The sequence below is a fragment of the Anastrepha ludens genome, chromosome 6, assembly GCF_028408465.1.
Source record: "Anastrepha ludens isolate Willacy chromosome 6, idAnaLude1.1, whole genome shotgun sequence".
Taxonomy (NCBI): domain Eukaryota; kingdom Metazoa; phylum Arthropoda; class Insecta; order Diptera; family Tephritidae; genus Anastrepha; species Anastrepha ludens.
In genome coordinates, this window is record NC_071502.1 from 72,081,840 (window position 1) to 72,203,735 (window position 121,896).

Here is a 121,896-nt window from a genome sequence, read left to right on the forward strand (position 1 = left end):
TTCCTGCAGTGGAAGGACCGCTACCAGTGGCTTATTGACGCTCAAGGGTCCTATTTTGAAGAATATTTGTTGTATAAGCCAAACGATTTAATAAAACTGCTTAACAAAAAATAAGGTTCATTACTTTTCAATCAAACTCTGTATATATGAGCAAGATGGGCAATACCAAAAGAGAATTCCCAATGTTGAAGTAACAAAAGAGTCTCTGTTGGAACGAGGTCTAATGAAACTCTCTTGAAATGGAGTGGGCAGCATTGAACATAGTGAGTTATACCCGTTTTATGAGTATTACCATACTCGCTAGCGGCTAGTCTTGCTCGATAACTTTGTTCTTGCCTTCATATGCAAATTTTTCGTCAAGTGTGGAGATGTATGGAATTCGTATTTAGTGACATAGTATCACAGTATGGAGAGCAGTTTGAGTAGAAGATGCCAATAAATACCCATCTATTTAGGAACTTCAACAAATTTGTAAGATTGATAGAGTGCGAGAACTTGATTTTTGGATATTTTAACAAACATTCAGAAGTTGAAAAAATTAAAAAAGGTTAAATTATGTACAAAGCTGTTTCCTCCCATACACTACGATCGATTAATAAATTTGTAATTTTTGAAAATTTTTCGTTTTTCTTAATACAAAAATTCTATTCTCATTGGACAGATTACAGTAAACTGATCCCAAATATTTGTATGCCAAGTTGAGTTAAGATATCTAAAATTGGGAGCATATTGTTTTCTGTCCGGAGCAACACAAGCCTGGAACGGGAGTCCCCTCACCATCATTATGATTTTAGTATATTTTTTCTTTGTAATGAATTTGAGATTATTTTAATGCTTTTTACAATAAAAAGCTAAGATTTTGTAAACAAAAAGTATGTTTTAATTGATCAAGATATATATGGTATATATATATATATATATTTATTAATATTAGATTCTCTATACAGCTATTTAAAATTTATCTTCCATAAGAACTGTGTCACCAATGAAGAAGACCGTTGTAAGAGAAACGTTTGTTTTACAATTTATCAATATTCTTCAATTAAAATTTGTGGTTTGCTTTATTTTATATGAACTTAGTAAACCCATTATATATTTACACTATGCTTACATTTTATATGCAAAAATTCTAAAACGGTATCATTTACCGATACTCGTAATCAACGTAAAACTTCGCTTATGGGTTAGTATAAGTAGAGAATATTACTCATTTTCGGCATAACTTATATCTCGATTGAATAACTGTAACGATTTTCCCATTATTCAACTCGTATTGTTCTCAATAAGCTGGGTGACGACTCGAAAAGAACCTCATCGATGTTTTTACGCGGCACATAATTTTTTCTATACTATACACTTCTCGCAGGCAGAGAATAGATGGGATGCAACAGCTTGTAAAAATCGGACTTGAAAATAATGAGTTTTCATTTTCAAAGTAGGTTTTGAGATCATCTTATCCAGACTAACCGCCGATATAAAACGCTCAATTTTATCGGCTACTATTTAACCCTCCATTGGGCGGCCGGGTCTGACCAGACTTTTTCGACTATGGACGTGAATTAAATATATTTCAATTATAGCTAATGACTTGAGCTTCCTGGTAGCTTCCTAAAATTTAATTTCCTATCGATTTATGGATATAACCTTTAAAAAGGACCCTCGAACAGGACGAAAAAAGCAAGACCCAGGTGCCCAACCGAAGGTTTTAAAAACGGTCTTCAACGGAAGGTTAAATAAATAAAACCCTTTCCTGGATTTCAAGGCTATCCTTTTTCTTTATACGCAGAATTAATTAAAAAAGAAAAATTTGTAACTATCCTCTCAAGATAACAAAATAAAATTTTCTATAATAAGCCCCCTGAATTGAGCGATTGTTGTTTTGCACATAAAAATGGATGCGACGGCCGAACAACAATTACCAATTGCAGTCTTCATTTCGCAGCAATGCAGCGCAGCGATAACGATGAATTTCAGTCAAGCAGAGGCACACACACGCATGCGGACATTTATACATACACAAGTACATAAACGTGAAACAAAAGTGCACACAGCAAGAAAATGCAGCAGTAACGCGTCAAAATCCCATATTCAAAAAGAATTACAAAAAAGGTGAGTATACGAAGTATTCAACGTTGAAAAGCCAAAAGCTCAACCATAGGCGCCGCATAGATTTGCGCTGTATACATTAGTTTGATTGTATGCGCCAGTTCACATACACTATGTATGCACATTGGTAAGCATGTATTGGTGTATGCGCTCGACTTTAGGAGTCACAATCGTGCTACTATAAATAGCTTAAATAGGGCTCGCTGGTACGCAGTCTTTTTTCAAACCCGCTTTCACTCACTCGAAAACTAAGAAAATCACGTTTAAGAAACGAACGCGCTGCTTAAGTACAACAAGTGCACATACATTTTGATTTCATTGAGACCCCGATTGACAATATAACATATTTGTGCAAATTATTGTAATAATTGTGAAAAAGAAGCGGCAACAATTTATATCCTGATTCCGATACATTCATTTCCTTAAATTTTTTAAAATTAATTGCATATAATTTTATTACAATTAAAAATGAACACGTTTGTAAGTTGAAAATATATATGTATCTGCAAATAATTTTAATTTCCTGAGATCGGCAAGTTTTTTTTTTTATTTTTATTTTTTGAAAAACAAATAACAGTGAATTAATCCTTTTATACCTTTCTCTTTCTTTCACCTCGTTTCGTTTCGCTTCACCACTCAAACATTTATAGTTGTTAGTATGCGCCATTGGCTTACTCCTTGCAGTCACATCTTGTGAGTCGCAACATCACCACAGTCACCCAAATCAGAATAATATACCGCGGGACGAAAAAGTATCTGATCATCGTGATCACCACCGCGAAAGCACCACCTGGATACCGATACTCAAATATAATAAAGAGCAGAGTGAGGATGGCAGCTATAAAACCGAATATGAGACTGGCAATAATATTGTTCATGAGGAGACTGGTTTCCTGAAAGATTTCTCAGACACGAATCCCAATGGTGTGCTAGTGCAACATGGCCAATACTCATATCAATCTCCAGAAGGTGATGTGGTGAATGTGCAATATACAGCCGATGAGAATGGTTTCCGTGCCACCGGCGATCATATACCGACACCACCGGCCATACCAGAAGAGATACAAAAGGGTCTAGACCAAATCTATGCAGGCATAAAACTGCAACAGGAACGCTTGGAACAGCGTGCTAAGAGTGATCCTGATTTTGCTAGGAAATTGGAAGAACGTCGTTTGGCCAATAAAAATGGTCAATATATAGGGCCATTGGAAAATGCTTAAGTGCGCATGTCAACTATTTGATAGTGTATTTTGTGAAAATATTATTATTTTTTTTAATATTTAAATTTATGACGAAAATTCGGAAGCGATTGTGGCGCTTTTATAAAGAACAAAGACTGTGATTTGCTACGAATACAAAATCTATGGCATTAACGTAAAACATGAAATTGGATGCGAAGTTTTGAATGCTTCAGAGAAAATCGTAAAGTTTCGGAATTTAAAACTTAAATATTCTGTTGTACGATTTAGATAACGAAAAAAATATGTATGAACTAAAGAAATTCCTTTATTAAAATTGTGTATGTATTGGCATATACCTGTTATACTTGTACCTAACTACCTAAAAATAAAAAAAGTAATCTGTGTAAATAAAAGTGAAGATTTTACAAAAACAAAAATATTGCGTTTTTTTGTTATGCTACAAAAAGTTTGCATTTTCTTGTATTCCTATCAGTTTTGAATACCACACGCTTTGTTGGGTCTTAAGAAATTCAAAATTTTACAAAAATGCGTAACCCCCTAATGGACAAGAATGCCTTAAAGTCAGGTAAGAAGAAATACGTCAAGAATATAACGTTCTGTATGGGGTCTGCGGAATTTTCTGTAATTTGGCAAAATTGGGTGAAAGATAGACTTTTAGAAATCAAATGGTTTTAAAAAATCTTTTTATTAACCGTTTCTTTAAACCTTGATATTTTTGAAAACATTGCACCGATGGCAATAAAATTTTATTATATTAGAGTGCAAACCAGGCTATTAAAAAATTTGAAAAATTTCTTTAAAAATTTTAAAAACATTTTTTATTTCATTTTTAGTAACTAAAAATAGACGGATTTTTGATTTTTCTCTATACGACAACGACATTGCTTAAAATATCACATTTCATTAAAAAAAGCTGATGGCCTTTATGCATAATAGTTCTTTAGATATTCAATTTTGGTCACGGGCTCCAGAGCTACAGCGTTAGTAATAGTGAAGATGAAGCAGTACGAAAAGAAATGAATGCGCGCAACCGCTGGTGTGGTGTATTCTGCGCAGCGCTAAATTTGTATTCCGCTCAATTCCCACCTTTACGAAAAAAGGAAGTCATAACAAACCAAAACACAAACATCACAAAATCAACAGTAATACCAGGTATAAGTTATGCTGATGCAATAGCCTCATCAAATCCACAGGTAATAGAACCAGAACAGACTATCAAACCTCAAAACAACAAAGATATTGATGAACTCAAAGACATGATAAAAACTTTAATCACCCAAATGACTAATATGATGGACATAATTACAATGTCAATAAATAACTCGAATGGACGAAAGTAATAACACAAAAATTTTTATCTGGAATGCAAATGGACTAACTCGGCAATATTTAGAGCTGAAGCGGTTTTTAATTGACAGAAAAATTGATATTGCGTTAATTGCAGAAACACATTTCACAGACAAAAGTTATTTAACATTTCCCGGATATAAATTATATGCAACTAATCATCCCGACGGAAAAGCTCAGGGAGGAACAGCCATTATCATCAAAACAAACATAAAGCATACTGAACGACTGCCCTATGTGTCACCTCATATCCAAGCAACGTCTATACAAATTGTTGACAACAATTTACCCATATCAATATCTTCTATCTACTGTCCACCACGACACTTGATAAAGACGGATCTATATGATGATTACTTTAAGACATTAGACAACAGATTCATTGCTGGAAGAGACTTAAACGCCAAGCATACTGACTGCCTCAAAGCATACTAAGCATCAATCGAATAAGTGCAACATAACATTCATCGCTGCCGTGAGCGTAGTTTTTACTGACCCGATTATGCATAGATTATCACCACTGTGAATACTTTCTAAGCGTTTTACTGTTTACTCTTTTCTCAAGTATTGGCCACCAAACTAAGACACCGTATGTCATGATAGGCCTTATCACTGCTGTGTATAGCCAGTGTACTATCTTTTGCATTTATAGAGTGCTGTTGCTGCTTTTTTAACTCTATCATCAATCCTTTGTTTCCACGAGAGCTTCTTATCTAATACTAGTCCTAGGTAGCTTGCTTCTTCCCCAATTGGCAGTGTGTTTCCCTCAAGGGTGGGGGTTTAGAACAGGTATCCTGTGTTTTCTGGTGAACATGATTAGTTCTGTTTTGTTGGGATTTGCCCCAAGACGACTCGATACAGCCCACCGGCTTACATCGTTCAAAACATTTTGCATAATATTGCAGAGGCTATCTGGGAATTTTCCTCTTATTAATATTGAAACATCATCTGCGTAGGCCACTACGTGTATCCTGCTTTCCTTTAGATTCTTTACCAATTGATTCATTGCCAGTATCCACAGCAGAGGAGAAAGTACACCGCCCTGAGGGGTACCCCTCCTGACGAATCTGCGTATCGTCGAGATGCTCGACGTCGAAATTACGAACCTGCCTAATAGCACTGTTTTATAAATTTCACAAGGCCCTCGGTGATACCCAAATCAGTCATCATCACGCTTGTTATGGCCTCCAGTAAGATGTTGTTGAAAGCGCCCTCTATGTCTAGGAAGGTTACCAGAGAAACCACTATATTCTGTATTGATTTCTCTATCTCTGTAACTAGTGAATTTAGTGCTGTCTCTGCGGATCTACCTTTAACAGTATATTTAATTACGATTAAATTGTTCGTCCAATAAATTTTTAAAGATAAAATTACCTTTATTTCTCTTTTTTTCATAAGTAAATGTCACGAAATCAACTTAGGATGAATAAAGCTGCATTGAAAAGTTTCAAAATTAACCCATAAATCTAGCTTAAATTTCAGTTTAAACATGAAAATACTCTTCCAATATAAAATCGAGTGGACAATAAAAAAGGCGCTTAAACATTTAAAAACACTTTAGCGAGAAGCGTTTAGAAAGTGAATATTGTATAGAGAAAAAGTACGAATGTCACTAAAATTGAGTATTTAAGCAGGACCTATAATTAATTCAAACAGTTATGAACATGGTTTTTTAATATATATTGTAAAAATAAAGAAGAGTTCTCTTAAATACACCAAAAAGCTATGGCACGTATGTATATACGCACATATATGTGTGTACAATTGCAGCCGCAAATTCCGCCCCCAAAATTAATTATATATATATATATAAAAATAAAAAAATAAATAATTGGCGCGTACACTTCTGTTAGGTGTTTAGCCGAGCTCCTCCTCCTATTTGAGGTGTACGTCTTGATGTTGTTCCACAAATGGAGGGACCTACAGTTTTAAGCCGACTCCGAACGGCAGATATTTTTTATGAGGAGCTTTTTCATGGCAGAAATACACTCGGAGGTTTGCCATTGCCTGCCGGGGGTCGACCGCTATTAGAAAAATGTTTTTCTTAATTTTGATGTTTCACCGAGACTCGAACCTACGTTCTCTCTCTGAATTCCGATTGGTACTCACGCACAAACCCATCCGGCTACGGCGGCCGCCGTTAATTACGTTAATTACTCCCATTACTCCAGTTCAAATTGAATATAAATTCCCATATATATAAATTTCCTTGTATATAGATGTACATTTATATATACACACATACATGCAGATATTATAAACAGTAACGTACAGCCAACTTCATTAAAACTTGGGAAAACGTGCGCACACGCATTACATGTGTTTGTACCTATGCATACATTTTCATATATGTATATTATTATATTTAGCTACATACTCGTATGTAGCTGAGAAGAAATATTCACATAGTAGTTTTCTGAATAATTTTATAACAAAAAATGTAGATATTTTTTTTTAAAATCTCGATGCTAAGGCCGTCTTCATGCTCACTTGATTTGCTAATACAACTGTAATATTGCATAACATTTAGGCTAGTGGCTCAAAAGACATTGCCACACAGCATCATCCAATGGCATATTCATGCTTGTACATATATGTGCATATTTGTAAGTATGTATATATGCATCTGCAATCAAAATTTATGGAAATCTTCATGAATAATTTGCAAATAATCAAACTTAATACGTGCAAACATACATCCATACATACATACATACAATCAAATGATTTCTTTGGTGTTGTAGGTGTTCGTATATCTGATTGTATGAACTCCTATTTCTGTTTCCAAAGAATTCATATGCTTTGCTTACATATGTACGTCGCACTTTCCAAACTAAACAGGGCAGTGCAAGTGCAAAAGTAATTTTTTTTGTTTGGTTATTAAATAAAGTCAATGAACAAATTTCTTACTGACTACTTAAGTTAAAGCGAGAGTTTGCAATCAAAGTAGACTATGAAAAAATAATCTACAAGAATAGCAAATTATTCTATTTAATGCATCAAAAGGCAGAATATATATTAATAAAGAGAGAAAAGAATTTTTAGATAATGAGAAATCAAGGCAGACAGAATTCGAGATCTCGTTGAACTCGCAAAGTGTAAGGGAGCATATCTTGCATAATTAGTCGTGACTTTATCTGGAGAGAAGGGATTGAAATTACGTAGAGTTCTCAGTGGTACAACACAGGTCAGTCGACAGTCTCATCAATTATATTAAAAATTAAAAAAAGCAATAGATTAGTTCTCTCTTTTCAAGAGGTTGCAGACTAATAAGAGGCAAATGTGAATTGAAAGAAGGTATAGTATCAGCAAAATTCAAAGAATAGAGAGCGAATTTCAAGAACACCTTTTGCATACGTTCAAGTCTGTCTACAGAAAACTGGGAATAGAGTATCCAAATAAATGCAGCATATTCTAGCCTATATTGAAAATTGGAATCGAATATAACCCTAAGTTCTTTAATTTCCTTAACAGACCTCAGTATTGTATTCGAAAAGAGTAAGAATTGTGCAAAATGTTACGAACTTTTGAAAAGTAATATGAAAGCATTATTTAATATTTAGTGAGAGGCGAGACTTTTTACGCAAAGTAATCAGTTTTAAGTTTGCTTGAAAGTTTGCCGCATCGGTTGCATGACTTACCACAGAGTCGTCAGCATATAATAAAATCCTGGAAAAAGAAAAACAGTCACCAATATCATTAGTGAATAAAACGAAAAGTAGGGGGCCCAAAATATTTATTTTATGGAACTCTTGAAGAGACAGTAAAAGGTTCCAAGGATTCTAACCATTTTAGAAAAACGGAATGTAAGCCTAATTTAGTAAGTTTATATGCTGTATATGTTAAATGCTATCTACTTGAAACCCTGCTGAAAATGATTATATACAACATTCATTAAACACTGATTCGCTCACATCATCGACTTGTCCATTTTTTAAAAATATAAAGACTTATCTTTTAGCATCTTTAATGAGCCATATCTCACGGTGTGTGTTTATAATATATATCAAAATCATTTCTTTGTTTAAATCAGTTGTGTATTCCAACGTTCCGAAATGAAGGTAAAAAGAGAAAAAACGATACATTCGTAAGATCCACTACGACCAAGGAAAAAAGTCGGAGAAGATGGCCAAAAAATGTGTGTTGTTTATGTACAGTATCGAGAGGTTTCAATGATTCCATTTTGGGAAAATGGACGTCGAAGATGAGATTTGCTCTGATAGGCCAATCGTCGCAAATGTCAATAAAATCATGAAAATCGTAGAGTCGTACCTGTATTTAAGCAGCTAGTCCACTGCCTAGGAAATGAAGATTAACCTAAAACAATTTTTTGATCTAAATAAAGAAGTAGCGCTCAGAACCTTTTACTACAAATAATATAAAACTCTTAAACTTTACCACAGGTGCATACGGGTTTCAAAAACTCGATTCTATTGACTTCATCCATTCATTGAGCTCGGGATTTCGGAATTCACAGGTGAAACACCAAAATTAAGAAAAAGTTTGCGGTCGCCTCTCAGCAGGCAATACCAAACTTCCGGTGGAAACTTATTCCCATACCCAATATGTATATACGAGTATTTCTTAATTTTGGCATGGAATTACTCAAATGTCATCTACCTTTCATATCTAAAAACCACTAATTCACTCCCCAAAGTATTTATATTTGTACTATGTTAACTTATAATTTTTGGGACAATTCCTATTAAATTTAGCAGGTGAAGGATTAATAATGTAACTGCACACACACATTTCTTTTCTTCCTTTTTACGCAGTTTCCACATCATGACCTTCTTCTGCCTCATGAATTATGGGGAACAAATATTTATTTGCCCTTGAATTTTTTTTCAGAACAATTAAGTTTTAACGTTTTCACCTTCACATCGCATTTTTTAAGCAGATCAAGAAATTGTCTTGCTTTATCACTCAAACCGGTTACACTGGTTGACTTTGTGTTATGAACTGTGACCATAACTTTGACCTTGAACGTATTCTTGCTGTTCTTGTTTTGGAAAATTACTTTTGGTTTGGAACGACTTGTTACCGCTACAAATACGTAGTATTTGAAATTCTTTAATATTGACATCGATAATTTGTTTGCCTATTTCTTGCATTAGTTCAACTTCCGAATACTCTTCTCCATCCCTATTATATGGCTCTTTTCGACAATTCCGTAGTATAGGTACCTTTCCCCCTTATCACACGACAAAAAGCGTATTGAAAAAAATGGTGGCGGTATTTTAATTATAAATCCAGTTTTTCTTTGTAGATACCTCCTCCGACGTCATAGCTACCTGCTTCTACATTCGAAAATGTAAGTTTTTTCAAAAAAAAGTATTAAACCCTATCTCTATATTTACTACTTTTGACTTAAAAATTTTGGAAAACTTCGCTCACGCCCAATTTTGTATAATTTTTCATAAATTTTCAGAAACCTCGTTTCTTGGTTTCCTTACCAACTCTTTAGCCACACTTTTACTCACTTATTTATGCCGCAAACTTGGATCACCCTTTACGTAGCATGCCTAACTCACTTTCATGCCTTGTGGCATTATAAATTGAAAATTATATATACTAACCGCCATTTCGCTACTTATGCGCGCACACTCTCAAACATATTTTCAAAGAATCTTCATGCCTTTAATGTATGCCACATAGGGCAATTCTTTTACACAAATTTCTTCAGATCAATTTTTCATCATCTTATTCACTACAATGCGCCGTAATATATTCTATAGCCCAATGTATAGCTTTATTAGAAACTATGTATAAAAAGTAAGAAAAAATATACAGCAAAACTTTTTCGTGCTAAAAAGCACTTAATTGTATTGCAAAAAATAAATAGATAAAGCATCTATTCGTTTAAGAATTCAATAACATAGTTTGTAACAAAACAAAAGTGAGAAGTATTCATGTTCGAGCAACGGCTGCGTCGATGCTGGGACAAAATATGGACGCGCTTCAGTTGCTCAACCTCTTCGAAACGGTACGGTCCATTTCATAGACAGAAGAACCTAAGAAGAAACGAAAATTAAAAACACGCAAACATACATACATACATCTGTGGATTTTTGACGAAACCACTCAGTCGACTTTAGAAGTTTTGGCTTTGGGGTTGATAAATCTTGATATTTCACGAAAAAAATTCAATATTTTAATTAAACTTTTGTTAAGCATGATTCTGAAGTGACAGCTGTGAACAATAAAATTTTAAATATTTCACCAAATCCCAGTATTTTAGTTCTATATATGTAGAAATTGCTAAATCGACTTAAGTTGTTTTGAGAAAAGCCCACAGATATGTATAGGTGAATGGTTTTCTTATTGCGGGTAAAGTGTGCGAAAGACGGGATTTATTATTTATTGCCGCTCGCCAACGATTGTGGCTTTTCTATGTCCGAAGTGTTGTTAAGATGTTATGATTTTGTTTATTGCTGTTGTTGTTGTTCGCGTGTATATTAAAGCATAATACTCGTAGCGCATGCACGCACGTTGACAGCCGTTAGACAAGTGCCTAACAACACAATAGCACCAACGAAGAGAAAAGTGAAGACAAAAGCGGCGCATTAAACAAAAGCATTGCTCAACTTCAAAAAAAAGTTAACGGTAAAGAAATTGTTAAAAAAAAGGGGCACAGTAAATAACAAATCGAAGTAGACCTAAATACATAAGAACCCAAAAAAAATATTTTTTAAATACCAAAATATTTTTCTTTGCATTAAAAACTAAGTTTGACACCATGAGTCTACGCAAGCCAACACCTTTCCACAGAGCCAATCCCACCTATGAAAACACTGATATACAGGGCAGTCCGCAAAACATTATGTACTTTTTTTTGTGCTTTCTGTTGCTTGCAACATATTGCTTCAGCACCACAAAAGCAATTAACATAGTGGATTACTTGCCAATTGGCGCACATGGTGACTCCATAAAAACCGAAGCAGAGCGCATGACTATAGTGCTACCACAAGGTTTTAAACCACAAGCGCCTCCCTTTAAACCGATGCTTTTGCCTTTTGGCACACCAGCACCCAGTAGCCCGTCCGGCGGCTGGAAACCCATTATTGGTGATGCTGTCACGCCACCTCACAACATTGTAATGCCACCTCCAGCTCCGCTGGTGCCACCGCCCCTTGTAATGTTGCAGGATCGCATTGATACAGTGTCACGCGAGCAAAGCGTCGAACCTGAGAATGGTCCAGTGTTGGAGTCGATTGTATATGGCACATGGAAACCGGAACGACCGCTCAGACCTGACGAAATGCACATGCCAGTCATGCGTTCCGCTACACCAACGCTAGCAGTCTACACCCGCAAACGACGTAAGTTGCTCACATATCCAACTACTGTAACTGCAGACATTTAAGTATTATGGCAAGCGCTACAAAATTCATGTAAATTTACAGCTACTTCTTCCTTGGAACATCTCGGCATACAACATCAGATCACTGACACGCAAGATACCGGCGCAAAATTTAATGAGCCAACCGCACATAGGCGCATATCGACAACACGCGCACATCACTCTGTCGCCACGCCACCTAAATACATAAATGTCAATATTTCTGATCCGAATTTATTGGAAATGGCCAAGAATGGCCACTCGCAAAAAATGAACACTTGGCCTCAGTGGACATCCGAAATTTCAATCGATAACGAAAGTGAAATTAAGACGGAAATACAAAAAGAATTTGAAGTTGAAACGGATACGGAGACGGAGATGACAACGGAAACACTAACCAATGATATTGGCAAGGTGTGGCCAACAGATTTCATTGCTTCATTGGAACAAGGCACAAAACAAAAGGAGGCAAGAAAAAACGTCACTTACACTTTTCTGGGTGATAGTTCTGATCCCCCGCTAGCTTCAGGCAGGTTAAATATACCCAACCCCTTGCTGCCAAAGCTACCGCCGTTTAACATCACCAAAGTAGGTATTCCCTACGAAAAACAAAACTCTGCCGAGGAGCCCACAATTTGTGTACCTCTTATCGTTCTTGAGGAGTTAAGTCAGTTAGAGGTAATAGAAATGGAACGGGTTTATTGTTTTCCACTACCACCACCTCAAAAAGGGTCTCCTAAGCCGAAATATGTGACGTCAAAAGTGGAGAATTTTACAGAATATGAGGCGGTAAACGCGTCGCCAAGGATTCGTTTGAATTATATAAACATTTTAGGCATAAGTACAATTATATTAATTTTGATAAAGCTCGAATACTCTTAAAAAGAAAATAAATTTTATATTTTTATAAAAAAAATATTTAATTCAAAAACGAAAACTAAAAATCATGTCCAGGTGTTTTATATACTGATAAGATTTATGTACTTATATTTGTATTAATAAATTTTATTTAATTTTTTATATTTTAGCTAATGGAAAAATAAGAACGCAAAGAAAAATTAAAATTAATTTTTAGTTCTATGTAGTCATCCCATGAGCTTTTAAGTCGAATATCCACTTTTTCCAAGACGTACAACTTTAGTACAGAAATCCAAATTCATCCATTCACGACCAACAAAATTTACTCTTTTCGCGGCCATTAATTTAAGGGTAAACATATGAACTATAGTAACATGGCAACTACATATATGTATGTCTAAAAAGTGCTTAACATTTTTGTCCGTTTCTACCTTCTCTCAGTCAAATTTCAAACAGATCGATTTTTTGATACCTTGGTTACAAAAAGAAAAAAACAATTAATCGCTATTTTAAATTACAGTGGAAAAAAGTCATAATATATTATTTTAAATGTGGCAAATCTTAGAAAGCTTACAAAAAGTTACAATTTCAAATCCATCGAACCTTTTTTAAGTTTATGGTATATATACTAATGTGTATTTATTTATTTATATAATATAATATATATATATATAATACATACTTACCTGCTTCTGTATTTTTCAAAGAAAAAGGATTGTTTTAGGCAACTAATCAAAAATTAATTATTTAGTAACGTAATTCAAATTTCCTCAAATGAGACATAAAAACATACTCTTTACAATATTCTCGCATCTACGGAGGCGTATTGTATGCTTTAATCAATGGAACTTAAAGAGAGGTAGAAAATGTACAAGTATCCATCTTAATACGGAGGGCGACATAAATCAGACTGACGCCGCTCGCAAAATGAAATCTTCACCATATATATTGAAAAACATTGAAATTAGTCAACATAAAGGTTAGAAAGAAGGAGCAACATCCAATGCACACAAAGGAGCAAATTCAAATGATCAAAACTTAGCGTCGGTGGATGTACCTACACAAGTTATACGGCTATCACAATGGGTCCTTTGTGCCCGTTGCGGCAACCATATGGCTAACGGTACGTGTAAAACATACCGTAGTGCCACAATTACAGTATTGCCGCAAATATGTAAATAAAACAAACACTGAGGTTCTTTTCGTGAAAGCAAATACCGTATTTCGTGGAGAATAAACAGATTTTTGTTGGTTGTGAAATATATTATAAAATTAATGCTTATTGAAGTGAAATAGGGTTTAATGGAATTTATGGTAGTCGTAGACAGTGGGTGTTATCATAACTTCGGGATCGGGACAAACATTCATTTTGCAGGGCAACATGGTTTAACCTAGCCTTTTCATTACTCTTTGAAGCTATTATCGAAAAGATAAGGATGAATTTAAATTAAATTAATTTAAATTCCATTTATTTTCTGCATTTAATTTGATATAATAAAAGAGGTTGTCTGTAAAGTCGGTTTACTGACGATAGTTTAACGTAACAACGTCATAAGAAAATACTGATGTAATGGTTGCAATTTTCAAAACAAAATTTTAATTTTATTTGTTTGATAGATATTTTGTGTGGATATAGAGAAGGAGGTTAATGCAATCGCAATGGAATAGGTCAAGTTACATTTACACAAACGTGAAAAATGACGAAACATTTATCAAATTCATGAAAGATATGTTCAATTTCGATTGCGCATCAGACGTTAATAAGTCAACAACACTAAGAGGCAACATCATCGATTTGCCTTTTCAAGACACATTACACTCGAAACACCCCCTTTCATTTCCTACTTTTCCTATCATCGTCCTATTCTCAACAGAGAAATGGTTCATTACCATGCACACAGGAAGAAGGCATATGCAAATACAAATATGTTAATTTATATACATATGCGCATATACATACATATACATACATATATATGTTCACTCAAGTAGGACAGAGCCTGATTTCGAACGTTGCCGAATGCGGGCGCCGATTGTGCTCTAGAGGAGTATATCCTCATCTTAAAACTGAGAACCGTACCCTCCGGAGGCTTATAGGTTTTAAGTAATTTATTGTTAAAGTTGTGTAATTTAGCGAATAGTTGGTGTTGCCAGACACCTGAAATAAGAAAGAAGTTTACATGCAGACACGTTCAGTTTGTAAATCTGCAATATTTTTTGCTATAATTTAGAATTGTGAAACATTTTCGAAAATATAAGCATTTAAAATTGAGAAAGGTTTTTGCAAATTTGTAGAGTTTTTTTCTTAGAACTTCTTTATCGTGGGCGACCTTCGGCCGCGCTTCAAAAAAATAACCCTCATCAGTCCAACTTCGGCTACGCAATCCACAGTATTTTTGCATAGAACTCCTTTCCACGTTAAAACCATTGAACCCAAAATTAAAACGTCATATGCGTGTGTGTAGTAAGGAGACACAATAACTCCCATCCCCCATCATCAACACTGAACTGAAATACTTCCTTTTTGTTCATATTTTTATTTTCATTTGCAGGCATCCGGCAACACTAACTATTGTCAATTCCAATTAATTCTTATCCGCGTTTAAAATTGGAAAATGATGATATGGGTAAATGCATTTGCATTTAATATTCATTGAAATATTTCGAATACAAGTATAAAAATAAGTACACGCATGTATTATATTGTGAATTTAAGTGAAGTTTAGAAAAATATATATTATAATGTGCCAAACTATAGTGAAGTTCCCGAGGGCACTTTGAAGTCAAATAATTACCAAACTATTATTTCCGGAATAATTGGGAGTTATAAATGTAACAACGATGGCAAAACATAAACCATTATTATAACTGCATTAATCCAAGCTTCATCCCTCCAATCTTCCCAGCAACAACCACAAGGCGAAACACGATTATTTGTACCCGTTTTCGGCTTGGACATACACGCCTGACCCACAGCAACCTCTTTCAAAACAACGACCCAAAAAACAACGTTTGTCAATTCTGCAACGAAGAAATACTTTCTATCAAACACATCGTTACAAATTGTGAAGCATTACATTCAATAAGGCAATCAATATCAATCCTATCCGATGTAAACGCAGAAAATATTAAAAGATTTATACACTTTATTTACAAAATTAATTTGTACTTTGAACTATAAATAATAGCCGCTAATGATTTTAAAATCATTGTGATTGTAATTCAATACTTTTCCAATTTTAAAAAAAAAAAAAAAAAAAAAAACAAAGGTTATTCCTGAACCACTCCCTAACATCTACACCAAGTTTCATTAAATAAGGCATTATAGTTTACCTAAAATTGTCCATGTTACATTATAGCAAATCCCAACCTTGAAAAATATATTTTTTTATTATTATAACACAATTTAAAAAATTTTCAAATCAAAATTATTATTTTCAGTCTTCTATGCGGAAGCGCATACGTTTTTATACCCACACTATATTGGCAACCCTGCAAATATTCAGGTGTAAAACAGCTGTTCAACAGCTGTAACGATCTATTATTTAGCACAACAAGACACATTCATAGTTATCACATCATAGTTTGGCAATTTTTTTACCTCGCACTTGAACTTGTCATGCACGCACAGATGTGGGCAAAGTTTTTACATAACAATGCCAAGATGACGAGGAGGATCTAAATCAAATAAAATTCAGTGCAATTTAAATATTTAGTTTTAACCATTGCATATACCTCAAAATAATTACAAAACATTAGTGCAAAATGCTGAAGGTGGTCGGTGTGAATTCGCGTCTAAGGCTTGCAGCTGATTTTCAGCAGTTTCTCGTAGTTCTACAACCGCAATCCGTTTCCCAAAGGCGATATATTAGTCCCTTGTCTGTGTACAAGAAACGCATTGCAAACAAAGAATTGTTGCCAGATTCAGAACAAGCAGCGACTACACAGCGTTTGGAAGCACTATACAACAATATAAAAGGTTATCAACCAACTCATACAAGCAGCGGTGGTGGCTTTTTAAGTTCATTATTCAAAGGTGGCAGCAATAAGAATGGAGTGGAGTTAAACGTTGGTAGCGATGTCCCGCAAGGACTGTACATCTTCGGCAGTGTTGGCGGTGGCAAGACTACTCTAATGGATATGTTCTTTGACTCTTGCACAGCGGCAAGTTTTTAAAATAAAATAAAATAAAATGCATATTTAATCGAATTTAATTTCTTCGCCTTCATCAGATACAACAAAAACAGCGAGTACATTTTAATTCATTCATGACGGATGTCCATAAACGTATACATGCAACCAAAGAACAACGAGGGCCTACTGATCGGGCCTTTAACACGGAAAGTCCAACACCATACGACCCCACACGTCCGGTAGCTGATCAAATAATAGCCGAAACTTGGCTTATCTGCTTCGATGAATTCCAAGTAACTGATATTGCGGACGCTATGATATTGAAACGCCTATTCACCCACCTCTTTAACGACGGTCTAATCATGGTGGCCACAAGCAATCGACACCCAGAGGAATTGTATAAAAATGGACTACAGCGTAGCAATTTTGTGCCTTTCATCGATATACTAAAAAGCCGCTGCAAAATCAGTGAATTAAATAGCGGCATTGACTATCGACGTATCGCTCAATCGGGTGCGACAAATTACTTTGTGTATGTATAAAATGTTAAACAGATAAAAAAAAGCTGAATAACGCTCCTCTTTTTTAAGCTAATAATATATTCTACAATTTTTTGATTACAGTAAATCTGAAACAGACGCTAATTCCGAAATGCTTCGCATGTTCAAAATTCTTTGTACACAAGAAAACGATATTGTGCGACCACGTACCATAACACATTTTGGACGGGATTTAACTTTCCAAAAAACTTGCGGACGTGTCTTAGACAGCAACTTTAATGAGCTCTGTGATCGTGTAAGTCATGAAAGTTAAAACAAGTTTAAGCTTTTTAGCTTTGAGTTTTGTTATAAAATTTTTTTTAGCCACTCGCTGGCAGTGATTATCTGCAAATCGCCCAACTTTTTCATACAGTGTTGATACACGATGTGCCTAAGATGAATTTATTTCTGAAGTCTCAAATGCGACGATTTATTACGCTCATAGATACTCTTTACGATAATCGTGTGCGCGTCGTTATCTCAGCCGAAACACCGCTCGAATCGCTTTTTGACATTACAGATAAGCCCACAGGTCTAGCTGACTCGGAACGAACATTGATGGACGATTTAAATATTCAACAGGGTTCTGTAAGTAAAACTTAATAATAATAAATATATATAGTGTATTATAAACTCAATTTCCACTAATTCCAGAAAGATTCGTCGGCTAACTATTTTACTGGTGAAGAAGAGGCGTTCGCATTCGATCGCACGATTTCACGCTTGTACGAAATGCAGAAGAAGGAATATTGGGAACAGTGGGCTAAACATCGTTAAGAAGTTTTATATATTGTTCGCACAGCTCCCAACTCTATAGTCTTCATACATACATATGTACTTAATTAAAATTTTGTTAATAGTGAATTTTGCTTTTGTCTAATCAAAAGCTTTAAATTTTTTTTTAAAAATACTCAAATTTTGATTTTGGATTGTAAACTCAGGAAACTGTCCTTTTAAGTTTAAAACTTGTATTATCTTTTATTAGTTTGGGTGTGACTCATTCTGCTATTTTTAGGTCTACAATTTTATTATTTATAATTTCTCCTATATTCTTAACATGCCGAAGTTAAAGCTGCCACGTTTTGAGCTGTAACAATAGTATTATACAGTAGAATCTTTAATAATAAAGCAATACTAGTTAATTCTAATATACAAATAATATAAAAAGATTCAAATAAAAGCAATAAAATGTACATATGTAGAAATAGCTTTCGAAAAGCGAAAAACATATTCTTTTTTATACAAATAAAGAACTTTCCTGAAGTTTTTGCTACTAAACAACATATTTAAATTTCTCCGGATGGCATATTATTCCCATGGAAATGTGACATCAAACGTACCTTCTTTAACATATATTTTCTTTTTAAAAATTAGGTAAAGGTATACCAAGCTGAACTGAGAGTTTGCTTATCGCCATCGAAAATACATGTTATCAGCTGGCAAGTGTTTCTACCTCTCATTTTTATTAACCTTTGTTTTGTGCATAAGTATGTATATGACAAAACCATGAAATAATAAAATTATTTATAGTAATTAAGTTACTACCACTCAAAACCAAAACAGTTTTAATTGCAAGAATTGCGTTAAGAGTAAGTCACTTCGTCTAAAATTTTACTGATCGAAATTTGATGTTTAAATGACATAGTGGCCGTATGTAACAGCAATAAAATTCAACAGCTGACTTGTGCACAGATTCTTATTGAAGTCGCCGATATACGCAGAAATTTCTTATCAACAAGTGAATTAATGCAAAAGATCCGAAAAGTAATACATTAGAAATGAAAGTAAATAGAATTTTTCCATTTGGTATGTACAAAATCTAGCTTAAAGTAATTTTAAATAAGAATTAACACAGGCAACCTCTTCTAGATGAGTCGCTATTCGATTGCGCGATCTCTAATCACCAATTGGACGAAATTGCTGTAGAAATTTCCAAGCGTGGCAGTGTGACTGGCCTCAATCAGATAGTATGGGCGTTAAAAGCGCTTACCTTGACCGACTCGACGACATTGGGTGGTGACGATACAGCGGCCAACGTACGCAGTCTCTGCCAGCGTGCTGCTTTTCCTATACCAGAGCACATTTTACTGAAGCTTGGCGTCGAACCGGCACTTCTTCCGCATATACACACCGCCGCCGTGTGTGTATATCCAGCGCGTGTTACCGATGCTGCTACGAAATTGAAAAAGTTAAACAAATATGATGTTATACCAATAGCCTCGGTGGCAACTGGCTTTCCGACAGGACAATATGGATTGGATTCGCGCTTGCGCGAAATTCACTATGCTATTGACTCAGGTGCCACAGAGATTGACATTGTTATAAATCGTCAGTTGGCACTTATAGGTGATTGGAAAGGTGTATACAATGAGGTGTGCGAGATGCGCAAAGCTTGTGGTACAATGGCGCATCTAAAAACTATTCTAGCCATAGGTGAACTCGGCAACATGGAGAATGTAATAATAACTCTAGATTGCTGGTTATATGTTACAAATAAGTTGTTAGTAATGTTTTACATTCGATGCAGGTATATAAGGCGTCCATGGCCTGCATGCTAGCTGGGGCAGACTTCATTAAAACGTCCACCGGCAAAGAGAATGTTAACGCCACTTTGCCAGCTGGTCTGGCTATGATTTATGCTATACAAGAATTCCAACGTCGGAAGGGCACTTTGGTTGGTCTAAAACCAGCTGGTGGAGTGCGGACTGTTCCCGATGCCATTGCTTGGTTGACACTCGTAAAAGAAACTTTGGGTACTCGTTGGTTGCAACCCAGTCTTTTTCGATTTGGCGCATCCGGACTATTGGATAAAATAGTGGAAGCTGTTAATGTACATATTAATAGTCAACAAGATGCTTATAATAGTAGCGATGTAACCAAAGGAGCGGCATATTAAATGAAATGGATTTGTATGTATGTATTGCACATACATATATATGTATGAAGTGCAAATTCCTGAAAATATATGTATGTATGAGTGTCATAACTGCCTAAGTCAAAAATCATACTTTCAAGAAAAACATTTTAATACACATAGTTTTGTTAGTAGAATAGGTAGGTATTACTAACATCCACTTAGACGGATATCGCGTGTGACAAAAGATTTGAGATTAGGCAATTTATAAACAAAAATATTTGTGGGCTTTGACAATACTGTCTTTCTATCTGTAAAACAAAAAAATTGCCGGGCTTTGGCTTAATGCAATATTTAAACCATTAATCATTCACAAATGTAGTTTAGGAATCTATCTAAACTTTTTCGCCTAGATATCAGGATTTGTTAAACTAAAAGTGCACAGTCAACTACGTCCGTTCTAACGACCGTCAAGCCTATATTGCGGGGATAAATTAAAATCATGTCCAACCAGCATCATAAAAAAATTATTCGCTTTGCAAGGAGGGAACATTAAAGCCCAAATAAATATTTTGCCAATATTGACGTACATATTTACTTACAGCGGTTGAAAAATACTTAAAAACGATGCGTTGGCAACCATATACGTGCATCTTTTGTCGAATACGGTACCGTCACGGTACTTTTTACGCTTGAATATATTTGCTGTGGTCACATTCATTGAAATGCGTTTATCTCTTGTAGGGTTCGCCTTGATTTTTTGTATTTTAGTAGGTGCATTGTGTAGGTGCCCATTTGGAAATTGTTTTCTGTTTTATATTGCAACCGGTAAATAAATAAAAAAAGAGGTTGTCTGTAAAGTCGGTTTACTAACGATAGTTTAACGTGACAACGTCATAAGAAAATACTGATGGAATGGTTGCAATTTTCAAAATAAAATTTTAATTTTATTTGTTTGATAGATATTTTGTGTGGATATAGAGAAGGAGGTAAATGGAATAGGCCAAGTTACATTTACACAAACGTGAATAAGTACGAAACATTTATCAAATTCATGGAAGATCTGTTCAATTTCGATTGTGCATCAGACGTTAATAAGTCAACAACTTAAGAGGCAACCACTCCCTTTCATTTCCTACTTTTCCTATCATCGTCCTATTCTCAACAGAGAAATGGTTCATTACCATGCACACAGGAAGAAGGCATATGCAAATATAAATACTCGTATGTGAATTTATATACAAATGCGCATGTACATACATATATATATATGTTCACTTAAGTAGAAAAGAGCCAGATGTCGAACGTTGCCGAACGTGGGGGCCGATTGTGCTCTTTGTCGTTCGTTCCGCGCTCTCGCTTGCTGTTCAAGCAAGGTAATGACGCATGAGCAAGATAATGGCGAATGAGCAAGATAACGACGCATTTTTTCGTGCGTGCAGCCGGCAAAATCGAATTATAAGACGTTATCACGTCAAAAATTAAGTATTTGGTGTATTCCTACAGAATTTAAATTTAGTTGAAACGATACAATAATGCCGACAGGAAAAAATTGCGTGCGTCTTGATGTTGTTCCACAAAGGAAAGGACCTAGAGATTTAAGCCGGCTCCGAAGGGCAGATATTTTTTATGAGGCGCTTTTTCGTAGCATAAATACAATCGGAGATTTTTCATTGCCAACCGAGACGCGACCGCTATTAGAAAACACTTTTTCTATCATGCGTGCTTCATGCACGCAGTATCGAACCTACGCACTAGTCACGCGGCCGCCATTTCAACACAATTAAACGTTTCTAAAACGATGGTTTTTAATGCTTTGAAATATTTTTCTGAGTATAGAAGAGCAGAAAATGTTCCCAGAAAAAAGAAAGCACGAAATATTGATAGGACGATTGCCAGATAGTCCCAGAAAAATCCAATAACGAAAACAACAGTTTCCCTTCGATTGGCAGAAGCGGAACTGCATGGTCGACAGCAGCGTAAGGACAACGCCGAATTTAGTTTGCTCGAGAGCGCATATCCTGGAAACAAAATTAGTGACGTTATATTTTATTTAGCGATGAAACGAAAATAGATTTGGTCCAGATGGTAGGAAGTACGTGCGGCGGCCAAAACATGCAGCATTCGACCCCCAGTTCATTTCACCAATCATAAAGCGCGGGGGAGACTCAATAATAGTGTGGAACTGCTTTTCGTGAAACGGTGAATGCGGTCAATTACGTTCAGATACTTCAAAATGTAAAGCCACTTTATGACTTTATGCGGAAAGAATTTACCGGTGATTTGGAAATTTCAACAAGGCAATGATCCGAAGCACACTTCGTTTTTCAAAGACCATTTGTTCACAGTTCTAGATTAGGCATATTCGTGTACCGACTTAAATATAATAGAACATCTTCGAAACGACGTAAAAAATGCACTATGTACGCAGAATATCACAAATTTGGATCAAGATCAAGGTAGCATGGGAACGTTGTCAATGCAATGTCGCTGTGCAGTAATAAAGCAAAAAGGATTTTCAACAAAATATTAAGGTATACCTTTATACTTATCCTTTTTGTCCGCATTTTTTATGATTTGACTGTTATTTTGTTTCGTTGTTAAGTATAGGGTTGTTCAATAGGTGCGCTTCAACTTTTTTCCGATAAGGAGGGCGAACGACGCAATATTTTTTATTTTTCCTTGTCATTTGTAAACTTCATTAGTATACATTTCATCATGGAACGCTACACACTTGAGCAACGATTGCAAATCGTGCAAATTTTTTATGAAAATAATTGTTCTGTTGCTGCTACTTTAAGAGCATTACGGCCATTTTACGGTCCATTTAACAAGCCGTTCCGTTTTGGGGTTATGTGAAGTCATTGGTCTACAGTAACAAGCCGGCGACGATTTGTGAGCTCAGAGCCAATATTGAACGCGAAATTGCTGGAATTTCGGCCGATTTATGCAAAAGAGTGTTCGAAAATTGGGTTCAACGATTGGACTTCGTAAAACGTGCACGCGGTGGTCATGCAAAAGAAATCGAATTTCATACTTAAATGTATATGTTCAAACTCGATAATAAAAAAAAAATTAGTTAAAAAAATCAAACCGTTTGTGTTTTATTCAAAAAAGTTCAAAAGTTGAAGCGCTCTTACTGAAAACCCCTATATTTTTCTCTATATTAAGTTGTATGTTATATGAAGTCAAAAAGTATATGTTTTTCTTACACAAAAGACTGATACAGATTAAAAATATTTTAAATTTATAAAAACAAAACCTAATATCCAAAACATTTAAGTGATTTGGCAAAAGTCTCAAATGGAGAGAACTGGGTATCGTTCTTAAGTATTTTTCAACGTCATAGGTATATATTTCGAAATCAAGAAACTTTAAATGTGTTGATTTTATTTGCAATAAGGCTCTACACACGTATTGTTTATATTTACAACATATGTATGTACGATGTATTACAATATGATAATAAATTATGACTGAATTCTTGTACTAAACTTTGGGCACAGTATACTCCACTTGGCCAGCTGCGGCCGCCACCAAATCCTCCTCGCCACCTTCTTCTCCCTGATTAAGAAACTCGTCATTCGCATTTGTGCCAACGCTATCAACATGCTCCTCCTTATGGAGCTGATTATTGGGAATTTTCACTTGCATATCAACGCCAAAAAAAGAGTCATCAAAATTGATACGATTACGTTCATCGTGCAGTAAATACACCGCTTTCGGCAACTGACCACTAGGGTCAGTTAATGCTTCTTTTTCGAATGCATTCAGCCATTTTATATTCACTTGTTTAGTGCCCGCGTTAAATTTTTTCGGCAATTTTTTTGGTTTTGCAGCATAGTAGTCGGTCTGATCACGCCCTTTGACAGGTACTGGCGGCGGAACAATGTGCTCCAATCGCTTACTTTTACCATCCAATTTTCCATTATTATACTCGAACAGAGGCATGTAGAAATTGAATGGCTGCACTTCAGGCGGTTGAATTTGCTGATAAGGCGTTGACACACCAGTAGCGATAACTAAAGGCTGTGTTGGACCTTTTTGTGGTGACGGCGTTGTGGTTGTTTCATCTGAGAGGTAGGCATTTGGTCGAAAGAGTTCACCGGCGCGACGTAGCAACGACTCGAAATCCTCAAGTGTTATATAATGTGGTTGCATTAGTTGCATATCCTCAATTGGATATTTAGGTGTGACCGTCCCTGTTATTGCTTGAACACGATACGTCGATTGTCGTTCAAACTGTTTTGATGGTGCTGCTGTGGAGAGATTCAACACCAAAAACCAAGAGAACTGAATGGAAATAATAGACACTTGAACCAATGAAATTTTATTAAATTTTTCACACTCACATAAAACACAGTTCTAGTCATCGTTAACGGGTTTACACTTTTTAAACTAACGAAAATCGTATATCCGTTATAATTTTGCTTGGTAACTCGTAATACACATTCGCAACGTCGAAGCGTTAAATAAACCTCCAGCAGTCGCACAATGCCATTTATATCATAGGAAAAACGCCATGACAGAAAAGAAAGCAAATGGGGTAGTTATCCACATATGTATGTAGATATGTATATGTATTTACGTATATGTGAATATGCTTGTCTAACATTTACATCTACCAAAAACGGAAGCTCGGAAGTTGAATGTAGCGCGGGCAGCTCAATTTTGACGAAAACCCGTCTGTATACGAATTGGGAAATTAACTAAATAGCGCGCTCCTGTAGCCACAAGCTTGCCTCCCCACGGGGAAGTGGAGCTCACATCTTGGCTTGGTTATATAGCTTATTTAGCTGGTTTAAAGTATGTTTTCGTATTATTTGAAAAAATAAAAAAACGTTAAATATATGTTCATACACATGTATATATAAAAAAAGTATGTAATCAACTCAAATGCACAAAAAGTTTTTTTCATAAAGCTGGTCTACAAACTACGCCCAGCCAGCTTCAAACAAAATAGCAGCCAGTAATCGTAATGATGTTAATGTAACACTGGCAAAATTTACTATCAAATGCCACAAAAGCAGCGGCTAAAAGCTTGAGAAAACTGAAACCCACTGTCGCGTGTTTGGTTTGAATGCAATGCGAAGCAAAACAAAGATGCGATTGTTTGAGCTGGAGCTGGTAGATGCAGAAAAACAAGTCACTCAGCTTGAGTCAATTGTTGCGGTTCAACATGCACATACATACATAGGTATAACTTAAAAGAGGAAAGACATCCATCTATGAATATTCATATATGCATGTATGTGTGCATGTACATACACAAACAAAAGATTGTAGACATACTCATATTCAACTTAAAAAATAAAAATAAACTGAATACCCAATTTAAAGAGCGATCTTTTATATCTAAATGTGGTCAGTAATTCCAGTATAAAAATGACGATTCAAAAATTTTCCTGCCTACAAGTTCGCATGAGTACGTTGACATGCTGGCTAAGCTGCATATTTACATACTTTACCATTATAATCACTACGCGAAAGTGACTATTGCATCTCACACCTGCTATAATCACAACGTCAATCTTTGTGAACTTGTTCGCATCTAACTACAAGTTCAAAGTTATTGCAGTCTGATGTTGAGCAAAATCGCTGACAACCGTGGTCCGTAGTCAATGCAAAAATGTGTGTTTTGGTTTATACGCAAACAGGAAATATTTAAGATTTACACAAATATTCATACAATGCGTATATGCATTTTATAATTATGTATGTATGTACTGTATAATACATCCGCCAACATACACTTGTGCTTGCGCAATTAGGCCACACAAACGACAGGGAATGAGAATTCATAAAAGTCGAAATTCATTGGTAAATTAAAATAAAAAGTTTCAGATAATTTAGCAAACTGTCTAGTTTTTTAAGTTAAATTAAAATGTAGAAACAGAAAACTGTACCTATTTTTCTTTATGTCGATATGGGTTTCGTTAAGCTCCAAAACCTTATCTCAGTGACTCGCGCCTTCTTTAGACTAGTACTTTGTTGGAAACCACTTTGGTAAAATTGCTTATCTACGCTTGCTCATTCTAAGTGTAAGTGTCTTAAATAGATCCGAAGTAGTTTTGCTACATTCGTCCGCCCATAATGAAATCTCATTCGCGCGATTTTCTTAAATCAACTACCCATTTAATAACTCCTCGTACATTTTCTATAGCGCTTAGGTTCGCGGCTTTCGATATTGTTGATTTCAACTATTCTTTAAGACTCCTTTAGTAGTAGTTGAAGCCGTTTTCTTACTGCAAATTCCAAACTATCGGTAACTTATCACCGAAATTCCCGAATAGGTTGGTGCGTGATTACAATTCGGAATTCACAGATGGAACGTTGGTTCGAATCTCGGTGAAACCAAAATTAAAAACAACATTTTTCTAATAGCGGTCACCCCTCGGCAGGCAATGGCAAACCTCCAAACTATTTCTGCCATGAAAAAGCTCCTCATAAAAATATCTGCCGTTCGGAGTCGGCTTGAAACTGTAGGTCCATCCATTTGTGAAACAGGAGGAGGAGCTCGGCCAAACACCCAAATAGGGTGTACGCGCCAATTATACATATATATATATAGATATATGGGCATTTTCACAAAAAGGTCAACCACGAGTGCAAAACTCAAACTGTTCCTGAGAACTTTTTGTTGATGAATAATAAATCTCAAATGTGTTTACTTTATAAATATAAAAGAATTTTTCTTTTCTTTTAATTTTGAACCGAAATATACAACGAATATTCAAAATTTACAAAAATCTAACTCTTTTGACCAAATATACCAACTTTTTTCCTTGTAATATTCCCTTATTCAAAGCAATACTATGATGTTTTTATAATTTAAAAATCTTCTACTGATAGTAACATATGTTTAACAAGCAGAGAGACTTAGTGAAGATCGAATAACGGTAGTTTTTTTTTGATTACTTCTGCTTATATTCGTATGTCGCGTCCGTTACCGAAAAATAGCATTTATTGTTCTCATTAGTGCAAAAAGTGTTGAAGTATAAAATGCTTTCAGACTTTAAGCAAATAACTTATTTCACTTAAGAAAATTAGCCATTGACTCTCGACAAAAACGATTAATAAAATTTATTGGTGTTTGAAATTCGTCGCGTCCGTTACCGCGAACCTTAAATTTTAAATAAAGTCGTAGAGATTGCACAAGATTAATATTTTATAGATGGCAAAAACGGCAAAAGATACAAGAAAAGCAATAACAACGAAATATAGAGAGAAAATGAAAGAAAGCGTCGAGAAATGGCATAAAGACAAGAAGAAAGAAGCTAAACGAAAGCAAGAGTACCGAAAAAGATTATCGCAAAAAATGAAAAATGATAGCAATTTATTAGAAAAGAAGAAAGAAAAGGACCGTGTTAGGCAGCAAGTTTTGCGGCAAAAAAAGAGCGTAAATAATATTGATAGTTTGAATTGCGAACGGTGGGAAAAGCAATAAAAAAAGTTGAGCGTGCGTTACCTAAAAACCGGAATAGAAAAATAGCTAGCCAACAGAAACGATGGATGAAAATACTACCAAGTCATTAAAAAGCCTGATGCGTGAAAAATTAATTGAAAAATTCTTTTTGCAAGATGAAATCAGCGTTCAAGCTCCTGGGAGAAAGGATACAATGTTAATCAATGGGAAAGTAGTCTCAAAACGTTTTATGCTTATGACCTTAACAGAAGCATATCAACTCTTCAAAGCCGAATGTACCGAGGAAAAAGTCTGCAAAACTATTTTTATTCGTTCTAAACCAACTTACATTCAGTTAATCAATAATTTACGACACAACATGTGTATCTGTAGGTACCATGCAAATTTTATTTTTTTACTAGAAGGCTGTGCAAAGATTATACCGCAGATTCCTTCCAAAGCTGATTTATTTCTTACATCAGTTGAATGAAAAGTGCATGGCTAATATTTGTAACAGCTGTGTACGCGATATTAAAGACGATCTAGTTCCAATACAGTTTATTAATCAATTTGATACGCAAATCAAATGGAAACAGTGGAGAAAAGTAGACGATCGCATAACTTTAAACTACACTATTGGTCCTTTAAACGACTTAATTCATGATGTAGAAATTCCGCTACCAGCTCTTAAAATGCATTGTTTTATTAAACGTCACCAACAAAATTACTTTGAAATTAAAAAGAAAAATTTAGCACCTTTTTTTCGCCACTTCACATGGCAAAGGTGCTGTAGACGGAATAGGTGCCGTAGTTAAACGAAAAGTCTGGCAAATTGTTAAAGCAAGAAATATCATTCTCGGTGATGCCTTATGCTTCTACGAATGTACTAAGAACAACATTGATGGAGTTAAAATTTTGTATATCTCTGGAACACAAATTGATAGTTTTTCTAATCAACTGTCAGAATTATGGCAAAATGTTCCAAATATCAAAGGAGTTAAAAGTATGCATTGGTTTTCATATTTCGACAGTAAATGTATTGAAGTTGCTCGGACGGTCTATTCATTAAAGAAAATAATTAAAATAGACCATCCTAAAAACTAATAACTTTCTTCTTAATTTTTTAAGTCGTTTTTACTGTAATATTACTTGAGTTTTTATTTTCAATAAAATAGAAGTGTTATAATGAAAAAAATTCTATTTCCTAGCACATGGAAAATTTTGTCGCGTCCGCTATGTCGCGTCCGTATTTCTTCTATATTCAATTAAAAAAAACGAAGAGAAAATTATCATATTTCATAAACCTACGAATAACAGTCATCTGTTCGCATTTATTATCATATATATTGTATATATATAAAAATCCTTAATTTGCTGAATTTTGTATATTTCTGAATGCGCCTCAAAAAAACTTCTATTTTTTGTCGCGTCCGTATCACTTTATAATTGCTTATAACTACGTACTTTTTTGTAAAAGATCTTTCCCGTATATATTAAAATCTAGCACTCCGTCAGCCCTTTAAAACAATATCAATATATATAAACTTTTACTTTGTCTTCATTATTTTGGACGCACTTAAAAGCGTACAAATGTCGCGTCCGTTACCGTGAAAATGCCCATATATATAATGTGCAAGTTGTCAAAAGCCCTGTGCTTTAATTTGATTAAACGTTCAAAAAACTAATTTAAAATAATAAAATTAATGGAACGTGCCCTTTTTTTGGATGTCCTTTGAATGGTACTGGATCTCAGCAATTTCTGCGCAGATAATGGTTTTGGTTTAAATACAGTTATACGAATGCAAAGCTACTTCAATGGTTTTTTCCTGAAACCGAATTTTTGCAGTAGCTTAACTATGTGATCACAAGTGTACGTTCATTCATCTATCAATAATTGGATTACAAAAGGATATGTATAAAAACTAATTGCATAAAAACCATAATTATAATTTCAATTAGGTGATGTAATTGAAGGCAGTGATATATAAAAGCAACTGATTTAAAAATCAAAGTACTGCTGAGATAACAAAATTACTAGTTCATACAAAATACCTGCAAGTAGAAAACTGAACAAACGTAATTGACATATAAAATATGTAGTAAAAAAATATGTTAGATAATCTCAGTAAGACCAACCACACAAAGGATCGTCGTAAAACGGTCCTCATATATAGTTTTGGTTAAAGACTCTTTGGCCCTCTTTGGCCGGATATAAATCCAGAGAAAGGGAAATTTTACACGATGTAATTCAATTACTACGGATGACAATATTTACAACACAAGCATACAAATATAATTAGTATACACATCCTTTGGTAGGTGGTCGGTCGAGCTTGACCTCCAATTTCTGTTGAATGTTTTGATGTTGTGCTACCAATTGAAAAAAAAAATTACCGTCAACGAACACAACGAATATGAAACAATGGGCCAACAAAATGATAGTCACACACGAAACGACTCAGCCACAGCAAGAACATTTACATTAGCTACTATAATTTTGTATTCTTCTTCATTTAATGACAACTCAGTGATTTTTTTATTTTTGCTTAATTCAAATATAAAATGTTTCTTTACAATTTTCTTTATTTCACAATACTTTGCTTATTTTACCACATCCTTCATCTCAAATAGTCTTCCCCTCTCCTTAGTCATCTATCTTTGCACTTTATACAAATTAAAACCATCAAAATGCTTTCAAATTTATTCAATTTATCTAATTCTCAAGGGCCTCTAAAAATTCTTTATTTTAATCTTTCAAAGAATTGTAATTGTAACTCATTGTTGCTATAGGTTGCTCTTTTGTCAATTTCCGGATAGGTACATAACTTACAACATATGTAAGTAAATATCGTGCCGGAATGGCAGTTTCTATATTTAGTGATTGTGTCGTCTAATTATATTATATGCAGTTCGCCATACTCCTGGGACTAACCGATGCAGCAGAGTTGCTCTTGTAACTATTTTTGAGAGCAGTTTTCAGCGAAGCTCATCAAATGGGCCCTAATACCGAAAAATGTAATAATAATTACCCCTTTTGTATATACCAATTTGATTTTAAATTATTCAGAATAACAGCATATTAAGCAACTTATACTCTTATATAATTGCATCTTTAAACAGTTGAGGGCGTGGTCAACGGGCAAGATATCTTCTCAGTAAATCGATGAACGATTGAACGGCTAACTCCATTATGTTTGCCTATGTTTTTTTTTATTGAAAAACTCACTGCACTTGTAGTACAAGCTGCAAAAGTAGAAGCTCAAATATCGACACCTTTAGCTCCGATACAAAACACCGAACAAGGGTGGCAAGAGTACTTCCCTGTTGACTTCAGAGATGAGAAAATGGTGTGATGAAAGACGTTTCGCTATATTACAAAAAACTTCTAAACTCGCACCAACTCCGGCATGCCTTCGATGATAATTTGTAACGCTTTCAAGTCTTTTGTTACAGTATCTGTTAGTACTTCCATCGCTTTCTGCTGCATAGCCAAAAATGACTTCATTTCCTCCTCACTCTCTTTATCAATAGCATATTCACTGCCTCCGGTGAAAGCATATTGATTGCGTTGCATGCGCATTTGGGATAATAATTCGCTGAGACGTCCCTGTAAAAGGCAAAATAGTAATGTGACATATAACCATTGCAAATGACAAGCATATACATGCCTTAAATTGGGTTGGTGCTGAAACTAAGGCCTGCATATTTTCAAGCTTTGTTCGTAGCGCCTCTTCTTCTGGTGTCAATGCCAATCCGATTTTGCGTGTGCACTCTTGTTTTACAATGATCTATTTAACAGAACAAAAAAAATTAAATGGTTACATTTTTCCCATATTAAAACCAAATTTTAATTACTTTTAATATATCATGGCTCAATTCTGCTAATTTTCGCTTGTGCTCCATTATTTTTGCTGTTGCAGAAGAATGTCGTTGTCTCAACGCGGCTAAATCCTTTTCCACTTTCTTCAGATACAGCGCATGTGTTTCCGTTTCAGTCTCCTGACATTTTGTTCGCCATTTGAGGTCATAGAAACCAATCATTGGTACTGGTATGAACTTCGTTTTGTCTGGATTATCGACTTTAGCTTGACCCCACATCCGCGGATCAATACCCTTTGGAGGGTTCTCCAAATATTCTTTTAGTTGGTCTTCGTCGGGCAGCACCAGCGCCAGCACTTCTGCGATACCAAGATTGGCTAATTGTGCTTTTACATTCGGTTGATTAAGGTAGTTTGAAACTTCGGTTGCGAGTATACGTTTTGTTTCATTGGGCGCCATTTGGGATCGCTCCTCAAGGTATATTACTATTTGACATTTTTTCTCCTCATGTTCTTTGATGGACTCAATGTTTATAGCGAGGTTTGGTTTATTACCGAAAATACTATTGAGTGAGGTGACAATTTGCTGCTGTTGAACTCTGAAAGTATTTTTAAAATAATAATTACTTGATATAGTATGTATTCACATGTACATTAATATTTGTATAGGCAATTAATGAATGCTATTCTTACTTCACGTCTGCCAACAATTTGTTAAAATTTAAGGCGACCAATCCCATTTTATTATCTTTGCCTGGCAAGCGACTATAGCCCATTGCCTTAAAACGACATAGATAGTTTTGGGGTGTAATTTCCACCGGCATCGCATTTTGTGAGTAAAATGACTTTCCAGTACCCCACATGGCCTGCAAGTAGTTCCATTTGGCGATGAGAGTATCGCGCTCATCGCCGTATATCGAAACGTTGAAAATGGACTGGGCGAAAGCTTCATCAGGTGATAGTTGGGGCACTTGTTGCTGTTGTTGTCCGAGCATAAAATTCGTTGCACCACTGAAGCCACCAAATCCTGGAGTAACAGTTGTAACGGCAGGCTTACCAAAATCTAAACATGCTTTTATTAAGGAACACATTTTTTACTGTCTTAAGAAATGTGTGTATACTTGAACCAAATGTACTGCCGCCGGTGCCAAATCCTCCAAAAGCATTTGTTTGTGTACCAAATCCACCAAAGGCTGGAGCTGTAGACGTCGTTGAAGTCGCACCAAAACCCCCAAAGCCAGAACCACTAGTGGCGGCATTAGTCCCGAAACCACCAAAAGCAGGTGCTGTAGATGTGGCTGCGCCAAAGCCACCGAAACCAGTTGTATTGGTAGCTGTTGCCGTACCACCAAATAGGGAGGGTGCAGATGTTGCCGCGGCGCCAAAACCTGTGCTCAAAATGTGTAGTCCAAATTAAATTAAATTCAATTAAACTCTAGAATTGTGGCATTTACCAGTAGCACCAAAAGCTGACGTACCAAAGGCAGGAGCTGCTGCTGACGTTGCTGCGGTGCCAAAACCAGGAGCCGCTGCCGTACTGCCAGTGCCGAATGATGAGAAGAGGCCGCCAGCTATTGCGAGTAATGTTTAAGTATAATGCTCAAATTATATTCAAATAGATCAAGTAATGATTAAAATTAAAAAAAAAACGAGTACACTACAACCGAAACATTGCTTATCAGCTTTTACTGCAAAGCAGACTTCAATCTCAGCATTTTCAGTAGTCTTTCTATTATTCGAAGGGGTTGTTGTCGCAAGTAAAATACTGAATAGCGTCGAAATGTGTATAGTGTTATCAGTCGTTCTACTCGCATTTCTTGCATCAATTGGTTATGTTGGCTATGTAGCTTACAAAAAAGGGTAATTTTTCACTTTTAAAACTTGTGAAATAAATTTATTAACAGAAAGTTTATTTTTAGGATCAATATAACAGAAGTTCGCATTAACAGCATAGATGATGTGAAACGTCTGCTGATCCCATCAAGAGCGGATCGACCATTAAAGTATCTTCAAAAAGCGGCTTGAGCTCAATAAAACTTTATAATCACATTTCACAACGCAACCATTATCTAAAAACTTACGTTTAGCGGGCGTGCTTGTAGCACCTAATGAAGTGTTCCCGCCGAAAAATGACATTTCGCCAGACTGCAACTTTCTTATCACGTCTTTATAATTTCACAATTTTCACAATGCAGTTATTTATAATTTTGTATTGCACAAAATTTCGTTATTAGCCAAGAAGTTTATTTTTTACATTTATTTTTCTATTTTATCTTCAACTTTATATTGGCGCTTCCGCAAGGAAATACAAAGTATCATTTGTCGATCAGAATTTCACCACGAGTTACAAATTTATCTGAAAACCAGCTGTTCGGGTGACAATGAATCAAATTGAAAGCATACCGTTCATTATAGTGCCTTCACAACGAGCTCATTCAAATAGTATTCATTATTTGTGAACATCTAAACATCTGTCATGTATTATGTTGTTGCAAAATGTGTAATTAGTTAATTGTAATTGTAAATATAGCACTTAACAAGTTGGTTGGTGGTATTTTCCTGGTTCTTAGCAAAGCTTTTGACTCCATTGATCATGGTATTCTCCTTCAAAAATTAAAATTTTATGGTTTTTCGGACAGCTCTGTCAGTCTAATCAGGAGTTACTTGAATAACCGCAAGCAATATGTTATCATTAACGGGTAAGTCAGTGACTCAAAATTTATTAATATAGGCGTTCCCCAAGGCTCCGTTCTCGGTCCCTTATTATTTTTATTATATTTATATGATATCTCCAAATTACCCCTAAGAGGAAAAATATTTTTATTTGCGGACGATTGCTCTATTTTCTATCCAGGTGATAGCACTGAAGAAATTAGGCTGAACATTGAGGCGGATTTGATCATTATCGACGAGTTCTTTAGACTAAATAAACTTTTATTAAATGTTAATAAGACGAATGTTGTATGTTTCCGAAGTAGAAGGAATTCTGTTTAACGAGGTCAATTGTGTTGAATTCCTGGGTGTTAAAATAGATTCTATCTTGAGTTGGAATCAGTGTTGCCAACGCCAATAAATCTGAGTCGCCAGGTCCAATATCAAAAGTCGCTAACTCCATCAGGGGCGGATCCTAAATTTCATTCTAAGAGGTGCACAGGAGGGCAGCTGCGGGACTTAAAATTTTTAGATGAATAATAATTAAACCAGTAATACCAACTCTACTGAAATTTGAGGTCAACGGAAGTTAGTTTCAATCTCCTGAAATACTGCTTTTTTTATTATGATTCGATAAATCTACTAAATTTTTTAACGCTTTGTTAATTTGTGTCTGAAAAACATTTGTGTCTTTAAAATATCATTGGAAAGCGTGAGTGATTCAAGAAATCTTGAAAAAGTTATTTACGAAGTTGATCCAGTACTGGATTCAAATGGAAATTTGAAAATTTATAAAATTAATAATATTAACTATTACGTTTTTATAATAAAATCAGGCAAATCATACAACAATTTACTATATTATTATTAATTAAAGTCTTGAAATAGATTTATAAAATTTTATTTTTATTTTATTTTATAAAGGTTTACACAAATTAATTATTATTTTTTTTAATTATTATTAATTATTTTTTTTTTCCACAATAGCTAATTAAGCTGTTCTAGCTGCCTGTTTATTTAGTTCGTAAGACCCTATGGTTGAACTTTTGTTAATCTTACGAATAACGAGTACTTATATTTTATTTATATTCAAAATATTAAGCACAATGTACCTTAGAGTTTAAAATCACATCAACACTCTGTGTTAAAAATGCACCACGATTGGTGTATAAAATGTCAGCAAGGTAATGTTTTTGCTGAAACCAACATATTTGTTTATGCTCGCAAAATTTAGTTAAGCCAACACGTTCATTCAATATTAAACAGAAAAATTAATTTGTTTATGTTTTAAAAATGTCTTTCGATACAATACCAAAGGATTTGCGTGGACTGCGTGCTTGCTTAGTGTGTTCACTTGTGAAGGTAATTAGGACATCCACCCCATCGGCATTTTCTTCAAGTAAAAAATATGTAATTTTTTAATTTTTATAATATTAGACGTTCGATCAATTCGAATGTGACGGGTGCGATAATTGTGACGAATTTCTGCGTATGAAAAACAACAAAGATAATGTATATGATCACACAAGTAATAATTTTGATGGCATTATTTCGCTGATGAGTCCAGAAGATTCTTGGGTAGCGAAATGGCAGCGTTTGGGTGAGTTAAAACTTTTGAAATACCCTAAGTTTTTTCTTAAAGTAGATTAATAACAATATTTTGGTGCATACACCTATGAAGATTTTTTGATCAAGCGCTTCAAATTCAACATTTTGTTAAATCTTTGATGACGTTTGATAGGTAATAGCCATGCTTTTAATTTATATGTACGTGTGCATGTATGTATGTAAAGTGCAGGTGATAATTTAGATACGTATACATAAATGCATAAAACCAAATTTGAGCCATTTATATCGCCTATTCTTCTTGATCGGCGTATCCATGATGGGTGATCGTAGCATACAAACGTTAGCCACACGGCTGTCGGCTATGAGCCCTATTCACTCATATGTCCGAAATAAGCGACTTTTCTTATTTTTATGTCTGTAAGCATGTTCCTTGAAGTTATTCTCATAATTTTTCTATAGCACTACATTCCAAGGGCTTCTAGTCGGTGTATGTTTGTAGTTTTCAAGGTCCAGGCCTCGCATCCATATAAATGTGTCGACCATAAGTAGCATCTCAGAATTTGTGCCTTTAAATTAATTGGCTTGTCCCGCCTTGTCAGTAGTTTACTAATCTTCATGAAGGCCGTTCTAGAAGTTTCCATTGGTTTAGTTTACTGCTTTACTCTATTTCTACTACAACAACAACAACAGAAGTTTCTATTCAAACTCTTATTTCATGATCAATGTCCCATAGGCCGTTAAGCCATACTCCTAGATATTTGAAGTTGCTTATTTCCTATTTTTAGTCTCTGCGGCTTCTACTTACAATAATAAATTTGGAAATGAAGAAGGCTTTCGACACAGTCGGCCACTCCACGTACTAGATGACACGCCGCGACTGAAGATATGGTCCGCGAATTATCTGAATGGTCGGCATTCGTCAGTAATTTTTCGAGATCAGCTCGAAACAGAGGAGCATAAAGCAAGGTAAACCGCAGGGTTGTGTACTTTCAACCTTGCTTTTCGACTTCTACATCTCAAAGCTCTCCCAACCACAAAAGGGAGTCACACACGCTATGGCACACCAATATCGACCGTCAACAACCTCAAAATTCTGGGTGTTACCTTGCTCTCCTTTTCAGCGCACATAAACGCAATTGTCGCTAAGGTCAAAAACCGCAACAAGGCCCTCAAATCGCTAGCCGGTAACACTTGGATTTAAAGACAAAGAAATGTTGTTAGCGACATTTAAAGCTAGTTCTGAATAATGCTGCGACTGTCTGGTCGCCTGGCCCCAATGATATGCAGTGGACAGAGTTCCAGACCTGTCAAAAACCGCAATCAGGACAGCCACAGGACGCCTCCTGATGCTCCCCTGTAACAGCTTCACAACGAGGCTTCCATTCTCCCGGGTATGGAGGATAGCAAGCAATTTCTACTGCGGTGCTACTGAAGGTATAACCTCAGCAGACATTTACTATAGCCTGAGCCAACCATCTCCCAGGGATATAAGGAGGCATCTCTTCAACTAATCGACAACTACTGAACGCGACAGTGTTTAGACAGACAATTAACGGGATTTATCGAGAGACACCACCTTCTTAAGCTCCCGACACCCGGATTTCGTTATCGTAGTCCAACCCCTACCTACCCGCTTAACCTTGGCACAATTACATTCTACTAAACTCCTACCTATCCGGAATTAACCCCGACACACCCAACACATGTCCAGCATCTGAAGACGCCCCGCACGAAACTTTTCACATGGTCTATCAAAACCACACATCTTACACCCCCCTCGTTCTGAACCCAACCTGTCGAAACAGCAAGTTTACTGAGCCTACCGTTAGATGAGTTAGACGATGACAATCGGTGATAACACCTCACTGGCTTGGTTTAGTAAACTTCTACAACAACAAAACCATTTCTTTCTTTTTTACCAAATCAAAAATGACGTTTAGCGCACTTCCAATGTCAAAGTGATTTAAAAATGTGTTTCTTATTATCTTTTGCAGGACGCTTTACTCGTGGCATCTACGCTATCTCGGTATCAGGGAACCTTCCTCAAGCAACACTCCGTGAAATGAAAAGTCGCGGTATTCCCTATAGATCGAGAGACACTAGCCAGCGTTAAACTACTCTAATAATATAAGAATAATAATTAATAAAAAAAACTATGAAATGATGTACAAAAGTTATTTTTATTGTAATTATAAAGCCCATTACAAAAAGTACAAATAGTAAGTACAGTAAAATGCGCAAAGTTGACCACAAAATTTAATACAAATTAAAACAAACTCATATGCGTACATATGTATGTGCATACATACCTACATATTTTCCTAAATGTGTTAATTTTTATTCAGTTTTTTCTTGAATTCAATGCAAACTCTGATTTTGTTTAGTAAATTTAATTAAAACAAAACTGTGTTTTTTAACCGTGTAAACTTATCCTGGTTTTACATATTTATTCGAAATCAAGAATAGTGATAAGTATACTAAGGTGATTTTTAAATTCGAAGCAACAAGTTAATATAAAGATAGTAAGGGCAAATGGAAATTACTCTTCCAAAGCCAGAATACGTAAGCCGTCGCCACCAGCGGTGGTAGCCTGCACTCCAAACCCAGCAGCCTCCAATTCTTCTTTCAACTTCCAATAAACCTGATTGCTCTCGAAATTTTCTGGTAAAAGCACAATGGCAAAACCTCCCGCACCCGCACCTGTTATTTTGCTAAAAAACCCACGCTTGAAGGCAATAGCAAATATCTGTTCCAATTTGGGATGTGTGACACCAATAGCTTTGAGGAGATCGTTGTTAATTTGGAACAATCGCTCAAGTTTTTCAAACTTTTCACTATCATCTTTCGCATTACCAAAGCTTTCATATAACGGTATAGCGCTTGACACTATTTCCTCACAGGCATCCCATATGGAGTCCACAACTTTCGGAAATGCCTCCGACAGATGCCGTACTTTAGCAACAATATCAGCAGTGCTACGATTTACACGACTATCTACAAGCATTATATTTAATGGTCGCTGTATATTAAGTGATTGAAAGCCTTGCCCTTTAACAAAACGTAACATTCCACCGTAAGTCACTACAGTATTGTCAACGCCAGATGGTGTACCATGCATAATGCGCTCCGACTCAAACGCCCACTGAGAAATAAGTGCTTTATTTTCTAATTTAATGTATGACTGCTCGTCGAAGTGACCTGTAAAAAGTAAAAATGCCGCCGCTACTACTGCGCCAAACGAAGCCGAGCTGCCTAGGCCAGAACCAATAGTTAACTCTGTGTCTATGTAGACTTCAAACCCCGATTGTATAGTAAGTTCTGCACTCGGTGCCGAAAGAACTGCTCCTGCCAATAGATAATATATAGACAAAAATGATTTTTGAGCTTGCAGTTGTTTAGGAGAATTGCTGATGGATCCTTCCAATTGTTTCGCGACAACGACACGCACATCCTCAAGCAATTTAGCCGTGCAATCCAATTTACCACCAGGATATTTGACGCGAAACTCGTTAACAAATTCATTGAACTGTTTCAATTGAATCTCGAATGTGCAATTTAGTGTGTCTAAATTAAAAACACAGACTTGATTTTCTGGTTGTGGATGGAATTTTAGTTTTGTTGTAAGTCCCACAGCGGCGGATAACGCTGGCTTTTTGTAGACGACGGCATGCTCGCCGTGAAGAATTACTTTGCCGGGTGCAATAATTTCAAACTTCTTCATGGTTCACCGGCTGTTGCTAACTAGATCAATTTTCAAATTTGTTTCAGTTATTCCGTTGTTTACTTGTGTTGTAAACTACAAAAGTAAAAATTCTTTTGTGAAAACAATGCGATCTGATACAGCGTTAATAATCAACCTACTTGTTTACTCACAACAACACAATCTCCTTAATGAGAGTCGGGTTTGCCACGATGGAATAAGATATTAAGGTATTTATTAACTAAGCAAAGCCGTATTTTTATGCAAATGGGTTTACTTGACTTTTGGCTCACAGATCGATTATCACTGTACTTTTAGCTTCAAAGATGTCTTACGAGCACTTTGTTTTATTTCTATACATTTAATATTGGTTTCTCTTCAATCCAAGCAGTTAGATTTTCTATGTCTGATCGCGTGTGTTATTTATTACGTAGAAGCAATACTTTCACTTTCTGCTCTTTTTTTAATTTGAAGATCTGCCTTTGTTCGTGTTTTCAGTACTCTTGTTTCATTTATCCGTCCAAGCCGCTTCGTCGACCCAGCTTACTAACTTTAACTGCTGCTGTTACCTGACTGAATGACGCTATAACCTCACAGAAACTTATATTTAGAGTACATGTGTATATGTAGGTATAATAACAGCATGTGGTGACTTTATTTTTATTGCACTGTTTGCTGCACTTTCTCCCACTCTTCGGGTGTGTACGATTTTTGTGAGAATGCGTGTATCTCTTTTAGCTCGTCCGCAAGCGCACTGTTCACTAGGCGATGCTTCTGCAGCAATGTCTTACCACGGAATGCCTCTGAAACAATCGTAACGCTGAATTTACCGCCACAACCGTCTGATTCGTCAATCGCCTTTACATATAGCGCTCCCAGATTATCGGCTAGTTTTTCTTCCAAATGCTTTGCTGTATATTTGCTCATTTTAAGTCAAATTTAAAATCCAAATTCCCTCCAATCCCTGCTGCGGTTATAGTTTTCAATTCGTTAGCCGACAGTTCACTACAAAACTAACCAAACAAGTACTTGTTAATCTTTGCATTGATTCTGCATAAATACATATACATATATAAACGCAAGTACAGACAAAAACAACTATTAAGGCAAGTAGTTCTCTGTGTTGAACATAAATTGGTTATGACACAAGCTCTCAGTATATTTATACAAATCTACATTGGTACCAAAACCAATATTTCAGGTTTTTTCTTTTTTTTATATATTAACCATTTACCTTTTTTATTTTGGACTCCGTGGGTAACAACTTTTTTTACATTAAGAACGTGAGACGTCAGCTGGGGCTCGAGTCTCGAACTTAAGGAATAGTGATCGGAAATCAATCAATTAATCGATATATCCTAAAAAACTTTGAAATAATAATAATATTTATTACCACATACATAATAAGCTATGTAATAACAGATTACTAACAAGCGTAATCGTCTAAAAAATTTAAGTTTTCGTGATAAATAAACTGTTTTATTTGAACTTTATTAATACGTTCACATATGCATTAATCACCTATAAATCCACCAAATTAATCTACCCGTTCACATATGGGAGATTACCTGCAAAATCTACAATCAGCTTTCAATACTGCTTTGAGAGGGTTTTCTTCATAGGAATTATTTTGGTGGAGTATTTCGGTGTTTTTGGTTTCTTTAATTATTATTAACGGGAGAAGGAACAGCTAATTTAATTGCGCAATCGGGTGCTAATAATAAACAGTTGGAGGAAATCCGTATGCAACGTTTACTGATTATGATAAATTATGGCAGTAGTACGCATTCGAGATTCGATATTACATTTTATAGTAAGTAATAAGAGGTCAAAACGTTTACGGACACACCCTTTTTTCTGTGAAATGAATCCCTAATTAATAATATTTAACAAATATTTTATTAGAATTATGTTTACAGACCTGTTTGCTTTGCCGGCATCCATTTCATTTAGCTTTTATTTTGATGTTTCTCCTTACATTCGTAATAATAATTATCGATAACACAGAAAACACAGGGATGTATGTCAATAAGTATCGTTATTTTCTGGGATTATTTTATAATCTCAGATTTTGGGAGAGAAATTTTGTATGGGAAATCGCGCTTTTTAATTACGGATTGGAAGTTAAGCGCGAAGAAGTAGATCATCTAATTATATGTGAACGTATTATAAGAACACTAAGAAACTAGCTAGAAAAAAATGTATATGCATGACACCTTGTGCAATCAGCTGTGTCAGCTGGTTTTGTAAGGAAAGGAGTCGGAAAATATTATTTAATATTTTGAAAGCAAGTTACTAAGTTGATTACACAAATACAAAATTTTTAAGTATAATAATAATATGTCACAACTGCGACGAGAAGTAAGTGAGGATATTTATAGAACCGACACTGTTATTCAATTATAAACTTTAAAAGGCTTTAAGGGCATTTAAAAATCTACATCGCGCTAGGCAATTCGTGTTTCAAGGGGATACACAAACGCTGGAAGCTGGGCGCAAAGAGATAAACGAACACTTTCGGAAAAATTGCAATGAGACAAATGAAAATGAAATTAAAAAGGTTTAAAAAAATTTGAACGTTTAAATTAATAGTGCCATTTAAAAATCTTCATAATGCAGATGATACAGTTAGCGAACGATGTCAGCAAAGAATTACGATCAAACGTTATACAAGCAGTACAGGAAAAAGGAGACGTGTTCCGTAAGTTGACAATTTCGTTCTGCTAATTCGTTTTATTATATTATTATTTACTGATTAGATTTACGTATCACAGAAGAAACAACACGGTTGGACAATGTTGTTTTTAATCCAGACGCAATAATAGAGCAAATAACCCCACGTAAAGGCAGGACTGTTAGTGGTGCTTGCGGAGGGCAGAATATTGCAGACGATAAAATAATCGATTCTAAGTAACCTTTACAGTAACATTAATTTAAATAAAATTCCGTTCTACTCGTCTTTAAAATTTATATAACCATATTAATTAAAAATCGACTTATTTTATTTCGTATGCTTTCTTTTACTTTTATGAGACTTGCTTTTAGCCTTTTTCTTTTTTACTACTTTATTTTTACGTTTCTGCCGTTTTCCTTTAGTAGATGAATCACTTGATTTTTCATTGCTGGTACTGGTGTCTGTGCTGGATGATTCACTTTTCGACTCGCTACTGGAGCTATCGCTGTCATCACTTGATGATGTGCTTACTCTTCTACTGCGCTTCGATTTATATTTAGATCTTAATCTGTCATCACTTCTTTCTGAATGTCGTTTCTTATCTAGTTTACTTCCATTACTTCTGGGGTCAACATAATCCCGCTGTCTAGTTTTATCGTGAGTATATCGTTTGTCTGATGATTCTGTATATTTGTTGTGTCTTTGTCTTTCTGGTGAATACTTTTTCTGCAGTTCTCCACTACGACTAGGCGACTTTCTGCGTAGATGTCTGCTGCTTTCATCAAATGATCGTTCTTGTCTGCGCCAGTGACTTTCATAATTCGAACGATCTCGTATATATCTGTGATTATCTCTTCGATGACGTTCCCTGTCTCGTTGCTCACGGTGACGCTCTTCACGTGCTAAACGACGCTCGGTTGAGTTCATACGATTCGTGCGCTCCCTTTCATCTCCATTTCTATCTCTATCATTCGTTTTCTGTTTTTTGATAGGCTCCCGTAAGTTATCAAACTCACTGTTTTTCAACGAACCTTCAACTCCACGCCCTTTCCCCCGCCATTTCACTTTCGAGACTGACTGAGAAAAGTCCACATGTATACGACGATCGTCAATTAGTACGTTATCCATTTTAAAATAAGCCGCCTCGCACGCTTTCTGATCCTCAAACTCAACAAATGCATACTGCAATGAGTCGCCTGTTTTTCTATCACGAATTACTTCACAACTTTTTACTTTACCAAAACGACTAAATATTATTTCTAAATCATCATCGGTTGTGACTGGATTCAATTTACAAACGAATAGCACATTCTCTGGTGGCGCCATTTCTGCATCGGGCAAATCACCAACAATCTCAAGAATGGTTGCGCGTGCTTTTGCCTCACGCTCGGCGAGAATCTCTTGTAATTCTGCTGCAGTTTTATCATCTCCATCATTAATATCCTCATCTGCTGCAATACGACCATTTTGTAAGCGTTCGGCAGTGGGCGACGGCGACCGACTTGGCAATCTTAAATTACGTGGGTCTGGAAAAGGATCTTCTAATATGACGGTGTGAGTAATACGAATATCTTGATACGGCCGAAAGTTTTCATCTACAATGGCCTCATTTAATTTCCTAAGCGTCTCGTGACCTGTAATAGTGATATACTAATTAGGTATATATAACACTATAATTTCATAGTTTTTGCTTACCTTCGACCACTTCGCCAATAACACAGTGTATACCATCCAAAGAAGATAAATTTGGTGCCAATGTGAAGAAAAATTGTGACCCTACTAAGTTTTTCCCAGCTGAAACCAGCGACAGAAGTCCAGCAGATGCATGATAAATCTTTGGTAATGCTTCTGCTTCGAAAAATCGTTTTCCAACTCCGTCTAATTCACCCCAAATCGAACTACCGCCATTACTCACACCAGTAGGATCACCGGTTTGTGCAATAAAACCTCGCTCGATAGTATGGAATAGATTATAATTGTAGTATTTAATTTTGCATAGCTTAATGAAATTCAAAGAAGAAACAGGGCGTTCGTCCACAAATAGATCGACTGTAATATCACCTATCGTAGTTTCAATAACTATAGACATTTTTCCTGCATTTACTATAAAATACCAAAAAGACCAAAATTAGATTCGCAATAAAAGGGAAAGAAAATTGTAACGTAGATGTTAAAATACTGCATGACGTTGTAAAAAAGCAGGGTGACAAAATAAGTCAAGGCGAATTGAGTACTGAAGGTGGCGTCTTCCCAAAACAGTTACTTTATTTCTCGCTATTTTGTGAAGTCTGACGTCAGACTTCTTTCCAATACAAGACAAACAAACAAAAGACGGAGAAATTATACTATGTTTGTGAAAATTCAGATAATGCCTTGGTTATATTGTGATTTATCAGATTTAAATCAAAGAAACGAATGAAAATGAAGTGTCGCGTATTAAATTATGAAAGCATAAATAAATATATAACCTCCAAATGCAGTTTTTTTGCGTTTTTATGCGAAAGGCACGCTGGAAATTGAGTGTGTGTATGTTTCTTCTGTTTCGTCTACTCTTCCTCTTCACAAACAAGTAATTCCCCTTCCTCGAGTTTATATATTCATTGAGCCTGATGATACAGCGAATTCGGAAGGCGCGACTTTGTATACTATCATCCTTGCAAAGAAATGGTGTTCCGTTAACACGGTGTACATAATACGAATGTATAAGCTTATAACCAAAGCCCCCTGCTTCATGCCGTTTTAAATATAACAGATATACAAAAACAATCAAATTAAGGTTTTCTAATGAATTAAATCCAAACAAACAGGTATTTAGCTCTTCATTATCTTTTAGTAGCGTGTTCATAGGATTATTCAGCTCAGTAAACTAACTCTAACAATTCGGATTATTATTATGGGCAGCACTGATATTAAACTTTTGTTTTGGTAGTATGAAGATGAAGAAACATTAACAATTTGTTACATTCTTTTACAACAATTGTTGTCGAAAATGCATTCGGGAAATTTAAAATAAAACTCAGAATTACTCTATTTCCAGAAAAATAGAAAAGTAGATCGTTAAAAAAACGAAAGAAAAAACGCAAGGTAGCTAGTTTACCAATATGACTTTTAATAGATTTATTATCCCTATCATTGAACATTTGATGTATGCCAGACGTTCAATATAAATATATTTTTATATTGCCTCGCGATCCATATTGATGGATTTAAAAACTTCTAGAGATTTTGCGATATGGATCACAATCCATCAATATTTCATGTTGCAATGCAGTTAATATTGAACGTCTGACAATGAGTCGTTCCGTCTGTTGCGGCAACGAATTTGACTGATAGGAAAATATATTATATATATTTGAATCGAAGGCGCCACATTCGTGCCATACGCCAAGACGGAATGCACAAAAACTGGCAACTTTCTATTTTTGGCGTACATCAAGTGAAGCGAAAATTACAACATTTTAAAGGACACCAATTTTGTGTCACGCAAATTTTTATCCCGATTTTTAAGTTGGTCTACAATTACGTTTTCATTATAGTTGGTTCTACGTAACCGCACCGACCCGAATTCCCCATATGGGGAATGTGTATGCTGCTACAGCAACAAATAACAACACCATAAATTATATTAAAACCTACTCTCCCTTCAATAAGCATTCAATATAGATTATATTTCACGTCCAACAAAAACCTGGTTATACACAACGAAGTATAATATTTTCTTTCAGGACAAGAACATCTGGTTTTTTTCATATGCGGCAATACCTTCAATGAAGCACCATAGTCCGTTTTACATTTTACGTCAGTCCAACGCGTTGCCGCAACGGACTATTGGTATTGCCGTATTAGAAATCAAAGATAATTTAGAAATTAGGGCGAAACAAATTTCAAAAAAATGTTACTATTTACCATTGGATCTGCATATTTTGGTATTTAAACGTCTTTTGGTTATATAGAAATCAAATATATAAAAAAAGTTCCTAATGGAAAAGGAAAATACATCCGAAAGTGCACTAAAGCCCTCTGAAAAAAATTCGGAAAATGAAACTATTAAGCCGAAAGGAAACGACGCCACAACCAATGATTTTTCCTATAATCCGTCGGTCCATCCTGATGGCGGTGACCACATTGATGAGGATTTGACACGCATGCGAGGTGACGCTATTGGCAGTACGTTATACAGTGAACGTTTTGTGCTTTCCACATTGTTGAAGCTGACTAAAGTAGAGAAAGAACTCGCACAAAATGAATCATTTGAAAGCGATCTATGCTCTGTTTGGGATATGACAATTGAAAAGGATGTTGTGCTCCTTCTATTGGAACATAATGTGTTGGACCTCTTTGCTCATTGTATCAATATAACAGAAGATAAGCGTTTAGTCGAAATTTTAGTGGGAATTTTAGGTAATTTGTGCAATTTTACGGATGCGCGTAATGCTCTTGTTGAAGACACTACCCTAATACAAACACTGCTGGGTCTAACAGGCTGCTCCGACTCACTGACGCTTTTGCAACTCACACGATTGTTTTCGGTTGTATTTATACATGCAGATCGTTCAGCAGCACTGAAATGGTATCAACACATTTGCTTTTGTCCAGAATTTGTAAAAAATATTACGTTTATACTAAGCAACTCCTTCAATGAACACCTACTACGTCAGACTGTCGAAACACTGAATGCCATACTTGCAAAATTTGCTCTAGTGGAACATGATACACAAACGGAGAAAGGTAAAGATTCTAAAAGTGTGCAGCCGCTGCCAACATTTGAACAGCTCTTTGTGAATGAAGCTTTAATAAAAGCTACAACGGAGGCATTCACAGCATTATTGCCAAGAAATGATACTACCGAGTTGCAAGAAAATGAGGATGACGACGATGAAATCACGATTCTACCTACGCAGAATACTCATAACGTAATGCAAATATTCTTGAATATCCATTGCATTTTGACACAATATGGTGATCATTCTCAAAGTAGTTACAAACCGCATACCGAATCGCTAATGCATTGCCTAAGTTATATTCTTGAACCGCTATGCAATCCAAAGCACATACAACATTTAAGCAATCGTGAACAGGACTTATTGGATAGTATCAATGATATTTTTGAGGTAATTTTTACACCTTTCAATGTAAATTATTTTAAATAAGTTCATGTCTGATTATCAATATCGTTATATTTGCAGTCACTAGGAGACCCTTTTGATGAACGTTGTCTGACATACGCAATACGTATATGGAATCTGATAAGGGAAGAAAATGAACGTATTGCACGAAGAAAACCAGCGAATGATTTTGAAGATAATGCAATTAAAGACGATGACTTCAATTTCGAGAGCAACTATCTAACTTTACTTGATCTTATTGTTCGTATGATCAATGCTGCTACTGAGATACAGTTGGAAAATGTTTTAAAAGATACTGATAACAATATGAAAAATCTGCAAAATACGCTTTGTGTTGACGACAATAATCAACCTAGAAAAACATGCTACAACAAAATAAAAAACATTTTAGAAAATTTAGAGCAAGATTAGCAGGTTCTTATTAAGCGCCTGTGACCCGATTTGTGAGCCAATATTACTATTTCAATAAACAAAACAAACTATTTAACTACAGTAGATCATTAAATAACATTATACATATTATTCTATTAAAATTCATTTTGTTTGGGATCTACCTAGTTGCTCCCGTAGGGAATCCGTCCAAGACAATTTTCCAAGCTTTACTGCGCCACTACTATTTATAGTTAAATTACTTTGCGTATTTGAATTTTTTGCGTTACGAAATAGAGTATTGTTTTTGTCGATACAATCATTCAAATGCGAAAGTGAGCCATCTAAAATTACAATGCGGGATGTCACTTCAATGCCAGATTGTTCTTCAATCCTATCAGATATATTAATTACGGCTTGTTCAACTTCGTTCGCCTTGACAATATTCTCTCCAATCAATTCAGAAAGTTGCAAATTTAGTTTTCCACCATTGGTACGTACCGTAAGGTTACCATGGACTCCAGCTGGCAAGGCAATACAAAATATTAACATTTTTTGACAATGTACAAAATCGCCTACTCACTCATATTTAGCTCTCCATCCTTAAGTACTTCAACTTCAGTTTTTTTGTGAACATTTCTTAGATGCAATGAACCGGAATTGGTTATAAATTTTGACTGCTCCACATAGCAAGAATTCGTCGAAATATCGCCCGTATCCGTCCTACAGTTTAAGTGATCACCCTGCAACTTATCGAATGAAATATTCTGCGAAATATACCAATTAAAAATTATTAAAATTTATTTTTTAGTTATTTCAAAGCATTTACCCCCATCTCCTTGGTCTCCACTCGAGTTACTCTTCCTAAGAGCATACCTTTACATGTAATATTCCCGCCGTTGCTATCTAGTGTTACATTATCTGCTCGAATCTCCTTGGTTTCTATGTTTTTTTGTGCCCGCACCGTTACTTCAGAGCTTAAAATATTTTGGACTTTTACACTGTCGTTAGTTTCCACATAGAGATCAGAGCGGATCGGTACCTCCAGGTTACAATGGTAATCTGTAGCGTCCGCAACTTTATTTATTACAATGTTTACTCGACGCTCATCTTCGCTAACGTCGACTTTCATAATGACTGGACAATTCCGTGTATGTCCACCATGCAACTCAGCGATAAGTACATTTGCATCTGGATACTCGTGTACATCGGCGGCTTTCACACGCAAGTAAATATCGGAATGTATATTTATACGTGGAAAAGGATAAATGTAGCGCATTGTTTCCTGGTGTACTTGTTTGTTAGACGGCATTCCTGACTCACTGCTCATCTTATTTGATTTTACTGATTTCTTGGCATATAAGCGAGTATTCGTGGTCCGTAACGGAGGTGTTAGCCGACGTAGCAACAACATTTCCTACCTTTTCCGTGAAAACTTGCTTTTTGCTATAAATTCTTTTTCGGGAATTTACACAACTGTCAAATTGGATTTCAGCTGATCGATAGAAATGGAAGTAAACAATGAAGAGAATTTAGATGAAAAATGCAAAATATAAACAATAAGCAGGATCTCGAAATTAACCAGCTGATTTTTTCACTATGGGTCCAAAACACAAAAACCAATTACAAGAAAGTGTATTTATTTTTTCTGGAGAAATGTAGCGTATTCTTTACATGTTCCCGAAGCTAGTGCTCCACATTTTTCTTTAGAATAGCAATTGCAGATGGTCCCTTTCATATTCAGTTCGAGTTCGAAAAATTGCTGCAATTTATGTTTAAAAATTGGGACAATTATGTGTAATTGTTTTCTTTCTTAGTAGCCATTGTGCCCAAATAAAATTATAATTCTGAAAATGTTCTCAAAATAAAATATAAAATCTAATTGCGCTGCCATAATTATATATATATATATATATACTGAGGTTTCAAAAAATTATGACAGCAATACGCATTCGAATTTCGATATTACATTTTATAATAATTAATAAGAGGACACACGCTTTTTATCTGTTACATGAATTCATAGTTAATAATACCTAACAAACATTTTATTAGAATTATGTCTATAACCCTGTTTTCTTTGCTGGTATCCATTTTATTTAGTTTTTACTTTGACGTTTTTATTTAGACGCATAAAAATAATGATCTATTACAAAGAAAACACAAGGTTGTATGTCAAAAAGTATGCTTATTATCTAGGATTATTTTATAATCTTAGATTTTGGGAGAATAATTTTGTATAGGAAATCTCGCTTTCTAATTACGGCTTTTTAATCGTGCTTAACTCAAGAAGCTTAACAATGGTAATTTTAATTTTAGTGCTGAAGAATTATAGTTTTAAATTTTGTTTTTTGTTCTCAGGCGGACGAAGGGAGTGTCAGTTGGTCTTTGGCACGATTTAAGGTAGCAGTGGGGAACTACGCCTTGATAGATCAGCGGATATTCTTATTCCGCTGATTAAAAATCATGGAGCCGAGGGGCCAATCATAAAGACGGATTTCTGGCATGCTTATGAATGTCTTTCTGGCAATGGATTTATCCATCAGAAAGTCAATTATAGCAACGCGAGTACTCTATTAGTCGGCGAGCTCCAGTCAAATACCCAGCGTATCGAATCCCACTGGAGGTTTGTAAAGCGTTTTTTCTTAATGCCAACTTATAATCACACCATGAACTTGCCGATGCTGGAATTGAGTATCTTTGGAGGCGTTTCGTAAAAAAAAGCAAAGACCCTTTTATGGCATTAATTAACGCTATAAAATATGGAGGTTGAATTAGTTTTAAAGGTGACACACAGATGGCGCTATTTATCACTTTATCGCGTTGGCAATACTGAATATATATTCATGACAAAGCCTCATCCCTAGGCTTTGTTTATCAGTATCTGTCATTTCGCTGAAGTATAAACAACGCAGTGTTTTCGTGCTCCGAGTATGTCAACTTTCGTGCCGTCGAAACGCAATTTGCGGAAAGCTTTGCTTTTCTGCTTCAATTTGAAAAAAAAATACAGCCCAAGCCCGTGAATTGCTGCAGGAGGCCTACCCAGACCATACTCCGTCGATTTCAACATGTGAGTACTGGTTTCGACGATTCAAAAGTGGTGATTTTCACACCGAAGACAAGGAGCGTCTTGGCCAGCCCAAAAAGTTCGAGGACGCGGAATTGGGGGAATTAGTAAACGAGGACTCGTGCCAAACCCAAGAAGAGCTTGCTGAATCATTGGGCGTTGATAAATCAACCGTCTGCAAGCGTCTAAAAGCGATGGGAATGATCCAAGCATTCCCATGGCAGCCGGTTCTACGTTACCGGAATGACTCGGGTTTTTATTCCCGACCAAGGGCTGCCGCCCCAGTACACTAGCCCTGTCTAGTGCACCGTATTTTACCCTAAACCTTTCGTCACAGGAGCAACTCATTGCAGCCAGTTTGCTCCAAATACTTCTCTTCCGGGCTGGCGTCGAACCCAACCCCGGACCTGAAGTATTTTACTGCTGCATTTGCCACAAACGGCTCCACCCGAACTCCACCTCGGTTAGGTGTAACCAGTGCAACGGGTGGTGCCATCTTAAGACCTGTTCAGGCCTTAAGACTCACAGGGAGTGGTCCACAAGGTATGTGGCCACGTGTTGCTCCCGCCCACAGGCGGTCACCGCCTCTACGGCGACACTGCCCTCAGTGCCGGCACATCACACTGCCGCCACTAACAACACCTCAACGGCCAGGAGCCCCCAAGAGCAACACGACTCCCTCTCCAACCCACAACCCTCCTGCTCCTACCCCAGTGCGGGGACAAACCAGCAGCTCTTGGTCCCCCGCACAGTCTGCTCCGTGTGCCAGTCCGTAGTACCTCGGAACCTGACAACTGTCCAATGCAGTTCTTGCAGTGGCTGGTGTCACTTTCGGAGGTGCTCCGGCCTGCACACCACCCGTGAGTGGACACGCGACTACGTTGCCCCCTGCTGCAGAGCTCTGCACCCGCAACCGCCCACCGTGGCGCGGCCACCCGACAACATCAGGCCACTCCCCATTTTGCGGAACGCACAGCAGGACCAACGCAGACAACATCACGCATCCCTCACCCCCCGAATTACGACGACCCTCCCGCGAAGCTTCAAGCTTTTGCAACTGAACTGCAACGGACTAACGAGTAAGATTGACGAGATAGTCGACTTCATGAGTCGGTTCGGAATTAAGATAGCTGCGGTCCAAGAGACAAAACTGCACGCTAGCTCCCCCCTGATTACCAGGGACGGCTATAACGTGCACCGAAAGGACCGCGAGCGAGACAACGGTGGTGGCCTAGCGTTCATAGTACACCATTCAGTGCAGTATCGTCTTATTGATGAAGGCATCGACCGCAGGGACAGCACCTTAGAACGTCAAGGTATAGCTGTCCGGTCAGGCGATGCCGAGCTCGAAATTTACAATATTTATATACCCCCTGTCACCTGCTGCCCGGCAGGATATCTCCCCGATATTGGTGCGCTCATCAGGGGAGAAAACCGATTGGTAGTAGGTGACTTTAACGCGCATCACGATCTTTGGCATTCAAGCCTGCCAAATGATCGTAGGGGACAGCTATTGGCAGAGCAGATAGACGATTCGACGTTCAGCACTGTAAACGACGACGCCCCCACTAGGGTAGTGGGCAATTGTAGCAGCTCGCCTGACATAACAATTGCTAGCGCTGGACTGATAAATAGCATAACCTGGCGACCTATGCTATCGCTTGCATCAGACCACTTGCCCATTATCATCTCGATCGAGAGACCCGCCGATTTTGTTTCCGCGGATCACCGGTCATATATCAACTTTAACAAAGCTGATTGGACCAGATTCGCGGAATTTACTGAGAACATCTTCGCAGCCCTACCCACTCCCACCGATGTGCGCGCAGGCGAACGCGCACTCCGCAAGGCGATTACAGCCGCCGCGGCTCGCTTCATACCTGCTGGACGGATCCGGGAATTACGTCCCAATTTCCCAGCCGAAGCAGCCGTTATGGCAAACGAGCGTGACCGTCTACGCCAGGCCGATCCCGGGGATCCTCGTATAAAGGATCTCAATTTGGAGATCCGGCAACTGGTCACCCAACATAAGCGGACCAAATGGGTAGAGCATCTGAAGTCCTGTAACTTCACCTCTGGTGTGAGCAAGCTCTGGTCCACCGTAAGGTCCCTGTCGAACCCGACGAAGCACAACGACAAGGTGGATATCACCTTCAACGGTCGTACTTCGTCGGACCCGAAGAGATGCGCGAGCTATTTTAGCCGGCAATTTATATTGCATCCTCCGGTCGACAGATCCAAACGTTGTGCCACCAGACGGCTGCACAAACTGCCCTACAACAGTGCACCGCTTGCTTTCACCAGCGACGAGGTTCAGGGGGCCATCAAACACATGAAACCATCAAAAGCCATTGGCCCCGACGGACTAAACATGCTGATGCTGAAAAAGCTGGGTCCATTGGGAGTAGAATATCTCACAAAGGTCTTCAACCTGTCTATGGCCACTCTCATCATTCCTGATAAGTGGAAATTAGGGAGAGTGGTCCCACTGCTGAAGCCTGGGAAACCCGCCAACCAAGGGGAGTCTTATCGTCCGATAACTCTCCTTTCCCCAGTAGTGAAGACACTTGAGGCCCTTCTACTCCCACTCCTCACTCAACACCTGACTCCAGCCCCACACCAGCATGGTTTCCGTAGAGTGCACAGCACCACCACGGCACTCACCGTCATAAACACCCAGGTAAACCGCGGCCTTAACCAAAACCGCCCCCGCGAGAGGACTGTCCTAGTAGCGTTGGACCTACAAAAGGCTTTCGACACAGTCAGCCACGCCACGCTACTAGATGACATTTTACAGTCGACACTCCCGCCAGGGCTGAAGAGGTGGACCGCGAACTACCTGAGTGGTCGTCACTCGTCGGTAGTATTTCGAGACCAAACCTCAAAACAGAGAAAAATAAAGCAAGGAGTACCGCAGGGTGGTGTCCTTTCACCCTTGCTTTTTAATTTCTATATTTCGAAACTCCCCCAGCCACCAGAGGGAGTCTCACTGGTCTCATATGCCGACGACTGCACGATAATGGCGTCGGGCAATGACATTGATGGCCTATGCTCAAAAGTAAACGACTACCTCGCCAGCCTTTCTCGCTTCTTCACTGCGAGAAACTTAAAACTTTCTCCCACTAAATCCACGGCGACCCTATTTACCACCTGGACAAAGGAGGTCAAGCTGCCACTTCAGGTACACGTCGACGATACCCCAATTCCGACGATAAACAACCCCAAAATTTTGGGAGTCACCTTTGACAGCTTGCTCTCCTTTTCGGCGCACACAACCGCTATTGCAACGAGAGTACAGAATCGCAACAAGGTCCTCAAGTCGCTTGCCGGCAGCACTTGGGGCAAAGACAAAGAAATGTTGCTGTCGACTTTCAAAGCAATAGGCCGACCGGTTCTGAACTATGCCGCGCCTGTCTGGTCGCCCGGAACCAGTGATACGCAGTGGACGAAGCTTCAGACCTGCCAGAATACTGCCATCAGGACCGCGACAGGATGTCTCCTGATGTCCCCTATCTACCATTTACATGACGAGGCGCACATGCTCCCGGTTAAGGAGCATAACAAAATGCTCGGCATGCAGTTTCTGCTTGGGTGTCACCGTAGGCCTCACCCATGCAGACACCTGCTCGAGCCTGAGCCACCTCCCAGGCACATCAGGAGACACTTCCTCAACTACGTGGACGAGATCCAGGACAAAACGGACAGACCTCTCCAGGATCGGACAGTATACAGACAGGCTATTAACGACATTCATCGGGAGACACTTACCACCTTCCTAAGCTCCCGACCCCCGAATGCCGTTATCGGAGTCCAACCACCACCTATCGCAGACGAAGAGCTCCAGCTTCCTCGAGAGTCCCGCGTAATCTTGGCACAACTACGTTCTGGATATTGTAGCAGGTTAAACTCCTACCTATCCAGAATCGACCCCGACATACTAAACATATGTCCTGCATGTGAAGGTACCCCGCACGACACTAACCACCTCTTCACATGCCCCATCAAACCCACTCATCTAACACCTCTCTCCCTCTGGACCCAACCCGTCGAAACTGCCAGTTTCCTGGGCCTACCGTTAGATGAGCTAGACGAAGACGACCGGTAATTTACACTACACTGACAGGGCGAAGATACTGCTACAACAACAACAACAACAATCCAAAAGCAAGGACATTGGGTCCCGTACGAGTTGAAGCTGCGCGACGTCGAACGGCGATTTTTTACGTGCGAATTGCTGATCGAGCGACAAAATCGGAAGGGTTTTTGCATCGGGTGGTGACTGGCGACGAAAAATGGATCCACTACGATAACCCAAAACGCAAAAAATCATGGGGTTTGCCCGGCCACGCATCAACGTCGACGGCCAAGCAGAATATTCACGGCAAGAAAATCATGCTCTGCATTTGGTGGGATCAGGTCGGCGTCGTATATTTTGAGCTGCTCCAACCGGGCGAAACAATCACGGGGGATCGTTACCGACTGCAATTGATGCGCTTAAGCCGGGCATTGAAAGAAAAACGGCCGGAAACGGTAAAAAGGCACGACAAGGTTATTTTGCAACATGACAACGCTCGGCCGCATGTTGCTCAACCTGTCAAAAAATACCTTGGAACGCTTGGCTGGGAAGTGTTACCCCACCCGCCGTATAGTCCAGACATAACTCCCTCCGATTATCATTTGTTCCGGCATATGAGTCTCGATTTGGCGGACCAGCGGTTCTCCTCGTACGAGGCTACCAAAATATGGGTTGAGTCATGGATAGCCAAACAGCGGCCAGAATTTTGGAGAAACGGCATCCGGAAATTGCCCGAAAGATGGGCGAAAGTTGTAGCTAGCGATGGCCAATACTTCAAATAAAATATTTTGTACCGTTTTTTCACAATAAAGCCCCAAATCTTCGAAAAAAACCTTTAAAACTAATTCAACCTCCATTATATGTATAAAGTATAATTAAAAAGATTAATGTAATTAACACATTAATTTTCTCACGACAAAGTTTTTTTGTACATAAACCGCTTAAATAATGATAATATATCTTTCACGTTAATTCTATTCTGTTTAAATTTTTGTTCAACTTTGGTCTAACCGACTTTAAATTTTATCTGTACAAATGTTTTTTTTTATTACATTTTCCAACGGGTTTCCAGAGGTATGTAGGGGGATTAAGCTTAGACTGTGCTGGGGTTGTCACAAGCACCACTTTCCATCCACCATCTCAAAAAGAGTGGCTAAGCATTTCCCCATGCCGCTTTTATCTGGTGACCGTGTCATACAGTTAACATAAATCGCTTTGGAAAAGTTCAGATAGTATGGGTTTATACGTTTTACTCAGCGCTTATTAAATTTAGCTGGAACGTTTCGTCTTTCAACTGTATGTGGTAGAATTCCTCAATCTCTCTCATTTTTATTGGACATTCATTTAGGGAAACTGTTTGTCCACCTATTCTCGAGAGAAACTACTTCTGTGTTCCGAGTCATAACTTTCGTCGGTTTGATATTTCAAGGTTTGCGAAACGGTGAACAGTGTAGATGCATTTATAAACAGAACGTTATATGGTCTTCAATTTTACCAATGCTAGTAATTAATAATAACTTAGTTTAAGTCAATATTCCACAAAACTATGAATTGTGACGAATGACTAATATTTTTTGCAAATACTCGTATAAATGTCGTTAATGAATGAGTGACATTTGTATCTAAGGCTATGTGGCATACACATTTAAAAACTATACATTTCTGAATTATTGACTTGTTGGAAGGTTTGCTTTAAATAGACATATGTAAGTATGTACATATATGTATAGTCTTAAGCAAAATTTATTGTACAAAATAGAGTTCATGGCCTATAATAAAAATAAAAATTTTAATCGGAAATTTCGACATAAATTATTTAGTTTGTTATGCCTATTTTTCACTCATACATGCACATTCTGTTTTTGTGCGGTTGTAACAGCATAGAATAAACCTAAAACATTGGTACTGGAGCGTACTGTGGGATAAACGAAGAGGTGAGAATAGTTAAAGGCTTCGTGGGGCTTGCCTAAACTTACTTAAATTACGAATTTCTCCGTAGTGCAGATCAAAGTAGATGAACCCTCTCATCTTTATGTATTTACCTCGTATTACTATATCCGGTAAATATTAACGTTGTAATCTCATAGATTGATGCCTATATACATATGAGTGTGCATGTCCTTCGGCAATATTAATAAAATTAGAATAGAACAATACCCCTACGCTGGTTTTTATATATTATTTGACTTTATGCATTTCCCAAGACATTTGCCTTGTTCTCTGTTTTATTGTGCAAAGGTACAAATATGGCACTCCTGCTCTTTGTATTCCGGCAAAAGTTAAGTGCAGAGCCATTTTTACAATATAATGCACATTACTCACATCCAATGAATGTAAACAACAGACTTTAGTTTTGTTTACATTCTCGACACTTTTTAAACCAAAAGATTAATGCAATTCAAATTGAAGTAATAAACAAATTTATTATTGTATATCAATTTCCATAAAACCATCAGCATTTGTTAAATGTTGATTTTCTTTTTTCGTGCCTTCTTCTACAGCGAAACTCGGTCCGATTAAGCAGTTTTTCAGTACAGAACCACGCTTAACTACAGCTCTGCTGCCCACAATACAATTTTCAATGTTACAGCTGAATAGGAAAGAGTTTGTATAAGTACATTTATAATTAATCGATATCGTTAGCTCACCCCTCCTCAATAATAGCGCTTGTCATTATTATAGATTTGCTTATAATATTTTTAGGATTAATCGTACAATTTGCACCAAAAACGCTGAAGTTAAGCGAAGTCTTTTCTGACAACTTTGCGCTATCACCTACAGAAATTTCCTTCGTTTGCGTAGAGTTCATAACAGCGTTTGCTGAAATGAGTGCATGCTCTTGTTCATTGAAGAATTGTGGCCAAATATTGCAAATCTATAAAAAAATGCATTTCATTATAAGTTTTATAGTTTGATGCCCATTTACCTTTTGGTTAATCGCGTAAAACATCAGTGTTGTATTTACCCGCACACCAATGCTCTCTTTAGGCGCTACGACTGCATAACACCGAATTAAATCACCATTGTAAGGCTCCTTAATTCGAGAATCGTTGAATAAAGTGGATTTTTGTATGCGTTGCTCGAGTTGTGTGTTTGGTGCATACTAAATTATTGAAATAAAATATTTAGACTTTTATGTGCATATATCGTGATTTATTTATGTATATTAGAGATATTCTTACATGGAAAATATCGTTTTCGGGTTTCGTGCTAACACCCACTTCCGAATGTATGTCAGGCGCAGCAAATGGGCTGCCCGGCTTCTTGGACATTTGCTTTTTAACGATATAAGGTAGGAACTCACCTTTGAGTGTTGAAATGTTTTCTTTCTACAAATGATAAGCATTAAATGTATACGTCTTTGATTAAAAAAACGCTTTATATGTTTGCTGATACCTTTACAAGAAAATCAATTGTCCATTTTTTCATTACGTAAATGTGAGAATCCATCAATCGTGAGAATATTGTAATTTTTCCGTTTTTGCGTAACAGGTGGGAATTTACGTGCACTACCTCCTCGAAATCGCTTGTCGATGCAAGGAGCAGCAAGCGACTAGAATCTGGATGAATACCTATTAGATCACGTTCAGGTTTATGCTTTGTTTTTGGGCCTGGCAATGCGCCATCCGACTCAAAGCCATTTTTAAAAAGTAGCGCGACCAGCGCAGCATCGTGTTGGCGAAATTTGTTGATTAGTGGATATAAACTGACGTTTGAAACTATATCGCAAGATAGCACCAAAAAGTCTGATTTCACTCTGCAGAGATGGAAATGAATGTCTATGAAAACATATTACATCAAACAACATATTATTATATACTTGTCATGTATTAGTCGCAAGCTGTCGGCAGTTCCGAAATCGCTTTCACTGTCAATTACCACAAAGTCAATTTTAATTTTTAGTGGTGTACGTTCCAACGCTTGTTGAATCTCGGAACGTTCACTTTCCAATACCACCACAATAACATCTGTGAATTCCACGAGTAAGTAAGAAGTAAATAAATAGTAGTGAAATTTAGAATATTTACCTTGAAAATTGTGCTGTTGTAACATATTCAATGGATACCATAACAGCGGGTAGGGACCGATGGGCAGAAGACATTTTGGCGAGTCAGCCAACACTTCAGGTAGTCGGGTACCACGTCCAGCTGCCAACACTACAGCCTGAAATTCTTGCGTCACCATTATAAATTATTCGTTACTTATTAATAAAAAATAAAAATAATTAAAAGCAATACTCCACTGCGAAGGTAGTTTTGATGTATGGTTAGGGACACAAAAATTCGATGCGATACGAAATCAAATCGATAAGTTTGCTATTTGATATCGATACTTTGAAAGCAATATTCGTACGGTACGAGTACTCCTACCTATTGCTGAAAACAGTGACCGACGTACGTAGTCCCTTACCGCAGCTTCTAACGAGCACACAACTGAACAAAACTCATCCCGTAGAGAACAATTGCGTTCTTTTAAATACATATTTACACAATACATCGGTTTGTGTGTGTATGTGTTTGGTTGTACCTACACAATGTTGCCATTGATATTTTTGCTTGCACACTTTTTCACACATCCGCGTTATCAGTTACAATTGCAATGCAGCATTTGCAGCATAATTCTGGAAACAGTCACCGACGTAAACGCAGTCCCCTTGTAGGTATTTACGATCAAACTAATGAGAATTCCATGTAAATGAAAAATTACTTCCCTTCCGTTTCGTAGTATCGTAAATTTCAGGATTACTCTCTCACCACACAGTGTTGTCAAACAGGTCCTTTCGAAATCATTTAAAAAATAAACTTGGAAAAATTTTATTTTTGTTAAAATAGCTTAAAAACAATGTTGAATAATGTTAATTATAGATAAATGAACTATTTGCATTTGTTGGTTTTTGGCTTTGGTTTATTAAACAATGAAAAATTGTAACGGATGTGGGAAAAAGTGTGTAAGCTAACATATCAATGGCAACATTGTGTATATAAAACCAAACACATACACACACGAACCGATGTATTGCGTAAATATGTATTTAAAAGAACGCAATTGTTCTCTACGGTATGAGTTTTGCTCAATTTTGTGCTCTCTAGATTCTGCGTAAGATTTTTGGACCTTTGCACGTTGGCAACAGCGAATATCGCAGACGATGGAACGATGAGCTGTATGAGCTTTACGACGACATAGACATAGCGCAGCGAATAAAGATCCAGCGGCTACGTTGGCTGGGTCATGTCGTCCGAATGGATACAAACGCTCCGGCTTTGAAAGTATTCGATGCGGTACCAGCTGGTGGTAGCAGAGGAAGAGGGCGGCCTCCTCTGCGTTGGAAAGATCAGGTGGAGAAGGACTTGGCTTCACTTGGTGTGTCCAACTGGCGCCGGTTAGCACGAGAAAGAAACGACTGGCGCGCTTTGTTAAACTCGGCCAAAATCGCGTAAGCGGTTATAGCGCCAATTAAGAAGAAGAAGGGTCTGCGGCGTCGGTGACTGTTTTCAGCATTAGTGTTGCCCGTCCTATTCACATAAGGTTGTTTTTCTTGCTGTTGTAGCAGTAATACAAGCCCTGTCAGTATAGAGTATTTCACCGGTCGTCTTCGTATCACTCTTGTAAAGGTAGGCCTAGGAAACATGCTATTTCGACAGGTTGGGTCCAGAGGGAGAGGGGTGTTCGATGAGTGGGTGAAAAGGTGGTTAGTGTCGTGCGGGGTGCCTTCACATGCAGGATATATGGTTGATATGTATGTCGGGGTCAATTCTGGGTATGTAGGAGTTTAACCTGCTACAATATCCAGAACGTAATTGTGTCAGTGTTACGTGGGTCTCACGGGGAAGCTGGAGCCCTTCATCTGCTGCAGGTGGGGGGTTGGACTCCGATTATGGCATTCGGCCGTCGGAAGCTTAAGAAGGTGGTGATAGTCTCCCGATGAATGTCGTTTATTGTCTGTCTAAACACTGTCTGGTCCAGTAGATGTCTGGATCTCGTCGGGGTAATTGAGGCTCATGACATGCCTGGGAGGCGGCTCTGGCTCAATCAGGTGTCTGCAAGGGTGATACCTGCGGTGGCACCCTAACAGGAACTGCTTGCTGAGCAGTTTATTGTGCTCCTTTCCAGGGAGCATCTGTGTCTCGTTGTGAAGGTGTTGAAGAGGGACCATCAGGAGGCAACCCGTCGCTGTCCGAATAACAGTGTTTTGTCAAGTCTGGAGCTTTATCCACTGCGTGTCACTAGTTCCAGGCGACCAGACAGGCGCAGCATAGCTTAGAACCGGCCGGCCAATTGCAAAGGTCGATAACAACAATTCTTTGTCTTTACCCCAAGTGCTGCCGGCAAGCGATTTGAGGAACTTTTTGCGATTTTGGACTTTAGTCGCAATTGCGGTTGTGCGCGCAGAGAAGGAGAACAAACTGTCTAAGGTTACCCCCAAAATTTCGGGGTTGTTAACAGTCGGAATTGGTGTGTCATCGACTTTTACCTTGAGTTCCAGTTTGACCTCCTTTGTCAAGGTGGTAAAGAGGACCTTTGAATTTGTGGGGGAAAGTTGGAGATTCCTCGCAGTGAAAAACCACCACCCTACGGAACATCTTGCTTGATCTTTACTTGTTTGGATGTTTGGTCTCTAAAAATGACTGGCGAGTGACGACCGCTCAGATAGTTAGCGGACCACCTCTTCAGGCCTGGCGGGTGTGTTGACTGAAAAATGCCATCTAGTAGTGTGGAATGGCTGACCGCTACTAGGACAGTCCTCTCGCAAGGGCGGTTTTGCTTAAGTCCGCGGTTTATCTGGGCGTTTATGACAGTGAGCGCTGTGGTGATGCTATGCCCTCGTCAGAAACCATACTGATGTGGGGCTGGGGTCGGGTTTTTCGTGAAGAGTGGGATTAGGAGGGCTTCAAGTGTCCTTGCTACTGGGGAAAGGAGAGTTATCGGCCTATAAGATTCCCCTTGGCTGGCGGGTTTCCTGCTTTCCACTTGTCAGGGATAATTAGAATGGCCAAGGACAGATTAAAAACCACTGTGAGAAATTATACTCCCAAAGGACCCAGGTGCTTCAGCATCAGTATGTTTAGTATCAGGGCCAATGGCTTTAGATGATTGGGGTTTATTGATGGCCCCCTGAACCTCATCACAGGAGAAAGTAAGTGGGGCACTTTCCTTCGTTAGTTCTGCAGCCGTCTGGTGGCACGACGCTTGGATCTGTCGGCCCGCTCGTTTGCTAAACTGGTTGCTTCGGCTGGGAAATTAGGACGCATGTCCCTGATCCTTCCAGCGTTCGCCTAGGCGCATATCAGTGGGGATGGAAAGAGCCGCGAAGTTGGCCTATGTGAATTCCGTGAAGCCGGCCCAATTACCTTTATTAAAGTTAATATAATACCGGTGATTCGCGGAGACCAAGTCGGCAGGTCTCTAGAGACGATAATGGGGAAGTGGTCTTATGCAAGCGATAACATAGGTCGCCAGGTCTCAAATCACAATATTACCAAGCCATTCTCTGAATTTTCACAAACATGTAAATTCTCATACTTGTGTTTATTTTGTTCGTTTGTTTTGTATTGCGACGGGAGCTGACGTCAGAGTAAAGTGACTGTTTTTTAATGGTGCTCCCTTCAGTACTCAATTCGCCTTGAGCAGGGATGCAAGCGCCTAGGGTATTCAGTCTTAAGTTAAGCGTGAAAGAGCAAACGAAAAGTAAATAAAGTGATTCACTAAAGCTGGTGCTGTTGCCATTAATTTGCGACTTTTATTTGACAATCCAGTGCTCTAACTTGGAGGAAAGATTTTATTTAAATAAAAACGCAACAAATTCGTAACAATATAACAAGAATTAACCTTTTTTACTTATTGATTTTGAAATAGTTCATTTATGAATATTGTTAGTCTTTCAATTGTATGGGAAATGCTAGAAATTGCTACATTGTAGTGATCGGCCAAGTCGCGAAAACTGTACGCTTCAAGGCCGGCAAATGATTAAACAAAGGGAAACTTTTGACTGAAACTGTTGGAAAGCTTATCGGATGGTAGGTTTTTATATATACTAGGTTTTATAAATCTATGTTTCCTCTATTTTTATATACTATTTGTCAAGGAAATTGTAATGATAAGCTTAGTAAAAATTCAATTTCGTCAGCTCTGCCATAGCTGCACGCAAAAAAAAGCAGAAATAATTGGTACGTACACTTCTGTTAGGTGTTTGGCAGAGCTCCTCCTCCTAGTTGTGGCGTAGTTGCATGTACTATTTGCTTATTTTCAAATTCCTTGTCATTACCAGAATTTCCGGTCTATATTTTTATGATTGTTATTACAACAATGTGATACAAAATTAATCATTACTTACAATCTCAAATATTTCATTACATGGGCCTAAAAGGCTCACACTTACAGAATCTTCATTAGGACCTCTTTTAATAAATGTTAAATTTATTTGGTTTCACCGTTTTCTGTATTTGTGGTTGCAATACAGCTGCTCATTTGACATGATATTCCCATGGCAGCCAGTTCTACGTACCTCTTTGACTCGGGTTTTTTCCCGCTCAAGGGCTGACGCCCCAGTAAACTAGCCCTGTCTAGTGCGCTGAACGTCACACCTCATCTATCGTCACTGGAGCAGCCGCATGCAACAAGACGACTCCTAATATCTATCTTCAGGACTGATATTGAGCTTAACCCTGAAAACCGTTTGGTTGTAGGTGACTTCAATGCGGGCCACGAATTCACGCATTCAAGTCTTCCAAACGATCGCTGTTGTGGGTCGCTTCATCCCAGCTGGAAGGATCCGGGACATATGCCCAAATTTTCTAGTTGAAGCAGCCGTTCTAGCAAACGAGCGTAACCACCTACGAAAGGCCTATCCCGGGGATCTGGGAATAAGGGACCTCAATTTGGAGATTCGGCAACTGGTCACCCAGCATAAGCGGACCAAATGTATGGAGCACCTGAAGAGCTGCAACTTCGCCTCTACTGTGAGTAAGCTCTGGCCCACCGTAAGGTCCCTATCGAACTCGATGAAGTACAATGAAAAGGTGGCCGTCATTTTTGGTTGTTATACTTCTTCAAGCCCAAGGGATGTGCGAGATTCTTTAGTTGGACATTCATTTTGCATACTCCGGCCGACAGGTCCAAGCCTCATGCCACTAGACGGCTGCACAAACTGCCAAACAACTGCGCTTCACTTGCTTTCTCCAGCGATGAGGTTCTGGCAGTCATCAAGAAAGAAAAAGCTTCAAAATTCATTGGCTCCGACGAATTTAACATGCTGATGCTAAAAAAGCTTGGTCCATTGGGAGTAGAATGTCTCACAAAGGTCCTCAAGCTGTCTATGAGCGCTCTCGTAATTCCTGATAAATGGAAAGCGGGGAGAGTGGTCTCACTATTGATACCTCGGAAACCGGCCAACCAAGGGGAGTCCTATAGTCCTATAACTTTTCTTTCCCCAGTAGTGAAAATACTTGAGACTCTAGACGAAACAGCTGACCCCAGTTGCACATTAGCATGGCTTCCATAAAATGCATCCATATAGGAGTGTTGACCATAAGTAGAATTTAAAAATCCTGTCTTTATGTCCCATAGGTCGTTCAGTCTCCTCTTCTTCAGAAGACTAATTGATGAATGAATGAAAATAATCGAAATCAGAGTTGCAGCCGAATTTATTTTGAATGAGGCGTGAAATGATAATTGTTCTAGCACATATCTGTTGGAATGCTTAATTAATCTGTTACATTCTTACAGGTCGTCATTGAAGATTAAACACGTATATGAGTTTATGATTCTTGCAAGTGTTTTCAGTGATTTTTAAGACATAAGGTATAAATGAAATAAATATCTATCTACCTATTTCATTTTCCAAAGCACCTGGTATCTGGGAGGGCTTTTTGCTTTTTGAATCGGCTATAAAAAATAATTAATCAATATTTTTTCAAACTTTTTTTTTTATTTTGAATATTGAACATTGTCATTTATGAATGAAAAATAATATCGTTCAAATGACTGCCACGACTGGCTTTACAGTAGGCCATTCGATCAACCCACTTTTTAAGAACGTTTTCGATTGTTTGGGCTCCAATTTCATGAATAGCAACTTCGATTTCGTGTTTTAAAGCATCAATCGTCTCTGGATGGTTCGCATAGCATTTGTCCTTAACGGCTCCCCACAAAAAATAGTCCAACGGGCTTAAATCACAGCTCCGAAGCGGCCAATTGATATCGGAATTCAAAAACGGTAGCCAAAACTTCGAGTGTAACTTTGGCAGTGTGACAAGTTGCACCGTCCTGTTGAAACCAAATGTCGTCCAAGTCATCCTCTTCAATTTTTGGAAACAAAAACTCGTTGAGCATGTCACGGTAACGCTCGCCATTTACTGTAACAGCGGAAGGAGAAGAAGACTCATCACTTTGGAAATAGGTTTTCAATATTTCCCAATTTTGTTCAAGCGTCCTATTTCGTACATGTCAAACATTTAAGTAAATTATGAACACATTTGACATGTCATTTGTGTTACCATTCTCAAAAAAATAGGTGGTTCAAAGAGCAAACTCTATATGGCCCACCCTGTAGTTCAAATTGACTTATAGTTTGCTTTACGCTAGTTCGATTAATCCGGTCTAATTTCTCTCGACTAAATTTTCTTTGAAAACCTCCCTCATTTTATTATTTAGACTTTGGTATTGAGTATTTTTATGTATTTTATTTAAGTTTACAAAAAATAATAAAAAATTACGTCAGTAATCTCTATCTAACATTTCGGACATAAAACCATTCATATTAAGGTACACATATAATACGAGTTTTGGGACTACTTTCAAATTCGTAATATGTAGCTGTAATAACAGTAAAACAAATAAAAATAAAATAAAAATAAAATAAAAATGTTAACAAAAATAAAATTAAAATCGGTTTATAATTCGTTAGGCTTAATGCTTAAAGCTAGAATAAATTCAAAAAATTCGATTTACATTTTGAATTCAATTCAAAATGCATTTGTTAGACAAGATGAATATGAAATCATTATAGTAAGGCTAGATGCTAGATGCTAGTGGTACAGAATGTGGTTAGGATATCGTCGAGGTTGGATTTAATTACTTTCTTTAATTATTACTTTTACTTTCTTCGCTCATACAAGTAATCGTCTTCATAGTAACGCGGCGTCGAGGTGGCAACGAAAAGTTGTGGACGGCGTTGCAATAGTGAAATGTTAATCTCTTCCGGAGTACGATAGACTTGGGGTTGCGGCACAGCATGATGCAACGGAGATGCAGCAGTGAAGAATCTGTAAGGATTTGGAGTAACTAGTGGAGCAATTGTTTGCGCAATGGGGCGCTGTTGAATGGGATGCTGTTGAATAGGTTGAATCAATTGAGGCTGCGGATGTGGCTGAGCCGTAGTTGTAGTGCTCACTGGCTTGCGATAAACGGTTGCTTGCTGCTGTTGGGGCTGTGGCTGCGGTTGGACGGGTTGATGACGTACCTGCTGCACTTGTTGCGCTTGCTGTACCTGTTGGCGGGGTTGTTGGTAAATAGGTTGTTGTTGTTGATGCTGTTGTTGGAAGCCAACTTGAACCTGACAGAAGTAAAATATATGTTTATTAAAATTTATTTTTATTATTTGCAGTACTCACAGGTTGCCGTTGGTGGTTTACACGTTGACGAGGCGCTTCTTCTTCATCCTCATAACGCTCATTGTCGTAATAATTTTCTGGGTAGTAACGCTCCGAGTAGCGGAGGGTCACATTTGGTTTGCTTTGGTGTTCTTGGAGATTGATTGGTTTGTAGAGGTAATCGTTAACAATGTGATATTTCGACGATTGCTGGCAGATGTTGTCATGCGATGGCGGCATGCAGATGAGATGGATTTGGTGGAAAGTGAAACCCTCGGGACAGATCCACGAATGACGTTGATTGTCTTGGCAGTAATGGAAGACTTCACAACTAAGTGACTCATCGGCATAGTAGCTGATAAAAAGATGTAAAGAAAATAAAGTAAAATATAAAATAATTAAATTAAATTAATTATAATGGAAAAAAAAAAATTAATAAATAGTCTAAAAATATATATAAAATAAAATAAAATTAAAATAAATTAAGGTTAATTTAGATTGGTACATTGAATTAATAAATATTTGGAGCTTGAATAAAATAAAATAAAATTATATTAAGTTAAGACTAATTTGTATTAAATAGTTATATATGAATAAATTATAAGATAAATCAAAATAAAATAAAACAAAAAATATATAAGATAAATTAAGATTAAAAAAATAGTTATACAAATTTACAAACCCCGAGTTTTTCGAGTTGCAATTAAACGAAGATTTAGCCAACAATTGTGACAATCTGTCTGGCTCCTCTTCTTGTTCTTCTTCGCTTTCCTCTTCACTCGCTGGTTTCTTGTTCTGTTTCAAGTAATTACTTTGCTGTTTTATATTACGGTTTTGGTAGATTTGTCGCGGGGCTTCCTCCTGGTCCTCCTCCGACTGACTATAGTCGTATAATTGACGTTGTTGTGGTTGTTGTTGCTGTCGGTAAGCCAAATGTGTTTGTGCTTGTGATTCAAATTCATCCTCCTCATCAGTTGCATCGATGGAGCGTGCAGCGAAGCCTTGCGGTTTGGCGGTAGTTGCTGAGGTGGTAACATCGCTGGTGGCGGCAGAGTACGCGCTGCGCAATAGGCACGTCGCCAAGACTAGTAGTATAAGACGTAAGCTATAATTGAAAAAAAAAACAGAAATGTATTCATAATCAATGTAAGCCATACTGACAAAAATCAATACAAATATGTAACCAGATGTACATATATATGCTATATATATATAGATACTCAAAATATACACACATATATAAATAATAAGCCAAAAAAAGGTTTCATGAAAAACCAAATTTTCAAAAAATGCTATACAAAATCAATAGTTTGAAGCGTTGATCGTTTTATGTAGACAAGGTTCATCCTATGTGTAATTGCTTGTTCTTTCAAGTGTAAATTTTAAACCCAGAAATGTTTCCTCATTTAAAGAGACAATAAATTATTTTTAAGAGAAAAAATCAATAATACCAAATAAATGCAAAATAAATATTTCTGTTAAATTGAAGTGCGAGTTTGCGTGAACGTTGAATTTAATTTAAAATATAATTTGTAGGTATTAATTTTTCATATGAAAAACTACAATATTTAACCTTATTCAAAGAAATTGGCTTGAAAGATATTCATCACAAACAATATTTTTTTGATTATGACACTCTTCGTACTGTGCAAATAGTTTTACATTTTTTATATGTAGATTTTCCAAGTGCTTTATTCTAATTCGCCGACGACAGTTGCAAAAGTCTAATTATTTGTTACTTAAATCAATTTCTTCTTTTTAATTCACCTCATTCAGTTTTAATTCCACATTATTTTTCATTTCTTAATTTTTTTTATTTCATTTTGTGAACTCAAGGTCGGAAAGGTAAACAAAGGTTCATTATAAATATAATATTATATCAATGGAAAAAGAAAGTAGAAAACAGGCAAATTTTATTCAGTTTTCATAACTGTTTTTTTACATAACAAGAGAGCTCCGATGAAAATATCTTTCTTGCAAAGATGTACACAGTTTGATAAAAATAGTGTTTGCATACAAATTTCTCTATTCCTTTTTCGATTTTTTGTTGAATGTCAAAAAGAAAGCTGTATTGCATTGTACTGAAATTGTACAATACTGTAATAAAAAAAAATAATTTCTTTTTTAATTTTTTGCAAGTGTATTTAAGTTATTTTTAAGTTGAGTTCACATAGACGTTATAAATTAGTTTAAAGTTGCGCTCTTATTAAATCTACAGTCGGATTACAGCTTTCGCTTTTATAGCGACATTTTCGATTCTAGTTGAAAAAACTGTAAAAATCTCCATCTCTGGCTAATTTGTTTATGGCAACAGTCAAGAATGACAAAAGAAAATAAATGTTAATGAAGAAATACAGGAAGTTTGGGCGTGAGTATTTATTGATACAAAATAGCAATTTTATGGAATGTTTTTTTGTTAATAACTTTTGAATAATACTACTTGGACTAAAGAGCGTCAATTGGCACCCATATTGACTATTTTTGAAACATTTTGGCATGCGGGCTGTAAACTAAATAATTACCCAGACTATATTTGTAGTTCATTATAGCATGGGTATAGTATGCTGTGGACATGAAACATTAAATGAGAGAAAATGTTTTTTTCAATAGCGGTTGTCCCACGGCAGACAAAGGCAACCTCCCAGTGCGTTTCGGCCATAAAATAAACATCTCATGAAAATCATCCATAGTTCGGAGTCGGCATAAAATTATAGTTCCATCCATTTGTGGAAAAATATCAAGACACACCATAAATAGGTAGGTTAAGAATTTGAAATTTGAACTTAAAATCACTTGATACAATTCAGATATCTTTACATTGCACCCATCTTGGCAACGCACTCATTTCCACAATCTTCTTAATGTGCCAACGCAATTTATTTAAAATTCTTGTTTAGAACAAAATTTTACATATTCCTTCATAGGCAAAGTAAATGATTAGATAATTATCTATTTCAGGTATTCCCTAAGTAAGTTAATTCCTACTGCCTTTAAAGTCAAGTGATCCAACTGTACAAACTTAGAATTAAATCAAAATTTTAGTTTTGGACGTGTGTAGAATACAAAGGCTCCTAAAGGCTGATCTAAATAAATTTACATTTATTTTCGTGTCTTTTTAATATATATGCATATAATGCAAGTGGGGAAGCCATTCACTTGGGAGTGGCTAGGACGATTCTTCTGCATATGGTCCAAGTGGCTCACAACTTTCGGTCTCCGCCCAAATATACTCTGGGTAGTTCCCGAACATCCATTTGAGAGCAAGCTAATGTGAGAAGGCGAAGTAATCTAGGATATCTGGTTGTGACTGGGTTTGAGAACCCTCCAATTAAAAACAAAACAAAACCTCGGATGAGAACTGCTTACTCTGCTTACCCCTGTAAACGAACTAGGGATTATGATTTGAGTACATGCACATGGAATGCCCGATCCCTTAATGGGAAAGGTGCCTCTGCCCGGCTGGTTTATGTCCACGTAAGAGCAAAGACTGACATCACTGCCATGCATGCGAGAGAGACTTCGTCGCGAAGTACTTTTGTTCACTCCGGTGGACGAACATCTCGCAGTAATCAGTATCAGAATGAGATTTTTTAACATTTCACTAATTTACATCTACGCTTCTATGAGTGCCTGGAATATTCCTATGAGCGTTGCCCACGTCACGTCCTTGCTGCGACTTCAATGCCAAGGTGAGCAAGGAGAGAACTTTTGGTCCCACATTCAGAAAATTCAGCCTGCACAGCCGGTAACGGACAGAGGCTTATCCACTTCGCCGGGGCTCGAATCATGGTAGTCTGCAGCACCAGATTCTAGCATATAAAATACAAAAAGCTACGTGACTGTCTCCTGATCGAATAACGCGAAAACAGATCGATCATGTTGGGATGGTTGGAAGACACGATCCTAGTGTTTTAGATGTACGTACGATCCGAGTGCTAAACGACTACGCAAAGAATGTACGACACGGGAAAGCGGCAATCGCAACAGACAACCCGTTTTATCTCAATGAAGAAACGAGAGGTCGAAGTTCGTGAGTGCGGTGAGCTTGAGATGCACTCCACAACTCGAAAAAGACTTGCCTATGGTATATGTCGCGCCTAATATGGCTATGTAAAATGACATTGCTCTATACCAGCAGCGCCGTCAGAATTGATAAGGTCCTCTCCGAGCCATGACGTTTCAGACAGGGTGACTCTCTGTCGTGAGACTTAATTAACCTGCTGCTAGAAAAAATCGTGCGAATCGCAGAAATTAATCGCTCAGGTACAATTTTTATAACAGCGTATAATTATTGGCATATGCCGATGATATTGACATCATCGGCCATAACAAGCGCGCTGTTAGTACTGCTGGATAAAGAAGCAAAGCGAATGGATCTGGTGGTGAACGAGAACAAAACGAAGTACCTCCTGTCATCAAACAAACAGTCGGCGTATCGGCACCCACGTCATTTTTATTAATTTTTCTATTGTAACTAATATATGTATGATATGATACATATATTCTGAATTCTTGACAATATTTTGCATCAAAGTACAATTTTTCGGAATATCATGAACTCAGCGTCAACTAGCAGATAGTTCCAGGTATGCCAACAACAACTAACCAAAATTTGATTTCCAAAAAATTTACAAACCAACGTTTACATTTATGCACATATGTTAAGTTAAGTATGTACTTATGTACAATATATATGATACATTGTTTTCTCTGCTTAAAGGCATGCCGTATCATTGTCAGCGGGGATGTCTTTGATCCTTTTGTGCCGATAACAGAGTCACTCAGATTTGGCATGCGTAAAGCCTCTCCGTCGAAGTCTATGAAAAATCTGATGGGAAAATCATTTAAGAAATCTTAGGTGCTTTACAATGTTTTATTTGCAGCGACTCTTTCAGTATCACATTCTTCTAAGCCATTTCTTATTGGCCTCTGCTTGTACTCGCATCACCATGCAATAAATGAAACAACTTTATGATATGGGAAAATTTCGAAAATCCGCTAGACAACAACAAAAATCAAATATTACATACAGACAAATGTATTAAATAAAATACTTGTATGTGAAAATATCTAACTGGAAACGCTCTTCCATATACGCAAACATTTATGGTACATATCAGACAGCGTACATACCCTATGATCGGAGAGTACAGGGAATGTTTTAATAAAACAAAACAGAGTTAAATTTCAGGCAAATTTATTTTATCTATCTTCAAAATATGACCCGTCTGAAGCAACACACAGCCAACGTTTAACCCAGTCCCATGCATCCCTGGTAGGTCGACGAAAAGATGGCCTTCAGCTCCTTTGTTACATTCTTTTTGAACTCCTCTATCGACTAAAATCTCCTTCCACGAAGTGGTAACTTCAACTTTGGAAACTAAAAGAAGTCGCACGGGGCCATATCAGCTGAATACGGTGCTTGCACGATGGTGGTATTTACTTGATGTTTGGTCAAATAATCCAGCACAATTTGGACTCGGTACGATGGCGCGTTATCATCATGCAAAATCCAATAATTTTTTGTCCACATTTCGGGCCATTTGCGACGTATAGCATCTCTCAAAGGCTTCAAAACGGATAAATAAAATTCTTCATTGTCTTACAGTCCTACCAACATAAGAAAAAATATGGAGCGGTTCCCACGTGCGCGGTTCGTTTAAATAAACATTCCCGTTACTTTTTGATCATAGGGTATGTGAATGGACATGAAAACTAAAAAAAAAAAAAAACATTTACTAAAAAACAAGTACACGGGAAAATCGTTGTGCGAACTTTGGGAATCGCAGAAGCCAGTTAGATCGGCAGCCAAATATGCATGAATGTGGGGAACAGGCGAATTGCGAATACACTGAAGATGCACCAAAGCGCTTCGCCGGCTGCTCTGATGATGGCAGTGACGACGGTCGGACGACCACTTGCTTGTATTTCCAAAGAGCTAAGCAATGGAATTGAAATAGAAGAAGTAAGAGAAGATGGCAATAAAAGAAAATTGCAAACGAAGAGGCAAGCAAACATGATAACTCAACGTTAAGCAAAGTTTAAGCGGCCGTCGATGTGATTATATAATCGAAAACGATGCCGCCGGTGTAGCAGTTGTGGAGAAGCGTCCCTCAAAAAGAGGGAAGTGACACTGGCACAGCTAGATGCTCTTGCGCATGTTGTGTTGCACAGTGGTGCTTACCTTTCTGCATTTTGGTAACTCAATGTATACATAATCTACATGCAATATGTGTGTATATGCATGTATACATCTTTGATGGTGGCATTGTTTATTCATAATAATAAATTCTTTATAGATGTATACTAATTTTTGACTGCTGAGCTTTGCATTCAATCTGCAGTAAATGCATACATATGTATATACATAAGATATGTAATTCTTTTTGTCAAGTTTATGCCAAAGCGGAAGGTGCAACATGTGACTGACTACCCAGCTTATGTTGTCACACTTATCACATTTCATTCGTGCCTGGTGCATCTTATGTGTGGATGCTATAGTTAAAGAGCAAAGTGTGGGTTGATGATTTGCCGCCTCAGCCGCAGTCGAGTGTGCTTGTGTGCGCTGAGTGTAAATTTTAATGACGATTGAAACGCTTTGGTGTGAAATATTTACCGATCTTATATGAACATCCACTTGGTTTGAGAAAGGTAAATCAGCTTATAAGCCCAACGCAACCTTATTAACGGAGTTGTAGAGATTTAAAGATTTACAACAAAAAGTGCGCTGTTTTGGAAATTTATGGCTGCTTAAAGTTTGCTACTAATAATGCTAGTAATGAATAACTCCTAGACGGTACCTTTTTTTTAGTCATCTTTCACATTTGTCAAGTAGACATATGTACCATTTTCCACGATAGATATTGCAACTTATTATGAAAATGGTCGACTTTTAAGAACAACAATTCTCAAAATTCGTGGATTTTTATTGGAAATAGTCGTCCGAATGAGTCGACAATTCAAAGGCTGATGAAAGAGTTTCCTAAAAATGGGCCTGTCGAAGATAGAAAAAGGATTGCCAGACCAAAAATTGGACGTTCTGTTGAGAATATTGCTGCTGTAGCACAAAGTGTTGATGGACAAACTTCAACATCGGTATCTCAACGTTTTCAATAATTAGGCATTCATGAATTAACCGTTTAGTGGATTTTACCTGTAGACTTGCTTAGGGTGGACATTTAAATATTGATTTTCACATATTATTTGTGATTATCAATACACTGTTGGTACTAATTCGTACTAATAATTCGATCTCATGTTATGTGACATGATGGTTTCGCCCAATCATTTCGCGCACACCTTCAACTGGCACATCCACTAATTTGTTTAGGCCTTCGAGGAATTCGTCGGTGAGCGAACAGCGACCATGAGAAAATTCATAGTACCAGTTTTTACAGTGCTAAAGAATGGTGCTTGCTCGTTTTGTAACGATATTAGGTAGTTAGTGGCGGAGAGCCACTAACCGTTAGACAGGGTTTCCATTATTAGAATAAGAAACACATTTTGTTTACTCTTCAAAGCATACATAATAAAGACCAATAAATAAATGTTTCATGTCTTTCATTATTTTCCCTTAAAAACTCTTAAAATTAGTTTACGTATTGATACGGCCGCCGTAGCCGAATGGGTTGGTGCGTGATTTCCGTTCGGAATTCACAGAGAGGTCGTTGGTTCGAATCTCGGTGAAAGCAAAATGGCAGGCAATGGCAAACCTCCGAGTGTATTTCTGCCATGAAAAAGCTCCTCATAAAAATATCTGCCGTTCGGAGTCGGCTTGAAACTGTGGGTCCCTCCATTTGTGGAACACCATCAAGACGCACACCACAAATAGGAGGAGGAGCTCGGCTAAACACCTAACAGAAGTGTACGCGCCAATTATTTATTTATTGTTTCTTGATACTCTAGCGGTATTTAACCTCTTAACATACTAACGAAGTGCGCACTTTTGAGAATTCTTTAAGAAAAATTAGACATTATAACTGTTACGTGAACACCACCTCTTCTTGGTGCAATACCCGCTTAGCAGTTTTGGAAATGTTTAACCAAGCCGAGTTTAAATTCTAACAGGCAGACATGCTTTCATCCGACCATATTTTGCGTAGGAACTGATACACGCAGCTGCCATATTTGAATAACTCAGCGGGCAGTCCGTCAGCTCCCGCGGATGTTTTGTGATTTAATGGGGTTATCGCTATTCTCACCGCTCATGATCGAGGAGCGGAAACTACAGTCCCGTTGTCAACGATTGGGTTATCGGGATTTTCATATTCTCTCTTTAGCGGGTTTAGAAGAGTGCTCCCTCCATAATTCAAACACCTTCTGGATATCAGTCAACAGATTTTCTTACAGAAAACCGTCCTGGTCTTGAAACCTTGAACACTACCTACTATATTAATTACTTCCCAACTACCATATCTACTTAAGTTACGCAAACAGTTTTGCTAAAGATATTAAGGATTTTCAAACAGATACATTAGCAAGCAATAATAATAAAAATTATGCCATTTTAGTGATTGTCAGTGATCATGAATGTCTTTGACCGCTAAGTAAACATAAACTGTACATATGTACATAATTACGTATGTACTTGTGTATATATAGTATATTTGAATGTAAAAATACGAGTATTTCCCGACATTACACGAATGTTTATTGGCCGCTAGTAGCAACATGCAAATCAATATGACTGAGATGCCAAATGTAATAAGTCAAAACTGGTAATCAATTGAGCTAAGAGTAGACGGAAATTAGTCACTATTAGTTCGTTGTTTTTTCCTATTTTTTCTTCAACGTTGCAATACGTAATTATGGCTATTACATGCAAACGAGCGGATATAAGGAGTTTAAAGCTACCAACAAGAGCGGAGGTAAAAAAGCTCACCTGACAGTTCGGCTAATACACAGTGACTTTTTATTCCACTTTATCGAATTAACTTTTACTTTCATTCCACTCAAGCTACGGGTGCGTAGGGGCCATTCAACAATAATGGCGCAAAAAAAAAAATTAGCAACATTTCAGTTTTGTTTTTGGTTAACCTAAAGGTGGTGCCTGCAAATTGCTGTTTGGAATTTAGCACATGCGCACATGTAGCCATGATAAAAGCAAATGCGTTTATTCGTATATATTCAAGCTTGTGAGCATTGAAACATGCTGAAACATAGCTAACTAAGCACATATACTGATGTAAGTAACTGTAATATTATCACATTGATTTGTAATGACCGATTATCGCATCAAGCAGTTATGTAATAGGAAAAATATATAAGATTTTTAAATAATGAATTCAATACTTTGCAGTGTAACCAACAGCATTTTGAAATTACTGAATTCATACATACACACGAACATACACGATGCATGAATGTGGTATCATACAACACATGTATTGTACATAATAATCTACATTGAGTTTGGCACTTCGTTGCATCTAAAACTACATTGAATATTGAGCGCTCCATCAAGCAGTTGAAATATGATTTTTTGACCTTGACAGCTAAATTAATACCCATGAGTTGCCAAAAATTTATGGTTAGACACTTACAAAATGCCGGTGTTGGCCTAGCGTAGTCTGATGGTGGCCGCAGATCGCATCAAATAAATTAATAAACGTGAACGAATTCAAAAAAACTTCCTTCGTTTCGCTCTCAGATCGCTTAATTTTGTGTAACCGATTCCTTCATATGATCCGAAATGTGCTTCTATAAATTTGGACTCTTAATAAAATGAAAGGAGTATTCTCTATATCTTTGCTATCATCAGTAGTGTAAGTTACATTCCTCTTTCTTTAAAAATAATTTATTCTTTCTAAAGAGGGTTAGAACGGTTTATGATGTCTCTTATGCTCCGACGCATAGAATAATGAAATAATTTAATAAAACTGCAAATTCTTTGTTCTTTATCATTTTATAAACCAACGTTCAAATTGTCACTGGATAAATTATATACCTAAGTATGAACTATAACGTTAAGCATTTTTGTTGTAATCTGTAAAAAATCATATTTTGATAGATTTACTAATACTAAATACAATAAACAAGTACAAACGAAAATCTTCATTGAACCATTTGACCAAATATTTGCATTTTGCATAAATGTATTTGCACAGTATTAGTTAACTTAAATGAGTGTGGTGGTGAACGAATATAAATAAATAAATAAGTCAATAAAAAACGAGGTACCTCCTGTCATCAAACAAACAGTCGGCGCACTCGCCCATCGGCACCCAGGTTACAGTTGATAGTTATGATTTCGACGCTGTAAGAGACTTTGTTTATCTAGTAACCAGAATTAACACCGATTACAATGCTCGCCTTGAAATCCAACGGAGAATCTCTCTTGCCAACAAGTGCTACTTTGGACTAAGTAGGCAATTGAGTAGTAAATTCCTCTCTCGACGAACAAAACTCACACTTTATAAGGCTCTATTTATGCCCGTCCTAACGTATGGCGCAGAAGCTTCGACGATGGCAATATCCGATGAGGCGTCACTTGGGGTGTTCGAGAGAAAGATTCTGCGGAAGATTTTTGGACCTTTGCACCTTGACGGCGACGACGGCGATGAAACAATAATCTGTATGGAAATATGCTTTACGACGACACAGACATAACGCAGCGAATAAAGATCCAGCTATGTCGTCCGAATGGGATACAAACGCTCCGGCTCTGAAAGTATTCGATGCGGTATCAGCTGGTGGTAGCAGAGGAAGAGGAATATCTCCTCTGCGTTATTATTCCATCGATCCACATTTCCAAACATTCATTGGAGAGCTACTGTCGTAAGGCACAAACGTCAGTATAAGTTTTTTATTTGAAGCGTAAACAACAATATTTTTACCACACTTGAAAATGTCGAATTTCGTGCCAAATAATGTGTTTTTGCGGGGAATTCTTCTTCATTATTTTAATATGAAGAAAAAAGCAGCCGAAAGTCATCGTATCTTGGTGGAAGTTTATGGTGAGCATGCTCTATCTGAGCGAACGTGCCAGAAGTGGTTTGCACGCTTTAAAAGTGGTGATTTTGGCTTGGAAGACGAAGAACGCGAGGGTGCGCCGCCAAAGTTCATGGATACCGAATTGGAGGAATTGCTCGATCAAGATCCGGCTCAAACGCAAGAAGAGGTTGCAAAAACTTTGGGAGTTGATCAATCAACCATTTCCAAACGTTTAAAAGCCATGGGAATGATCCGAAAGGTAGGCCATTGGGTGCCGTATGAATTGAAGCCAAGAGACGTTGAACGCCGTTTTATGGCATGCGAACAACTGCTTCAACGGCACAAAAGAAAGGGTTTTTTGCATCGAAGTGTGACTGGCGATGAAAAGTGGGTCCATTACGACAATCCAAAACGTCGGGCAACGTATGGATACCCTGGCCATGCTTCAACATCGACGTCGGCGCAGAATATTCATGGCCTGAAGGTTATGCTATGTATCTGGTGGGACCAGCTGGGTGTTGTGTATTATGAGCTACTGAAACCGAATGAAACGATTACGGGGGATGTCTACCGACGACAATTGATGCGTTTGAGCCGAGCACTGCGAGAAAAACGGCCGCAATACGCCGATAGACACGACAAAGTTATTTTGCAACATGACAATGCTCGGCCACATGTTGCACAAGTGGTCAAAACATACTTAGAAACGCTCAAATGGGATGTCCTACCCCACCCGCCGTATAGTCCAGACCTTGCGCCATCCGATTACTATCTCTTCCGATCGATGCAACATGGCCTGGCTGACCAGCACTTCCGTAATTACGATGAAGTCAAAAAATGGATCGATTCGTGGATTGCGGCAAAACCGACCGAATTTTTCACAAAGGGAATCCGTGAATTGCCAGAAAGATGGGAAAAAGTAGTAGTAAGCGATGGACAATATTTTGAATATTAAATTTGTAACCATTTTACGTCAATAAAGTTTCAAATTTCGAAAAAAAACCGCACGAACTTATTCATAGTCCTATTAAAATAACTAGTGATAATTTCGGAAACGGTTCAAATCGCCAAAAATTTAATTATTTATTAACTTCTCTTTTGTCTCGTATGGTTCTTCACTGGAAGAAATATGTAGGATATATCGATATTCAAACAATGTGATCTCTTATCAGACTCGATTGTCAAACGTTAGCAGCACGAAATTGCAAAATATGTGAAATAGTTTTGACTTATACAGAATTATGATTTTATCCAAAAGAACATTGTAATGTAGAATTTAGCAATGCTACCAAAAAATGTGTTAGCATATCCCTGTAGCGTTCTCTTGGAAGAAAAATGGACCTATAATGGGACCACTCATGATTTTTTCAGCAAAACCGCCATCATGTTTTAGCTCCTCTAAATTTCATACAGATTCAAGTTAAGGGGACAGATATGTAAACGGCCATATTTTCCCTGATTTTCATTAAAATTATTTAAAATGAAGAAGTCAATATTTTTTTTTCAAAATTGGCATGCAGTTTATTTATACATTAAAATAATATAAAATTTTTTTTTTATTTTAATCATTTAAAATCAATTCTTCCAGGAAGGTCGCAGCGGGGCTTCTCCATCGGCGCCAATTCGAAAAATATAGCTTTGAGAAAAACGCGTTTAAAGTCGGCAACGTAACTATACCTCTCCGAACGCCTGGACCATTTTTTCCGTAAGACAGGGTTCCCATTTCTAGATTAAGGAAACATTTTTTTTTACCCTTAAAGTGTAGATAATAAAGACCAATAAATACGTTTTTAATTTCTAATTTAATGTGTTATCATATCTCTGTAGCATTCTCTTTGAAGAAAATTCGACGTAAAATAGACCGGACAAAGGCTACGATATCATGCAATCTTCTCGAACTGTCTTCACAAATGTTCTTATATAATATATACGATATTCAAATCACGTTTGGTGCATTGCTTCGATCGAATTTCCCTTTTAAAATTCGCATTGATACGTCAATACAGCACCCACTTTGGAAACACTTGTAAGTTTTCGATGTTTTGAAATGTTGTTCAAACATAAAGAAATCAAAGTTTGTAGAGTGAAGATGCAATATGTACTTATAACTATGCGTTCTCGTTTAAAACCACCTAAGGTCAACTTATTATGGAACGTTTTAGACCGAGCAAAAAAATTGAATACGAAATTTTTGAATTTAGAATATGTATACTAATATTTTAATATAAATGGGCATTTGTTACCTATACCATAGTTATAGGAAATATTATATATATAAATCGTCAGCGTCCACTTACATATACCTACTTATAGATTCTGACAAAAAGGTAAGCGAAATTCATCATTAAAAATGCCGTTTAAAGGAATTTTCAGAATTAAGAAAAGAGATATAAGAATATATAAACCAAAATGTAAATGAATATGTGGCATTTGAGAAAGTGAATTCGTCGTCCAGAATTATAGAACAACTTTTCGCATGCGCTATAACCAATCCCCTACAGACCCAACCCACATACCAATCTATTCACCCAATATTAGTTTCTCTCCTTTCTAATATTCAAATTACAACTTTGAAGCATCCGTTTTCAGTCGATTAAGGGGATATGGAAGAATTTTCGGAAAATATTCTGTTGACTCGATTATGCATCTGTATGCTTGTATTATTTAGAAATAGGTGGTGCAATATATTTATTTGTATGAATGTGGAAAGTGGGTTTTATGGAAACCCTGGCGACAATCAATCGCCATGGCAACCCTTTTTTCCAACGGAGTGATAGTGGTTCGGTGTGAACGAAAAGACGAAGCGTTTGATATACCTTTTATTGGATTTTTTAAAAACAAAAGTTAAATAAAAAACCCAAACCCATATGAATAATACATTTTTAATGTTGTATTGACCAATTCTTGACTTTTTTGACAGAATTCACCCATGAGATGCTCATTAAATTGTCTATAAGGAATATTTTCCTCTCAATGTATTTATATATCAATGTTGACGAAAGAGGCTATATACACCTCTTACAAACATATCTACGTTTCACATCTACTGTGAGACTGTGGTTTACTTCACCTTTACTGTGCAGCTTAACGCATTTGGCAGTCAAAGTAAGAGGTCAAATGTACGTGGTGCAATTGGAAAATCAAGCTTCAACACACACAACAGTAACAAAAATATTAAGGAAATTCCATATAAGCAGCAAAAGTAGTAACGAGCAAACATGCTTGCACATTAATTCATTATAAATCAAAGAATGAAGCTTGATGTGCATAATTTATGACAGACAATATATTTTGAATTTAATTTTTTTCGTTGTTTTTTCTCGTAGCACAATGTTGTAATGCTGTTATGTGCATAATATGGCATCGAAAAGTTATTGAAGTCAGTTAAGTTTGTCATTATTGGGTTAATTAAAAGCAACTGTTGCTATTTTACCAAACTCAGGTAGCAAATATCTAACTAAGTTTGGCCACAACCGTTGGGGAATGCCTGCAGAATGGAGGAAAACCCGCCTGACCACTATCGCATTGCAACAGCGACGGTAAATGGGCTGAACGCCAAAGAAAGTGTTCAGATATGAGTGTGAGCTGCAACAACAACATTGAAGTGTTACCGTAATCGGAGCGTATACGTGATATTGCTTGCAACTTTTGATTTTTCATTTTTCTTTCTTATTTCTACTCGTAGTTTTGTATGCTGTTGCCACAAACATTTCCTACTGAACCACATAATGTGCGTCGTTGCGAATGCGACTGCGCTCGAGGCCGAAATATCCGTCAATAATGCAATGACTAACATTGCTAAATAAAGAGATTTGCGAACTTATAGGCATGTAAATACTTTGAAAATTGCGTATATGCATGTGTGTGAGGATAGTATATTTGTTGGTGTACTTCTAAAGGCGATGGCGACAATTACTTCTACATTTTTTTCCTATGACCTGTTTTTTAGTTGCTCTAAAAAAAAATGGGTTAAGTGAAAATTGCGGCTACAAAACAGTGTTGCATCACTCATCATGGAGGCCGTTATGCTGCAAAAATGGCGACTGCACCACATACCACATATTACATTTACATACGCAGCAATATGCGAAACCAGCGATATGCTGATATTAATGCCGGTGTCTTAAATTTTTATATACCAACCAGCTGGACATTAATTGGTAGTGGCTGTGTTTTTGATTTTCAGTCTGGGTTTCGCCCCAACGGTTAGACAGTTTGTCATATCAACTTGATACTTCCTTATATTTATTCGATTTACATTATCTATTGATGTAACAGCCAGACTATGTGTAAGTGTATGTATGTGAAATAACGTTAATTGATATTTGGGTTATGTGATTTCTATGGAGTGTGCCTGGAGTGATTTATAGTAAATTAATAGCTCTGTTGTTGATGAATCTGAAGTAATGTAAAAAACGTAATACATGTATTGAGGAAAGTTTTTGGTAAATTATGCAGAACAAGTCAAGTATCCTTTATTAAGCGTTGAAAGTGCATATGTTGAAATACTTAATTTAGTTATTACAACTGCTGATTACCATGGGCGCATCCACTTCAAGAGTGTATATGTCAAGGTTTTGTTAATGTTTTAGCCTAAATGGATTGGGCTTGCGCCAACTCAGCAAGCGTTGGTGCTTGGGAGAGCTTCTAAAGTTAATAAATAGTCAGCTCTCGAATTCTGTGGGTGCCCTTGCAGGCCATTGTCCGCGAGGTATGCATGCAGTGAGACTTGACCTTACTTCGAGTCATTTTTGCACTAGCTGCATGGAGGATGAGCATCTTCTCCTTAGCTGCCCAGTTTCTGCGGAGCTAACATTTACATAGGCATCTTGGTTCTCACTTCTTTGCTACGACTGCTGTATAGCAGGCCTTGATATTAGCGAGCTTCACTAGCTGCTTGTAGCGGTTAGCACAGTCGTCAATCAGTTATCCTTCAGTCATTATCTACAAATCAATAGGTATGTAAGTTAAGTGGCAGAAAAAAAATATAAAAATGTAAATACCCGCTACATAAATTCCCGTATTTTAGTATTCGCTGCTGAATGTATGTGATTGATCCAACACTTTTAACCAACTGAAAGACAGTCAAACCCAAATGAACGCTGTTACCAAATGTCAACCAAATAACGAAATGCCTCCAGTGTCGACAAAAAGATATTTGCGATATTTGGATAACAAAATGATTTCGAAAAAGAGATCTTCTTTACTTCTTCTACGAAAGTCGCCTAACAAGATATTACCAACTGATTTTTATCAACTTAAAATGGAAATAAAGCATTTATTTTACAATTGGCCATAAAAATGCTTTATTAAAAAGATAATTGTAAGTTATTGTTGCCTGAATAGCAGCTAGCTTAAATGAAACACATTCTGCAAGTCTAATTCCTAACTTTTTCAAGCAGCTCAGACCGATAACTGACAATAGATTTGCGAATATCAACTTCCAATTCACTTTCAACAGTTCCTACGTCGCAATTAAAAGCAGGCCATAGAGGTGAGATTATACAATCAGGAGGCTAATTCACAGCTTCACGCCATTTAAGCGGGGGAGAAAATTAGCTAATTTTTAGCGGGGCAATCAATTAATTTTGTTTTTGAATAACTTTTTGGCCCCTATTATGAGTTGGATTCAGTCTTCGATATTCGCTGGTTGTCGAAGATCGAAAATCGAATGTCAATTTAGTATTATGAGCGGTGCATGCCTGTCCAGATTTTCGTTGTAAACCGAATTTAGAATAGAATGCAATTTTGCTTTCGATTGTGTATCGTATTGTGGGCAATTTAGTTAAAATGTAAGTTGTTTGCGATTATTTATTGTTTTATAGTAACCAAATAATAAACATATACTAATTTTGTTATTTTTATGCAGTTCGAAAGTCGAGAGTACCAAACAGCAATTAGAAAGGCTGCTTGCATTAATGGAAGAGAATCAACAATTCGCAAAAGGGATTTGCACAAAAGTTTAAGGAGCAGAAAAATGGGAGGAGTTTACAACGGAGCTGAATTGCTTGGGACCACCAGTTAGAACGGCAGCAAAATGGATTAAGGTCAATCATGTTTTGTTTGTGACGTTTGTAGAAATACATTTTTATTATTCCTTGGCAGGTATGGGCTGACGAATGACGAATATTTGAATAAAGAAAATTTTTAACAAAAATAAAAAAGAAACTATGGCGTAAAGGTTTTTATTTAATACTTTTTAGTTTTTTCCATAAAATTCTAAGAATTTCTTTTCTTATGTTTTCTGCTTCTCCGTTATTTGACTCCACTTCAATATCTCCATCACCATCGTTGAGGGTCTCATCGGATAACTCTTCATCCGGAAGTTGAACATTGTAAAGCAGACAAATGTTGTGCAAAGCTGCACTCACATTAATAATTTGTGTTGCTTTTTTGGATAATAGTGAAAAGCTCTTGCCTGTAACAAACATCTAAATCGGGTTTTCAAGACTCCAATTGTTCTCTCAATGATACTTCTCGCTTTAGCAAGTTGTTTGTTGTATGTCCTTTGTGGAGACCCTTCCTCAGAGTTTCTGAACGGCGTCATTAAATATGGTTTTAGAGCGTATCCAGCATCACCTGAGACAGACAAAAATTATTAAAAACGGAATTTCAATTGCTGTTTATTACATACCGAGGAACCAAGCATTGCGACGGCCATTGAGATGTTGCCCCTCTATATGCGCTTTCAATGGCGACATGTTGAAAGCCATAGAATCATGAGGATCTCCTAGATTTTTCGCATTTATATAAGTTATTTTTATTGTATGATCACAAACCTAAAATTTACATTGTTCGCATTTAGAATTTATGACTCATATTTACATACATATATGCAAATGTGTACTTAAAATCATAGCATTAATGTTGTAGAATCCCTTCCTGTTGTAATACAAATGTTGAACTTCTTTCCTAGGAGCGACAATTTTAATATGCGTGCAATAAACACATCCAATTATTCCTGGAATCCGATATTCGCTATAAAAATGTGGTTTTGATTGTTGCAGATCAGCCTCTGTACTACTAAATTGTATCCATCTTTGGCAAATATAATTTTCCAGAACATCTATTACTTCCGTTGTACTCATTTTCACAAAAAATACTTTTTTTTTACTTTTAAAAATGTTGTTAGCAAAGAATTTCATCACAATCGCTTTTTCTTTTATTTTGATTTGCTGTATCAGCTGAGAAAAAAATATCAATTGTAAATGCGTCGAGCGATCGAAATTCACAATAGCCTTATTCTTCAGCGAATGAGCACCATAATACCAAATGAAAATTCGTTCGATCAGCACTTTCGACTACAGTCGAAGATCGAATGTTGCTCATAAGGACCTTTTACTAAATAAAAGCAAGAAATGATTTTAAGTGATGGAAATCTTTATTTTGATTTTTACGCACTTCATTGCTTGCTTCTTTGTATACTGCAGCTGTCTCCATAGTTCACAAGTGCCAAATTTGATTGACGTACGAGGTCATTTGCAAATATTATATTGTATATATCTCAAATTGTATAAATTAATTTTTAACGAAGTCTGGCAGTTCTTTCAAGGACACTTTGTCAAACAAACTGAACTGCAGTTTCTAATTAAGTTGAATAAATATACATGTTTTTAAAGAAGAAGTTTCCTGAAAACTTGAAAAATGAGAGTTGGAGAATAACGCATTTAAAGTTTTCGATACGGCATCGGACCGAGCCGAGCTACGCCAAAATTCAAAATGGAAATGTTTGGAAATTTTTTTTGAGTATTTTTTGGAAACTTTTACTGAGGATTTTGAGTATTTTTTTTTTTTTTAAGATATCTTTAAAGCAAAATAGATTTTGTTTTTTTTTTTTGAAATTTCTATAGTAGATTAAATACTTAATCGAAATTTTATAGTTGTAAAAGTATGAGTATATTAAGTGTAAAGGTATAACTTATCTTTTAGTTTTGAAATGTCCAATTAATTCCAGATTTCATGCATGGATTTTAATTGAATTGAATTTTCAAAAAACAAAAACAATTAAGAGAAAACTTTATGGCAATGTAACGTTTTCAACGCTTTATATGCCTGTAAACGTATGCTTGAAGAAGATGGGGTCTTCAACCTAAGCATACATTATGGCTGTATGAGACGGTTATACGACCTATTCTATCGTATGGTTCGGTAGTTTGGTGGAAGGCTCTAGGGAGAGAGTGCAATACCAAACTACTCGGCAGAATACAAAGATCAGCATGTGCAATAACGGTCGGTGCAATCAGATCATGTCCTAGAGAGGCTCTCAATGCACTGACACACGTTATTCCAATAGACCTACATATTAGGAAGACGGCAACCATGAGTGCATTTAGGTTAAACGAAGCGGGCCGCTGGAGAGAAAAAACTTATGGTCATGCTAGTCTATTACTGCGACAAACTCAGTTAATCTCGGTGAGAACTGACTACATCGTCCCGACGGTAACTTTCAATAGGAATTTTGCCACTCTCTTTCCAACTAAGGAAGAATGGAATAAGGGATTCTCTCTAAACATCTTCGACACTACAGTCTATACGGATGGAAGTAAAATGGGCTGCGGTGTTGGAGCTGGTATATATTCTCAAAGACTTAAAATTGAGAAATCTGTGCGTCTCCCTAATACCAGCAGTGTCTTCCAGGCGGAAGTACTGGCTATTGGGGAAGCCTGTAGGCTACTAATCGCAGATTTCTCTTTTAAGGGTAATCTCGCTATTCTCTCGGATAGCCAAGTTGCAATCCAGGCACTGGGTTCGGCCACAACAACCTCCAAAGTGGTGGAACAAATTGGGAATAGCCTTACCATCTTGAGTGAAAAACATAAAGTTACCTTAATCTGGGTCCCGGGACATCGGAACATTGAAGGTAACGAAAAAGCAGATGAACTGGCAAGAGGGGGATCTGCCATGAATAACGCTCTTGCAGAATCGGTACTCACGCCATTAGGTGCAGTCAAGAGCACAATTTCCCTAAAATACCTCCGAATCGCAGACTGTAGGTGGAAAGTCCAGACGAAATGCAAAATTAGCAGAACGTTATGGCCCACCTACAACCTCAAGCAATCGTCAGCATTAATAAGAATGAAACTACGGGACGCCTGGAGACTAACGACAGTCCTAACTGGCTTCTGGTCTATCGGAGAACAAGCAGCCAAAATGGGTATCCCTCACAATACATACTGTCACAGTTGCAAACAACCCTGTGGAAGGACAGAATGTTAACCCTGGGCCAACCGCTGTTCGAGAATCTCGAACAACTATCTGGCTTAGACGTTAACAACCTAATAAGGTTCCTTAACCGCACAGACTGGATATAGTTATGCTGTAAATAACCGATAAACAAGTTGGTAAGGATGTGGCAACAAAATGGCGCGGAAGCGCTAGTTGGATTCTGGAAGAATCACCACTTTAACCAACCAACCAACCAACGTTTTCAACTAAAACTATATTTGATCCGCCACGCTTGCCCGCATTCGCTCTCAGGCACATTTAACTTCAGTATAATACTTGTAATATTTTCATTTAACTACATTAATTAAGTAAATTAACAATTTAGTTATGTTAAAACACCGCTAATTGTTTTGTGTTTTGTGCGAATTATGAGCCTAAGTAGCTGTTGAATTGTGATACATTAACAGTAATTTGCGCTAAGTAATGTTTGAATGAAAGGCTTAAGCAACGAGTTTAAAATATTTAACTTTTGTGTGCAATCATAAGCAGAAATATTTATAAAACAAATGCTTAAAGACAATGTACAACAGGTATGTTTAAACGTCGACAGTGAAATTAATGATATGAAGCATTAAAGCAAACTTCAGTCTTTGAAAAATGCCTGAGAAAAGGTAAATGGACTAGAAGTATGTATGTCTGGAGTACAATTTTTTTAAATACTTGATTATTTACTCTTTTTGAATAGCACAGAAAAACTGATTCGTATTAAGTAAAACAAAAAACTTTGTTTTCCCCAAATATATATTCGGGAACTATTTAGCCTAAAACTCAATAAATCTTAATTAATTTTATAAACACATTATTTATATTAAGTGTCAAATGACTTTGCTTTTTTCGTACAAAATATAGTTATAGGTATTCACAAATTCCCATTTTATAGCATTAAAATAATTAGTATCCCCAATTATTGTAACTAAACGGAAGACTCATTAAATGTACACTACTGACCTTGCAAATAAAATTAGCAAACTTTTCAAAAAGTAAGTTGCACTGCCATTAGCGTTTACAGTTGTATTTAAAATACATCACTCAGGCAAACATATCACAATCACTTGGGTGTCGGTCGACCTACTTTCAAAATTAGTCAATTAGTTATCCTACTCGTATAGACATTCAACACAAGCAAATCACATACAGAAGAGTCTATGATGCATAATTATACGGATTGCTGTGATATGTATTGTACACATGTATATATCAAAGTAAATATGTATGCTGATGCTCGTATAATCTTCATAATCACAATTTACACATTTGTCATTCATGCTAATTACTTATACCAGTAGCAGCGCTGGCATTAACTCATAAAGTAGCAACAATAATAATCTTAGTTTTATATAGGTTTTCTCATCAAAACTTGGAATAAAACTGCATGTACTTACTTGTAAATATGTAAGTTGCACTGTTGACTTATGCAACTACCCAAGCCGTGGGAATATTTTTGGATCAGCTATAGGTGCTAAATTAAAAATCGAATGTTTTCCAACTATTTTGGTTAGATTACATGTTTATGAGCATGTATGAGTATGTGAATTGTGCAAGTATATGTGCATGTGCAACTAAGTACAATACTTAGCACAGTAGCCATGCATTTAAGATATTTATTTGTATACACGTGCATATAAATTTAAGACGGTTAGCTGTAGCTTCACAGCGTGATTGCATCCAACTATTAATGATTGCTAGTTGGGCTTATTAGTTTATTACCACAGGCTTAATAAAACAATTACATAGGCAATGAACATGACTTTCCTCACTTGGTTGATTAGGTTCGATTTTAATTCTAAATGACCTTAACATAATTTTAGTAAAATGTTGTAACAATTTAGTGCTATCTGAAATTGGGAGTTATGTGTCTTATTGGGCTTCGCCGATAGTGCTTTATGATCGTAAGGCTTGAATGACTTTATGATTATTTGCTGAAATATTGCCATAATCCAAAAAAAGGTTTGTTTTTTTTTATAAATATGCAGGAATCGTCTTTTATACTGGGTATATGTATTAACAGTATCTCAGCAGATAAAAATAGAGATTTACTTTTACTTAGAGAGGAATAGAAAATTGATTTTTTATGACGTTCTTCCAGCAAACGAGCGGCATGGTCTATAACTTGGAAATGAGGGATTGTTTTTGCAGTAAGTAAGGCATAATTTCAGCTACCTAATATTTAATTTTTTTAAGATCAATGAGGTTCTTTGCACTGAAAGCCAAGGAAAGTATATTTTAATTACACAGGCCTGCAAAATCTCGCTTTTTTACAGCTTCTAAAACCGCTATGGGTGTTTCTTGAAGGTTTTTTTATGCTGAAAACGAATATGACCTTGAAAATGCTCCAGCACGTCAGGATTTTTGGCAATTTGAGGTTAAATAGTCAAAAAATGCAAATTTTGGCCATTTTTAAAATTTTTTTTTGAGAAAGGTAAAGTTTTTTTTTAAATTTTCCACAACGGCATGGCAAAGTACTACTCTTTAGCTTTAAGGTCCTTTTTTAAAAATATTTTTACGATTAATATAAAAAAAGTTATTCTATTTTGAATTGGAGACTTTTAGATATGCAAATTCAACCTTTCTAACTCTCTAACGTCCCTGTAAAGGGCGAATTCAAAATCGTATAACTTTTTTATATTAATCGCAAAAATATTTTTAAAAATGGATTTTAAAGCTGAAGACTAGTACTTTCCAATGCCGTTGTGGAAAATTAAAAACAAACTTTACCTAGTTCAAAAAAAAATTTTTTTAAATGGTCAAATTCTGCATTTTTTGACTATTTAACCTCAACTTGCCAAAAATCCTGACGTGCTGGAGCATTTTCATTTTTTACTTAATTGTAAAATGTGAAAAATTGATGGGTGATATAACTTTTTAATAATTTTTTTCATAATCAGGACACCAAATTACAAAGTAATTAGTTAAAATTATCGAAAAAGTTGTTTGGCTGTTGGCCTGTGTTATTTGTAGCTTCTCAACAAAAATGCCTATAAAAGTAGCTACCATCAGATATAAATTCATTCACAATCACTATAAGGGACACAAGAGCTATCCTTTGCCTTTATTACCAATAACACGAAAATGGATTTTATGGAGCAATGAATGGAGTAAAACCGAAATACTTGATTTCTTATGCCCCTTTTCGAAGTAACAAATTTTGTAAGGCGACGCATGAACCATAAAACAAACAAAACACATAAGCCTAAATGTGGGCTAGGCAATTATCAACAACTTGATGTTGAGCACTTTTTAACGAAATGCACTAGTTCGGCTATAAAAAAAAAACTTATCCATATTTTTTTAAACTTTTTTTTTATTTTGAAGATTGAACATTGTCATTTAGGAATGAAAAATAATATCGTTCAAATGACTGCCACGACTGGCTTTATAGTAGGCCATTCGATCAACCCAATTTTTAACCACATTTTCGATTGTTTGGGCTCCAATTTCATGAAGGGCAACTTCGATTTCGTGTTTTAAAGCATCAATCGTCTCTGGATGGTTCGCATAGCATTTGTCCTTAACGGCACCCCACAAAAAATAGTCCACAGGGCTTAAATCACAGCTCCGACCAATTGATATCGGAATTTCGGCTGATTATTCGGTTTTCAAAAACGGTAGCCAAAAGTTCGAGTGTAACTTTGGCAGTGTGACAAGTTGCACCGTCCTGTTGAAACCAAATGTCGTCCATGTCATCCTCTTCAATTTTTGGAAACAAAAACTCGTTGAGCATGTCACGGTAACGCTCGCCATTTACTGTAACCGCGGAGGAAGAAGAAAACTCATCACTTTGGAAATAGGTTTTCAATATTTCCCAATTTTGTTCAAGCGTATAGCGTCCCATTTCGTAAATGTCAAACCTTTAAGTAAATTATGAACACATTTGACATGCCATTTGTGTTACTATACTCAAAAAAACGCTATATGGCGCACCCTGTATATATGAATAAATCCACTCGGCTTTGTCTTTGGTGTCAAAATTACTACTTTAGTTAGTACAATTCATGTTTTCAACGATGAGATATAAATAAATAATTGGCGCGTATACTTCTGTTAGAAGTTTGGCTGAGTTCCTTCAAATAATTTGTTTTCTGCTGTTAATTAAGCCGTTTCGAAGAAATGCAATTTAGAAATCGAATTTAGCTTTATAAAAAAACCTAACAAAAAGTCTTTAAAAGGAAAACTCGAGCTAATTCCTGCTAATTTTTACAAACATAGCTTTGGTTTTAATCATGAATAGGTGTAAATTCACAATTCCAAACTCGTTTCGGGACTGTCGCACAGTATTATTAGTCACATTTTATGTTGTTCTGAAATTCTTTTTAATTTCACTGACAGCTGTATTCATGGTAATTTTTATAGTTTTAAACGATATCATTGAGGCAATCACATTTGTTATTACATGCATTAAAAACACAAAATTCGCTCATTTATTGATAAAGATATCAATATTTCTCGTAGTATAAAGTGGTGGTTGCCGAAATTCGCGATAATGACCACAATAATGCCAATAATACTTGTATAAGTACAACGGAATTTTGCGAAGCATTGAAAAACAAGCAGTTTATCATTCATAGAGAGATACACAATATAATAAAGATGCCAATCAGTGAAAAAATAACTGAATGTAGATGAAATATTCCCATAAAAAAGCTTTAAAATATAACGAAATTGGGGCAATCACATGCTGGCCAAATGAGGTATGGAATTTGCGCCAAGTGCTCGTAATTGCTCCAATTAACTAAAACCACTCAAATGCAAACAAAAGAAAACATAAAATGGAATAACATGGAAACTCCTTTCGAAAAGTATGCAATAGGGTAAAGTGAAGCGTAAAAGCAGTGAGACTGCGAAACAAATAAACTTACGTGTAATATTTAAATAAAAAAATTATGAAAATACAATAAAATCAGAGGTTGTTAGACCAGACCAAATTGCATTGGAATCTATACAAGTAGTTTTTTTTTTTTCAGAAACGCCAGCAGCAGAGCAAATCTTTCTTTCTCGCTATATGATTTTTTGCAATGCAACGCTTTTTGTTTGCTTTATAACCATTTAGTCTCATTATTTGTTATTTTTACCAAGCAAGCGTTGCATGAAAACAAGTCACAATATTGTGTTGCACCGATATTTTAGCTGCCACAAATGCGTGCAGGCATAATCACTGCATCAAACAAAAGAGTTGTGGTGGAGGTACCCAAATAAATGAAAAATGAAGCAAACACACATACGTACGTACATACATGCATACCTGGCAGGTGGTGAATGGCGACACGTACTCATACTTGAGCATAGATCAGAGCGCTGAAATCACTTTAAGGGGCTACGACAACTCTTTGACGTTTAAGCCACAATATTCATATGTACTCTTGCATACACGTACACAATAAACGCTATTGGAAATCTAACGAAAAGCCAAAAGTTGTATAGGCGGTGGCGTATTACGCACGTCTGCAAAATAACTGCGCAACACTAACAAACACATTCGCTTACACACATTCTGTCTAAATTTGTATATGTATTGTTCGTGAATTGCAATCCAATACGTGCGGCACTTAACATACAGGTATATATGTATATTTATACCTATGACTGTTATGTTGCAAGCATTTTTACATGTCTGTATATGTATTATACATACATATAAACACAAGTATAAATATATATACATATGCACAAAAATCTATATTTATATGCGCAAATACAGGATTTCATAGGCGGTTTGGTAGAGTAGGCGCAAAGAGATTGAGCTCAACTGTTGCGTGAACGCAGGCGATCACTTTCAATTTAAAACTGTCAAGCCTGCTCATGCCCATGTGTGCTTATACATACCTATTTACTCCTTCATCTAGTTATAAACATGCGTATACATATGCATCTTTGTATACTCGTATATGTATGGGCTCTATAGGCACATCAGGTGTGCCTTGTCCCCGCAATTACCTACCATCACTATTACTTCAATAATTTAATAGCTGCGCAAAAGCCAATAGTTTTTATTGCTATATATTGTGCTTTATTTTGTTGTTGTACAATAACATATTTGTTACATATTTTGCTGCTTTCGTATTAAATTTCTGTTGATGCTGCACTCCATACAATTGCAAAATAAATACGCCTTTAGCCCAATTTTTTTTTCGTTTGCTGACAGATCACGTATGTAGGTATGCATGTACGTAAGTACGTAGTTATGTGTAAAAGTAACAACTCTTTCTTTTAACATTACAGAATGTGTGTAGTATTATTGATGTTGACTCTGCTATAACTTCGGCGATGGCGTTAATTACCACTCTGCTGTGTTACACTTGTCATGCTGCATGTTGGCTATTGGGCTGTGGTCAGCTTAAAAATTATTGCTCCATTTTTCCATACATAACTACGTTATCGTGTATACAGTTATTTAATCGAAATCATGGCGCTTGAAACTGTCAGTGCACTTATACATGTAGTCGAGTATACGTAATGGAGTTTTTGATGTAACTATCCGTTGGCCGAAGAAGACCAGTGGGTTTGTGCCTGCTTGTGGGTTCGATTTGAGCATGACTCATTAAAATTATAAATATATTGTTTTTTGATTACGGCTGGTCCTTCTCAAAGCATATTTTTGTTATAAAAAAATGTCTGGAAAGCCACATCTAATTTCCCAATCGTGTATAACTTGGCCAAATTTGAGCTTGTCCAGGACAGCTTTTTTAAGTTCCCAGAATCAAATTTTTCTAACAAAGTGGCCAACAGTGGTGAACTTTAAGCACTAGATATACTACTGTGGGCAAAAAGTAAGGTGAATTTGGTTGTAAAATGACAAATCTTTATTTATTCTTGTAAATCAATTTCATTCCCTTCTAAATAATCCCCTCTCGATGAAATACACTTATGCCAACGATTTTTCCAATCCCCCAAATATGCCAAATAGTCCATTTCCGGTATAGCCATCAGCACCTTCTTCGATTCAGCTTTTATCTCCTCAATCGACTCGAAACGCGTTCCCCGGAGTGGTCTCTTGAGCTTTGGGAATACCCAGAAGTCACACGGAGCCAAATCAGGCGAATAGGGTGGTTGCGGAACGATATGCGTGGAATTTTTGGCGAAATGGTTACGAAGAACGAGTGCAGTGTGAGACGGTGCATTATCGTGATGCAAAAACCAAGAGTAGTTGGCCCATAATTCTGGTCTTTTTAGACGAATTGCTTCACGTAAACAACGCATAACGTTCAAATAATATTCCTTATTAACAGTTTGGCCAGGTGGAAGGAATTCATAGTGCACCACACCACGAAAATCGAAAAAAACTGTCATCTTGACCTTTATTTTTGAACGACTTTGACGTGCTCTTTTCGGTCTGGCCTCGCCTTTAGCACGATATTCGCTTGATTGGTCGGTTGTTTCAGGGTCGTAAGCATAAATCCAAGTCTCATCTCCCATAATGATGCATTTGAGCTTGTCCTGATAGTCTGAAAGCATTGTTTCACACACATCAACGCGACGACTTTTTTCCAAACGAGATTTGACTTTTCGTAGGCACAAATGGTCTTTCAAAATGGTTTTCACAGATCCTTCTGATATTCCGATCATATCAGTAAGGTCTTTAACAGTCAATCGACGATTTTTGAGCACTAACTCCTTCACTTTATTGACGTGTTGGTCATCTGTTGACGTCGATGGTTGTCTCGACCCTCTTTGAAGTCTTTGTACCACTTATAATCATTTTTCTGCGACATGGTCGAATCACCAAATGCCTTCTGCAACATGCTAAACTTTTCCGCAGCCGAAATTTCATTCCGCAAACAAAATTTGATGGCACTTCTCTGCTCAATCAAATCAGACATTGTAAAAATCGCAAAATGCCCTCTTGGTCGTTTGGTAAACACAAGCGTAAATATATTACTGATAATGGCATTAACATGAAAGTTGGCCCAGATGTTATTAACAGTGCTGCCAACTCATGAAAAAAATAACTAGAGCGAAGTTTTAATCCCGCGAACTTTGACAAATAAATTCACCTTACTTTTTGCCCACAGTAGTATAGCTCGATGAATGCTTAACTGGACGTAACAACGAACAGGAACTGAAAGAAATCTATTATTCACCGGCTCATATATTCCTGAAAAATATTAAATCCAACTTCGACTCCGACAGTATGCACTCTGACGTTTGGCATTCATTGGATGAACTCACTCGATTTTCCCAAATCAGTAACTTTTTCAGCAAGCTAACTCTTAAAAACCTTTTGTATCACAGTGTACAACAAATTACGTTTACGTTCTGAGCTTTGATAATAAAGCTTTCAATTTAAAAATATGTTAAGGAATTATTACCAATTCCTTGAGAAAAAACAAAATAAATTAGACCTCCAGATACCTGGGTACTCGCTCGAAACTCCTTCATTGCTTAACTACTCAAATGCTTATTGGAAATTTTCGATATTTTGAACAGTTCGAAACAAAAATTGCTAATCTGATTTATCAGCATTTCTTTAGTTTTCCAAATACCTTAGCATTGGGTTTAAATAATTTGTAAAACTAAAAAAAAATGCTGACAAAAGAGTTGCTCGAAATACTTGAAAACGCTTGATAAAGTCGAGCTTGTGCTCGAAAATTTTCAAGTAATGAGCATCGAATAGGTGTGCGAGTACTTGCTGCTCATTTAGTCGGGCTGCCCGAAAATGTGCGAACAAAATCGAGAGCTCTAAAATAATTATTCGACCATACCCATAATTTGAAAGTCATTCAATTAGTTTTGTTTTCAAGCTGATTTACATATAATTTTTAATAAGTGAAATTTTGATGAAAAATTAAGTTTAAATGTGGTATGCTTTTTGGTATTTGTTTATAAGGTTTCTCTCATGACCTAGTGCCAGCATTCTTACGAGTATTAATCGATTCGGAATCGTACTCCATATATCGCATCACCCGGAAGGCCTCTTGTTTTTATGAGAAGATCGGCAGCTGAGAAAAGGGTCAGCCGTTCAAGAAATATATCTTTAAATCACAATACTTTATAAGTTTGTCGATCGTCATAAAAACTGCTGTATTGACTCGAGTATTTGTGATTACGTTTTATGGCAGTTCTTTTTATGTGGTCTAAGCCCAACGTACAACGGGTTCACCTTATAGTTGCATCTACTGAAGATTTTGGTAACCCACAGCATGGTGCGTTCTCTCACGCTAGATCATTTCCAATGTCGAAGTCTAAGGTTGTGAGCTGCTTGTACCGTATTGAATTGCTTATGGCCAGTCCCAGATGGGTAGATGGGGTACAGTCACGTAGAACTATGATTTAAGTTCTCTTTTTTAAATTATTTAAAGACAAATAAGCTTTGAGTTTTAATATTATTTCACTAAAATGCTGAGTACTCATTGTTTAATACATTCGTTTACACTAGGGAAAATATTTTATAGCGCTCTAATAATCCAAAACCGGAGGGATATTTTATAGGAAATATTTTATGGAAAATATTTTATAGCGCAAATCCAAAGCCGGCTTTCTTTTTAAAACAGATTGAAAAGAAAGCGCTCAAAAGTATAGAATGATAAATTTATTTTACTCTTTTTAACAACGAGGCCCTCTCCACAACTTTCTTTTATTAACTTGGCGCTCTGCTTATCATAAGCAAATAGAAACGGCTTATTCTAGAAACAACTGTACAGTAACAGTAAGGGAATTAAAAGAATACTTTATTTTATTTATTTAGTCAAACATACAACAATAAGTTATGGTGTGAAATCAATTTAAGGAAATAATAATAACAATTATGTGCTTATTTAAATTGAAGTTGAGGGTGGGATATGTTAAAAGGGGAAAAAATCATTTTAAAGCGGTAAAAGAGTGCAGAGGAAAATATACACAGAGTATAAAAAAATGTAACCAAAAGAAGAAAAAAACTTATAAATATTAAAAATAAAAAAGGTATTTAAAATCAAATATCAAAGTGCTCCAATAAATCGTTTTTATTTGTGAATTACTTTTCTCTATGATAAACAAAATGTTTCGCATTGTTGACGCAATACTTAGTTATTGGATTTGAAAAAAATATTTGACCCAATTTTTAAGCGTGGTAACGAATAAACACTTATGACTGACCACTTTTTGCACGCAGTTTTGGCATCGAATTGAAGGTCGTTTATAAAAACGCGTACATACACACACATACTATATATGTACGTATACCTATATCAAAATGTACTTGCACATAAATACTTATTGTATACCATACTAATTGTTTTCGATAGCCGGGTGCAGCAAGGTTTGGTTGTTAGCCAGAATTGGTAACGCAATAATCGAAAATAAATAATACTATTTGTCAGTGTACATTGAGTGAATTTTAATAGATTTTTCCTTTAATTTTAGTTATTGAGTAATTTAGAGCTCTGCATGTTTTATGAAAGGGTAGCAAATTGAAAGAAATATTTAATTAAAAAATCATAACCTAAATGGGCGAAGTTTATTTGGTTGAAGCAAAGCGGTAAGAAGCATAACTGTAAAAAAATGAGGCTGAAATTAATGCAAATCTGTTTTGAGATGTATGAATATTATGGTGAATGACCTGATGATCATCGCAACAGAAAATTGAGCTTATCAGTTCAGCCGCATGGCATCAAATGAAAATCGATGTGTTCAATGCATTTTTCTAACGGTGCTCACTAGCTATTTAAAATATTTTTGTTCGGTAATGGTGTTAAGAGTTCGAAAAAAATATGTTCGCGACAGACCTGTGAACGAACCTTCATGAAACAGTTTTGTGAAATTAATTGGTATACGTTTTCCGTTTAGTTACTTATAACTTTAGATTCCTTCAGATTCCACTATTTTAATTCAAAATATGGTTCTCAATAATTGTATGTAAAAAATTACAACATTTAAATGTCCCCCATGAAAATGTCTATATGTAAAATACGCTAAACAGTCGATTCATGCCTTATTGTTCAGAACGTCGAGATATTGATGTTGAAGGTTGTACAGTAGGCCGGGTCGATTTGTGGGGAGGCAAAAAAATCGCCCATTGCTCTGTGAAAGTCATATTCTAGAGATCAAAATAAGAAACTTTGCCGAAGGAACCATACCTCTAAAACGAATTCTGATGTCCCCCAATTTGGGTCGAACTTTTTAGTTTCTTTTCTCATGTAAAGGCCAAAAATGGTGATATTTTGAAATGATTGTATGGGGAACCCCCCAGGGGAGTTCCAGGGGGTGTGCCACTGGCATGGGTGGATCGGCCGTCCAAAGTTAGTTGGGGTCGGTCATACATTTGGACTCGATTGGAGCACTTTAAATTGGTCAAAGAGGGATTTTTCGTTCGACCCAAATTGGGGGACATCAGAATTCGTTTTAGAGGTATGGTTCCTTCGGCAAAGTTTCTTATTTTGATCCCTGGAATACGATTTTCAGCAATATTCTCAACAGAATGTCTAGTTTTTGGTCTGCCAGTAATTTTTTTATCCTCGACAGAACCAGTTTCCTGAAATTTTTCCACCAAATTTTGAATTGTTGACTCATTCCAACGATTATTTCCACCAAAAAATCACGAATTTTTCGACATGTTCTTAAAAATCGACCATTTTCATAGCATGTTTCAATGATTATAACGCGTTGTTCTATCGTGTAAAATTGTACATCTGTCTGCTTGACAAATGTCAAAGATGACATAAAAAGAAGTTAACGTCTAGTTAACGCCAAACTTTTAAACATTTTGTACTGAAGAATTTTGATACTTTTTGGATACCATGCAGACAGAGCGTATGCAAAAACAGGCAACCGATGCAGTTGGAAGCAATAAAAATGCTGATTTTTCTATTCATTCTATTCATTCTCTTCATTTCTAATACTGTCAAACATTACCTATTACTTAAGATTAATTTTTTATGGCGAGATTGGTTTTTGTTTTACTGATGGCTGATTTACGGTGTTCCCATCTAAACAATGTATTGAGTTTTACTACCCAAGCCGTTAAGCTATTTGTAACTTTCAGGTGCCTTTTGGCGCTTTTCGTTTTCCCTACGCCCAAACAATAAAAATATACTATTTCGTGAACCTTTTTCAAGGCTGGCAGTACCTTAAATAATTCCTCTTCACTTTGTTTCGCTTTAAACCAAAATTAATTCATATAAGATGAGAGCAATAGATTGTACAAAAACAAAGTTAAAATATATTTTGTTTAAGCAATTCGATGGTTTGAATGTCAAAATTTCAATAAGAATGTAAATAGACAAACAAAATAGCAATAAAAAATAGATCACTCTGATATTGAAACCACCAAATCAAAAGACAAAAAGCAAATCCCCCGCTTTACCAAAGTCACCTTGCGTGGATTAGCCTTGACTATACCTACATTACAACTTTCTTTTTCAGTTAGTAGAGAAAAGTGGAAAAGGCAAACGGTGTGAAAATGGACATAAAGTAAATTATTGCAGAAACAATTATTGCCATACAGTAATCCAACTGTTATCAAAGCTTTGGTAAAACCAAACTGGTTGAAAAAGATTGGCATACACAAGGCAACAGTGTTGAAAAAGAGAGGGATATGTCAGGTACACAAGAGCTTGGAAAAAATATTAAGCAGTGGACATTAATAGATTACAACTCACAGGCAAGCTCTGCAGTTGATTTGTTAGTAAGGAATGATCCGAAGTGAGGACAGCGAACCAATTGACTGGAGTCAATAAAAATTGGCTTGATTTTGCGAAAGATTTTATAGGAAAAGTAAATATTACATCTTACTCCAACTGTAACACATAGCGAAGAGTCGTTAAATATATCGGATATGTAATGGAACTAAATTATATTTTAATTAAGTGGCTACTAATATCTATTCTTATAAGTTTTTATATATTAATTATAAGCCAACTGGCAGCACCGAGCTAAAGAACGGAAGACAATGGGAAGTAGCTTGAAAATGTTCCGTTAGAAAGAATTAAAGAAAGCGCATTGTTTTCTGATTGTCGATTCGTTCATTGGTTTTCGGGAGTGGAAGTGAGTTATTGAGTAGCGTGCTATATAGGCCTTAGAGTGTAAAGATTTGTAATAGATTTGGTACATCTACAAATTCTTCAGTCTGAACCACATAGAAAATCAGTGGAAATTGGACGAAATTCAAAAAACAGAGTGAAACAGGATATCCATAGAAATCATTGTGTCATTAGTAGAACTGATTACGAGCAAATTTGAAGGCAAATATCTCGATTTCGGTTACTTTTTCACTTATGACTTAATCTCTTAAAAAAATGGCTTGGTTCAATACCCAAAAAAGAAGAAATTGTAGCGTATAATATTACTAAAACATTTTGTTTTGCCTCTAGTTCTTGTTTATAAAATGTAAAACTTCACAGGTAGTAGAAAACAGATTTGTTGAATATACCAAGATTGGAAGTGTTTAAAATTGTAGCAAATATCACGGTGCATTGGCAGATAAGAAAAAAGGCTGCATGACTCGGGTTGCCCTACAACAGAATATGTCGCAGGTGTTACCTTGCTGTCGTAACTTCCTCTTGTAAAAGTGATTGGGATAGGGCGTTAAATGTTTATTATACTTATACAATTCTTATCAGGTAAGATATGAATACGTGATAATACAGGCTAATGAAAATTTGGTCAACCTTCAAAGCCAAGACCCCAATCACACTTTTCCGCAGGTTTTTGACGTGCAGAAAATTCCGGAAGAGGTTTTGCAATTTGGAAAATATTATTTTTAGGGGTCGTAATAGTAATCTTATTTGCATAAAACCTTATTGCATATTCCCTGAGATAACTGAGTCGAATCTGATAAAGAGAAGAAAATAAGTTCGAAAAGATGAGGTGCTTGGGGTATTCTGAGTTCACATACCAGTTTAAATTTGCGTTGATTTGGCCTGTAATATGGCTTAAGATCTCTTCAGGCTATGAGCGCAAATTTTAATTGTTTGACAAAAATTTTTTTTCACAATTTAGACACAAAGACTCTCAGACTAACAATTTTTTTACTATAACATTTTTTCTTTTAAGGCATTGTGCTAAAACAAAAATTGCTTCAGATAAACTATTACACGTTTTTTAACCGTTTCCAAATGAATAAAGTGATCAGTATTTAGTGATAAGCGGTTCATAAAATATTACTGGAATACTGTGGGTGATAACGATTCAAACTGAAAGGATTCTGAATTATTTTAAAACGGGTATTGCCTACCATGCAACGAGTTGAAAGCGAATTGTGTACACATACCCCGATATAAAAAACATAAATAATAATTTATTATTGTTGCACATAAACATTTTAATTCAAGTTGTTATTAGTATCGTTTGCTACTAAAAAAGTGCATTAACTTCTGCTAGTCATCACCCCTGAAGCTAAAACCATCAATGCACTCTTACATAGCTAATCACATGTATTGACAAAAAAGCCTTCATTGTCTTCAGAAGAGCGAACAATTAGACAAAATACAATTTATAGCGATGTAGGCACACTGATTGGCATTAGATATTTTATTTGGCTGGCCAGACAGCTTACTAGTGGGCGGATAGTTTAGGTCATAGACAAGCTTGCTAACTGCCGAGTGTCGACTGCCACCAGCAGCAACCAGTACCACTGAAGCCAACATCGACATCAACATCAACAGTACGAAGTGCAACTGCATTGTGCATTAACATTAATAGGGCACAGCAGCCATGAATTGCAGAAAATAACCGACAATTAGTTAATGCTCTTGGGTCTGTCATGACTCACATAATCAGCGGCAACAATTGACTTTGCAACAAACACAGACGCAATCACAATGTACGATTTTGCCACTACGCCAGCAGCAGTCGAAGGTTTGTCACTGTTGGCATTGTACAACGCTGCCAATACTATATGCTCCTTCTGCAGATAAGTCACAAAGGAGTTTTTGTAGCCATTGTTTTTTTTATGTTTTTGCTCTTTTGTTACTTTATTCATTTTTTTAGTACTGGCTGCGTGGCTGGAAGTTTGTTAACTGAATAAATAATTCACACTTACTGCATTGTTATTCGTGATTTATTCCACTTTTTCGTGCTGACAAAGACGAGTATCCACTAGTGCAAATCAAAGGTATTGGTCTTTCCGCTCCTTAAAACAATAGGTGTCTTGAAAGAACCGGAAACGTATGTATTGTATTTTTAAAGCACGTTCTTATATTGTTTATCTAATTTTTTTGTATTGTATTTCTTTTCAATTTGGTGCTTTTGAAGTTATTTGTATGAATTTTCCAAAGTATAAATTCACAAATATCCACTTTTGTTTCTACAGTTCACATTAATTGATTGCTTCGTTTGTTGCACCCAATAAACCGTTAATAGTATTTTTGCCAACGACCGTTAGTTTTGCACTTTTGTTTTCAACGCGCGAGCTCAAATACTTAAATGACTTACTTTCTTTGAAAAATTTATATTTTATACTGTAAGTTTGCAGAGCGTCTTAACTACTCGCTCAAAATTGCTTTGGTGCTTGCGCTCTGACGCTCCATAAGTTGAGTGATATTTCGAGTACTTGTATTCCCAATGGAGCGTACGTTGTGGCAGGTTTTATGTTTTATATAGCCGGTTCAGTAGTCGGCTCTCGCTGAAATGTCTTATGATGGTAGATTTATGATTTTTACAATAAATTGCGAGTAGAAGCGAGTACTACACTCAGGCTTTCGAGCACTTTGTACTTGAATTCCTCTCTCAATTGAGTTTTTTGTTAATGTGGTTTAATTGGAGTTGTGTGTATTATTGTTTTCTTTTAAAGCGGGTGTATGAAATATTTGTGAAAAATTTAGCTATTAACTTTAATCTTAAGGTTATTTATCTGAAATTAATATATCACTTTATGTTTCCTACTTCCGATCATAATTTGTGATACTTACACATTTTATATAACATTTTTACAATATATAATAGTGTTATGCTCTAAATAAAGGTCATATTTATGTGTTGTATTTTGAGTCTCTTAAACTAGCAACAAATTCAAGACTATTTCTATATAGAATTCAACGAAGCCTTCAATGCTATTGTATTATTTCGAACTTTTATTATATCTAAGGCCGAATGTTAAGTATAAAATAAAAATATATACATTTTTTTTTATCTAAACTCATAGTAAAGCCTGCTGCCATAATAAATTAAAAGAAAAATAATGTGTAATGTGTGAAAAATAATTATTTACATATGTTTATATATAATTGGCGCGTAGTCCCTTTATTGAGTATTTGCCGATCTTTTCTTCCTATTTGTAGTGTCTGTCTTGATGTTGCTCCACATATGGGGGACCGAACGGCAGATTATTTTTAATAAGGATCTTTCTAGCAGAAATACACTAGGAGGCTTGCCATTTGCATCTTGAAAACCAACCTTTCCAGCGTATTGATGTTTTGAACCCACAAAAAAATTTAAAGAAAATTATTACACCAGTGTTCAAGAATAGCAGCGCGACATACATATTGCAAAGCTTTGACCATTTATTTTATACAACTTTTTATTGTATATTTTCCGGATTTATAAAAATATAGCTTATACTATGTTACAACAAAAACCATATAACTTAAAGCAGTTTTGTACTGAACTGAATCAGAAACCGAGTTGATTTTTGACATACGACGTTGAGCATTTCCTCCCATATAAAAGATTTTCGAGCATGTGCCGAATAAAACCGATATTTTTTTTTGGAAATTTCTTCTTTGTGATAGATCATTTGATTAAAATGTTTTGAAACATAGTGTTCGTATCCGGCTATTAGAGTTCGTGGTTATTGGGATGGCATTTTTATAGGTATTTTTATGGACAAATAAATGAAAAATCTATGGTCATTAAATTTGTCTGACCAGTGAAGCTGTCTCGTTTTGAGGATTGTCCATAATGAAGAATTTTAGAGTAATTTGTTTTACATTAATAATTTTGTTTCTTATTTCCTCTTTTTTGTAAACAACAAAATGGTTGTGGTTACGAAAATTCCAGTTTATTTGTCTGCAAACCTTTAGGCACCATTTGGCTGGCAATGACAAATATCGAAGTGCATTAATGTGATGGAAAAGCTACTCATGGAACTCAACTGCCATTTGAAAAGCCTCATTTAAGTGATAATACCAACATGAACAACACAGGGTGAGGCTTGTTCTAATGACATCCCAGTGAAACTTTTGCGAAGCATTTCAACATTTCATAAGTGTTGAAAGTCCCTACCAACTATGAAAAAGAAGCTACCTGGTATGAAGGGGTTAGAGCGATGACGAAAGAGTTCCCGAATTTTAACTTCGTTTTAAAATGATTTCCTGTTCATTTCATTTAATACTCGTATTTCAACAAATCGTATGTTCGAATGTCTTTTACAATCTATCAGTTTCAAGAAATCATACGGAATTTTATTTAAATTGCTTGCATATAACGGCACGTACGGTACGGTACGTCTATTTAAAATTTGTTGGGACGCGTCTTTTGAATAAAATATTTCGTCAGTTTATGCCAAGTACTCCCTATGTAAAGTTCAAAAAGTAATGCAAGTTTAAATCAAATAAATAAATTTTTAGCTTGAGCGCGTCTTACGAGTAAAGTGTGTATTTGAGATGACTTTTCAACAAAGGTGATAAAAGTGTAACTTAGTAATGTAAAAATTGTGTAAAATTGCGATAATGCATTAAATTAAATAATAAAACGTTTCGCTTCGGTTTATAGGTTGTATTACTAAATTATTTGTAATGTATTGCATTGTATAAATTATAGAGGCCACAGAGAATGAAGAGTGTTGCTACCCAAATGTCTTTGGCGATCTGCGCGCAGCTACATATATGTCCTGCTAAAAAGTGAAACTTTAACAAAATTAGATGTTAAATTATTAAAAGAACAAATAATGAATTTTTATTTTTATGATACAAAATAAAACATGCAAAAGTACGTGCAAATTTTTTAAATTTTAGTGAAAAATAACTGCTCATAAATGTGGATAGTTACCATATGGCGGGAAAGTAAACGCGGGAACTAATTTTAATTTGTTGATATCATAAGCGAGATTGCAAGCACTCATACTCCAGGGGCATGTAATACCGCGGAAGAACCACTTTTTTTGACTTCCACCTTTCACTGAGTTACGATGCGTCTATCATCGTCAATTATAAAATATATGTCCATTTGTGGAACAACATCAAGACGTACCCACGGCCAATAAGGGGGTGTAAGCGCCAATTATAATATATATTACTCCATTTTTAATGTATTTCTTAAAATAATTTACCTGTTAAAATTAATTTAAGTTAAGAGGTACGATCTTCATGTCAATTGTTGTTATAAATACATTTAATTGCTGAAGAAGCGCTACAACCATGCGAGAGTAATTGAAAGACTCAAGCGACAAACTTGATCTAAGAAGTGTATTCCCATAAAGCTAAATTTTAAAATTAAAATATTTTGAATTTGCGATATACAAGATTATGTTGCAAACTATCGTAATAAGGTAAATATGTTTCTAGATATGTAAATGTTTTTAATCACATCTCTTATTTGCATTGAATTTTTGCATTTTGTGATAGATGTGCATGTATGCGGGCGGTGTTAAAATACAGGTTTTGTGCTAAGAAATATGATGTCTGATCATTTGCACGAATATGTGTGCTTTTGTTTGTCTTCATATATAAGTGCATGTAATAGAAATGTATGTGCGCGTTTATTTTCCAGATTTTACTTTTTGATTTTCTCAGCCTTCAGCGGTTTGCCTTAATGGATTGTTTTTCTTTGAACATTTATTTTATTACTTACAGTTGCGTAGTTGTTGTTATGTATTGTATTGTTACTACACAAGGTGTATCATCACATACATAAGCATATGAGCATATGTGTATTTAGTTTGAAAAGGCAGTGAAACCGCATTTGCGATATGCTCCGACGTTTCTGACACTAGCTACAGTGGCGCACAGGAGTTTATATCTTCAACAAGCTGACCAAAAAAATAAAGTTTTATTGAAAATAGTTTTTTAATTTATTTAAATAACACGTTTCCAAGGTGGCTGATTTTGATGGTGAATTCAAAATTAGGAAATTCCAAATGGTATATATGTATGTATGCGTAATGTAGAAAATGCATGTCCTAACGGACCGAATTTTGAGAAGAGTTATTGAATTTTTATGTAACTTATTTTATTTTCACCGTCGAGACTGCATATAAATAAGTATATACTCATGTGCTTATTTACTAGAATAAATCCGTGTTGTTTCGTGCACGAAGATTCGAGCCTACACACTCCCAAATGGTAGTCACGCACCAATCCATTCGACTACGGCGGCCGAAAAAGTTCTTTCTAATACTCATATAAGCCATAATCACCGTTCGGCCTTCTTATCCATAAGCCCCAAACATAACTCGCACTTCGCTTTTCTTTATTTTTTCTGACATCAATACATCCGAGAAACAGTGAATATGAGGAAGCGTCTCCAAAAACAAAATTGTTTTTTGGTTTATTTCATAACTAGTAACAGAATCAGGTCAAACGAAAAAATTAAAATAAATTTGTTAAATGAAATGTTTCTCGAGGTATCCATTGGAGGATTCCTTGGATGCCAAAAAGTTAAACTGGTGAGAAAATGAAAAATCTCACAATAGTAAATTAGCAAATTTTTGTTACCGAAAATTGGTTTTTTGGCACCAAGTGCTACCAAGAATTGAAGAGATATAAAAATCTGTCACAGTTAACGAACACTCAAATAGTCTTAGCTTCGTCAATTTCGTACCGATTAACTTGAAATTTTGACATACTATTTTTTAGCTATTATGCACTAATTTAAGATCTTTACTTGATTCCTTAAAGAGCTCTTTCTCTAATTCTATCCAACATTAGCTGGGTTATAGAGGTGCATTCTTAGGTTAGATGTATTTAGAATAAATCAGGTAGATTCTCTTCATCTCGATTTCTCAGTGCCCTTTTTTTTGTTTTTTTTTTTTTGTTTTTTGTCGGGACATGTGTGCTTCGCCCACAGAAAGTGGCCCGTCATCAGTCCAACCAGTCGTCTGCACTCCCCTCTGCTTAATGACAGAAGGGTTTGCGACAGTCGATCGGACATGACAGGTAACATCAGTTTAGTCCATCTGCAGCCTTTCTCAGCCTGCCAAGCTCGCTTGTGGATGGTAGTTACCCATTTTCTAACCGTGGCTGTGATGGCCGCAGAAGGGAGTGGCATCTTAGCTAAGGAGTCAGAGTTATCGTTACCCGCGATACCCACGTGTCCCGGGACCCATGTTAGCATCAGGCTATTATGTCTACCGACATAGTTCAGCCTGGATTTACAGGACTTGACTACCCCTGATGTGGCTGTAGGGCTGTCTAAGGCCATAAGAGCAGCTTGGCTGTCGCTGCAGACACATATAGATCTGCCTCTCCATCGCTTTTCCACAACAAAGTTTATCGCTTCTTGAACTGTATACACCTCCGCTTGAAACACAGATGCATGCATTCCAAGAGCAAAGTGCAGTTTTGTCCCGCTGGATTCCACGTAGACCCCAGAGCCGGGGCCATGCTCGGTCCTGGAGCCATCCGTAAAAATACGAAAATAGTGTTTGCCGGGCTCATTTTATGAGTCTTCCCACAACTGAGCCTATGGTAGCTCAGTGCGCATACTTTCTGTATTGTGAGCCTCAACTACGATCATGACATCTTGAAGGCCACCTCTAAGGGCTTGAAACATCATTAAGGATCTACTGTTTTACTCAAATTCATCCATCCATGTATAAAATACTTCTAGAGATACCACTATATTGGCTTCAACGATGAAAATCTTGGATTAGAAATATTTGCTTTATATATTTTATAAAGCTTTTCCGATTTCTGAGCCACAGTGTGGCGGAAGATACTTAAATATGTATGAACATACTTGCTCACATTGTGTGTGGCATTTGCGAAGCACTAGAGAGGCTACTAGTTTAATTGTATTTATTTTCTTGTAATATACTATGTGATGTGGCGCTTCTCTGCCAATAGCAGAAATATTAAAGCTGTTTGTGACTAGTAATTGTAGGAAGATGAGATATGAATTAAAGATTATGTTGAATACAAAATGTACTAATAGTCTCCGCTGCTAATTCTTGACGAATCTCAATATTAATTACTTTTTGAAAATTAGACAGCTTCGCAGTTCACTTGTTTAATAAGTAAAAAGTAGCTGTAATATATTTAAAATAAATTGCAAAAATTTCTATTTGTACCACTACCTCATCGCATCCTGCGGTCATTGCACTTTCGATTGAAATTCGTTTACTTACAATAATTCTTGTTACGGTTACTGTTTATGTCTGCCGTCTACTTTCGCTTTCATTTCACTCAGCAACTCATTGAGGCGTGATGCAGCGCTCGTTGCTGAGCCGGAATTTTAGTGTTATATTTCAGCGGCGTGCAAAGATGCTGCTGCAGCTGTTGCTGCCACAACGACAGGTGTAGCAACAATTTGCCAGTATTCACCGCTCACCATTGTCCATTGCACTCCGCACAGCTGATTTTGGCTTCCATTGTTAGGCGCGCATGTTGTTGGCGTGCGAGCAGATAGTGGCGCGAGCACTGACCGCTTTTGCCAGTTTAGGCGTTGCATGTTTCTTCAGCATTTATTTTTGTTTAAATTAAAGCATTTTTTTTTTCTAAAGTAAAACACTAAGCGTAAAATATGCATCTCAGTTAATAAATCGAAGTAATTGCAATAATTTTGCACATAAATATTTTTGTTGAATTTTTGTTTTGCACATTGTATTCTGCTTAAATTTCTAATTATTCCACAGCATTATTATGTGCATTGTTTGAACATCTAATTTGCAATAAATACTAATACAAACGATTGCTTGATCGCATATAATAGATGTGACGCATTTAAGAGTATTGTTTGCGAGCATTTATCGCATTGCAATCACGTTTCTGAATCACAACTAAATATTTAATAGCTGCATCAGCTTGATAAATGCTAATACATACATATATGTACGTTTGTATAAATGTATGCATTCCAATCTATATGCATACACATGCGTAAATACATCTACCAGCTTGGCTAGTGTATACTAATGTGTGTATGCATGCCTTCTAATTCATATTCCAGTAGCAATCATAAGTTTTCGCTAGCCCCCCTTTCCAGCTGCCTATTTATCTACACACGCATTTACTTACTTGCACATTGACTGCCTTATTTTGACGAATAAGACGCACTACACAAAAAAATGTACACATACGTGAAATGCAACGGTCAGTGTCATAAACCGTTATATTCCGAAACAAAAAGTAAGTAAAACTGAAAAAATTAGCAAAGTGCAAATAAGGCATAAACTTAAAAAAGTAAAATAAAAAAATAACGCAAAGTTTGTAGCCAAATTTTCCACGCATTTGTAGTGACGTCGGAATAGGCGACCAACTTACGCCTGCCGAAACACCTTTGCCGCGCCAAGTGATTAGCCAAGCGCAGCGAAAAAAACCACAACAACAAGCGTTCAAGTTATTACTGTTTCGTATGTGTGCTGTATGTGCTTGGTTGTTTGTTCGCAACTTTTGGTGCACCGGCACATCACGTCGTGAACATATCTACATACATACATATGTAGATACGTAGCTTATATTCGCTTTCGGCTTTTGGATCGGAAGAAATGTCATGAATGAATGTCGTCGTTACAAATGCATTGTAATTGTTGTCGCTATCGGTTGTCGGTTTTACTTATTACTGCTATTGTTTTGTTTTTTATTCTTAGTTTCTCCATCCGTTTTTTGCTTGAATTTGTTTAGGTCTTGTAAAAATATTTCAACGGAAAAGAGTATTGATTACCTTCGGTTACGTATGTTTGACATGTAATAGATATATATAAATATATACGTATAAATAAGTATATAAGCAATAAATATATAAGCTAACACATAATCAATCATTTTCTTTTGTTTGCACTATACAGCAATCTACATATTTACATACATACTTACAATTTTGATTCCTTATACCATAAACAAATTAACGCTGATAATTCAATTTAATATTAACTTTAGCAATCAGAATTTCAGACAGGTGAATTCTTCATAAGTTTTGCTAAATTACATTTTTTGCATTCTCTGTCTCACAATCAAAGTTGCGACCAGTTCCACGAATTGGCGCAACAAGCCAAATATTGGTTATCAAGTTGCTGCACACGCATCCGGTAAAACGCTATTGCTTCTGCTAAATGCTGATGCCTGCGACGACAGGTGTAATGGCGTATTAAGTGCAAGCAATTGTTGTTGCTTTTGATAATAAAATCTGTTTAAAGGAGGAGGAATTAGAAGTCAGTCTTCAGTCCATATTCTGCAGTGCTTCGATCGGGTTGATTTGAAAAATAAATTTGCCTTACTCTATTTTAAATATATATTAGGATAACCTTATAAAATACGCTTTTTTCTTGATGCTACACGCTAAATTAGTTCTATGTCTAAAAAAATGGAACCCTTTTTTTTATTTTTTTATTTAATTCTTCTACTTACAGTCAACATTTTGTCGACTACCATTGAATTACCTTGGAAAAACTGTACTCTCCGTAAATGTTCACAGAATAATATTATTAATTAATCTCTTTCAATTTCCTTTTCCAAATATCCAAACAATAGCGATCATCACACAAAAAGAAAAAAATAACTATTTCTCAAAGGGACTTTGGAAATCCAAAAAAAATTAAAAAAAAATTTAAGAATAAAATTTTCAGGGTGCATATTATTGCAATAATATTGAAATTATTTAAAAAATATAATATATATTAATTTTTTTGGCCATAAACGAAATCTTGGGCGATCCGAATACATGTACAAAAGGCGTTTTTCAATAGGTGCGCTTCAACTTTTTTCCGATAGGGAGGGCGAACGACGCAATATTTTTTATTTTTCGCTTGTCATTTGTAAACTTCATTAGTATACATTTCATCATGGAACGCTACACACTTGAGCGACGATTGCAAATCGTGCAAATTTTTTATGAAAATAATCGTTCTGTTGCTGCTACTTTAAGAGCATTACGGCCATTTTACGGTCCATTTAACAAGCCGTCCCGTTTTGGGGTTATGTGAAGTCATTGGTCTACAGTAACAAGCCGGCGACGATTTGTGAGCTCAGAGCCAATATTCAACGCAAAAGAGTGGTCGAAAAGTGGGTTCAACGATTGGACTTCGTAAAACGTGCACGCGGTGGTCATGCAAAAGAAATCGAATTTCATACTTAAATGTATATGTTCAAACTCGATAATAAAAAAAAAAATTAGGTAAAAAAATCAAACCGTTTGTGTTTTATTAAAAAAAAGATGAAGCGCTCTTACTGAAAAACGCTTTAGTTATGTAAATATAAGTAGATATAGATACACAGTTTCTACTACATTAAGGTCACTGGATGCCCTTTTCTTCGACAGCTTAGGGTAGTGCGCCAACCTAAATTACATCAATCTTTCCCATTACATCAACAGCTCTGGCTGGCCGTAGATATCAGCCTCTTGGAGGTCTCATAATGGTATCAAAACGGCGCTTTAGTGGTACTTGGAGAGTGCCAGTGTTGTTGTGCAACAACAACAGCCAGAGTGAAGTACCACAACAATTTCACCTACCTACCTACTATATTCTACTACCTATTATATTCGTGACATTTTAGTTAATATTTCGTAATTACTATTTTTTTTTTCTGCCACTTTTAAGGTGTCATCTCTATGAAATTGAATAACCATCGAATGGGATGCTTACGGCGGCTGCCGTAGCTGAATGAGTTGGTGCGAAACTCCGTGAAAATTAAGAAAAAGTTTTTTCTAATAGCGGTCGCCCCTCGGCAGGCAATGGCAAAGCTCCGAGTGTATTTCTGCCATGAAAAAGCTCCTCATAAAAAATATTTGTCGTTCGGAGTCGGCTTAAAACTGTGGGCCCCTTCATTTGTGGAACAACATCAAGACGCACACCACAAATAAGATGTTGGTCTAACACCCAAAACGGGTATAAGAGCCATTTATATATATATAATAAGTTAGGTTGATAGGTTAAGTCAAAGTTGGGAGACTAATTTTATGAAATTCCTCTTCTTTCATTATTTTGTTGCTTTAGTTGGATCGCAGTCACATACGCAGGGATCCAACTACTGGAATTTGAACTATCGACTTTTACAGCTTAAATAACATCTGTATTGTATCCGAAATTTAGTTTTTACTATGTAAACCTTTTCAAAATGGGTCCGTTCTCGCTTTTATTTAAAAAAAAATATGTTGTTTCTTCAATGAAAAATCGTTCATTCTATGTTCAAATATGTTAAGTGCAGGAATTACCTATGACTATGGTAAGTGCAATTAGAAGACCAAAAACCTTGTAAAGCCAAAAAGAATTGGGGGAAAAAATTTTACAAGCAAAGGCGAATGAATAAGCAAAAAGTTCTCGTATATGCAAGTGTTTAAGTTTTAGTTACATGTTAAAACTGCATTAAACTATCATATTGTATAAAAAATTAGAATGGATTTTTGCTTCAACTTCAATAACCAACCAAAATCGCATAATCCAGAGCTAAGACCAATTTTGGAAGTTTTCATAAAAGTCTTAAATATACTACATACAAACATACATACACGAGTTTGCGATTATTCCTCTGAACATGCATGACGATTATTAGCATTTGATTCAACTGAAGAATATGCCAAACATTAAATATGCCATTCTTCAATACATCATTTGTGCATTCTCCATCAAGGCTAATTCAATAATTAAATTCATTAATCCTGTTGATAGCGAGCACTCACTACTATTGATTATTCCAATCAACAATGCCGCTTTTAATTTTGTTTCAATTATTTTTCATTCTTTTCGGGTAACTTTAGCAAGTTACATACATTAGAGAATATTAAAGTGAGGGATATGAAATCTTTTGCTGAAATTAAAAACGAAACTTAATTACCATTTGTGACGCTGTCGAAAATTCATTTATAATGGAATGCGGATTTCGACACATATACCTATTTGTGTTTGTTATGTAGGTACATACGAGTATGTTTTTAGATGCATACACACACGTGCCTGCGTAATAATGGTATAACAAATTTCGAATTGCCTTGATTGGTGTTAGCAGTGCCAAAAAATAGGTTCCGCAAATTTTTGTAAATTTTAAAATATATTGCACAAAAAATGCATATTTGTTTGCCTAAATATGTTAACAGTTTTTTGTCTCAACTTCTAATGATGTATTCTCAGATACTCGTATAAGTACACGTTTTTGAATTATCATGTTTTACTACCACAAAATGAAACTATAAGCTTTATTTCTTTATTCAACAACTTCATATGTTTTATGCTCTCAGTCACTTTAAGCTGTCGCTAATGCAACTTTGTGAGCTGAAAGCTGAATTTATTACGAATTTAATAGAGCATTAAGGCTAATTGGCTCGAGTGGGCAATTCATTTTGAACCATAATGCATACATACCTACATATTCGTATTATAGTAAAGGTGTAAAAGCGTACTAAAAGAAACATATAAAGCTTTGGGGTTTTGAAATTTCTTTTACTTCCTGCTACGTTTGCAGTATTTATGTATGTCCAGTGATTCGATTTTGAACACGTTATACATACATGCCATATGTATGCTCTTATATTTTCGACAATGACAGCAGCACTTTGGTAATTATGTCACAATTAATAGGACTATGAATAAGTTCGTTTCGGTTTTACAACAGATGGCGTAACTTGATTATTATTCCATCGATCCACATTTCCAAACATTCATTGGAGAGCTACTGTCGTAAGGCACAAACGTCAGTATAAGTTTTTTATTTGAAGCGTAAACAACAATATTTTTACCACACTTGAAAATGTCGAATTTCGTGCCAAATAATGTGTTTTTGCGGGGAATTCTTCTACATTATTTTAATATGAAGAAAAAAGCAGCCGAAAGTCATCGTATCTTGGTGGAAGCTTATGGTGAGCATGCTCTATCTGAGCGAACGTGCCAGAAGTGGTTTGCACGCTTTAAAAGTGGTGATTTTGGCTTGGAAGACGAAGAACGCGAGGGTGCGCCGCCAAAGTTCATGGATACCGAATTGGAGGAATTGCTCGATCAAGATCCGGCTCAAACGCAAGAAGAGGTTGCAAAAACTTTGGGAGTTGATCAATCAACCATTTCCAAACGTTTAAAAGCCATGGGAATGATCCGAAAGGTAGGCCATTGGGTGCCGTATGAATTGAAGCCAAGAGACGTTGAACGCCGTTTTATGGCATGCGAACAACTGCTTCAACGGCACAAAAGAAAGGGTTTTTTGCATCGAATTGTGACTGGCGATGAAAAGTGGGTCCATTACGACAATCCAAAACGTCGGGCAACGTATGGATACCCTGGCCATGCTTCAACATCGACGTCGGCGCAGAATATTCATGGCCTGAAGGTTATGCTGTGTATCTGGTGGGACCAGCTGGGTGTTGTGTATTATGAGCTACTGAAACCGAATGAAACGATTACGGGGGATGTCTACCGACGACAATTGATGCGTTTGAGCCGAGCACTGCGAGAAAAACGGCCGCAATACGCCGATAGACACGACAAAGTTATTTTGCAACATGACAATGCTCGGCCACATGTTGCACAAGTGGTCAAAACATACTTAGAAACGCTCAAATGGGATGTCCTACCCCACCCGCCGTATAGTCCAGACCTTGCGCCATCCGATTACTATCTCTTCCGATCGATGCAACATGGCCTGGCTGACCAGCACTTCCGTAATTACGATGAAGTCAAAAAATGGATCGATTCGTGGATTGCGGCAAAACCGACCGAATTTTTCACAAAGGGAATCCGTGAATTGCCAGAAAGATGGGAAAAAGTAGTAGTAAGCGATGGACAATATTTTGAATATTAAATTTGTAACCATTTTACGTCAATAAAGTTTCAAATTTCGAAAAAAAACCGCACGAACTTATTCATAGTCCTATTAGTTGTTTTAATTAGGGCGTATCTGACGCTACGTACTTCAATATTAAGGCCACCGTAAAGTGGTAGATAATTCAACAACAGATAAATTAACAAGGCATTACTTTTTAGGGGCAAATTGTTAGTTCACAAATTTAGACGGCAGAATATGAAAATTAAAATATATCAGCTAGTACATGACGTTTTTTGTATCTATTGATTTGTAAATGTTACACACGGTAATTTTTGGAATATGCTCCACAACTTTCCCTAGCAAGTACAGCACTCAGACACAATTCCCTTTAAATTATCTTTAAATCTACCCGACCTCCGAAGAAATCTGAGTAGATCTTGTGGTGTCAAGGAGCCAAGGTGGTCGCTCCTTAACACATCAGTGCCAAAGACCTCAAGCCTGATTCGGGCGTATGCGGGGCAGCCGCACAGAAAGTGGTTCGCCCTCTCATCCTCCTCTTCACATGCTGGTCAGAGTACACTGTCTGAAATGCCTACCTTTTCAATGTGCTTCGCCCATAGAAAGTGGCCCGTCATCAGTCCAACCAGCTATGTGCAGTCCCTTCTGCTTATTGACAGAAGGATTTGCGACAGTCGGTCGGGCATGACAGGTAACATCAGTTTAGTCCATCTGCATCCTCTCTCAGCCTGCCAAGTTCGCTTGTGGGTTGTAGTAACCCATTTGCTAACCGTGGCTTTGTTGGCTGCAGGAGGAAGGGGCAGAACGGGCTCCGGGCCAAAGAAGCTGGCCTCAGAGCCCATCCTAGCTAAGGAGTCAGAGGTTTCGTTACCTATGATACCCAGGTGTCCCGGGACCCATGTTGAAATTGAAATTTGAAAAGGTCGAGCCAAGGAGCACCAGAAGATTTGGTGGCTCCTAAAACACTCAGGCTAAAAAGCCCATTGTACTTAAAGCTCTGGAAAGGGGGTAGATAGTCCAGGAGGGAAGGAGAAATGTATCAGAGAAAGAGATAGGAAAGAATAGAGACAGAGATAGAGATAGTTAGTCCTGTGAGAATTTTCCAGATCCTTTGGCAAATCTGTAAATATCCTCCAGTTTTAGAGAACGAATACTACTCATTCTCATGACATTGGAACCCAATACTCGTAGCCGTGCTCTAGCAAAGGCAGGACACTCACAGAGAAAGTGCTCAGTGCTATCCGCCTCCTCCAGGCATGACAGGCATACTGGGTACTCGATGATTCCAATGGTGGTCATATGCTGACCCCATGGGTTGTGTCCTGTAATGATGCCGACCATCAACCGAATGTCTTTCCTTCTAAGTTTTAGTAGAAAGTGTGTACTTTGCAGTTCTGCAGCGTTCCAGACCGGACCATCGCTCTTTATGTAGATAGCCAACATAATCGCTGATCGAATTCTTGATTCCTGCATAACTGATTCCGATTATTGGCTCTGGCCCCTGTGGGGGCACGGTTGGCCAATTGGTCGGCAATTTCGTTTCCTTGAACACCAGAGTGTCCCGGAACCCATATAAGTACAAGCCTGTTTTGTCTTGCGACAGAATTAAGCTTCTTCTTATATTCTTGAACAATCTTTGAGGTTTGCTTCGCGTTCTCCAGGGCCTTCAGTGCAGCCTGACTGTCACTGACGACTCCAATCTGTTTCCCGCTCCATATCCTCTCGATTGTCCATTCAGCTACTTTCAGGATGGCAAAAACTTCTGTTTGGAAAACAGTTGCCATTTCCCCAATAGCATAGTGGTACTTATTACTATCGTTTAAGTACCATCAGGCTCCAGACCCTATTTCATTCTTGGACCCATCGGTAAAGAAAATATCCGTCAAACCTCCCTGCATGCATTCTGGATTGCTCCATTGTTCACGCAATGGAAATCTGACATCAAATATCCTTGTAAATGAAACTGTGGGTATCAGGTCATCTTTAGGTGCCAAAAACAGTGGACACTGCTCCGATAGCAACTTAAAGATTTCTCTGTGTCCATCTTCGTGCCAGAAACCATATTTATGGAGTCTACACATTGCCTTTATTGCTTTCTGTTGTATCTTAAGATCCAGGGGGAGCAAATCAAGCATAGCATTTAGGGCATCACCAGAGGTTGTACTCATGGCACCCGTGATGCATAAACATACACTTCTTTGCAGCCTGTATAGTTCGCGAATTGTGGACTTAACCGTGCTCCGTCGCCACCAGACCACAGAAGCGTAAGTGATGATTGGTCTGATAAGTGCTGTGTATATCCATAGGACCACAGCAGGTTTCAGACCCCAGGTTTTACCAAAGGCTCTACGGCATTGCTGAAAAGTCTTCAATGCGCGTTTCACCTTCAGTGAAACGTGTGTCTCCCAAGTCAGCTTCTTATCCACATCCACACTCTTAATGGCATGGAGTTAAGGGGCATGAAGAGAATCATTGGATCGAAGTCCATGTCTACTCTGTTTTCCAATGCCGGACACGGGCCGTGCCAGCCTGCAGATGGCCTCTAAGTCGTCTCCTAGGATGAAAGCATCAAGTGGTGGTAGACTAATTAGATCATCTAATGCCGGGCCTGAAGTAGTCAGAAAAGCTCTAGTGCAACAGATGGCCAGATGCGTTGTAGTTTTGATAAGGTCCTCCTGACTCTCTCTCGAGAGAGTTTTGAGTTTTGTAATCTATGAAACTTTACTTTTTGCCTCTTATTTTAAACCGGAAAGCGTTATTGGTTTGCCTTGCCCAACCACGGATTACGTTATGTACGATAAATGCCTGCCCACTTCAACAAAAAATCAAATTCGTCCACTGTGATGCCATGTTGAGCAAAAACAGTGAGAGAAGAACCAAATAAGGGGGAAAAGAAGAAGGGACTTTGGATTGGAGGATGAGGATGGAGGCTATATAAAAACAAAGATTTAATTAGTATCAATTACACCTGTTTGCTATATTCTTGCTGTTTGTATGCTCATATAGGATGCACTTACATATTTAAGTGAGCATACAATTTACTGCAATATGTTACACAGTTGTAGAGGTATTGTTTAATTAAATTTTAGATATGAATTGAAAATATGAACAACAATTAATTACAGAATTGTTTTTTAATAATATTTTGCACTGCTCTTCGCTGGCTAGCATTACTTAACATTTCTGAATGAAGTCATTAGCAAGGGCTACAACAGATATCTTTTCCCAACGGACGGCTTTTCTAAACGTGCAAACGTCGGGCGTACTTTCCCTGTATACAACACGACATTATTGCACATATTGAAATAGTATAAATAGTTATTTATCAATCTTAAAATTTCTGCATACACTTTTTGGTTTTCTTGTGTTTCAGTTTGCCGAAGTATTTTAGTTAAATTTGAATATGACTTCTTTTATGGATACTGAGCTGAACTTATGAGATCTTTGCAATTTTTTTTAATAAGAAATCATTTTTCCACTTCGTCAAATATTTATTGCTCATATTGCTATGGAATCGGGGGTCTTACCTCATATGAGCTGTAGAAATCAGGGAGAAACTATCACAGCATAACTGAGTAAGTATTATTTAACCTGGGTTTAAAATTGTGTGCAATTACGTAACCAAACTCGTAGTCCTAATCTTGCAGTCTCAGGCCCGAAGCAGAATGGCAGCGGAACAATGATGGGTGGTGATTAGCTGATCCAATTCCGCCAGGAAACTCATTCGGTTAAACACAATTTCGACGGAGACGGAAAACACTATTGCGACGGGACGGTTTTCAGCTGACATTTTGTGGTTACAATAAAATTAATTTTGTAGTGAAATATTTTCGTTTGCTATATTTGGGAAGCAACTCGTTGAAGCTTATTTTTACAAAAAGCAACTTCTTTTTAAAATATTCATATTTTGCGGGTTTTCTTGTGTAGATGGAATATAATTTGTTTTTTATTTGCTGCTGTTACTTGTGAACAAACAATTTATCATCAAGTGATCAGAAAAGCAACCCTCAGACAAAATAGAAATGAATCATTTTATTTTGCCGTCGTAAAAATAATCGACGGCAAGAAATCGGACCCGCCGCTATTCTGAGGAATTTCATGCTATTAAATGTGCTCTAATTTTGACAGCGGGTACCCATCAACCCCTCAACCCGTTACCTGCTGTCTACTGTAATTCTGTTGAAGGGGTCATAAAATCATTTATTTTGCTCCATGCATTAAAATAAGTGGCCAATAAAAAGCATTTACATTTCTAATAAAATAATTATATATAATATATATACAGGGTGGGCCATGTAAAATTTGCTTTTTGAATCGGCTATAAAAAAAAACTAATCAATATTTTTTCAAACTTGTTTTTTATTTTGAAGATTGAACATTGTCATTTATGAATGAAAAATAATATCGTTCAAATTACTGCTTTACATTAGGCCATTCGATCAACCCAGTTCTTAAGCACATTTTCGATTGTTTGGGCTCCAATTTCATGAATGGCAACTTCGATTTCGTGTTTTAAAGCATCAATCGTCTCTGGATGGTTCGCATAGCATATGCCTTTAACGGCTCCCCACAAAAAATAGTCCAACGGGCTTAAATCACAGCTCCGAGGCGGCCAATTGATATCGGAGTTTCGGCTGATTATTCGGTTTTCAAAAACGGTAGCCAAAAGTTCGAGTGTAACTTTGGCAGTGTGACAAGTTGCACCGTCCTGTTGAAACCAAATGTCGTCGATGTCATCCCCTTCAATTTTTGGAAACAACTCGCCGTTTACTGTAACCGCGGCTCCTCCCTCATTACGAGTGGATTTTCTGAACACCAAATCCGACAATTTTGCTTATTGACGTAGCCATCGATGTGAAAATCAGAAAAGAAGAAGAAGACTCACCATTTTGGAAATAGGTTTTCAATATTTCCCAATTTTGTTCAAGCGTATAGCGTCCCATTTCGTAAATGTCTAACCTTTGAGTAAATTATGAATACATTTGACATGTCATTTGTGTTACCATTCTAATAAAAATAGGCGGTTCAAAAAGCAAACGCTATATGGCCCACCCTGTATACACCCTTTTTGGGTGTTTGGCCGAGCTCCTCCTCCTATTTGTGGTGTGCGTCTTGATGCTGTTCCACAAATGCAGGGATCTATAGTTTCAAGCCGACTCTGAACGGCAGATATTTTTATGAGGAGCTTTTTCATGGCAGAAATACACTCAGAGATTTGCCATTAACTGTCGAGGGGCGTGCATTATTAAAAAAACTTTTTCTTCATTTTGATGTTTCACCGAAATTCGAACCTACGTTCTCTCTGAATTCCGAATGGTAGCCACGCATCAACCCATTCGGCTCCGGCGGTCGCATAATAAAATTATTGCAGTACCCAAAAAGTCAGAAAAGATTATCGAAAAAATTTACAACTAACAAACATTTTCCACAAGGCAAAAGTCACAAAACAAAAAGTCAACTCAAAATTAATATTTTGTGAAATTGCCATGTTCTAATCCTTCCGCCAAATCAAACAGTAAATAATGAGGAATATGTACTGAGCAGCAAGAAAAAATGGAAAAACGACTGGTAGTCCCCTCAACACAACAACGTGCAACATAGGTACTGATTTTATGCGTTCAAAACTAATGTGTTGGCTGAAAAAATATAAGTTTTGAAAAAGGTACCAACATGTTAAAAATTATGTTACATAAATAATTGTTTTTTGTCTTTTGTTTTTGTTTTTTGAAGTAATATAACATAAAAGAAAGATGCGGCTTCATAGCTTTTCTCCGATTAAGTCGTTTTGTTTATTTATTTTTTTGAAGGGCGGGTGTCCCGATTAACTGCATTTGCAATTATAAATTTACGGGGAGGAATTATTGATTATACTTGTGAATAGTTTTGGAAGCACGTTAGATTCTTTTTATGTACCGATTTTTGCGTAAGCGGTGGGTTTAAAAAATTTTGAATTTTGGAAAATTGCTCGAAAGCTTTTTTATAAAAAAATACGTAATACGGTGAAAGAAAAGAGTAAGTACTTCTTTGATGGAGGGTTATCTTAATTACGGACTACTAATTATGGACTACAAATAAAGGTCTTGGCTAAACCTCATTCGCCTATGCGGCTAGGTGCTTTGGCATATTCTATGAAATTTATTTTCACCTTGATTGACGGAGAAATTCGCATAACTCTGCGAAAGCAAATACATGTAAGTAGGTATACCATTAAATTATATGTTGTAAAAAAGTGCAAGCTGACCGCCGTTTTCTTTCTCCAGTTAACAGAATGTACAATAATGTAATATATGTACAGTTAAAATATCAAGTCAACTGGCAAGATTGTGTCAGAATTCAAAATATGTATCATATAAGGCGTTTTTCAATAGGTGCGCTTCAACTTTTTTCCGATAGGTAGGGCGAACGACGCAATATTTTTTATTTTTCGCTTGTCATTTGTAAACTTCATTAGTATACATTTCATCATGGAACGCTACACACTTGAGCAACGATTGCAAATCGTGCAAATTTTTTATGAAAATAATCGTGCAAATTTTTTATGAAAATTTATAAATTTTTCAAAAAATCATCTTCAGTGATGAAGCTCACTTTTGGCTCAATGGCTTTGTCAACAAGCAAAATATGCGTTACTGGGCAGAAAGCAATCCACACGTGATTCATGAGGCACCGTTGCATCCCGAAAAAATCACTGTTTGGTGCGGTTTACATGCCGGCGGCGTAATTGGCCCATATTTTTTCGTTGACGAGAACGATCGCCACGTTACTGTGAATGGAAATCGATACCGCGACATGATAAACGATTATTTTTGGCCGCAATTGAATGGTATGGACTTAGACGACATGTGGTTTCAACAGGACGGGGACACAAGCCACACAGCACACGCTACAATTGATTTGTTGAAGAATAAGTTCGATAAGCGCATTATTTCCAGAAATGGACGGTCGAATGGCCGCAGCGCTCGTGTGATTTGACTCCTCTAGACTATTTTCTTTGGGGTTATGTGAAGTCATTGGTCTACAGTAACAAGCCGGCGACGATTTGTGAGCTCAGAGCCAATATTGAACGCGAAATTGCTGGAATTTCGGCCAATTTATGCAAAAGAGTGGTCGAAAATTGGGTTCAACGATTGGACTTCGTAAAACGTGCACGCGGTGGTCATGCAAAAGAAATCGAATTTCATACTTAAATGTATATGTTCAAACTCGATAATAAAAAAAAATTAGTTAAAAAAGTCCAACCGTTTGTGTTTTATTAAAAAAAAAAGTTGAAGCGCTCTTACTGAAAAACGCTTTATAGCATATATAGCTTTCCCTTTTTAATACTTGAGTATGCATTTTTTAGCCGCACTTTTTCGGTAGTGCACTTAATGATAGAATGATAGGTCGAGTGCATTTCTGCCATGAGAAAGCTCCGCACAAAAAATTATTTGCCGTTCCGAGTTGGCTTAAAATTGTAGCTCTCTCCATTTGTTATATATATATAATTTATAGTATATACATATATATATAATTGGCGCTTCCACCCTTTATTAGGTGTTTGGCCGAGGCCC

At 36.7% G+C, this 121,896-nt stretch overlaps 15 protein-coding genes and 1 long non-coding RNA gene across 18 annotated transcripts; 8 read left to right on the forward strand and 8 right to left on the reverse strand.

Moving 5' to 3' along the window:
• Positions 1–2,322: 2,322 nt before the first annotated feature.
• On the forward strand, positions 2,323–3,714 carry LOC128866489 (endocuticle structural glycoprotein ABD-4). Its single transcript, XM_054107287.1, has 2 exons — positions 2,323–2,586; positions 2,757–3,714. Exons 1-2 carry the CDS (start codon positions 2,575–2,577, stop codon positions 3,324–3,326), a joined length of 582 nt encoding a protein of 193 aa, XP_053963262.1. The 5' UTR covers positions 2,323–2,574; the 3' UTR covers positions 3,327–3,714.
• A 6,954-nt stretch (positions 3,715–10,668) lies between these two features.
• Positions 10,669–12,890, forward strand: LOC128867352 (uncharacterized). Of its 2 annotated transcripts, XM_054108500.1 has the most exons (3): positions 10,669–11,261; positions 11,386–11,977; positions 12,062–12,890. In XM_054108500.1, exons 2-3 carry the CDS (start codon positions 11,395–11,397, stop codon positions 12,877–12,879), a joined length of 1,401 nt encoding a protein of 466 aa, XP_053964475.1. In that variant the 5' UTR covers positions 10,669–11,261; positions 11,386–11,394; the 3' UTR covers positions 12,880–12,890. The 2 variants fall into 2 exon arrangements, with proteins under 2 accessions (XP_053964475.1, XP_053964474.1); XM_054108499.1 differs by having other exon boundaries at positions 10,669–11,977.
• Positions 12,891–16,413: 3,523 nt separating this feature from the next.
• Positions 16,414–18,768, forward strand: LOC128866495 (putative ATPase N2B). The gene is made up of 5 exons (XM_054107299.1): positions 16,414–17,019; positions 17,088–17,521; positions 17,613–17,784; positions 17,853–18,116; positions 18,183–18,768. Exons 1-5 carry the CDS (start codon positions 16,621–16,623, stop codon positions 18,303–18,305), a joined length of 1,392 nt encoding a protein of 463 aa, XP_053963274.1. The 5' UTR covers positions 16,414–16,620; the 3' UTR covers positions 18,306–18,768.
• Positions 18,769–18,892: 124 nt separating this feature from the next.
• LOC128866496 (deoxyribose-phosphate aldolase) lies at positions 18,893–21,102 on the forward strand. The gene is made up of 3 exons (XM_054107301.1): positions 18,893–19,334; positions 19,398–19,984; positions 20,056–21,102. Exons 1-3 carry the CDS (start codon positions 19,307–19,309, stop codon positions 20,422–20,424), a joined length of 984 nt encoding a protein of 327 aa, XP_053963276.1. The 5' UTR covers positions 18,893–19,306; the 3' UTR covers positions 20,425–21,102.
• Positions 21,103–23,608: 2,506 nt separating this feature from the next.
• Positions 23,609–24,893, reverse strand: LOC128866497 (uncharacterized). Its single transcript, XM_054107302.1, has 2 exons — positions 24,735–24,893; positions 23,609–24,675 (listed from the first exon to the last, which is right to left on the reverse strand). The coding sequence occupies exons 1-2, from the start codon at positions 24,753–24,755 to the stop codon at positions 23,872–23,874; spliced, it is 825 nt and encodes a 274-aa protein (XP_053963277.1). The 5' UTR covers positions 24,756–24,893; the 3' UTR covers positions 23,609–23,871.
• A 5,386-nt stretch (positions 24,894–30,279) lies between these two features.
• LOC128867156 (probable nucleoporin Nup54) lies at positions 30,280–34,011 on the reverse strand. The gene is made up of 7 exons (XM_054108251.1): positions 33,687–34,011; positions 33,060–33,176; positions 32,727–32,993; positions 32,299–32,668; positions 31,643–32,204; positions 31,456–31,575; positions 30,280–31,394 (listed from the first exon to the last, which is right to left on the reverse strand). Exons 1-7 carry the CDS (start codon positions 33,739–33,741, stop codon positions 31,173–31,175), a joined length of 1,713 nt encoding a protein of 570 aa, XP_053964226.1. The 5' UTR covers positions 33,742–34,011; the 3' UTR covers positions 30,280–31,172.
• LOC128867157 (uncharacterized) lies at positions 33,185–33,937 on the forward strand. Its single transcript, XR_008454981.1, has 2 exons — positions 33,185–33,465; positions 33,525–33,937. It is a non-coding gene; the product is annotated as an uncharacterized LOC128867157 (long non-coding RNA).
• Positions 34,012–35,489: 1,478 nt separating the features above from the next.
• On the forward strand, positions 35,490–37,939 carry LOC128868942 (transcription elongation factor SPT4). The gene is made up of 3 exons (XM_054111576.1): positions 35,490–35,619; positions 35,695–35,857; positions 37,821–37,939. The coding sequence occupies exons 1-3, from the start codon at positions 35,551–35,553 to the stop codon at positions 37,937–37,939; spliced, it is 351 nt and encodes a 116-aa protein (XP_053967551.1). The 5' UTR covers positions 35,490–35,550.
• A 48-nt stretch (positions 37,940–37,987) lies between these two features.
• Positions 37,988–40,161, reverse strand: LOC128868939 (uncharacterized). Of its 2 annotated transcripts, none has more exons than XM_054111574.1 (2): positions 39,700–40,161; positions 37,988–39,622 (listed from the first exon to the last, which is right to left on the reverse strand). In XM_054111574.1, exon 2 carries the CDS (start codon positions 39,545–39,547, stop codon positions 38,366–38,368), a length of 1,182 nt encoding a protein of 393 aa, XP_053967549.1. In that variant the 5' UTR covers positions 39,548–39,622; positions 39,700–40,161; the 3' UTR covers positions 37,988–38,365. The 2 variants fall into 2 exon arrangements, with proteins under 2 accessions (XP_053967549.1, XP_053967548.1); XM_054111573.1 differs by having other exon boundaries at positions 39,688–40,161.
• Positions 40,162–40,184: 23 nt separating this feature from the next.
• Positions 40,185–40,856, reverse strand: LOC128868943 (uncharacterized). The gene is made up of 2 exons (XM_054111577.1): positions 40,761–40,856; positions 40,185–40,539 (listed from the first exon to the last, which is right to left on the reverse strand). The coding sequence occupies exon 2, from the start codon at positions 40,451–40,453 to the stop codon at positions 40,187–40,189; it is 267 nt and encodes an 88-aa protein (XP_053967552.1). The 5' UTR covers positions 40,454–40,539; positions 40,761–40,856; the 3' UTR covers positions 40,185–40,186.
• Positions 40,857–41,751: 895 nt separating this feature from the next.
• On the forward strand, positions 41,752–42,530 carry LOC128868941 (complex III assembly factor LYRM7). The gene is made up of 4 exons (XM_054111575.1): positions 41,752–41,887; positions 41,943–42,086; positions 42,146–42,227; positions 42,286–42,530. Exons 1-4 carry the CDS (start codon positions 41,867–41,869, stop codon positions 42,438–42,440), a joined length of 402 nt encoding a protein of 133 aa, XP_053967550.1. The 5' UTR covers positions 41,752–41,866; the 3' UTR covers positions 42,441–42,530.
• On the reverse strand, positions 42,475–44,378 carry LOC128868938 (peptidyl-prolyl cis-trans isomerase sig-7). Its single transcript, XM_054111572.1, has 2 exons — positions 43,896–44,378; positions 42,475–43,834 (listed from the first exon to the last, which is right to left on the reverse strand). The coding sequence occupies exons 1-2, from the start codon at positions 44,287–44,289 to the stop codon at positions 42,528–42,530; spliced, it is 1,701 nt and encodes a 566-aa protein (XP_053967547.1). The 5' UTR covers positions 44,290–44,378; the 3' UTR covers positions 42,475–42,527.
• A 1,645-nt stretch (positions 44,379–46,023) lies between these two features.
• On the forward strand, positions 46,024–47,813 carry LOC128866890 (uncharacterized). The gene is made up of 2 exons (XM_054107931.1): positions 46,024–47,311; positions 47,387–47,813. Exons 1-2 carry the CDS (start codon positions 46,181–46,183, stop codon positions 47,735–47,737), a joined length of 1,482 nt encoding a protein of 493 aa, XP_053963906.1. The 5' UTR covers positions 46,024–46,180; the 3' UTR covers positions 47,738–47,813.
• LOC128866891 (uncharacterized) lies at positions 47,525–49,283 on the reverse strand. The gene is made up of 3 exons (XM_054107932.1): positions 48,525–49,283; positions 48,279–48,462; positions 47,525–48,219 (listed from the first exon to the last, which is right to left on the reverse strand). The coding sequence occupies exons 1-3, from the start codon at positions 49,107–49,109 to the stop codon at positions 47,861–47,863; spliced, it is 1,128 nt and encodes a 375-aa protein (XP_053963907.1). The 5' UTR covers positions 49,110–49,283; the 3' UTR covers positions 47,525–47,860.
• A 7,951-nt stretch (positions 49,284–57,234) lies between these two features.
• On the reverse strand, positions 57,235–59,126 carry LOC128865988 (translation initiation factor eIF-2B subunit gamma). The gene is made up of 7 exons (XM_054106438.1): positions 58,866–59,126; positions 58,658–58,805; positions 58,234–58,594; positions 58,020–58,166; positions 57,764–57,940; positions 57,486–57,712; positions 57,235–57,427 (listed from the first exon to the last, which is right to left on the reverse strand). The coding sequence occupies exons 1-7, from the start codon at positions 59,020–59,022 to the stop codon at positions 57,262–57,264; spliced, it is 1,383 nt and encodes a 460-aa protein (XP_053962413.1). The 5' UTR covers positions 59,023–59,126; the 3' UTR covers positions 57,235–57,261.
• Positions 59,127–65,496: 6,370 nt separating this feature from the next.
• Positions 65,497–101,903, reverse strand: LOC128867833 (transcription factor SPT20 homolog). The gene is made up of 4 exons (XM_054109376.1): positions 101,533–101,903; positions 67,108–67,530; positions 66,447–66,780; positions 65,497–66,388 (listed from the first exon to the last, which is right to left on the reverse strand). Exons 1-4 carry the CDS (start codon positions 101,535–101,537, stop codon positions 65,930–65,932), a joined length of 1,221 nt encoding a protein of 406 aa, XP_053965351.1. The 5' UTR covers positions 101,538–101,903; the 3' UTR covers positions 65,497–65,929.
• Positions 101,904–121,896: the final 19,993 nt, after the last annotated feature.

Coding starts and splice junctions, on each gene's coding strand:
- LOC128867352 (XM_054108499.1), top strand. CDS start 11,395: ATGAGTCTACGCAAGCCAACACCTTTCCACAGAGCCAATCCCACCTAT. Junction 11,978..12,061: donor AGTCTACACCCGCAAACGAC/GTAAGTTGCTCA, acceptor GTAAATTTACAG/CTACTTCTTCCTTGGAACAT.
- LOC128866495 (XM_054107299.1), top strand. CDS start 16,621: ATGCTGAAGGTGGTCGGTGTGAATTCGCGTCTAAGGCTTGCAGCTGAT. Junction 17,020..17,087: donor TCTTTGACTCTTGCACAGCG/GCAAGTTTTTAA, acceptor CGCCTTCATCAG/ATACAACAAAAACAGCGAGT. Junction 17,522..17,612: donor GGTGCGACAAATTACTTTGT/GTATGTATAAAA, acceptor TTTTGATTACAG/TAAATCTGAAACAGACGCTA.
- LOC128866496 (XM_054107301.1), top strand. CDS start 19,307: ATGAAAGTAAATAGAATTTTTCCATTTG. Junction 19,335..19,397: donor AAATAGAATTTTTCCATTTG/GTATGTACAAAA, acceptor AACCTCTTCTAG/ATGAGTCGCTATTCGATTGC. Junction 19,985..20,055: donor AACTCGGCAACATGGAGAAT/GTAATAATAACT, acceptor CATTCGATGCAG/GTATATAAGGCGTCCATGGC.
- LOC128866497 (XM_054107302.1), bottom strand. CDS start 24,755: ATGACTAGAACTGTGTTTTAT. Junction 24,676..24,734: donor TGACTAGAACTGTGTTTTAT/GTGAGTGTGAAA, acceptor ATTTCCATTCAG/TTCTCTTGGTTTTTGGTGTT.
- LOC128867156 (XM_054108251.1), bottom strand. CDS start 33,741: ATGTCATTTTTCGGCGGGAACACTTCATTAGGTGCTACAAGCACGCCC. Junction 32,669..32,726: donor CGGCAGTACATTTGGTTCAA/GTATACACACAT, acceptor AAGCATGTTTAG/ATTTTGGTAAGCCTGCCGTT. Junction 31,395..31,455: donor CAGCACCAACCCAATTTAAG/GCATGTATATGC, acceptor TGCCTTTTACAG/GGACGTCTCAGCGAATTATT.
- LOC128868942 (XM_054111576.1), top strand. CDS start 35,551: ATGTCTTTCGATACAATACCAAAGGATTTGCGTGGACTGCGTGCTTGC. Junction 35,620..35,694: donor TAGTGTGTTCACTTGTGAAG/GTAATTAGGACA, acceptor TTATAATATTAG/ACGTTCGATCAATTCGAATG. Junction 35,858..37,820: donor AGCGAAATGGCAGCGTTTGG/GTGAGTTAAAAC, acceptor TATCTTTTGCAG/GACGCTTTACTCGTGGCATC.
- LOC128868939 (XM_054111574.1), bottom strand. CDS start 39,547: ATGAAGAAGTTTGAAATTATTGCACCCGGCAAAGTAATTCTTCACGGC.
- LOC128868943 (XM_054111577.1), bottom strand. CDS start 40,453: ATGAGCAAATATACAGCAAAGCATTTGGAAGAAAAACTAGCCGATAAT.
- LOC128868941 (XM_054111575.1), top strand. CDS start 41,867: ATGTCACAACTGCGACGAGAA. Junction 41,888..41,942: donor TGTCACAACTGCGACGAGAA/GTAAGTGAGGAT, acceptor AAACTTTAAAAG/GCTTTAAGGGCATTTAAAAA. Junction 42,087..42,145: donor ATGAAAATGAAATTAAAAAG/GTTTAAAAAAAT, acceptor TTCATAATGCAG/ATGATACAGTTAGCGAACGA.
- LOC128868938 (XM_054111572.1), bottom strand. CDS start 44,289: ATGTCTATAGTTATTGAAACTACGATAGGTGATATTACAGTCGATCTA. Junction 43,835..43,895: donor TATTGGCGAAGTGGTCGAAG/GTAAGCAAAAAC, acceptor TCACTATTACAG/GTCACGAGACGCTTAGGAAA.
- LOC128866890 (XM_054107931.1), top strand. CDS start 46,181: ATGGAAAAGGAAAATACATCCGAAAGTGCACTAAAGCCCTCTGAAAAA. Junction 47,312..47,386: donor GTATCAATGATATTTTTGAG/GTAATTTTTACA, acceptor TTATATTTGCAG/TCACTAGGAGACCCTTTTGA.
- LOC128866891 (XM_054107932.1), bottom strand. CDS start 49,109: ATGTTGTTGCTACGTCGGCTAACACCTCCGTTACGGACCACGAATACT. Junction 48,463..48,524: donor TGGAGACCAAGGAGATGGGG/GTAAATGCTTTG, acceptor TATATTTCGCAG/AATATTTCATTCGATAAGTT. Junction 48,220..48,278: donor GGATGGAGAGCTAAATATGA/GTGAGTAGGCGA, acceptor TTGCCTTGCCAG/CTGGAGTCCATGGTAACCTT.
- LOC128865988 (XM_054106438.1), bottom strand. CDS start 59,022: ATGGTGACGCAAGAATTTCAGGCTGTAGTGTTGGCAGCTGGACGTGGT. Junction 58,595..58,657: donor TTGCGACTAATACATGACAA/GTATATAATAAT, acceptor CCATCTCTGCAG/AGTGAAATCAGACTTTTTGG. Junction 57,713..57,763: donor TTTACGCGATTAACCAAAAG/GTAAATGGGCAT, acceptor ATTTTTTTATAG/ATTTGCAATATTTGGCCACA.
- LOC128867833 (XM_054109376.1), bottom strand. Junction 66,781..67,107: donor TGCAACTCGAAAAACTCGGG/GTTTGTAAATTT, acceptor TCTTTTTATCAG/CTACTATGCCGATGAGTCAC. Junction 66,389..66,446: donor TAAACCACCAACGGCAACCT/GTGAGTACTGCA, acceptor TACTTCTGTCAG/GTTCAAGTTGGCTTCCAACA.